At 32.9% G+C, this 144,179-nt stretch overlaps 3 protein-coding genes across 12 annotated transcripts in view; all 3 read left to right on the forward strand.

Annotated features, from left to right (window-relative positions):
* The window catches only part of LOC129002532 (kinesin-like protein KIF23), a 22,623-nt gene extending 21,053 nt beyond the window's left edge, over nucleotides 1-1,570 (forward strand). The window contains exon 15 of the mRNA XM_054430405.1: nucleotides 912-1,570. Within this exon, the coding sequence (XP_054286380.1) occupies nucleotides 912-1,094 (183 nt within the window). The 3' untranslated portion in view covers nucleotides 1,095-1,570. The remainder of the gene's footprint in view (nucleotides 1-911) is intronic.
* Nucleotides 1,571-9,017: 7,447 nt separating this feature from the next.
* Nucleotides 9,018-33,808, forward strand: LOC129002503 (dual specificity mitogen-activated protein kinase kinase dSOR1-like). Of its 10 annotated transcripts, none has more exons than XM_054430350.1 (10): nucleotides 9,018-9,482; nucleotides 11,058-11,096; nucleotides 20,049-20,141; nucleotides 23,899-24,130; nucleotides 24,932-25,044; nucleotides 27,847-27,958; nucleotides 28,238-28,414; nucleotides 29,117-29,288; nucleotides 30,954-31,123; nucleotides 33,507-33,808. In XM_054430350.1, the coding sequence occupies exons 1-10, from the start codon at nucleotides 9,388-9,390 to the stop codon at nucleotides 33,618-33,620; spliced, it is 1,317 nt and encodes a 438-aa protein (XP_054286325.1). In that variant the 5' UTR covers nucleotides 9,018-9,387; the 3' UTR covers nucleotides 33,621-33,808. The 10 variants fall into 10 exon arrangements, with proteins under 10 accessions (XP_054286325.1, XP_054286327.1, XP_054286329.1 ...); XM_054430352.1 differs by having other exon boundaries at nucleotides 9,019-9,482; nucleotides 23,905-24,130; XM_054430351.1 differs by lacking the exon at nucleotides 9,018-9,482 and adding an exon at nucleotides 9,531-9,790.
* Nucleotides 33,809-38,019: 4,211 nt separating this feature from the next.
* Nucleotides 38,020-66,427, forward strand: LOC129003708 (juvenile hormone esterase-like). The gene is made up of 11 exons (XM_054432004.1): nucleotides 38,020-38,128; nucleotides 39,058-39,183; nucleotides 41,006-41,156; nucleotides 42,201-42,386; nucleotides 43,866-44,062; nucleotides 46,037-46,205; nucleotides 48,830-49,014; nucleotides 49,377-49,512; nucleotides 49,921-50,044; nucleotides 64,606-64,778; nucleotides 66,099-66,427. Exons 2-11 carry the CDS (start codon nucleotides 39,130-39,132, stop codon nucleotides 66,206-66,208), a joined length of 1,485 nt encoding a protein of 494 aa, XP_054287979.1. The 5' UTR covers nucleotides 38,020-38,128; nucleotides 39,058-39,129; the 3' UTR covers nucleotides 66,209-66,427.
* The last annotated feature ends 77,752 nt before the right edge of the window (nucleotides 66,428-144,179 follow it).

Below are 144,179 nucleotides of genomic sequence, written 5' to 3' on the forward strand. Positions count from 1 at the left end.
AAGCTACCTGTGTGTAGGTCTGTAAGTGTAAAGTGTTGTGTTTCCAGAGTGGACTCATTCAGGTAAGCTTGTGATCTTCTAAAAAATAATTTAAACCTAAGCCTGTGGGTAACAAGCTTTAGATTTCTCAATAAGCTCCTACACATATGCTCTTCCTGACACTACTAAAACAGCGTATTCCTATATGGGAAATTCGCAAAAAAGTTTACCCGTATGGTTTTTAACCAAAAATCATATAGGCCTAGCGTGTAAAAAGTGCAAAACATAAAAGTAAACTTATTGATTCCTCAATTTTCCTCAAAACAAACAATAATATAAATTGCAAAGATAACAGTTTTCATACAGTCTCAGCTTCACTGAAAGGTAAAAAAGCATAAAACGTCGAATCAGTTGACAGTGAAAGAGTTAAATGAACCAGAGATTGATAATCTTTTAAGCTTATGGACTGAACTGACACATTTACCAGCAGTTGCAACAAACCAACTGACACAGTCAATAGTAGCTACAAACGTTATTCCATGAGAGCCTTTTGGCCATTTGTCCTGAATGGTTAGATTATACTCTGTGAGAACGTTATGATATAGATCCCAGTTATTAGTTTTCTTAGCTCACCTGAAATGGGCCCTCTCTCTCTCCTCCTAAGAGATGCAAGACTCCACCAACTAGCCCTATTGCTCTTTCCCTTGCGTAAGGAACAGTTATCCTCGAAGGATGTTATTATGCACCTGGCGAGACGGCCTGACTCATCAAAGTGCCTCAGTGTTGATGTGTTGTGTGTTCAAGTTACCTGGGCTCCTGTATGTGCGAACTTCATTGCAAAAATTCCTTATCTTAAAAACAATGTGCCGAGTCAGACAGGGATGGCTCGAGAGACACTGACTCCCAGTTTACTAATCTTGGTTGTTTTACAGGGTGACGTTGTCCCCACTTGCAGTGGCGGCACTCAGGTGATTTTGAACGATGTCGAAATTTTAAAACAAAAGTCGCCCTCCAACTCTCCTACTCGCAAACGTAGTGGCAACTATGTTGAGGAGAACATGCAGGACAAGTGTTTTATATCCATCGAAGGCCACGCCAAGCGGTCCAAACACTAGGCTCTCACCAAGTGATAAGTCTCGTTCTTACAATGTATCAGGTTTATACTCCTTCCAATCTCATTATGAAATTTAATAATTTGTTGTATTAGTCCTTTGAATTATATATTAACACAACAAAGGCCTAATCAAACTGGTTAAGGGCAAGTACAACTTGTAACAGTATTTTTACTATTAGTATTAACATTCGCTTTTTACTTAGGATTCACTGTTTTGTTATATATAGATTGCTCTCTAATTGTGAAATGTAATGATTCTGTGATTTAATTATATGACATTGTTTTTGCTATATGGAACAAATTTGAAATATTTTTTTTTTTAGAGTGTAACTTAGTTTAGTAATAAATTAAGAGTAAACTAAAGATCTATCTAGTGACGTTTCTAGTGTAACTAAAGTGTACATGGTTTTATAATTCATAGTTACCCTACAAATACGGGGACAATACATTTTTAAATGACAAAAGTAACTCAAAAGTCTCATACTATTGGATATGTATAAACATCATAGTTACAATTTATTTAACAAATTATTTTTTGCTTTAGTTTTAATCCACATTGTAGTAGTTGTCTTGAGAACATTTAATTTGCCAGCACATTGTCTGCTATTTATTTGAATGTGCATTGTGCACCCCTTTCATTCATTTACTAACTAATAGAAGTTTATAAATTCAAATTTACACCATTGTCATTTAAAACAGCAGTGTCTGAGTATTATGGCACGGCACATAACAGTTAAATCATGTTCTTATTCTTACCTTAAAATATAAAAAATAATATTAAATTAGTTCTTTAATGTAGTCTAAGTTACTACAAGAAATGCTTGACTGAGATAAAAAAAAATAAATAGAGAACAAAATATGGGATAGAATTTGTTCATTTAGCAAATTTATATTATTAACTTATAATTAAATAATAAACACTGTTTTAATTTATGAATATTAGGTACACTGAAGTTCCGTTTTAGTAGCATAAAATTTAACAAAATATAGTTTTTGTTGAACAGAACATTTAACTTTGTTACTAAGAAATGTGAAATGTGATGTAGATACAAGTAAGCCTGAACAAAGTTCACTGAAATGCCAATAGTAAATTGATGTAAAATTATTGTTAGATATTTACTTGTTTGAAAATTTAAAATTAAATATATCCTGGAGTTTTTGTAAAATACTATGTATTTAATATTTCGGGCCTATTCATGACATGCATTTTAGTCCCATGACAATCGTAAGTATAAACGATTAAGCTGTACCTATCTTAAGTTTAGTATTACCAGTAGTAAAATTTGAGTTATAATTATAATTCAATTTGGACATTATTTGATGACTGTAGCTAATGAAGTGCCTAAAGATTTGCAGAACTCTTAGGTTTTTGTAAAAACTGCTTGCTAAAGCACACACTATTCCTATGAATTCCTTCCTGAGTGATAGTGTTAAAATAGTTCACATTCGGTGTTATCAGGTAAAACTTTAGGGGAACAATAATTGTAATTCTAGTGCTAGCAACCAAACAAGTAGTATAATTAACATATTTTTTATATTGATATTATTGATAACATTTAATAGCCTAAATAATGTCATTTTTTTTTGTAACCAACTCTACGTCAAATAAAAAAATACAAATTATTGTGTAGTTCAAACTTAATTCATGCCATGAATTCTGGTATTTTTGTATGTTTTTAAAGGCTTACTCTTTGATAATATCCTTAAAAATTCATAGATTGAATGATGTAACTATAAAAACATGAGTCCTCATTTTAAAGTGATAACAGAGCATGTTTTACGTGTTATTTGTTATAATTAATAGTAGTAATGTTATATTTATATTTAATATTATACTGACCCAATTGATTAATATTTTTTATAAAAATATAGAGGTTATCTGTAAAAATGCAGTTGTTATTGTCTTCCACTTTTTTTCAAGATGAGTCAATTGAAACATATATGCAATGATGCTTCAGCATTATTTCAAAGCTAATGAGATTGATGACGATACTGAAGTTTTTGTTTTAATAACTGTTGTAGGCCCACAATTTTTTACTATTTTGTCTGACCTAGATCCATCTGCAGCTGTAGATAGCAAAAGTTATGAAGAGTTAGTTGTTAAAGTGCTTGAGAACTATTTTTCTCCAAAGAAATTGGTGGTAGCAGAGAGATACACTTTTTATTCTCGTGAGAGTTTTTCAGAGTGTGTTGTAGCAATTAAACATTTAGCTAGTTCATGTAAATTTGGCACATTCTTAAAAGAGGCTCTTAGAGACAAGCTTATTTTAGGGATAAGTAATGAGGTCATAAGACAAAAATTATTGTCTGAGGATCAAGAATTTGATGAAGCTTATAGTTTGGTGCTCAGATTTAAGTGTTATAGAGGTCAGTCACATAATACATTAAAATCGCTAACTATCGGCTAGTTATGATTTTTTTATATGTTGTTAGGACCACTACCAGTAGTATACAGGAGGGTGAGTTTCTACTGACACCCATAACTTCGCCAGTGGATTCTAATGATCAAAAGGAACAAAAAAGTTGCAATAAACCCTAGTCCGATTCCGAACCGTTTGGTCGTAATTGAGAATTTTGTGTTTTCTAAAAATATTGGACTTTCTGTCACTACTGTATTTACTTTATAAAAATAAAACCAATTACTCTAGCGATTGATATCAAAAATAATTCGAAAGGGCATTAAATTTGCTATAAAACCAAGGTTACATGAAAAAATATTTCATTACATACATCGGTTCCTAGCCGAATTAAAGTAAAAAATATCGTATAATAGTTATTTTGTTTAAGTTTTAAGACCCCTTTTTCTTACTTCATTCTGGTGCCACGCAATGTCCAAATAGATAAAAAAACTTCCTCATTTAATAAGCTTTAAATTGATATGCAGTTTTAAATTGTTGTTGGTAGAATTGACAGAAAAACTACCATCAAACTAAAGTAGGTAAAACATGGTTTACCGATTTGGTTTTAGCAAGGTAACAAATATTAAACTCACTGATTTACACATGTCTTGGTTCAAATCAGCTGATTCAATTGTTATGAATTGTAAACAAGTCTAAATCAGCTATAGTAAATAACGTTATTTGGTTTCCTTAGTCAGATTAAAACGCTTGTTTGTTATTTTTCACGTTATGGATCCTTTCACATGGTCAGAATACGCTGATATGCATACTTTCTTCCACTGCCAGCGTTGGGAAAGGCCCCGCCTGGCGCCTCAACAATTTGTAGGACTGCTGTCGGTGGACACGGTCATACCGATGATGATGGAGGGTGAGGACAATTGGACCTGTGTGTCACATTACTGTACATCCAGGGTGTTCTCCACGCCAAGAAGCTCGACCTTGACCGGGATGTGGTGTAGGTTAGGGGTAGCGGATTTGTATCCCCCTGGAATCTTACCCCCTGGGCAAACCAGGGGGTAAAATTCCGGCGGCAAACTTTTGAGTTTCGCGACATCAGCTCGATGGATTAAACGCGGAATTAAACATATATTTTCACAGTTGTGAATTTAATCAGAACACATCAAATTATAAAAACCTAGAGTGTACGGCCCGGATTTTTACCCCCGGAATTTTACCCCCTGGCCAGATGTATAAATTAGTGAGAATGATTAATTATCTTCATTCTGTTTTAATTTAAAAGTAAACATTTTATTATTAAGTAGCCTATATTAATTTATTTGTAACATTAACTAATCGAACATTTTTTAAATTTTAATTTTGAGATTATAGTATTAGGAATATGACGTATAAACAGTCAACTGAATGATAATTGTTTCGAACATTTCTTTACAAAATAAATAAATAAAGATAGGCTATCTAAATAATGAAATGTTTACAATTAATAATAAAACAGAAATAACAAAATCAATCATTCCATTTCTAATATCGGCCAGGGGGTAAAATTCTGGGGGATAAAAATCCGGGGGTAAAAATCCGGCCCGTACATCTTCAGACTGGGACGGGTGGCGTCGTCCTGTAATCCAGCTACTTGGAGGTCACGAATTGTGGATATTTATAGGCATGCACTGTGGATGCGATACTCCCTGGTGTGGATTAACGTCCGCACAGGTGAGTACTACGACTATCCGCAGTACTATCCTGATAATTAGACCAATTCGTATATAGGGGAGAGTGTTGTACCTTTGACCAGTTTTCACTTAAACATTTTTTGTAGGGACAGGAAAGCTCCAATTATTTTAAAAACAATCAACGATGATACTTGACTGTTTTATCCATGGATTAAATATTTTTTCCAGTTCCTTGTCATAAGTTTTAACCTATTTTTAGTAATAAAGAACATGGTGGTCAAAGGTTCAACATGCAGTTGTACCTTTGACCAGTGGGTGTTGTACCTTTGACCAGCATATCGATTTCAGCCCAAAACAGGTAGGAAAAAACAAATATATATATATCGTACATGATAGTTTTTAAATTATAAGACCAGATACAAAAAGTTGAACTTATTATTAATTTCATCAAGATAAAAAAATGTTTTTTTCTACTTCTGAGGATAAAAAGTCCACTGCAAAATTGAAAAATTCTCTTTGACGTGCTTATCCACTTGATTTGGCAGTGTTGGGTGACACTAGCGCTTCCCGCCATTATATATATACTAGGGGAAACCCGTCGAAATCGACGGTTACTTTCAAGGCTTACGTTAATTCATCTAACTGCGATAAATTGGGTGAAATATACATATTTTGAGCATTTAGGATTGTTTAAAGGGTAGTAAGTGTGAAAACAATAATGATTTTAATTGCGTTAGTTGCCAAATTCGGTTGATCATTCAATGATTAAAATATTTCCTATACCGTATGTCATTTGACTCATCGGAGTTATTATTAGTATGTTATATGATATCTCTTCCTTTGGAAGAACCTTTAAATAGTATTAAAATCGTATTGGTGGGTCTTTTGTAGTTAAACACTTCTGTGATTTCATCAGTGTAATATGATTTTATTTGAAATGAAAATATTTTTTGGGAAGAAATGTTCTAACTTCAAAGGGAGGTATGTCCGTTACAGTGTAAGTTTGATTTTTCCTTCGTCACGTCGCGTCAGTTCATATCGTACTTCTGTGCCAATGAATGAACCCTCTAGCATAGTTATGAGAAATTTATTGTGGGGTTACTGTTAAAGCTGGAATTCCTTGACATGGGGGATGTCAGTTAGTTGTCTCAGCCTTATCAATAACATAAAGTTGTCAATATAATCTCTCTACGGAATGATAGGTGTAGTGGAATACTTGAAGTGAAGTTGGCTTTTATTCTTAAACTGTTAGGGACCTCCTAGTTTATATGGTCTTGCGGCTTCATTGGCAACAAATAATGCAAATGACATAGCAATGGGACATTTCCAAAAAGAAAAAATACTGTAAATTGGCTGTTGCGTATATATTGACGTTTACATTGTAAATCAACGTATCTTATAAAGGATTATGAGGTCTAGTTTAAAAGGAATATGACCTTTAATTCTGTCATGGCAGTAGCTCCTAAAATAGTATTTTCTCTTTGTACCATATTTTACAGCCAAAATGTCGTGTTATTTTCAATAATGTTACCAACCCAGTGCGCCAAAGTCCGTAATATAGGCAGGTGCAAATAATTTGTCAAGATGGGTACCATTTTAGGCAATGTTTCTATGTTTGGATTTTATTAGACACGATAAGAGCAGATATTTCTACATGAATATTTGATATGTGTAGAATAATATGATAAAATTTAGGCAAAAGTGGTGAAAAAGGCAGACACCAACCCGTACAATAGATATAAGATAGTTCAATAAGAAATAATTTAAGAATTTCTGTTATCAAAGGATTTTCCACTGATTTCGTAATAGAACGTTATATTGCAAAACATGACATGATAAAAAGGAAAATTAATTTTAAAATCAGAAAATAACATTGCAAATACTTATTTGGTACAATTCAGTAACCCAATAAATATGTGTGGTTTGAAATACAATTTAAAAATGAACAGCTGTTTTATTAAAAAGTATTATTCTCATGGCCAAAATGTAAACAACTCTGTGGAGGGATCTTTAAAGGCTTCTGGGGCAGAGCCCTAAGGGATTTTGCTTAGTTTTTCTGGTACTTCAGTATTAAACGGAGGCCACATTTTGTCAGCGCGCTGCGGCGGTTATGTTAGGTTGGGTTATCGTAAATATTATGTGTGTAGGACTTTCCTCGCTTCGTTATGAACCGAACGATACTTTCTATTATGATAACCCAACCTAACATAACCGCCGCAGCGCGCTGACAAAATGTGGCCTCCGTTAAATACTGAAGTACCGTTTTTCTTTTGATATCTCATCTACAGACCAAGACCTTTCTTTGGACACCTCTACCAAGTTTCTACGCCCAGCCGTTCTCTCAAATTAGTGGGGACAAAGTTTCCAATTAAATATTTAAATTCCCCCATGTTAATCTTATGGGAGAAAATCCAACTTTGATGGCCTGTGGGGCAAAGCCCGAGGATTTTTATTACATGAATTGGTGAAAGGGGGCGTCCACACAAAAAATACTTTATTTTGACACGTCGTTTGTAAAAATCCGTCCATTATTAACGGAGGAGTAGTGTTTTCAAAAATCGCCTTCACGTATTATATTTAAGGATATTCTCAAAAGATATGTGATGAATATCAGTTTCAAACATCCAAGAGAAGTTAGAGGATAACCATAAAATAATAACCCCTCACTTTCACTTCTATTAGTAGAAAAATATACATTTTATAAAACAAACAATAAGTCAACAAATTTTTACTTTTCAGTAGCAAAAATGATTATAAACTAAAATATCTTCCAACAAACACAGTTTTCAATCTCCAATGCAAGAATGCAAGGTGAAGTTGTCCTCTGGTGGCTGATCTATGAACTAGTTTCATTAGCTTCCCTATTCAGCCTCTAGATTTCACTATATGACCGGTGGTCAAAGGTACAAGATGGTCAAAGGTACAACACTCTCCCCAAGGAAAAAATGTGGTATTTTAAGCCAAGTAGGAATGGAGATGAGTGGCGCGATCTTGTAGTCTTGTTAGTGACTAAGGCCGACATATTCCTTAGACACAGCTGTTAATTAATAGCCCATACAGCTAATGGCGACTAAGGGACCTACAGTTTATAGTGGAATCCGAACCACATTTTTTCCTTGGGGCACACGGGAGGGACTAAGGCTAACATATCCTGTAGTGTCAGCGTTCGCCGCTAGAACTGCTAATTTGACAAAATTTAAATTATTTTTTTTTAATTTTTAGTTATAAAATTAACTTTTTAATTATAAAATATTGTTTTAAAATTATAAAATTAATTTTTAATTTTTAAAATTAAACTGTCATAACATAACCTAACCAACCAGACTTGCTGATAATATAAAAACTATATAATATAAAAATCTAATTAATGATTACTTCTAATTTTTAATTAGTTATAAAACTAATTTTAAAATTTAGTATTATAAAATTAAACTGTCATAACCTAACCTAACCTAACCAACCAAACTTGCTGATATGAAAAATTTGTTGACAAAAAGTTAGTGCTGCCAGCGGGATTCGAACCCGGGACCTCCTGAACCTCAATCCGTGACGTTACCAACTATGCCACGAACGCCGCTGAAATCACATCGTTTCGTTACGGTAATCGTGTTGCCTCAAGAGAATACATTAGCCACTAGAGATATGACGTCACTACACCTTAAGCCTTAGTCCCTTCCGTGTGCCCATTCCAAACACCCCACTCACCTAGTTCTCTGTTGACTGTTCTGTTCTGTTCTCGTTCTCAGTTCAGTTCAGTTCGTTTTGTTGTGTGTCGTCGTCGTCGTCTCGTCCGCCAGCCAATCAATCAGCGTTTGGCTAGCTTTTGCCTTTGCGTTAAACGAAACGTCGAAACGTCATATTGATACTGTCAGCCCAAGCCCAAAGTGTGCAAGTGATGTTTTATCAGTGAAAACATATTGTGTGGTACTCAACAACAGACTTCAAATTAGTTCCCCCTTTAGGAAGTTTTATAAACTGTCTAGGTGTTATTTTGTAAATCAATCTGGCACTTGCGCTTTCTTATCGTCTGATTTGAAGTAGGATTAGCCTACATGACAACTGATCGCTTGTAGAAGGAGGACAAATTGAAGACATCAGTGTGTAATAAATATAGGCCTATTAATTTCCAAAGAAACATTATAACCAATCACCGCAGACGATCTTCGAGCTCTAAGCAGGCTAGGCATTTGAAGCCTAAGCCCTTAAAAACTAAATGATATCCCTCATCGGCCTTGGTGACCACCCTTCTGTGTCCATACATTGAATCATGTCAAAAAATAAATTAAACCTCACATTACCTCCGGGATCAGTTGATACAGTTAATGTTGTTTCACCTTCTGCAACAGTAGCTATTGATACCGAGTAAGTAGTTATCTTTGTATAGTAACAGACTAATAAAATTAAATTGTGTCCTGGTAATGGAATAAGGTTAACAGAATTTTTGTCAAGTACGTAGTGTAGTGTCAGATATTGAGAATCAGTTAAGGCTAGGCCATTCAAGCCTAAGCCTGACGGACTTAGATGATATCCCTCAGCGCCTATGGTGTCCACCCTCCTGTGATGATTTATTGAATCATGCCAAAAAATAAATTAAACCTGACATTACCTCCGGGATCGATTGAGCAAGTTGACGTTGTATCACCTTCTGCATCAGTTGCTATTGATATGGAGTAAGTAATATTGTTTCTGTTATAAAAACCATTATTCTGAGAGCCTAATTTTCCATTAATCCAGTGATGTTTAATTTCCGTTTTAGCTTAGCCTGTAACTGCTAAGTCTCACAATTTAGCCTACTGGTACAACAACTAACTGTCGACCTCAGTCTAAACTAACTTTGTCATTTACAGTCCCAGAGATTACAGTTTTAAACGTTAAACTCATTTTAGGTCATAAGTTTAGATTTACTACGGCTGCACTTTACTTTACGTCCTACACTCATTCCAATGAAACTATCGATTGTTCGATTGTTTCATTCGATATATCGTTTGGTTAGTTAGGTTAGGTTAACCTTACCTAATTAACCAAACGATATAACTTATCGAACAATCGATATATCGATCGATATTTTCATTCAAATGAGTGTAGAGGACGTAAAGAAAAGTGCAGCCTTTACCACTAATACTGAAACCCTACCCAGGCTGACGCTAACCGAAACCCCTGGTCTGTGAGACCCCATTTGAAAATAATGGACCCGCTTAGAAACACACAAACTGAGACCCCGCTTTAAAAAAACATTAACGCTGGGCTTTGAGACGGGCATGTTATGAGCAGACAACCCTGTCAAGGTCATGGCACCCAAGGAAAATGAACAAACAATAAGTTAGGCCTATATCAACAGGTAGGGGAGGAAAAGGGGGCAAGGTAGGCCTATTAGGGGAATTGAATCCCCCAAGTAAACAGTGTTGCCAACATGTGTTTATGAAAATTCCCGTGGGTCTGCCAGACCGGGGTTTTGGTATAAGTGTTAAGCACAGGTCAAGTGTTACTTTGTAAGTCAACTAGACTATTCTTTATGACAGAAGTTGTTAACTTAAATAAGCTTATCGTATTTTTATTTGACAATAACATGGTTTAGTTATATTTTGTTTATGATAAGGAAAGTAAGTATAGGTAAACTTAGGGTAAGTTTTATTATTTTTAAGGCTTAATAACATTTTTGTAACTTATGGGCTTGTTTATATTGATCCAGTTTTAAATGAGAAGTAAAAATTGTAGGACTTAGCTGGGCCTACATGTGATGGAGAAAATCTATAGATGTCAGCTAAATAGGCATAGGCCTACTTACTAGTTCTCAGTAAGTTATTTTAAATTGAATTAATATAAACAAGTTAAGTTAACGGTATTTATTTTGTTTCTTTTGAAAGTGATTCCTTTTTAATTTCTGTCTTGGATTAGCCCGAACGCAGTGTATTCTAACCTAAACTTTTTATATTTTAGGAAGCAGAATAATGAACCAGTGTCAGCCGGTGCTAAAAGGTATCTCCAACACCTTTCAGTAGCTCACTGTGGCTAATTTATAATATCATTGTTGACCTTCATATCTCTTGGGTTCTTACATGTTGATCTGTTTTCCTTCATATTCTATGTAGGTTCAACAGAGCATACCATTTTGTGTCTAATCGATCATTGACCCCTAATAGTTCTTCTTTTAACCTTTTCTTTCCAATTTTTCCAATTAATTAAATAACTGGTTAATTCTTCTTATTCTTTGTCTACCGTAGATGTAGGCTTGCCCACATCTACGTTTGGCTAAGTTGACTTACTTAAGATAACATAACCTTATTTTATGTCAATAAATCAATCCAGGAGGCAAATTATGTAGGTATAAATTATGGTCGACTATAATTAGTTGGGGATTTTTTAATAAAATAGGCATGCATCTTATTCTGGGTTTACTGTCATTCATTGTTTGGTCTAACATTTATATAAATTTTGATTAGGGTGACTTGAAATTAACTTAACTTAATGTCTGTTAGTTTGACTAATTATGGGATTTTTACCAAAAATACTTAACTTATAGGGCTTATTTAATTGGATGTTTCTTTTTATGATTTAAAATTTCATTGGCGTGTCTACTAAAGCGAGCTATAGGAACTAATGCCGATGAAGGGAACAAAAATGACTACCGTAAGCTAAGTAATTGGTTAGTTTGAGACCAATAGTTATTTAGGCCTAATTTGTACATGATTAATTTTAGGTAAGTGTCTAAACTTGATTTGCCACAAAAATCTGGAATGATTAGGTAGGTAGGGTGTCGTTTATTGAAAAACTTTAAAATTAGACAGCACTGTCTTTTTTTAAAATAAAATTCTCAATAAAAAATACTCTACCTAATCATTCCAGGTTTTTGGACCAAATTATATTCTTCATGTATTGTCGAGGCTCCTCATGAATTTTTTTCACTGTTAGGTAGTATTTTAGATAGACTACTAAACCTTTTTTGGTAATTTGGCCTAACTTCAATAGCCGAGTTAATATTTCTTTTTAACTCTTTTAAGAAAAATAAATCTACTGTAAGTTACTTCATAACTATTCTTTCAAAATATTAGTAGGCCTATCAAAATTAATACCCTTAAATTTTGTTCTGTGATATTAATAGGAGAGCCTATATTGCTAACCTTTAGAAATGCTCTTTCTTAAGGGTTGTTATAGCAACAAAACAACCTTTCTACTCCCCTCCCCTCTAAAAAAAAAAATAAAAAAACACCTTCCAGCTTTATCAAGGAAACTCACAATCAAAACATCTCGGATATCTGTGACATACACCAGTAACATAATTGGGTGCTTTCCCGTTAAAGGGAACATTCATTATTATCAATGATTTCTTTTAAATATAGGCCTATCGATAATTTATTTTTTATTCAATATATCGATATTAATAAATTGAAACTTATCAGCTGACAACTACGATAAATATTGTTCAGTAGGCCTATCAAGAAAAACTTTATAAATTTTAATACTGTAGGCCTACATTTGTACCATGACTTAGCTAATGCAATATGTAGGCCTATTGTCAATTTAAGCTCAATAAAATTATTTAATTTGATTTGATCAACAAACAATAAAAAAATATTATATTGAAATGAAATTGTTCTAAACTGACCTAACTAACCAAACTTGCTGTAACATTTCAAAATTCCGTTCTATAGCCTATTCCCCATATGCCTTTCCTGTAATGAAACAGAATTTTGAAACGGTAACTTAGCCTACAGAAAGTTTGGTTAGTTATGAAGTTATGTTAGGTTGGTTTAGAATAGTTTCATTTCTTGATCCAATATATGGCTATTATTTTTACCTAAACAAGATTAGTTCCTATTCTCTAATACAAGCTATAACTCAATAACTCGGTTATTGAACCAAGTATAACTTTTAGTCATATTTGCTATGTCTGTTTGTCTGTAAATTTAAATGTGTTTGAAGATATTAAAACAGATGGAATATGGATCGTCAAAGAAAACAAAAATATCGATATATCGAAAAGAAATCATTGATAATAATGAATGTTCCCTTAACAGGAAAGTACCCTTACTTGTTTGTACGTACTTTAAATTTTAAGACAAAACCATTACGTCACAGCTCTGTAGGCCTACATGACTTTTGACTCATGTTACATAGAAGAAAAACTGCCCTGTCAACAAGTGATATGAACAAATTAGCCATGGCTTAGTGCACTGGAATGATCCTAGTGTCTATTCAAAGATCCGTATTGTATTAGCTGTCTCATTACCTGATCCGATGCTTTCTGTGCTCTGCTTCATTATAAAGTAGTTCATCCTAAACTCTTTGACCACAAATTCCGCCTTTTGTTCTCATCAGCACTCCAAGTTGTTAAACCCCGTTTTAAGTATTGGTACGGTAATCAATCGCTTAATCAAATGTACATTTGTAAAATATTAACATGTGTGATTTATGCTATACTAAAATCTCTCCATCATGAGGTGTGTAGTCTGTACCACCTTAATGAAATATTAGAAAATTGTGGTTGAGTTAACCACAAATTACAAACCTTGTAATTATATATGCTGTATAAATCAACAGGAACAAAAAACGAGCTGAAACCCTCAGACTAGTTTTATATATTTTATGTTTTTAGGATGGTTGTAGTTGTGTAATAAAACACAAGTCAACGAGAGCTTTTGACACTTTTTGCTCTCTGTTAGAGTATTACTAATGGAAACAACTTGTTTGCTTGATGTTTGATCTTATTACATACCTATATATTTTTTTAAAAGCCATATAAAATTAATATAAAAGCCAGAATTTGGATTTTTATAGAATACTTTTTTAATCTTGTAGTTTACCGTGAATTAGATGCTAAGACATTTGTGTCTTCCAATATGAAAACAAAAATCAGGATAGGATTATGTTTGAATTAATTAATTGCACCTAATTATCCACATCTTAAATTAAATTCTGATATTTTCAAAAATCAAATAATAATTCAATATTTTTGTCTGTAAGTAAAACAGAATGGTTTTGTATTCAATAATTTTAAACTTCCAACCTTCTACCACAGAAAACATACTACTATAACCCAGAATGCCAACCGCATGGAAAAAGCGTTAAGTACTTAGAGAGAGCTTTGCCTGTCAGTTCGTAGGCAGCGCCACCAGCGTTGCAATGCACTCAGCATAGCAACGCTGGTGGCGCTGCCTACGAATTGACAGGCAAAGAAAGTACTTAACGCTTTTTACCATGCGGTTGGCATTCTGGGTTATAGTAGTATGTTTTCTGTGCTTCTACTTTCAACCGGTAATCATACTGTTACAGTATGTCATTTTTGAAGGATCTTATCTTCAAGACTATAGCCTATCTTTATTCTTATTTGTAAGAAATTTAAAAGAGCATTTTTGGTCATGTGTACTTTTACATTTGTACGTACTTTTGCAATATATTACTCATGTTTTCTCTAATTTTTTATTTGTTAGAATTTAAAGTTCTGTGCATATTTTTTGACTATGTTCATCTATACTAAATTTTGCGACCTCTGACAGATAGCTTATGAAAATAAGCAGGATTAAAGAATATTTTAAATCTTCGCCTTGTTCAGAAATGTAAAACGAGCAGATTTCGTGGTCAAAGAGAATGATTGTAGAACTAATCATGGTTGTGCCATTCCAGATCATAAGTGTTAACCTGCCACCAATTCATTTGTCTACCTAGCTGTCTTGTCATAGTTGCTTCATAGCTCATTTCATGGTTCTGGGAATTATCAATTTTAACCATAATATCACACAGGGTTCCCAAAAATGTGGACTGCAAGTAAAATATGATTGTTTTTTTTTCAAACCAAGTCATTACTGTAAAATTGACACTAAAGAAGTACGGTAAAGTTATAAGTGAAAATGAAGTGAAAACTTTCAGATGATGTGAAGCCTATCATGTTTCAAATTTAAAAGTTTTGTGTGGAAATCATTGCAAATAAATACTTCTGAGCAGTGTTTGTGGCTGGCATACCTACGTCAAATGATGAGGCAATGATAATTGATAATGACACTGCCAGAAATAAAACAAAAAAACAATACCGTACATAAAAATCCCAAAAAATAATATCTAACATTTTCAAGAAGTGATTATAAAATTTGTATGGGGAACCATACACACACAAATTGTATACTGTGTGTGATACTAAGTTATTGTATCGTCAAGGAGTGTAGCTTTATTCTCAACAGTTGTCCAGAAATTATATATCATACTGTGGCAGGTAGTAAAATAGGCTAATTTTATTATGACAATGTGAATGCTATTTATCTGGTTTGGTTGTAAAATGTCCCATAAGTTAGTTGTGAATGAAGCTTTGACTCGCTAAACTTGGGTTGGTTAAATTGAGGATGCGAAATACTAACCCCCAAAAAACCACCCCACCCCCCGCCCAGGTGAAATGTTTTGTCACGAAATCTGCCAACTAACCAATAATGGGAGCCGTGTCCCCTACTGGAATACTACCCCCTTTAGCAAAATGTGATGTATTAAAGTTAATTTCATACGTAATAATTATCATTGTAATTTTAATTTTAATTAGAGTAATTCCGCTTGATAAAAGAAAAGGCTTGTGGGGGATACCAAACAGAATTTTAAAATGTTACAGCAAGTTTAGTTAGTTACTTATGTTGGTTTAGAACATTTTGACAACAAAACTTGAGTGTCCGTGACTGAAAAACTATATTATGAAACATCTGTAATTTTGTAAAATATTAGTGAATTTCCCTATAGGGTGGTAGCTATTACCGTAGGTGGCTCGGTAAGACCTAGGCCCGGGGCCGATTTACTTTTTCATTTTGATGTACCTAGGGGCCAAAAACACTATTCGTTGAAATTTTTATATATGTACCTATATAATTATATATATGTCCGAGAACGTGATAACGAGTAATTTTTGTCCGATTTTGATGAAATTTGGCTTGAAGGTGTATGGCGGAATGAACTTGAATGAGTTCTCGAACCAGCACAATCGGGCCATGGGAACAATGTTTTTTCCCATTTTTGACCATAAAAACAAAAAATTTCTCAATTTCTCTCCAGACAATTTTGTAGAGCTTAAAAAACACATAATAAGGTATAGGGTATTATAAAGTGTTTTTGTACAATTATTAGGTTACGGAGATTATTCAAAAAATTGTAAACTTAAAATTTCCATGTTAGGTACTGTATTCTTTTGGAGAATAAGTAAACTCTTGTAGTTTGCTCCTTTTATGGATATATTTTGATCAAACATGATAAATTTTCATTCATTCATTCATTTATTTATTTTATATTAAGCTATTATATTTTACTAATTAACACAATCTTTACCTTCCCTGTAGCAGCAAACCTAGGTACTCATTTAACCTAATGTTTTTTAATTTTAAATAATATTTAGGCTAAGTGAACATCAAATCAGGCAATTGGAAATTCGCTTAGTCTGCAGGTTTGCTGTGGCAGGGGATACTCCTTTTTATTACCTACCAAAATTCATTCACTTTATAGTGTCTCTTTTATAGTTAAAATGTTAAAATTAAAATCAAGTGTTGATGGTGCCTATAATCACAGACAATAGACCCATTAATTGGTCTATAGTCTGTGCTATAATCCACCACTTTGAAAAACAAAATAAAATAGGAGAAAAACTATTAGAAATTCTTAGTGTCAATATTGGGTTCCAAAAAATCTTGGCAAGATTAAAAAAACAGAGATAATTACTTCAGTAACAGATCTTGGTGAAAATGAGAATAATTTTATGGCGATGTTTCTACTACAATTCACATTAAGCCGAGTTTTCCTAGAAGCTGAAGAGAAGCGCGGAGAGTGGAGAAGCGGATAAACATGTCATTCCGCTCCACTTCTAGGAAAAAGTAACATTAAATTACCTAACACAAGAGGAGTCTGCGCTCCGCTTCCGCGCCTAGGAAAACCGGCTTTAAGGCCTAATTTTAAGGTTCAGGTGGATCAAATGATTTTTACTATTCTTCACTATATCCATATTTATGTAGGAAAAGGTATGTTATCAGAACTCTATGAACTATAAACCACATTTAAATAATCTGATAACGCCTGATAAATATCATATATCGGTAGATCAAGAAGCAATTGATTTGATAGTTTCATTATGTAGGTAAATAGCACATCACTCCTATTTAACTCAATCTTAATGTCGAAATAGAACTTATTCTCTCAAAGAAAATCTTATTAAAGCTACAAAAAAGGGAAAGCATCGAAAATCCCTTGAAAAATTTTTAGAATACAAAAATTATATGCTTGAATACTATTTGTATTTAACATGTTTTAATCAAGTACCAAACACCCATTTCTTTTAAACTAAGTTCTACTGTTGGCCTACTGGTTTGTGATCCATCCGTCCGTTAAATGATCCAATTAGGAAATGACTTGGCAGTAGAACATTGGTGCGAACGTTCAATTTTAACCAGCTTTATCAGAAACACATTTCCCTGTAATCTTTTTCAAAACAGTTTTTTTTACCTTATGTTTACTTTTCTTTTGTAGTGCATGGAAAATGTTAGATTTTTATTTTGTTTTGCTTCCAATTATTTTGGCTTGCTGTTGAACCTCCTAACAAAATCCATAAGGCAAAAATGTACACATTTGTTTGTAGTTTGTAGCTTAAAAATACCTCATCAAAATAACCCTCGTTGTCAAGTCTTGCTAGTTACATTTACTTAGTGTTGAGGGTATTATTCTGGTCAAAGTTGGTTTGTTTATTAATCAAGGTATTTGTAGTGTTTAACAAAAATGGAGGTTAAACAAACACTAACACAGTATATATATTAACCATAGTAGTGTTTAGCTCAATGTTTAAAATTATTAATAAATCTGTTCAAACAAACCTAATCCCAAGAATGAAATGTGCTTACACATTGAAACACACTGACAAAATGTTTGTTGTCCCCTTTGAACTATCTGGATTCAAGGCTTCATCTACATTAAATTTGTTAATTCCATTTCTGCGTATGCTTGGTTTTATATCGTGAACTAAAGGAAAAGATACTTCCATTTTTGACCTGAATAACATGAATTTTATATACTTGGTGGATTACAATTGGCCTATACCAAAGTAAATAATTTAATCATTGTTTTGGTTCAATGTACTTGGTTCTATGAGTAGTTACAAAATTTGTTGTCTACAACACAACCACAGTGAAAAAATTTAGTTATGCTCAGAATCTGATGAAAGATGGCTAGTTAGAAATGTAATTATTACAAACACAAATTAATTCTTGTACCTAGTCAGACGCATTATATTGAAGAAAAGTTTTATTAAGAGGTATGTTACAGAAAAGTATTGTTAACACGTTTGCTGCTGACGACTCCGATCGGCACAGTGTGCATACAACTACAGTCGGAGTAACGGTGCAGTGTTATACAAGTTGGTCTATTGTGACCTCCGCATTTATCGGGGATCAACTAAACTATGTCAGCTATGTTGTGCCGGTCCTTTACTTTAACTTTGTAATAAAATTTCCCGTAAAACCCGTCTGGCAACGTTTTTTGTCCCATTTTCAGGGATTCTCTCTCTCCGAGCAAGACCCCACTTCCGAGCCACATTACAAAGACACTGGCAACGGATCCAGGTAGTGTTGCTATCTGTGAGTTTTTCAGTGCACTACTTTCACTCTCGGGGTAACACAGCACCATCACCACCGCTGTCAAGACTGAAATATTTTAATGCTATTGCGTTCGCTGATTCACTAGCGCGCCGAGGACATTTCCGACCGTACTGCCAAAGGGATTCTAGCAGGGAACAAGTTAGGTGGTGGACTTTCATTATACTAGACTGATTGTGACTTGAAACACTCTGCTAAGTTGGAACGTTGATACAAATACTTGTTCCTTCTCCAGTGATCAGCTATGATTGTCACAAAGATAATCCTGTCAACTGCTAAACTTACATTCTAAGGAATTTTTTATCCAGAAACTAGGTCATCTAGAACAGTCCTGCCCCTATTTTTCTGGTTAAGTCAAAATTTTCCGTACTTTTGTCAAAAAATGTTTCTGTGATACTTTTAAATTTAACCACCTGAAAACCTTTAAAATTTGTTTTATTAAGTCTTGAATCCAGGTACAAAAAACAAAATTATAAAATATTCATTGTAAACTTGTATTGAAATATTGGATTGAACGATTAGATTTGTTATTCACAGTTGTTCATTGATTTAAAAATATTTCCTAATACCGTTATTTTCCTCTTTAGCCTAGGCTACTTGTTTTGAAATATTGTTGTCTTTAAAAGTTTTGTTTCAAACAACAGTAAACCAAAGTTTAATATTAGATGGAAGAAAAATAACAAAGGAATACCCTACCCTTGTTTTTGTTAAGGAAACATGTTACCAATTGTATAATACAGCTAGATCTTAAATACTGAAATTTTAACTATCAAATCTTTCTGAGTCGTTACACAAAGAAATTAATGATGTGGATGTTATATCTTGTTGAAAAGTTAGACTCTATTGCTTGCATTATTTAATAACAAACAGATTCTGTACTACTGTGAACCCTTGACATTTAGCTGTTAAATGTGACATAGAAAGATCTAGTGGTAAGTCACATAAAGCTTGGCTAGCAAAGTGACAAATGTTTTTTCTTAAAAACAAACTTATTTTGTCCAGTCTTGAGTGCCATTATGCATTCATTTTAGCTGAATAAATTTAGGCTTATTCACAAATTATCTGCAGCCACTTGAAACTTATAACTCTGATATTACAATAATAATAAACTGGCACAAAAGTTTTACTCAAGAAAATAGACAGAGGTTTTAGAAAATTACAACAAAAATATATTCATTGCTGGAAGGGCTTTTGATAGTTTGAAATGAAAGTTTTATTGTATTAGTTAGTTTGTATTATACAATGGGTGCATATTTAAATGTAGAACAACTGTGAATGTGTGAGGAGGTTCAGCAGTGAGTGTCTAAGTTGTGTTGATTCTTGTCCGTAGATGGTCACCCCGTGGCAAGCCTCAGTTGAATCTGACGCCACGAAACACCGCCTTTAGTGAGTCCGTATCGGTCAAGCCACCACCAATAAATAGGTTAGGAACAACACAACTCAATCATTCGTTTTAAGACTCATTGTCGTATTGTTGTCTATATTAATGAGGCATATAGATGAATTTTATAGTTTTACTGTTGTAAAGCTACATGTTAACATTCCTTAAAAAAACAACAAAGCAGGGAGTGTATAAGTGAGTCCCCTAAACATTACACAGTTACATAGATAGACATTCTCTTTAAATGTCGTAGGTTTTAAATCAGGCCCTATGCAACAATATTTTTCTTTTCCAATATTTTGTTATTTTAAATAAATTGGAAATGTAAAATATTGATCTACAAATTCTATTTGTATATTTATTTATTTCAAGGACAAAATTCCATAAAATTGTTAACCTAGTCTTCTGGAGATATGTTGTTTAACGTAAGGCAATTACAAAATACAAAATATAGAAACAAAAAAGTAAATATTTTGATGCAATTCTTTTCAGACTTGAGTCAAAAACATAAGCTTTGGGATCTATTAGATATATTTTTTGCCATTGTAAGCAGGCAAGGAAAAAAGAAAATCGTTGTCCATAGGGTATTTACATTTAATTTGTTTTATATGATTATACATTTTTTGTTTGTAGCGAAAAGAGCTCATCTACTTATAAATTACACATTTATCACATCCTTGAAAATTACCACTCGCATAATGAAATTTGAGCAGCAAGCAGATGCAAAAATGGGAAAGTTATAAGTGTATATAAGGCAGAATGCTCTATAATGTTAGGCCTAGCTTAGGTAATCTTGTAGAATAGGAACTAGCACTGGATATTAGACAGTCAATTTGTATTGGTTTTTTATTCAATAACTTCTTGATCAGCATTGTACGTGTTATTAAATTTACAGAAAGCAAATAAAAGAAATGTCTTATAACACTTAAACATATATTTACGCTTAGGCCTATACTCACAAGATGGTAAATATACAAAAAAGATGGTAAGTGGTGATCGATTTCGATTGGACACTCCAATCATCATTAGACCCAATAATAGGCGAATGACAAGAATCTTGAATGGCGTCCCTACTTATACCCTATAAAATCTAATCTATAAAATCAATTGTAACGATTGTGATCGCTTCTACATTGGACAGACTGAGCTTCGTTAACTGCTTCAAAAACCACATATCTGCGTGGAGGAACAACAAACCGGAAAGATCAAATGTCGCACAACACCTGTTACAAAATGGCCACTCAATAGGAAAAATGGAGGATAGTCTATGTATTTTACAGAAGTGTAAAAAAGGATATGTAATGAATGCTTGGGAAGAATTGTATATTTATAAGGAAAATGTAAAAATAGAAATAAGTTGATTAATGAACAAGTAAATTTCGATTCCAGTTGTACTTATAAAAATGTATGGGCCGGTGCTTCCGGTAGTCAATAGGGTATAAGTAGGGACGCCAATGAAGATTCTTGTCATTCGCCTATTGGGTCTGATATTGGAGTGTGTAACAGCATAAGCGTAAATATATGTTTTAAGTGTTATAAGACGTTCCTTTTATTTACGTTCCGTTATTTAATCAATAACAGTTCAATTCACTTAACCTAGGTGTTATACTTTGATCATCATAAAGCATAGCCTTAGGTATTATGTTTATACAGGGTGATTGATATAAGTGTGCCAGCCGTTTTATTCAAAAACCATAAGTGATATCAAAAAAAGTTAAATGGTAAGTGCCTTGGATTTTTTATTTAAAAAATTTTAGTCAAGTCGAAAAAATTATTTTGGTCGCCATTTATCCAATATGGCCGCCAACTTTGATTTTTATTATGGAACACCCTGTATTTTATGATGTATTCCGGTAGAAAATGTAATTTTAAGACGACTTTATTCCTGTGATTTTTTTCATAAACCTAACCTTTTCAAAGATAATAATGGTTTAAATTGTTAAATTTTGAATGGTTTTCGAACAAAACAGCTGGCATGCTTGCTTAGGCCTTTATCGAAACTCTTTCTCATGCAGAAATTTCAAAACTTTAACCATTATTATCTTTGAAACGGTTAGGTTTATGAAAAAAATCACAAGAATAAAATCGTCTTAAAATTACATTTTCTACCAGAATACGTAATAAAATACAGGGTGTTCCATAAGAAAAATCAACGTTGGCGGCCATATTGGAAAAATGGCGGCTAAAATAATTTTTTTGACTTGACTACAATTTTTCAAATAGAAAATCCATAGCACTTACCATTTAACTTTTTTTGATATCTCTTATAGTTTTCGAATAAAATGGCTGGCACACTTATATCAATCACCCTGTATATCTTCTACTTCAGGACTGGTTGTCTATTATTTTTATAATAATTGTAGTTTACCCGTAACGCTGGTTTTTGTTCCTTTTATTGTTTCCTGAAAATAAGAGTGAAAAACAAGTTATATGTTTAAAAATATCTCAACTCGAGGATGTGATAGCCACAGTTTGATAAGATATTTCCTAACTGACAGAAATTGTATGCTAAAACAACTGTTGGTTGCGACTAAAAACAACATTTAACTTTTTTTTACGTTTAGTTTGTAGGCTTTGTTATTTACTAATTTAAAATAGATTTTTTTATAATAGTAAACGTAACAGTAGTGTGGTAAGGAAATAAGCTCTTATTGAGTAGGTCTCATGGTAATATATTACTATTTAAAACCAAGCCTATATAATTTATGACCACATCAAATCACTTGAATTTCAAAAGAAATTGAGCTGAAATTGTTTTGTGCAAAATGTTTTCTCACAAATAAGACAATATCTTCCTTTATTCAATAGGAAATATGAAGTGTCTGTTACTAAAATTGTTTCAGGAGTTGACATGCTGTTTAAACTATTATAAAGGTAAACATCTTCTGAAGAACAAGTCAGTTTTGGTAAGATTATCATAATTGAATTTCAGGGAATCATTCTGGAATCACCAAAACTGCTGCTTCAGAGAAGTGCGGGTGCAAACAAAGGAAAGAATGTCTTCCTCTTGAATAACTTGAGGCTTATACATTGCATGTGCAAATTGTACATTTATTTTGCAAGAAAATGTATTCCAGCATTTAAAGATTAGTTCCTATATTCCTTGAGGCAAGGCCACACTAAAAAACAGGCCGTAATGCTCGTCAAGGATGACGTCACGATAGAAGACGGCAATGACGTAGGTATTTATTTATTTTCCAAGAAAAGATTAAAACAAGCAGCTGATCGCAAACGGCAAACATTATGTCATTGCCATCTTCTATTGCGACGTCATGCTTGACGAGCATTACGGCCTGTTTTTTTTTAGTGTGGCCTTGCTTGAGTGGTGTTAGGAGAGAATCCATTATGTATAATCTTATTCTTTCTGAATAAATAGTTCTGCCTTTCCTCCAAATCAACTCAACTTATTAGTCATATACATGAAGTATTAATCTTTTTACGATTATGAATGGAGTCTTTGAAATTTGTAAAATCACAGAAAATAATTTTAATAATATTATTTTTTTACATTTAAAGCACAGTACATATAATACAAGTTTTAACAGCCATATTTACATTTTTCTTCCTTATTATAAATTTTGAGTTTGTTTAAACATGTTAGTTTTCTTTATTTTTTCAACTTTAAGTAAATATTATTCAACCAAACTCCTTTATCTGTTACACGAAACAGTTTTAAAAGTCGGTTAAAGTTTTGAAAATGGTTTTTTTAAAACTAAGTTCAGTTGTTGGTCTAACAAGCCTTTCCAGAGCTGCATCTGTCGAGTTCTCATGTGGAATGTTGAGTGGCTAACATGTACAGGCACAGTTCTCTCTGTGGCAAATCAAGCATCGAGATACTCCAGGAGCGACTAGAGGAGCTGGGGATGGACGATACACAGAGGAAGAGGATGGAGTTCTTCCTCTGTCAGAAGGAGAAGATCGGAGAGTTGACGGACGACGACCTGGAGAAGCTGGGGGAGTTGGGTGCCGGCAACGGAGGAGTAGTGATGAAAGTGCGGCACATACCTAGCGGACTCATAATGGCTAGGAAAGTGAGTAGACTCTCATTGTAACAGTTAGTGCCACATTTCTGAAAGAGCTGAACATGTAGATGGCAATGCGGGAAATGGAAAAAGTATTCACTCTTTAACTTCTTTCTATTAACATCTGATGTTTTGGCTTTTCCTAGTTTAGGCAAGGTTCCGGGTTTACAGTTTTTGAATGAGAGCAGTCTGTTATGAGTTTTGTTTGGAAAGGGATAGAGTTTGTACAGTTCAACTAGAGTCCAGAGGCTTAAAAGCAACCAAGATACTTAAGAAAACATAAAATATTAATTTCATCTTAGTGTAGGATTTCTACAGAGTGATTCCCTGTCACTCTACAAAAATGTGGAGTGACAATTTGAGAGCCAAGTAGTGAATAATATATATTAAGATTTTGTTTTGAACATATTTATAAAGGCAAGTTGTAGATTGAGAGTAGTCTACTGTATAGTGGAGTGCCTAAACATAAAACCCGTACAATTGTCGATAACCATAGCTGCTATCTTAAGATTAGGAAAATACAGATAAAACTTAACTCTAGAAAATGTGAAGTATTTTCTGCATCAGAATATTTCTGTATCAGAATATATCGTACATAATAATGAAACTAAAGCATTTATTGTTGTATGACAATTACATGCATTACAATTTTAAGTTAATTGAATATAACATAAGTGTATGAATGAAATTTACAATGTATGCTGCAGTGTATCAACATCGAAATCCATGATCTTTGGAGACAGATACGATATTTATTTTTTATGATAGCCAACTAGTTTGTTATAGCCTCACCTTGTTCTGTTGCTCTAGTTAATTCATCTGGAGGTAAAGCCAGCAATCAAAAAACAGATCATCCGAGAGCTGAAAGTGCTTCATGAGTGCAATTTCGCTCACATAGTAGGATTTTATGGAGCATTTTATAGGTATGTAGGCCTATCACTTTATAAATCTTGTTATAAATTTCGGTATAGCAAGCCCATATATCATGTAAATTTACAATCTACAATCTTGAAAACAAAACAATAGCTCAGCTAAAAAATAATTTGATAGAATAAGCCGCCATCATTGATGAGAAATATCAAACAAATTATTTGTAGTACTGAATTTACTAACAATAACTCCGATGATGTACGTTAAAAGAAATATTTTATTCATTGAATGATCAACCATATTTTGTAATCAAAGCAATAGTGATTGTTTTCACTTTTATTTATTACTCATTAAACAATGCTATATGCTCAAAATTGTTATTATTTCTCTCTATTCATCGCAGTTAGGTGAATCAACTTAAGTCTTTAAAGACCCGAAAACAAAGACTTATTGTACAAAAAATGCAGAGAAATTATAAATCAGAGTGAAACATTAACCCCAATGGAGTTCCTCAGGGCTCCATTCTCGGCCCTTGTTTATTTATTATTTATGTTAATGATCTATGCAATGCTACTAAGATGTCCACCTTTCAATACGCAGATGATACCGCTTTAATTTGCCCAGGACAAAACAGTGAGTTCATACAAGCCTCAATAACTAAGCAATTTCAACTCCTTGGGGATTGGTTTGTAGTAAATGGCCTGTCCATGAATGTGGCAAAAACTCAACTAATTCAGTTTTCTGCATCCAATATTAACCAAGAAATAATTGTAAATACAAACTTAACTACAATTCATTCACAACAGTCAATAAATTATTTGGGAATAGAAATCGATTCACAACTAAATTGGCAAAAACACATTAAAAACCTATCAAAAAGACTACGCTCAGCAACATTTGTTCTCACAATAATTTGGGATACTACTAATCTAGAAACACAAATAGTAGTATATCACGCATATTTTTCATCGATTATGAATTATGGAATTACTGTATGGGGCTCATCAAGCCAGGCCACAAAAATATTTATTCTCCAAAAAAGAGCTGTAAGATTAATGGCCAGAGTCTCCCGTAGAACTCATTGTAAAGATTTATTTATTAACTAGTGTCCCTGTTGCTCGAAATCGAGCAATTGCTAAGTATTACAAGCGTTATCTTAAAACGAATAACAGTCATATTTTTTTATGACTATAAAAGATTCGACTCAAAGATTATGGAATACTCAAGATGTACATAACAGATCGATATAATCAACATTTCTTGTAAATATCTTATCATTTTTCGAAAGCTGATTTTGTTTTTTAGTGTTTATAACACACATTATTTCTATTTCTTCCCCTTGGTGGTGTTCTATGACTTTCCTATGTTTCCATAGTTTGCAAATCGTCTCTTTCAATGATTACTAAGAAATGCAGCACAGTGTTAATTCAGTTTTCTTTTTAGTATATCAATTTATCCAGGCTCTCTCGTTTTTTCCCATTGTAATAATTACGCCAACCCAAATTCAAATAGTAACTTTTTCATTTCAACCGAGTAAGTAAATGTTTGTGGCAAACTAACTGTTAAATTAGCAAACTTATTGACTGTTTACAATTAACATATGTTCTTTTCACTTTTAATTTCTGACAACAGCTGGAGTTTCATAACAATGTTTGTTTCCCATGTTAATCTTATGGAGAAATACGAAACTTTAAAGGGCCCCAGGGCCTCACCCTCTAATTATTTCCCTGAAAAGAAAGTTTCCTGCACAACTTCACGTTACGCTCTTTCCAATGACACCAAGAACATGTCAATCGGTTCAGTAGTTTCGGAGGAGTAATTGTCACAAAAAACCTGCTTGCGTATTAAATAAGTAATAGATTTTAAAATTTTAACTTTTTTTAGCTCTTATATTTACAAATTGGCATTAATGGTTAAAAGTGATTTCGACATATTCATGGACTGTCAACAATCTCATCCACATAACACAAGATTCAAAAATATTATAAAACTAGTTCAACATAGACTTAAAATCTTTCATGTATCCCCTCAGTTATATGGGGCCAAAAATTTACAATAAATTACCCACTGGGATTAAAAACATTGCCTCATTCTCTAAATTTAAACTATCTTTAAAAAAATTCCTTTTGGAGAGGGCATTTTACTCGTTAGAAGAATATCTGGAAAATGAGTATATTTGAAAGATATTGCTTATCCCATAGATTTGTAGCTTATTATTTGCTTTATTTCTTTTGTAAGCTATTTTATTTTAAAATGTAGTATAGTATTAGTATTAGACTTTGTGACAAATCACCTGTCAAGAGAATTGATGTAATGTGATGATGTTTAATAAATAAATAAATAAAGCAACCGTCAATTTCAACGGGTTTCACCTAGGTTATAATATCGGTAGGATAATTTGTACATGTACGATGTTACGCTATGTACTAGGAGTGGGCATTATTGGACTGGTTCTGCACCACTGTTTGTTGGTGATCACTGACGCTACAAATACTGATGAATTCTGAAGTAGTCGTATGATTATAGAGTTTTAATTAAAACTCTTATAATTCAATTTTGTAAGTGATTAGATTGCCCTTTGGGAGCTTAACCAGGAAAGAAGCAGCACCAGCCTTAGAATATCTGTTTTGTATTGGTTCTATGAGGATGGGAATTGTATTTTCGATTCTCTAAAAAAGTTAATCGATTTAGTAAAAAATAACCAACTAGCTTGCAACTGGTGATGCCCACACTAAACATTGTTAGTGGTGGGTAATATTTGTGTAATCTTGAGATATTGTAGATTTTGTAACAACATAAATACAATTTTACTTCCAGTTTTTAAACCGTTTACCACACCCATAACACTGTTGTAGTGATGGAGAAATCAGTATCTGTATGGAATACATGGACGGAGGTTCACTAGATCTAATATTGAAGAAAGCTGGACGAATTCCTGAGAATATTTTGGGGACTATTACATCGGCAGTAAGTAATTTGTTAAGATAATTTATAGCATGTAATTTTGTAGTAAGGACAAAATGTTTGGAGAATCCCTTTTCTCAATTGTAATAAAAGAGATTATTACTTTTTACTACCCTCCAGACCAACTGTGGACGTTTTGTGATTTTTTTGTATGTGAAGTGGTTGCCCAATGCTCAAAATTGTCCAACAAGTACTATTGACGTATATTATTACAATGCAGACAGGGTGTTTGATAATATTTATAATTTACAATTTGTTAACAAATGATATTTCTCCCTTTAGGTGTTGAAAGGCCTCAGCTACTTGAGGGACAAGCATGCGATCATGCACAGAGATGTCAAACCTAGCAACATTCTGGTCAACAGCGCTGGCGAGATTAAAATTTGCGATTTTGGTGTTTCGGGTCAACTTATCGACTCGATGGCCAACAGCTTTGTAGGAACACGGTCGTACATGTCGGTAAGTTGGTTCAACGTCGAGTATTGAACTATGATCTAAACTTAGGAATGAATCTTATGTAGCCTAACAAGCTGTATTCCTTATTTTAACTAAAATTTTAAAATGTTGAATATAATATTAAGTGTTATTACCATTACTTCAATACAGTGATGCACATCTAGATGTGTATTTTAAGCTGAATATGAATACAAGGTTAGTTTAAAATGGAGTGAGATGATCTGTGTAGCTTTAACAGTGTTTTTTCAGCCATTATGTATTTTTATAGCCCAATGATCAAGGACACCTGGGTCCAGTTTCGAACCATCAAAAAGCTACTTACTTTTCTCAGGATTTAACCAGCAACCTTTTGATTTTTAGGCGATCACTATATAACACCTCAGCTACATAGCCAATAAATGCAATTATTACCCTTGATATCTATTGTCCTCTGCAAAGCCAATGTTTTTTGCCATAGTGAATGAAAATTCTGGTTACATTAAATGGATTTTGCTATCCAAAACAAAATTCAACACACAATCAAGCTTTCTTAACGCTAGTTTTTAAATAAGTTTTGTATTGCTCAGCCCAGGTTTGAGTGGTTTTCAATAAGATTTTTTCAATAAAAAAAATAAAATAAATATTTTTTCTATGTTCTGATTTTGAATAAATGTTATTAAATGGTGTTATAGAAGTAGGTATTGAACGATTGTTTTGTGTTCACAGCCAGAGAGACTACAAGGCACACACTACTCAGTACAGAGTGACATCTGGTCTCTAGGACTGTCTCTGGTAGAGATGGCCATTGGCATGTATCCCATTCCTCCTCCGGACGCCAAGACTCTGGCGGCCATCTTTGGACCTAACAGCAACAGAGAGGGTGACCCTTCGTCACAAGGTAAGGCTGTTATTGTTATCATTCAACTATTTTTGGAGATTGTTGTGAACTTTGTTGTGCTTTAGTCATTGTACCGATTACTATAGTTATAGAAATCATCATGCACTGATGAATACAACAGTTTGATGATAAAACAGTGTTGAAACGCATCGTCATTGTCTCCGCCGGTCACGGCATAAGTCTTAGTACCCCCTGCGGTAACGGAAACATTATAATTTTCTTCCCCAATTGCTAAAAGATTCTGTGTAGACATCATCATAACCTCCAGTCATTGCATCAGAATCGAGAATAGACACATCCTCAGTGAAAATGTTGAAATATATTTTAAATTGAAATTTAAAGTAACTGAAGTTGCTATCCTTAACCTTTTAGCATACATTTATTTGCTTGAAGATTAATGTAGCCTAAATTTTTTTTGAAATAAAAACCTATTGAAATAATTCAACATAAGGTGTAACATTTATTGACCTCAATTTCCTTGACTTGGCAATAGGGGTGTGCGAAGCAGGAAAAAATGTTCAATTCAAAGCAACGATTCAATTCAAAAATTTTCCATTTGAATCGATGCAACTTGATTCAAAGCAATGAAGCTTTTTTTCCGTACTTGTCATTGGAGTGAAATAACAATAGGCTAATTAAAATTTACCACATTTGTGTAATGAAAATTTTTGTTGATGTGGTATTAGGCCTATTCATACATATGACATATATGAATCTTAGGTGAACAACAACAAATATTTATTTTCAATCATATTAGAAGAACATGTATTGCTGGAAATGTCATTGAGCTGCTTTACTTGCCTATTTCATATTTTTTTCTTGCAGAATCATATTATTAAGCATGTTACCTATTTCTATAATATTGATTTTACAAATAAAGATATGTTTTGGTGTAAATAAAACATTTGCAAGATTTATACTGAAACTTTCAATAATTAGTTTACATCGATAAAATGAGAGGATAGAATCAGACCTACAAACCACAAGGTATACATAGCAGACCTACAAAAATACCAAATTTATCAGTCTAAGACATTAAACATACTAGTTAAGTATCAAGTAACAATTTTTCAGACTTGTGCTCTCACACTGCTTACACTTAAGAAAACTTCTCATCATTTGCAATGTCAAAACAAAAAATTATAAAGCAATATTTACAAGCAAAGAATTAATTAAATAAGAACGCCTTCGCAAAGGAAACGCAACAACAACACGCTCCTGTATTGCAGGTATTGCATTGACTTTCTGCAGGCGTTTTTCGTATATGAATAGAATCGTTTTTGATCACCACTGAATCAAATCGCGACTCAATGCATTGAATCAAATTTAATCTGAACTTTTGATGTGTCAACACCCCTACTTGGCAATAAACTATCTCTTAAAATAGTTAAACCAGAAAAATTACTTACAGACTGTACATGGATGACAGTAAAATCACAATACATTCTGTTAATGCAGCTCTAGTATTGTTGGAAATGTGCAATTGTGATTGTATTGATTAGTGATCGACATACCATGTACTCACACAGCAAAGCTGCAGTGTTACGATTCACTGGAAACTCAAGCCTCTAGAAGTAAGGATGACAAAATCAAATAATTTATTGAACTAGGAACTGTTTAATTTTGTTAGTGTCAGAATGTCTTAGTCTATGTAATTTGTTTCAGCAAATGGAAACGGGCCCCGCCCCATGGCCATTTTTGAGTTGTTGGACTACATTGTCAATGAACCTCCTCCCAAGCTGCCTTCAGGGATTTTCTCTGACGAGTTCAAAGACTTTGTAGATCGGTGTTTGAAGAAAAACCCTGCGGAACGGGCAGATCTCAAAACCTTAATGGTAAGTTTCTTTAGTATAGATTTTGCTAGGTTTATGTCTAATTAGTGATAAGGGGATTTTCAGCAGAGCAAATAAAAAAAAAAAACAAGGATTTACAGGGTGTCTGGAGACCGGGAAACCCATAAAAAGCGAAGATTATTATGACGCCTGGCACTAGAGGTTAACTGTAAGAAAGGACCATGAGGTCATAAGTTCGCCTCAATAAAGAAGGATTTTCATTTCATTTCATTTCACTATGCAAGAATTATACAGAAATTCTGTAATTATGGCAGTAATGTGCGAGAATTTTTCTGCGATAGATTTTTTTATTTTAAATGTTCAACATTTATTGAGGGTTAAACAGAGTGTAAAATTTTTCTCCAACAGGAAAAATTTATTAGGGTAAAAAGCTCTAAATCAGCATGTTACGAAGACAACAGGCTACGAAAGCCATTTTCTCGAAGCTGTCCAGCCCAGGACTAGGATTCAGGCTACTACGTCAGAGCTCGGTTTCTGAACGACGACGACGCAACGGGTGAATACAACAAATCTAAACTCTATGTCTAGTGACATCTGTGGTCTAATGTCTCGGCTGTCTGCTACGCTCGTCTAGATTGACAAATAACTCAGACAAGCAATTTTATTTTAAAGTTCTTATTGTTTAGGGATGTTCAATACTTCTGGGATTTAGAGGTAATTTTAAATATATTATATGTTAATAACCAAAACAATAATGTGTGATTTGTATTTTATTTTGTCAATGTATCTAAACTTATTTTGTATAAGTTGGAAGTGACAAAACCACAAAGCGATTTAAACATACTATTTACATAATTTCACAGTTTCATCTGTTGACAAAAGATGTTGTGTCTATTCTTAATTAAAATCAATTTTGTATGTCTAGTGTATGAATGTAATGTAATAATTGTTCATTAGTTCTACACTCTATGAAGTATTTTGAGGCTTTTTGCCGGTGGTGTGATAACGTACGGAAGGTCTAATATCGCTTGAACTGCAGCGTTTGTCCAGACTGTGTGCGTCCAATATATACCGTATGTCCAATATGAGAAGGGTGAATATCGTGTGTCACTTGCACTACACTCTCCATTGGCGTAATAGAACAGAAGGTCTAGAATCGCTCGACAAGATAGTGAAAGAGAGTGAGAGAATAGGTTTTGTTTTCTGATTAGGACGTCATTAAGGCCTAACTGTTGTACAATTGTACAAAACACAAAAATGTTGGTTATTTTTTTCAGTGAAAATGACAATAATTTCAAATACCCTACTTTCTTAGTGTAGACCATATTTAATCATTGTGATTTTAATAAATAAAAAAATTTTTGACGTCCATCAAAATGGTGCAACAAATCACCAGCTCACCCCTAACCCACAATTCCGTGCAAATCTCCCAACTCCCAAGTGCTTTGTAATATTATTGATGATTCATTCAATTCCAATGACCAATCTAACATGCCTAAATACCTTTTTACCCTCGCCACTGGCCCTTGAAAATTCTTTAACCTTCATGTACAAACAGTGTTGTTTATGTTATTAAAATGGTATTTTACTAATTTCTCATATCTTACAAGAGTTTTGCTCGTACTGAACAGGTTATAAAGATAAACATAATGTTTAAATTGCTATAACTAACTATCCATTAAGGCTGGCAAAAAGGTGATATTGCTTAACAGCTTAACAGTGTAGTTTTCTGTGGAATATGTTATTATATCAACGAGGAAATTGCATGTTGTTAATATGTAATTTAAATACCAGCATTGATTAAATTAAAGTTTACTGCGTCATGATCTGTTGAGGGTGTGCACCCTTTTTGTTTGTATTGCATATCAAATAAAATATTCAATTTGATTAACTTTTGCTAAATTTACCCAAAAAAATGCCTCGGGAATAATGGAAGGAAATTTGCGTAAATTTGGCCGAGCCCATTTGCTGGACACCCTCATTTAAATCGCATTAAAATAAAAGGTGTTTTAAAATGAATGAGACTCCTCATAAATTTAATGCTCTTATTAATCTTGGATTGGTTTCAATAAAGCACCCGGGTGTTAATTGAGCTATCGGTTTGTAGTCAAATGTAAACCCCTAAAAAGCTGGATCTTTGTTTCTAAAAATTAGCTACAATAGATAGATAAAATAACTTCTTCCCTGAATGGGAAATTCACTGAAAGAGTTTATTGTTTGTTTTGGCAATCAAAATTTAGTTTTATGAATGTTAAATTGAGTTGAGAGCAGTTCAATGACCATTTTCACCTCCCGCCTTTAAACTTGCCCCTGCTTTTACCTCATACACATTTACTAACTCTCTTAAATAAGTTACAATTTAATGTTTTGTTAGAACTGGTTGTAATTGTCACAGTGTCTCACAGGTTTACTCTTGTTTGTACAGAACCACGAATGGATAAGACGAGCTGAAAGTGATGACAACGACATTGCTGGTTGGGTGTGCAAAACAATGGGTTTGACTCCTACCACTCCCACGCGTACCAACCCTCCTTCTTGAATCACTACAGCTTAGACTTCTCAGTTGGACCCCAACCTGGCATTATAAACCTAAATATTTCATTTTGAAAACTTACTAGAGTAATTCAACGAACAAGTCATTAATAATTTCTTCTAATCTTAGATCACTTGATGTGACGTTTTGTTAATGAGTAAACATGTTCCAAAATATAATCCTGCAAAGGAAAACATTTTGAAAAAATGTTCAAACCTCTAAGTGATAGAATGAATATTGTGTCACAAATGAAGAATACCTAAAAGTGTACTGAAGCATAAATCTATTTTTGAACTGTCCTTTAAAACCTGTTAGTAGGCTATTCTGTTTCATACACTAGCCATAAAGATATATTTGATATGCAGACTCTTATAGAGTAAAATTATATTGGAAAGTAAGGTAAAATATAAAAAGGTTTTATTATTGTGCCTTCAAAAGAGTTATGGTTTGATCTCTTACAAACATCTACACAAAAAAGACTGGCTGCCAGTAGAGGGATGGTTTTAAAACTACTTGAATGTATTTAAGCTGTTTGACATCTTTGATGAACAAAGACATACAACATCAAGCTAAGAAAATACCCAATTAGTTTTAAAACTCTACATCTACACAATAAATTTATGAGTAACCGGTGAATTAGTTGAGATTTAGACTTTGCAAGTGATACTTTAGTTGTATTATTTTTTTATTGAGTAGGCAATGTATACTAATAGAGCCTGAGCCAAAAAGTCATAGTTATTATTTCTTAGTAAAAGTTTCAGATCTTAGTACCTATGGGAATAAAAATTCAAAGTGGAAACCTATTTGAATACCCACTTATTTAAAAGAATACTTCTTACAGTAAGTCATGCTTCATCCTGTCAATCTTTTTCTTTTTTGTATGCCTCCAGACAACACCAGAGGCAAATTTGTAACTCTCGGATAAGGATTGTTTATAATCCAATCTTTCTAAACATTTGTTTCATGGTTTTCCTACTCAAGCATTAAACTATTAATAGAAACTGTTAGTTGAGATGGCAAATAGCAACCTAGTTAAGAATTATTTAAGTCTGTGATGTTGATATTTTCTTAGAATTGCTTTTAGTTTTCTTACCTGAAAGAGTTGTATCAAAGGAACTCATTCAACTGGGTATTTACATGTATTTATTATCTATGTTCATCTGTTTATTCCGTCTAAGGACATAATAATTGTAAGATTAATGTTTTGTACACGTAAATAATATCAAAGTTCATTCTACATGTATTTAATAGTTGTTTCACAGTATTTGTGTACATGTTACTGCTTGTGTACATTTAGTTCTTTTTATATATTATTCTATACATATGTACATTTTAGTAAGTATTTTTGTCTTTTTTTATGGCTGTCTACCATAAAAATGGCTGTTTTATGGCTGTCTTTTATTGTTGTTCTTTATTAGTCTTCCTGTTTTATAACATCAAAAGATAGTTTAAAATTTTTTTTAAATATCATTAAAGCAAAGTTTTAAATCTTTTTTTTAATACTGTATCATTAAAGCAAAACTTTGTCGCCCTGCCTGATATTAGTTGTTTGTTTCTGTACAAAAATTATTTATTGTCATTGGTAATAAACTGTAATTCTTATAAACAGACTGAAAGTTATTCACTCCTATTTTAATTCAGTGATCATTTTGGGAAATGTGAGTGCTAATCCTATTCCCTACTCTAGTAATTGCTTTTTAATTCATCAGTATGGTATTGTTTCTAAGGGTGAAATGCAGAGAGAAAACTAGTACCCTACCTATGTGGCTTAGAAACAATGATATCATGAGAGGGTGTCTCAAATATATCACTGAACAGTATTAACAGTAATAGTGTAGCTAACAATTTAACAGAACTGGTTCATTCTTTTCTTTGCTTGACACAATTTACGAAGACACTGTAATAGTAGGTAAATATAATACCAGATACCCCTGCCGCAGCAAACCAACATAATATAATAAGCAAATTTCCATTGTTTGATTGTATTTTAACAATGAAAACTTTCCTTAAACATGTGCGATTTATTCCCTAATTAAATAACATTAAATTAAACGACTACTACAGGAAATAAAATTAGAGTCCTGGGTTTAGGTCAGGTCTTACCGACCGTGTTATTCTATAGAGTTCACTATTATAGAAATTCACTAGAAGGCCATCCTTGTTAGGCCATCCTAAAAGGCTATCAGACACTCTGCGGTACCCGAAACCACAGAAAACGTACTACTATAACCCAGAATGCCAACCGCATGGTAAAAAGCATTAAGCGGTTTGAGAGAGCTTTGCCTGTCAATCCGTAGGCAGCGCCACCAGCGTTGCCATGCAATAGCATAGCAACGCTGGTGGCGCTGCCTACGGATTGACAGGCAAAGCTCTCTCAAAACACTTAATGCTTTTTACCATGCGGTTGGCATTCTGGGTTATAGTAGTACGTTTTCTGTGCCGAAACATAGATTGTCTCTTTTGGAAAAGGGTCCATATTACATGGCAATTAAACTGTTTAGTCACCTTCCACCAGAGATAAAAAAAGAAAAAACGAACACATTTAAAAAGAAAAAAAAAAACTGGAAACTCATCTAGCTGCAACATGTCTTTAAAGTGGACGATTTTTTTTAATGAGCACATCTGTCTGAGTCAGGGGTTATACTGTATATATTTTAAGTTGTTAATTATCAAACTACTTGTACCCTATAAGTAAGAACGATTGTTTCGTTGAAAAGAAACTATATAATCTTTTGAATGGAACACATTATCCTACCTCATTTATCTTGTTAACCTTGAAAAGAGTGTAAAATCAATATCGAATTGTTTACCAATGATTTTATCACACTAGCTCGGTTACTGGGTACATTCTTTTAGTTCTAGTATTACAATCACACAGAGATAAGGCAGTAGCTATTGACACTAGAACAGGAAGCAATATTCTCGGAGTGGCAGTTCAGTATGCCATTGAAAGGTTTTAATTGTGTGAACAACATGTAAAAGTGGCTCATGGAAAGATTTTGTCAAGGAATTTTTATTTACGAGATACATGTATGTATTTACACCTATTTCATTGCTAAATATTATGTTTTGTTAAAAACAACACATTTTTGAGTTCATATTAAATTAACATTACTGTACGTGTGGAATTGATTTAAACCAATTCAAAGTATAGACTCAATTACACAAGGGGAGTTTACTAGCTATTTGCCAATTAATTACACATAGTTTGTAAACTAGCCCAGTCAAATCGCCAATCTCTCTTTGATTATGACTACAACTCTGCAGAAAATTGACTCATCCCGCAGCCGGCAACTTTACACACTATAGTTAGGCCGCTTAGAAAACGACCTCCTCTAGCATTAAGTTACCATCGCAGGTCGCTTTTTAAGCGGCCGAACTATAGCCACCAAATTCAAGCAAACTGGATTGTAAAACTATCCAAGTGTATTAGCTTGTTGACAAGTGATAACTAGGATTTAGTAGATGACGTTTAAAACTAGCTAATAGCGGAAATAGCCTGCTTTTTTACTCACTAGCTGTTAGTGAGTTAACTTGATCCATTTGCCTTAAAGATTATACAATCAAACCTTTCTAGCTCATTTAACGATTGCATCATGCATATAAATTACAGAAGAATTTCCACAGTCAGTGTCAGATGGAAAAATTAGGTTTTACACCTTTTTTTCAGTTACCTGACACAGCTTTCTTCTTGCACTGACCAAAGCAAAGTAGCTAATTACTGCATTTATTTCCTTTTGCCACACTCCAGTATTCCAACCAAACTACACAAAACAGTGTGCTTTTATTAGGCACGTAATACGTATATGCTTGAAAATAGGCTGGCAACACTTAAAGATACTATGACTACGATCATCAGCTGGTGCAGAATCTCCCAGCCTTTGTCTATTGATACTTAACCTGTTGTCTTGTGTTAACCAACATTCTATTTTCATTCAACGTTTAGATTTTTAATCTAACCAAAATGTGTTTTTAAGTGTTTGAAAGACTAATTAATTATTTATATGCTTGATAGTAATTGTAGGACAAATATAATGTGTACCTCGCTTGCAGCTTGTGAGTAAACATTTCTATCATGTGCAGCAAAATGCCATTGCACACTAGTTGCAGAAACAACTATTTAAGGACTTCACATCAATTTGAATAATATTTTCCCACAACAGTTTTACAAACCAAATAGGTAATAAGTTTCATAAAGATGCAATGAATTAAGAGTTGTTTATACATCAATTATTACTATGTATTTGAAAACTAATCTAATCAAATGGAAATACCACCCAAGAAAAAATACCTCTTTTAGTTTGATTTAGGTAGTTGGCTTTCTTTCAAGAATGCTCTGGTTGGTGCTTCTGCTGCTCCCTGGGTGTTGGGGTGGTACCCAAGACTCGCCTACTGCTGAGGTACCCCAGGGGACAATATTGGGGCGATGGTTCACCACACGGGGCGGTCGTGATGTCGAGGGTTACTTGGGCATTCCATACGCAGCTCCACCCCTGGGCCCACTCCGGTTCAGGGTATGTGTCAGACACTCACTTTAGTACATCAGTACAACTCATACAACTTAGCAATGCAATCCAACAATCAAAATGTAAATAAGTGGTGTCAGTGAATTCCCAACACTAGTCCACTTTTTAGTTACTGCAACACCAATTCTGGCAAAAAATGTTCAATAACAATGGGAAATATATTTTTGAAATCTGTCGTCAATGACAAACAAAAACTTTTTTATTTATATTTTTTAAGAGATTGTTGGCGTCTTTCTCTTTTAACCTTGCATTTGCCCGTCCAAATAGACTAACTGCCCGTACGTGGAATGTATCTAGCAAAGCAAAGGGTGAGCTGGTACAGTACGAAGGCGAACTGTACTGATGAAATGTTTTTGGCAGTGACCAGGATCCGAACCCACGACATCGCTGCCTTGGGCCCGAAGTCCGTGACTACCGACTTAACCACCGACTAACCAACTTCCTTCTCAGTCAGCTGATTTTATTGTTACACCCAAATTGTTATACCATGTACTATGGATATAACCACGTTTCAAGTATTCGTGGGTAAAACCATATAGAAAATTCCATTCCCATGTTAAAGTTTTAGCTAAATTTAGAATAAAGGTCTAAGAAGAGATGAAAGAAATGGGTGGTTAAATAGTGTAACCAGTGATGTATTGGGACAAGATTGCATGGGAGCAGATTTCAACAGACGTCCATTGGGAACATATTTGTAGAATAAAGCGCATCTATATAATACCCTATACATGCAAACTTTGTATCCAAAAAGGCTTGTTAGTACACTGATTAAATGCAATTTTTGTTATATGTACCGTAATGATCTTATACAACATCAGTGAGGGTAAAACCCCTGGGTGAGAGTTCTAACAATAATTAATTAATAAGCAAAGCAATTGCAATTCAATAAGACTAATTGTCGTGTCTTGTTGTTTCAGCCACCACAGCCTCCTCTACCATGGGAAGGTCAGCTGGATGCTACAGAAGACGGCCAAGAATGTCTGCAAGCCATGGTCCCCGTTGGAGCTGAAGACTGTCTTTATCTCAATGTTTACACACCACATGTTGGTATCTAATGCTATATAATGTACTTAAAAACATCAAGAGCTGTTGTTCAACCCATTGCAGTAGCCTAATTACTTCTTTATACTAGTAAAAATCTCAATGAGAAGCTCATTTTGATAAAAAGTTGAATTTTACCATCTCAAGGTAAAGGTAACTAAACCATCAGTAACTGGTACTGGTGGGGGTAAGGGAAGGTACTTCGTACAATCTGGAATAGTTGACCTGTCTGTGTTATTAAGATGGACAATAAACTACCGTACTAATAAGTCATTCCGGAAAAATTTTGGAATCATCACATAAAAAAAATTGGTTGGTCAAAACTATAAAGCAAGTTAAATGAAAGATTACATAATGTTTATATTTGTATACAAGATATATTTTTTAATTAAATAAGAAAGGTTTTACAAAAAAATAATTCAAATTAAAGTTTTAGGTACACATGGTAATCAATCTTTACTTTCTCCCCTATATGGAGAAAGTATTGTTTTCGTCAAAATTTTTGAGTTTGAGTTTTTGAGTGGATCTATCCGTTTTCGGTCCTCCTGGACCCAAAAAATGGTTTTCGAAGTGATGTCTGTCTGACTGTGGTCCAATTTTGATTAAATTTGTTATGTAGGTACTAATCCATGGTATCTCCAGGTTTTTTTCATCTTTTTGAAATTTAGATTTTTAATGACAATTTTTTTCTATTAAAACCCATAAAATAAATTAAAATAAACCTATTTTCTCAAAATTGGGCCGAAAGATTGTGATAAAAATGTAAAATGTTATAGTCCTTAAAATTCTTAACAAAATGGTACAAATCCCGTACCAAAATTTACGGTTCAAAAGTTATTTTAACTTATGTTACTTTACCATTTCAAAAACCGGAAAATAACAAAAAATTGAATTTTAGGAAAAAACCGGTTTTGATTTAAAAAATTGTTATGGTCCTTATGATTCTAAATACAATAGTGCAACCGGATTGCTAAAACAATCATGCTTTAAAAGTACCGCTTACCCATAATAAAGGTTGTTGACAAGCTAATGGGAGAAAGTAAGTGTCAGATTGCTCATACCGTTTATTTGTAATTTCTATTGAAACATAATGACTACAGCTTATTTGGACAGCTTTTGAACTGGCTTATAATAGAGACCTCTGGTCAGGGCCGCGTTAAGGGTCAGTGGAGCCCTGGGCAAACCCAAAAGTGGTGGCCCCTTTTTTACTAGTGCGGGTGGGCGGTGGTTGAGGGGCACACGGCGGGCGCCCCCAAACCACCGGCGCCCCTGGGCATATGCCCAGTCTGTCTGTTTATAAAGGTGGGCCTGCCCATGGTGGAAGGATAAAACATAGGTGTGATACTCCCGTCATAGGCTGACGTCATCCAGATTGCAAACGCCATTGCACTATTTTGAAAAATTGTAATAACAAATCAAAACAAATATATAATTATAGATGACAGTTACAATCAGGTGATTTTCAGTTTGCCTGGGTGACATCAGCCTATAACGGGAGCTTCACACCTATATTTTATCCTTCCACCATGATAGAAACAATAGGACGCTAAGCACAAGCCCGGGATAGTTTTTCACATTACTGCAGGCTAGACATAGGGGTTGCGGCATTATCATATCACTTAGATTAGATTAAATCCATTGGGGATTTGGCGGGATCTGAACCGGGCCTCAACACCAGCTCGCTCCCCGTGATAGAGACCATTGAAGTAATATTCCATTACTAGTCTGATGATGATATAACAACTCCCTCAATTACATCATCACAGATGGATCAGAAAACAAATAAAAGTTATCTTCTGTATTTTAAATGTAGTTAATTCACAGGCTACACCCAAACCGAAATACACAGTAATGGTGTTTATCTATGGTGGTGGCTTTGAGATTGGTTCTGCCTACAGTTACACATACGGACCAGACTATTTCTTAGATGAAGACATAGTTCTCGTCACTCTAAACTACAGAGTGGGAGTTTTAGGTGAGTCAAACATGTTTAAAGACAATAATAATAAGCGAACACCTTATTTGTTCATCAAAAGTACAAGTAAAATGTATATGGTTTAAAATTTTATTGCATATTCTGAAATCATGTTAATGAACCTAAACTGAGTATTTTGATGCAGGATGAAAGCCAACATTTTTGTGAGCTAAGCTAGACCAAATTTGAGTTCAGCTCAGCAAGCAGTGTACAGTTCACAACAAAAGTTGACAAAAAACTTTGGTGAAAATGGAGCTCCTTTAGAACAGGATGTCAATTTAAAGTTTAATAATAAGCTTTGTCCCATCTAATTTGTTAGGTAAGGAGGGATAATCCTATGAATTAGCATCCCAAGTATGGAGTATAGGGGTGGGACAGACTCTGTGTAAAGGTAAACGTCACTCCATACCCGACAGTGGCCACCTTTGCCTCTGGGACAGGTTGAGACGCAGTTTGTTGTCAACAATCTGTTTCTTGTATACAATCTGCAGATGCTTTTCTTTCTTTCTCAACATGCAACACAAGTTGGGGTGTGCAGTTATGTCACCACTCTATACATCTTGTAATATTCCTGGAACACCACTGCAAGCCAACCTATTTTCTAGACACTACCACAACACACTACCGAGATCCTAGGAACTCTTGATTGATTGGGTTGGACCCAGGTTGCAGTAGTTTCATCCCTGGAAGAGAAGCAAACTGGTTTCCTATAGGTTTTGTTGCCTTAGTATACTACCTCATATTCCTGTTTCGAGATGAAGTTGAACATTCTAGCTTAGATCATGTCACATCTTAAAGTACACAACATGATCTCACTTCCCTAAGTAGACCACAATTTCTGGTCAAGAATAAGAAAATTCTACAATCATGATTTTACTATAATATGTACTCTCTTGTCAAGAGGATTTCTTTGAAGTTGGTTTAATGTGCATTATTATTCTAACTCAAACTACCTGTCTAAATAAGATATTGTAAGCTTGAAGTCACCTTTGACTATATCATAATAGAAATCATCAAAAAGTATTGTTTGTTTTTGATTCCCAGGTTTCCTGTCCCTGGATGACCCAGCATTGCCAGGAAACCTTGGGCTCAAGGACCAAAGATTAGCTCTGCGCTGGATTCACAGGAACATCATATACTTCGGAGGAGATCCTCGAAGGATAACCATATTTGGCCAGAGTGCGGGAGCAGCCAGTGTCCACTATCATATGAAGTTTACATCACACGAAGGTACAAGAACTATCTTCATACCATCATTGACCTTTAAATACTGAAGTATACATCCCATGTATATATGGACCAGCTGTGGCCAATTATTATTCCAAAGAACATTGTTGAATGAGTCAATCACAGAGTGTACTGCAGTCTGAAATTATTTTCAGCTTACTTTTGGTTGCTGTGACAATTTTTTATTACATAAAATATGCTATAGCTTGCAACAAGTTGTTCTTTGAGTTTTGTCTGGTTAAAAAGTTGGTGTATTCAACAGAAATCAGCACATTCTGTCAGTGACTCAATTCCAGTACGTTCAGACATGTTCTTATCAATTATCAACTATTTAAGATGGGGGCGCCACTATGTGCGTATTTTAACCCAAATACGAGTGAAGGATGAGTGGGACGATCTTGTAGTCTTGTTAGTGATTAATGCCGACATATTTCTTAGACACAGCTGTTAATCCCATACAGTCAATGGCAACTAAGGGACCAACAGTTTATAGTGGAGTCCGAACCACATTTTCCTCTTTTAATTAACAAATTGCTATTATTATCAGGATAGTACTGCGGATAGTTGTAGTACTCACTGGTGCAGACGTTAATCCACTCCAGGGAGCATCCCATCCACAGTGCATCCCTATAAATATCCGGAAAGTAAATAAAAGAAACGTCTTAAAACATATATTTACGCTTATACTGTTACTCACAAGACGGTAAATATACAAAAAAGATGGTAAGTGGTGATCAATTTCGATTGGACACTCCAATCATCATCAGACCCAATAGGTGAATATAAATATCCACAATTCGTGACCTCCTAGTAGCTGGATTACAGGACGACACCCGTCCCAGTCATAATTTGTAATTATGTTATAATTGTCACGTTTAATTCACATATTCAGAAATGGAAAGTGGTTGTTGGTTCAATTTTAATTTGTATTTGAGTTCTAAATATGAAGTGCATTGAAATATGGTGAATTTTTATTATGTGAACATGCATGACATAACATTATCATTATTTATTTACCAAATGCCTAGCAAAATTAAACCGGATGTTCAAAATAAAATATATTGATTTATTTAATCATTGCAGTTTGAGCGGTCAATTAAAAAACCCCGTAAAAGGTAGCAATAATAGCAATACATTTAAAACCAGTGGTAATAAAAACACTCTATAAAGTGTAGGTATTACGTGATGTTTATAGGTTTTACACAATGTAAAGCAAACAATGGTTTTGGCAAACAAAGGTTTTACCATCTGAAACAGTTTATTCCTGGCTAGGATGTCCCTCTGCAACTAGTAGTCCCAAAAAACTTCTAGTTCTTAAACTGGCTACATAACATGGAAATGAATGAGTTCTTTACACACTACACAGTCAATGATCCTGTATACTAGCTTAATATATAGCTTAGGATTTGATTGTACCCTACTCTATATTGAGTTGTAGCATACCTATACACTACATTATAAGATGTGATGAATCTGTTGTAGGTTTGTTCAGATCAGCAATATTACAGAGTGGTTCATCGTTTGACTGTTGGGCCTTCCAACCTCCTGGATCTCAACAGATTTACATCGATTTTATCGCTGCAAGAACTGCTTGTAACCAAACAAACTCCCATGAGTTTGTTGACTGTTTACGAACAGTACCAGCTGAAAGATTTTCAATAATACTTGGACAGCTTTTGGTAATGTTTTCAGTGTTATAGATTATAAATTGTAAAGTTTGCCAGACTAGAGTACACAGCAATATAGCTACAATATTACATTCACTATGATTTAATATTCCAGAGTAACTAAGGATTACATCTTAAACTCAATTTTAAATGACAAAAAAAACACCAATGCTGTGTCATTCTACTTCTCCGAAATATATCACGTATAACATTTGCTTATGTTAGTTACATCATTTTTATAATGTTTTCATCTGTATGTTTTGATAAATTGACATTGGGCGAACGAGTTTTTAACTAACATTTCAAGGTTTTTTCTTGCATAGGCATAATGATATAATTTTCCCCTTTCAGATTGATTAGTGTTTTAAAAAAATACTTGAATGATTATAAAATGTAAATACTATAATAGACCGTTATAAAACACTAATTTATTTCCATAAAAAACTCAATCAGTATTCTCACTGTGAAAGTAAGGGGTTGTGGACTATAGTTAACAGTATTAGCTAAATTTATATAGCTGCTGTGTAGCTGAGTGGATTTATGCTAATAGAGTGCTAGTCTGGTAATGTTCCTATATTTAACAAAAATATACCCCCGCCGCAGCTAACCTGTAGACTAAGCCCTTAAAATGGTGTTACTGTTGAAAGAATAAATAAATAAATAAATAAGCGAATTTCCATTTACCTGGTTGGATTTCTACTAAAATATTCCCTAAAAATTGTCATACCGTATTTATTTACTATTAAAAAAAAAACATTAATTTTACTGAGTAGCCTACTTAGGTTTGCTGCTACAGGGAAGATATTGAGGTGTGTTTTTTATTGCAATGTTGATAGCTTATAGTATGAAATAAACAAAATTTCCAAATTTGGTTAAAATATACCCATAAACAAGCAAACTATAAAAGTTTATTTATTCTAAGAATAACATGGGAATTTTAAAAATACAATTTTTTAAATATCTTCGTAACCGTTGGGCATACAACAATGCTTCAATATACAGAATTAAAATTGTTTCTTTTTTCAAGCTTTACAAAATTGTTTGGAGAGAAATGATGAAATTTTGTGTTTTTAGGGTCAAAAATGGGGAAAAAAAATTTTTAACCCATAAAACCCCCCATAAACCTCCGTTCCCATAGTCCAATTATGCTAGTTCGCGAACACTTTCGAATAAACGTAGGTTTACACGTTTGTACCAAATTTAATCAAAATCGGGTCAATTTTGCTCAAGTTATTGCGCTAACGAACACATATATACGAATTTGAACGGATAGTGTTTTTGGCCTCTGGGGACCTCAAAACGAAAAAGCAAATTGGTCCCGGTCCTAGGTCTTACCATGAGACTTAAAGTAATAGCTTATTTCCTATATTGGAAATTCGCTGAAAAGAAAAAAATCTGTGTCCTCTGTACTGATGTAAAAAGAAGCAAAGCAGGTGTTGTGTGCAATACCTAACTCACTTCCACCCAATCTAGACATATTAAGGTGCTGAACCACACATTAGCAAGCTCAATATGGATTGTACATGTACTGCATTCGAACCAGCGCAAAATACTTGTAAGTGCAATGCATTAATTAACTGAGTTAACATGCTCTCTAGCGCTCGCAGGTTAGGTTTGACGAACTAATACCCAGACCTACTCAGACTTGGTGCTGTAAGTGTAAACAAAATAAATGATCCTGGCTAAAGAACAAGATATGATGCTAGTAAAGTAAGGAATAAATGTGACATATTATTCATTCAAAACACATCATTTGCTTATTTTCACCTTAAAATAAGGATCCTGTAGTGTCGTTGACCTGTAAATCTTATCTATTGCCAATAATAAATATTTACAAAAACATTAACAGTTTATGTTGACAAACATTTTTAAAACTTTGAATCAACATTAACAAACAAAAATAAGTTGTGACTATGTTGGGTAATGTTGAAAAAAACTTGGCAGTAATTTGATACTGTTTGACTCCTGTTTCCCTGTTTGTAACAGGTTAATTCAGACCCCTTGATGAGGAAGGTCACCCTGCTGACTCCAGTGATTGAGCCTCCCGGATCAGAAGATCCTTTCATTACAGTTGACCCCTACACTGTCCCCACAGCTGTCCCCATGATAGCTGGAGTCACAGACATGGAGGCCTTAGACATCAACCTGCCTCCTTGTAAGTACAGAGTATGGCTGTAGAGGACTTTACAAATTTTATTCAATTTTAAGATGAGATATAAGTTGTTTTCTTTTCATTTTGAATATTTATTTCCCACTTGCACTGATTTTTTTGAAAGGTACATTTCAAACAGAACAATGATGACGGGAATAAATTAATCCTTTCATATCCCCTCCCATCCAACACTGCAGTGGAATGCACATAGAATGCTACAGGAGAATGCAACTAACATTTTCAGAAAGTACATATTTTCCATGGGTCGCAAATAATTTTTCCTATGTGTTACAAAATGTTTCCTATGTTACCAATATGTGTACCTCGGTTTACATATCATAAGTCACTCCTATATTTCAGTTCTGACCAAATCCACTGAAAAGTGGGCTGATTAATTGCAGCAAAAACTCTTTTTCTCAGCTGCAAGAGATTTAATTAGAGATGAGGTACAAATACTTCGTCTTTCACATAACCCCTCAAAAAGAAATCACAAGAGTTAAATCTGGGCTAAGCGAAGGCCAACACAACATAGGGTCGTTGATGTCACTTAAACAGGGAATTCAGAATGTTGTGAGATTCCCATCATGATATTGCTTTACACAACATTTTCAGAAGTTTTTCTTGTTTCTCCAAGCCATTAGTTGTGTGATTAGGACCAGAGGTGCCCATCCCCCCTAAACCCAGAGGCGCAATCCCCCCCCCCCAAACCAAAGGAGTAGTCCCCCCAATTTATGTTGTCGTCTATTTAAACCTACCCTCCCCCCACCAATTTATCTGACAATTTCCCTTTACCTCATAAAACGAGTATTTAAAGTATTTAGTAAACTTGAGGTACAAAAAACAAACTTGCTGATTGAGAATCAAAATTAAACGTTTAATAGGAAACGTCATTTAACAATACATATCTAAGTAATGGTTGAATTAGAAGTTTTTCAATTTACAAAATTCCGAATTTGTATTGCCAGCCAACATGTGCTCAGTATTGCTATAGACAACGTCTTCAACACGTTCAACAATAGGTCTATACTCGGTGAATTACTCTACTCCAACACAGTACTGTAACTGTACAATATGTTAGGTGGATTTAATGTTTAGAGGGTATTAAGAATTCAAACAGCTTTAAGTGTATTAATAATACTTTGGCAAAAAGTATCTTAATTGTTTCAAAATTATAGGCAGAGTCACGAAATAAGTCAGACTTGTTGCTCGCCACTTCCAGGCTGCCTTCTACAAAAATCGCCGGGCAAAATACTATGTTACCAGAACAAAAGGTTTTTGTGACGAAGTAATCTTATAATTCATTTTGATAGCCCCAGGATTGCCTTTTGTGACTAAAATGGTAGGAACGTATTTTGTCAGACAATCCGTTTGTACACAAAACACGAAACGATAACAGATAGGCCTATCAATCCACGCGTGTATATTGCCGCGGGAAGGACTGGAAGTAAACTGAATCAGGTTATGACGGAAAGACGTGGTCTCTGGATTATCGTCTGCGTTATCAAAAGCTGATATTGGACTAATTGTAGTGACGGAGTATGTTGAAAATATAACGGGATTCATAATTGAGTTTTCCATTCAAAACTATTGACAATAATAACCAATTTATATGCTGGATATAAATGATGGTCTCGAAATTCTACAGTACTGCACGAATGGAAATTTTTAAATACTTTGAGGAGTTTGAAATATATGAATACATAAAATTGGGGACAGCACAATATTTTTGAGTGAAAACACTCAATTAATTATGAAAGCCATTATACTTTCAATACTCTTCTCAGTCACTATAACAATAGTCCAATATCAGCTGTTGAAAACGCAGAAGACAATTCAGAGACCACGTCGGTCCGTCATAACCTGAACCCGATTCAGTTTACTTCCAGTCCAGTTCCAGTCTTGCCGACGGCAATGTACGCGCGTGAATTGATAAGCCTCTCTGTAATCGTTTCGTGTTTTGTGTTGAATGTTTGTAACGTATACTGACGACACCTCCAGAAGGGGATCTTTTGTAAATCCTGACTATGGTGGAGTTAAAGAACCAACAAAACATATGTAGCATGTAAAATTCTACGTCTGACAAGGTGCTTTACCATTCTTAGAAGCAATCTTAATTTCGAACGGCAAAATGTTGGTGTTGATAGTGAGCTACTTTTAGTGAGAAACACTTTTTCGGACTGCTTGTACAAAATTATACAGCCATTATGACAGCTAGCAAAAATTAAATATCCCCCCCAAAATCCCTTAAAAAAAGTCCCCCCCAAAAATTCCTGTGGCGCAAACGCGCCACAATTCCCCCCTCTGGGCACCCCTGATTAGGACTTATAGCGTTGTATTAAGTGTAACAGTTGCACGGACTCACTTAACCTGGGCATCAGTTACCGCAGGCCTTCAAGTGTTATTTTCTCTGTTCACATGACCGGCAATGCTGAATTTCCTATTCCACTTGTAGATAGACTTCCCATTAGGTGGGTCTTTATCATAACGAGTCCTAAATCGACTTTGAACAACAGTAGCTGTGGAGTTTTTTTTTTGTCAAACTCAAGCCCACAATATAAAGATTTCTCTAAAAGTGTAGAGTGAATTTAAACAATTTTATTACCACTTAACCTAACAACATGTTACAGATTTGTATCAGGATCCTACAGACACTTTGTTTGCTGGGTTAGATTCAAACTACACTCTATTTTTGCCTGTCAATCTGCAATACAACGACACAGCAGAGGACCCCGTTTTTGTCTCCAAAAAGTTAAAAGAATTCTACCTTGGGGATGAACACTTTGCTAGGAAGAATTACTTGGACATTGTAAAGGTACAATAATTATCACATTTCAGATAAATTTAAAAACGATAATGATTTTTTTGACGTTAATCCAATATATTTTTATATAGGTGTGCTCCACTATGTAAAAAGAAATTATCTTGTTACTTTTTGTTCATTAAAAAACGAAAATGTGTACCAACAGTGAGAAAAGAAAAGAAAAATATAGAATTATTGTATTCTTGACCAAAAGAATTAATATTACGACACAATATTTAAAATAATAGTGTTGTAAAGGTGATTTTAACATTGGTTGTTAAGGAAATTTCTTATGGGTGACTTTAGAACATCCTTCAATATCTAGAAAATTGAATTATAAAAGGTCTGTAAAAGGGATCTTTTAACTGTTTCAGTTGTACTCTGATGGCTCCTTCATCAATGGTGTTTACAGGGCTGCGAGATCAAATAGGCAGAAGACGTACTTTTATTTATTCAGTTACCTAGGGTTGAATTCCATCACTTACTCAACAGGAAGCACTGGTAGATTTGGTGAGTCGTTACTGAGATTATGATTTAAAGTAACATGTATAACTAACGACTAACGTAAGTAACTCATGAGTAAACTTTTCACTGTATAACATGGGGAGTTGGAGGCCTCCAGCAAAACAAAACAAAAAATATCACATTAATTAAAACATTGTTTATCCTCAGGAAGAAGACAAGTTTACAGCAACAGCAGTCAGACACTATTGAAAAATAAATATGTAATCCATTAGGCTACTTGCAGCTTGAATTTTGTTCCCATGAACTATTGCATTATTGTATTATTATTATGTTACAATCAACCTAGAGAAGTAAGAAACATCTATGGTATTTCAAACTGTTCCCAATAGGTGAACCAACTTTTTATGTGTTGAGGATATTAAGTTATACATTGCATAAAGTATGTCTGTTCAGGAGCTGCACATGCAGACGACCTCTATTTCTTCTTCAAAGTAAATGCACCTGCAGATGAGGTACCTGCCGATGTGGAATTATCCAAGAAGTTGGTCAAAATGTGGACAAACTTTGCTCAACACTTGTAAGTTTGTATTGTAAAAAAAGACATATTGCTCTAACATTTCTATATGACATATTTTTTATATGACATAGTCAAGTGGTAAAAACATTGTTAAGTTACATGCAGATGGCAATAATAGGCTTTTGTAATTTCTGGGTTTATTCCTGATTGCATACAAATTTGGAGGAGGTATTTTAATAAGTATGGGTAGAAATTTTAAGAGACTAGTTTTATCAGAACATTAATTAATGCTGAATTAAACAATTGTTTTTCTTTAATATACAGTAGTATTTTATTACAAGTGTATTGTAGTTTGTGAAATAGTAAATTAAATAAGCTTCTAGCGGATAGACGCACTAAAACAAATCATTCTAGTAAAAGGTCATTTAATTGGGATCATCTCATAACTCCAAGGTTTCACAACTCCAAGTGATCATAACTCCAAAGTTTCATAAGTCCAAGAGATCATAACTCCAAATTATATTTAATCCAAAGTTTCACAACTACAAGTACCCGAAAAGGGATAATTTCATTACTCCAAGAAAAATATAAGCGCAAGTGATCATAACTCCAAAGTTTCATAAGTCCAAGTGATCATAACTCCAAAGTTTCATAAGTCCAAGTAAAAATTAAACCAGAGTCTCATAACTCCAAAAGTTGAGTGGAGTCTCATATCTCCAAGTGGAATGTGTAGTACAGTCAGCGCCACAAGTTCCTGCGCTGTCCGCTCCGCTGTAATACTGTCAGCAGCCGTTGCCGCATTATTGTATCTATATACCTACCGTCGCCTGTCAAACGATTATGTAATTTTGTTATATACTTACAGATTAATTAATTGCTATACTTCTTCTATGCTAAAGGGACTTTAACCTTTAACTACTCGTGCGGGTTTTACTAACGTATGTACTCGCGTGGGGTGTTTTTGACACCACGTTATTACATATTTGTTATAATTGTATTAACACTAATAATTGGTAAATAACATTTTTTGTTGTTATTTAAGTTTATTTTACTGTATACTGTTTCCAATATGAAAGAGTTATTTATTTTAAGTTATACAATGTAAATAATATATTTCTTTTACCAACTGCAATTTGTGTGTGTATTTGGTCAACTTTTGCATATAAACCATTTGTTGTATTAAAAAATATGTATTTTGTCATTGAAACTTTGAACACCTGAACTGTTTGATATTGAATAACTAGCATATGTACTATCCGGAAAATATATAATTTTGAAAAGATTATATTATGTCTGTGAATGGTAAAGGTATTATTTTTTCCTAAAATGTACTACTAAAAAAACAGTTTTTAGGGGGGGGATCGTAATACACACAAGTTTTGTGCAAAAAAATTTGTTTATATGTCAAAAACACTTGTTTGTTATCGAAATAAATGTAAATAAAAAATGTCCTTTCATTACTTTTAGAGTCTTTCGCAAAAAGAAAAAACATTACCTTATACAGGAACTCGTACTTTTTACGAAACGTTAACACTCACGTGGGGAGTTGAAAACACCCTATACTTTGTAATACACATGTATTACCAAGTGAACACTAGGGATCGCACGGGGACTTTGGATGAGAAACGTTTACAGTTTTAACTTTACATTTCAGGTAATTTACACTAGGTGTACAATGCAGTTGTCTGCTTGCAATACTGTGCAGATAGCAGACATAATAATCAAATAATTTTCTAAAGTCAATGTTACATATGTTTCTCGTAAATGAAATGCATACTTGCAGTATCCAATCTCATTAGTATATATTTTGTTTCAAATGAATGAAATGTCTAATTTCGTTATTCAAAGTCAATTACAAGTCTGGTTCAATTAAATGTATTGTCTACTTCAAAGTATATATGTTTCATCTGGTTCTCATAAATTAAATGTCTATTTGCAGTAGCAGTATCCTAAATCAATAGTACACCAGCTTCACAAATAAGTTATTTGTTTTAAAATAACTACTTGACTTCTTTGCAATTGCTCGATTTCGAGCAACATGTACACTATACATTAAAACGTCACAGAGTGATTTATTTCACGATGCTAATCAATAACCTTTTGACATATTTTCATGATTTTTGTGTTGCAAGAAACATCGTTACCCCTATGACTGCCAATAACCGAGACCGTATGTTTCAGTTCGAAAGACTATGACAACATACCTTAGTGTAGCAATAACACAAATAAGGTCCTCGATATCAATGCTTCTGTTTCATTCAATAAGATGTTTTATGACATTTCTTCAATTTGAGTCATGCCTGTTTATATGTTATTACTATATACATTACAAATAAAACTGTGAGCAATACTCTTACAAAACTTGTACAACCTTTTTTTGTCCGAACATAATCCCCAGTTGAACATATTTCCTAGCATCAAAAACATATTTTTTCAAGTAAATAAAACAAACGCCAATTAATTGCATTGCCCAGCTCTTTCATTAAATAAACAGAATTAAATTATTCAAACTGCGAAAGCATAACAGACGTAGCCCGTTGAAATCGGCCTATGGGGACCTGAGAAATTAGTCCGTACCTATAATATTCAGCAAATATGCACATTCTAAGCTCAAGTTTGATGTGCAGTATGCCTATATTTTTATTTGGTAAACTGCCATAACCGTTTACATTTAATTTGGTTGTATTTATATGCAATATTTATATTTTAATTTATATTTATATTTATATTTTTTTTTTTATTATATTATATTTTTATTAATATTTATAGGCCTTTCTTACTTAAATTTACATTTTTTAAACGGGCAGTTTAGAAGACGGGGCACGGAAGCCACGTCATGTTGGTAACATTGACAATTCGAAGTAAGCGGCAGGCAGGTTGCCAGTATGGATAGGAAAAAAGTCCCACACGCCCCTGCTCGCCCCTCCACGCAACTCTCCATCAATTCCAGAACATGAAAGGATCCATAATGTCATATGGGTTCAAGTTATGACCAAATGTTACAGGTCCACTTTTGTTAGCTGTATTGTTCTACACCTTTTAATTTTCTAACTCTTCTCTAGAGTCATTATTAAAAGAATTAATAAATATTTTCGTAATGAGCGACATTTCCTGCCTGTATGCTAAACGAAACGTGATACGTAGATCTATATAATTAATACGCGAACACGAAGTTTGTCGGTTGAACTCCTCCGTCATTTCTTGACCGATTTTATCCATTGACGTATCATTGGAAAGAGCGTGTCGCGTAGATTTGCAAACTGGTCTTGAACTGGATTTGAAAAAGTCCCTTGGGCTCTACCCCAGTGGCTTTGAAGGTTCCCATGTTATCCTTATGAAGATCATAATTGTTAAAATTTTGATCAGCTATATAATTTAATTGCTGTCAATATTTAAGCTGCATTTCAAAGAAAAGCGTCCTACAAAAATTAGATCTTTAAAAAATAAATCATTGAAAGAACCCATTTGCAAATTATTGAAACATTAAAAGTCATAGAACGCCCCCTAGTAGAAGAAATAGAGATAATATTTTTTTAAAGAATTAACTATCGTCATTAGCCTGTATAATGAAGAACACCTACAAGATTCAGATTCCTACAAACTATGAACGAGGATGTTAGCTGAAGTGCTACAAATTTTATTAGGAAACATGGACTTAACTTTGTGATCATTGCAGAGGAAAACCCTCTAAAGCCAAATAAATCTGGTACGTCAATGACATTAATCTATGTTTTCATAAAAGTCAAACAATTTTAATAATAGCCTATGAAAATATCCAAGAGCCCCTTACTAACATTTTACTGAAGGCTTTTAATTATTATTCATATAATGCTACGGGAAACAAAAATCAACTGAACGACAGAAGGTCTTTAGCTTTGCATTTTCTCAGTTAAATACAATTAACGTTATTGCAACTAAACAAAAAATACACCAATTGAACAAATAAAATTGTGACAGACAACAGGAAGTCCTTATGGTGATGAAAACAGATTCTATCCTTATTAAAGAATGAATTAAATTTGTAAACTTACTGCTGGCGACAAGGGTGGTAGCATGCATAGGTTTATCAATAACGAAGATAAACATGGACAACCTTATGCGACTATATATATTTTTAGGAAATGTTGATTACTGTTATGTACATCGTGAGTATCTCCATATGATACACACCAGTAAGCTTTGAGTTGACTCTTTTAAACTCATTGTAAATATTACTGTTATTGTTTTTGAAATAATTTCTGTAATACCAGTACCTTGCAATTGCTCGAATTCGAGCAAAATGGACACTAGTTAGTATTGGTTACAGATTCCTCACTCTCATAAACATATGGTTTGACGCCACAAACAAATTAATTGGACAATTTGTTCTCTACAAATTATTTAAGTATCATCCACTTATTAGCGCTTGCAACATAAATAGCTCCATAATATCATATTTTAATTTGTCTAAAAAATGTAACAAAAAAGGAACGGATGGTGTTTTTGGCCTCTAGGGATCTCAAAACGAAAATTAATTCGGTCCGGGTCCAGGTCTTACATGAGTACTACGGTAATACTGTAGCTTATTCCCTATATGGGAAATTAGCTAAAACACACAACTGATATTGCTTACATATGTTGTGTATACAATTAAGTGACTCTCAAGGCCCATAGAGTTTGGATGAAGAATTATGTGTTCCAACTAGGGAAACAAAGAGGTGTGTGGTCTCTGTTAAAAATGTTTAACATTTGCCCGTCCACATAAGACTACAGATCTGTGCGTGTAACGTATCCAGCAAAGCAAGGGATGAGCCAGTACTACAGTACGAAGGTGAACAAAATGTTTGCGGCAGTTAACAGAATCCCACTAATTTTACTATATACTTTCGATTATTATTACTATTATCTCTCTTGTGAGGTTTACACAAATAAATTTCACTGGCTATTAGAATAGCCTACATTAAATTATGTTTCTTAAATAAGATCCTTCTTGTGTCTGCTTATTTATTCTCCTTATTGGTACGACAAGTATTAGCTATATCTATATATTAATAGGCAAATATGTTTCTATAAGGCCCTTTTCTCAGCTCAGGAAAATCTACGCATACTGTTAGATACATATTTTCCTGTAGATAAACAGAACAACTTAATACATTTAAAAAGTGATGAAAAATAAGTACGAAAACAAATTTAACATAAACAAAAAACTAACATTTGGATTATGAGTTAAAACTCTGGAGACGCAATAACAACGATAAATATACAGAAAATCAAAACAAATTGAAGACTGGTACACAATCATCACATGTTTGATTTTCAGCGCGGGATGAATATAGATAAGTTCATATTTTATTTGGATTGTGGTCGAGTTTTGACCACTGGACGACATCAATTCTTATATTAAATTACTTAACTCATTAAGGTACTTAAATAATACCTAAATAATAAATACCTTCTATTTAACTCAAATAAAACAATCTGGTATTAAGTATAGATGTATTTACTCAAAAACATACTTCTATGATAATTTAGTCTCGAAATACAAATGTTTAGACCTATCTATAGATTATATCCGCTTGTTTGGATCATACAAATCTAGATAGTATTTTTAAAATTTTAAATATGGTATTTTTTTTTACTAAACCCATTATGCACTACAGACATTTTGCGTACCATTTACTTTGCTAACATACACTCTCATATTTGTTACGGAATACAGATTTATGAGGGAACAAGTAATTGTAACTATAATCAAATTTTATATTTACAAATGAATGCTACAAGATGAAACCTTAACGTGGATTAATCCTGTGTAAATTTTTTCCGAAAAATAGGAGATGAAAAATAGTGGAAAAAAGGCACTACGACTTATTTGCGTTGTGCATCACGCATATTATGTAGAAAAAATTTCGAAATTTCGTACATACAGCTGAAGAAGTTAAGACTAAATATTTTTCATAGTTTAGAAATTTTAAAACGTGAACTAATACTGTATTTCCTTAATATTGTTGTTGGAAGACGGCAATTGCTAAAATGCCGTGCGCGTAAACTAATCCATTCATACCTCGTGGTGGTCATCTAAGTCGATTATTGGACAAACTAAAAGTCTTACGAAAAAATGTTTGGAACAAAAATTGAAGAACATCTTATTATCTATACTTTTCTCGCTGAAAGTTTTCATCTGACCAAAAAATGAAAAAAATCCTCGCTCACTTACTTTTCCATGTTTGCATTGAGCAACCTTTTTACATTTTCCATTATTAAAAATTAATCATCTGCACAAACAAAATTGTATTTATATCGTATTAAACATCAGTTTACGCAGAATTTAAATATGTAAATTTCATCCTGTCACAATTTGTATTACAATTTAGACGAACGTGCAAAGCGAGAGAACGCACCACTTCGAATAGTCTCGCCAACATTGGAAACTCTCTTCCAGCATGTGTGTGTGTAATGGGTGCGTGTGTGTGCGTACGTTATCGTTTCCTGCACGGACTGTACCCATTGTCACTTGGAGTTATGAAAACTTGGTGTTATGAACCCTTGGAGTTATGAAACTTGGACTTGTGGTCCTTGCAAATCTGTACGTTTGGAGTTCTGAAATTTTGTATTTTAATTTACTTGGTTTTATTTCAACTTGGACTTATGAACCTTGGAGTTATGAACTCTTGGAGTTTTGAAACTTGGTCTTATGATATTTTGGTTTTAATTTACTTGGACATAATTTCACTTGGAGTTATGAAATGTTGTATTTAAAAGTACTTGGAGTTATGAAAACTTGGAGTTATGAACCTCACCCATTTAATTTACAGAGAATAGTTAAGTAGTGTAATCCACTAGATTCAAATCAGAAAAACTGTTGTTAAAACTGTTGTTACCTAGGTTGCTAGGATAACAAAAAAATAAACAAATGATTAAAGTAAATACAGAACACATGGTTATTGTGTTAGACAGTTTAGTGGCACCACATTAGCCCCCTGCGGAGTCTGGAAGACCGGGCACTTTAAATTTCACAGTACGACCAGATCGGGTCACTTAAGGCTTGGGTTGGCTTGAGAGTAGGGTCTTGAGTGGGAACACTGTGGAGGGTGGATTTCTGGAATGTTTATTATGGATGGGTGTATGTGTTGAAGGAGTAAGATCTTGCAATAGATACGCGGGCTTTACTCTGTCCAACGTCACCTTCACACGTTTACCATGATGGATTATAGTCATAGTTTTATCATCACGAGATACCACGGGAAACGGTCCAGTATAAGGTGGTTGTAGTGATCGTCTAACAGAGTCATCTCGCAAAAATATGTGAGTACACCGTTTTAACTCCTGAAAAACGAAGGTCTTTGGTTTATCATGCCAAGATGTGGGCACAGGTCTTAAATTTGACATGTGTCGACGTAAGCGAACTACATAGTCAGCCGGGTCCTCCTCACGAGTTGTGTCTTGAGGGAGGTCTAGAAGTTCTCCAGATAGACGGAGTTGGTGGCCAAAAACTAATTCGGCAGTAGATGCCTGAAGGTCTTCACGATATGCGCTGTGAATGCCGAGTAGTACGATGGGAAGTGCTTCAAGCCATGTTGAATCATTGTGGCACATGAGAGCTGCCTTAAACTGCCGATGGAATCTCTCGACTAAACCATTAGCACAAGGGTGATAGCCGCAAGTTCTGATTCGCTCTACACCGAAGGTCTTTCCGAGGGCACGAAATAATGCTGACTCAAATTGGCGTCCTTGATCAGTTGTGATGCGCAAGGGTGAGCCGTAACGGGAAAACCAGCACATCACCAGAGCCTCAGCTACTTCTTCTGCGGTGATGGTTTTCAATGGATGAACTTCTGGCCATCTGGTGTAGCGGTCGATAGCTGTTAGGCAATATTTGTATGGTCCGGATGGTGGAAGTGGTCCAATGATGTCAATGTGAACATGATCAAATCTTGATGATGGGAGTGAAAACGATCCATGGGGTGTAAATACATGACGGGAGATCTTAGCACGTTGACATTTCTCACAGGCTCGGGCCCAGTTTCGACAGTCTTGTTGAATTCGGGGCCAAACAAAGCGATTAGAAACAAGTTTTGCCGAAGCTTTGATGCCAGGGTGACTTAGATTGTGTATAGAATTAAAAACTGAGCGTCTAAGGGGCTCAGGGACAAAGGGTCGTTGTACTGAAGTTGTTGTGTCACAGTATACATCAAGGTCTGTTCCAGGAATTTTGACAAGCTTCAAATTAAGAGATGTCTCTCCCTTAAGGATCTCTTGTAGCTCAGGGTCAGAGTCTTGATGATGTGCCAAAGTTTTGGCATCTACAATGCTGGGAGCCGTAGTTGACAATGAATCTACACGAGAAAATGCGTCAGCTACTAGGTTGGCCGATCCAGAAACATGTCTTATGTCTGTAGTGAATTGTGAAATGAATGTTAGTTGGTTTTGCTGAACAGGAGGTAGTTTTTCACGTTTTTGACTGAAGGCAAATGTTATTGGCTTGTGGTCTGTGAAAACTATGCAATGACTTGCCTCAAGGTAGTGACGAAAGTGACGAATGGCGGCATATACAGCGAAAAGCTCACGGTAATAGGCTGGCCAAAGGGATTGTTTTGGTGTCAGTTTCTGTGAAAAGAAAGAGAGAGGTTCCCATGTTTTATTGTCAACCATCTGCTGGAGAGCAGCTCCTACATGGGTACTCGAGGCATCACAGAACAATGCGAGAGGGGCCTTGTGGTCAGGGTGAACAAGCAAGGTAGCATTGGAGAGATGTTCTTTGCAGGATAAGAATGCAGCATCCAATTCAGGAGTCCAATTTACAGGTTGGTTTCCACGTAGAGATGAGAGGGCATCATGGAGAGCTGCTTGTTGCTTGGCTGCTGAAGGAATGAATCTGCGGTAGAAATTCAACATGCCGAGAAAACGACGCAAACCTTTTGCAGTAGAGGGACGGGTGAATTGTTGCAGAGCCTCAACACGTTCAGGAAGTGGTCGAGTACCAGCAGATGATACCTCATATCCTAGGAAGGTAACCTTTGGAGCTTTCAAAACAGTCTTATTTACGTTAACGAGTATGCCATAATCAGAAAACCGATTGAATAGAGTTCGTAGATGGGCTTCATGTTCAGTCTCATCCTTAGAGAAAACTAAGACGTCATCTATATAAGGAAAGCAGAAGTCTAAACCAAAAACTACTTCATCGATGAAACGCTGAAAAGTTTGTCCTGCGTTGCGGAGGCCAAAGGACATGAAGGGGAATTCAAACAATCCAAAGGGGGTTGTAATGGCTGTCTTCGGGATGTCTTCAGGGTTGACAGGGATTTGTGTGTAGGCCTTCACTAGGTCGATCACAGAGAAATACTTGCAACCTCTGAGAGAATGGGTGAAATCGTGGATATGTCTAACAGGATATCTGTCAGGAATAGTCCTAGCGTTGAGAGCACGGTAGTCTCCACAGGGGCGCCATCCATCAGGTTTCTTAGGGACCATGTGAAGGGGTGATGACCAAGGTCCATCAGATCGACGTGCAGTACCATCGGTGAGCATGGCATCAAACTCGGCTTTGGCTATAACAAGCCGATCAGGAGCGAGTCTACGTGGACGAGATGAAACTGGGGGGCCAGGGGTCGTTTTGATGAAATGCAAGGTTGAATGGAGCACTTTTCTTGGTGTACCAGAGGGTCGGGTAATCATGGGAAATTCTGCCAGTATTGATGAAGTTGGAGAATTGGGTGTGATAGTTTTTATGCTGAAATGAGGGATTGAGGTACATTGACAAAGAACAGAAAGGTTTGTTACACTGTCAATCAACCGTTGATTACGACAGTCAGGAAGCAATCCAAAGTGTGCTAAAAAGTCAGAGCCTATAATTGCTGTATTAACATCAGCAATGACAAAATTCCATGTAAAAGCTCGTGTCAGCCCTAAGTTTAATGTTAATGTCATCATACCGTAGGTGTGAATGGCAGAGTTGTTTGCTGCACGAAGTTCATATTCTATATGCTTTTGGTTCTTACAAACGAATGATTTAGGGAGGCAGCATATGTCGGATCCAGTGTCAATCAAAAATTTTGTATTAGTTGTACGGTCGACGATTTGTAGGCGGCGCCCTCCAGCTTGGCAGTCAGCTGACGCCATCACTGGCTGCCTTTGGAGTTTGTCGGAGAAGTGAAATTGCATGGTGGAATGCACTTCTCAGCTTGATAGCCAAAACGCTTGTGGTACCAGCATAGATTGGTTTGCTCTGTAGTGTCAGAGGAGCTACCTGCGTGATAACGACTACTAGACAAACTCCTCTGACGTGACCTAGGTCGCCTGTCACGTAGGGAATCAACATCTTTACGCATATTTTTCATTTGCAACTCCAAAGCAGATAATTTTGATAAAACTTCAGTTAATTTTGGGTCATCAGAAAATGAAGATTTAGGATTTGGTGAATTAACGGCATTCAAAGATGTAGGCATACTAGTGAGAGAATGGCAAAAAGATGCGTTAGGTTGGACTGCTAGAATTTTGTCGGCAGTAATTGCAAGTGTGTCAGTTTGGGCACTTGTTTGGACTTGCAAAATACTTTGTACATGAGCAGGAAGTCTCTGCATCCAAATAGTTTTCAGTAAACTATCTTGGATTGTGGTCGAACCTACTAGTGATCGAAGGTGGCGTAGGAACTGAGAAGGAGTTTTGTCACCTAGTTCCTCCTCCATCAACAGCTGACGAATGCGTTGCTCCTCAGATAGAGACAACCGTCTGATTATTTCAGACTTAAGAGTAGAGTAAGGAGTTTCAACAGGTGGATCTATTATAAGATCCTCCACTTCATTAGCATAGCGCTCATCAAGATGTGAAATTACATACGAGTATTTAGTTGTTTCACTCGTAATGTGAGCCAGTGTAAACTGAGCCTCAACTTGGGCAAACCAGAGCCTTGGTTTCTCTTTCCAGAATGGTGGAAGTTTTATGCTTACCCGGTGGATGTGATGATCTTCATGTCGTTCGTCGGAATGGGCTGTATGATCTGGCTGATGCTGTGGTAGAACTGGTGGAAGATCAGGTAGGTTGGCTTCTTGAGGATGTACAGAAATGTGATTTTGTTCTTGTCTTCCATTCAAATCTTGAAGTTGTCTTTCTAGGTTGGCATTCTCACTCTCTAATTGAGCTAGGCGCTCCAAAAGTTCTTGGTCCATGGCCTAAAACGATAATTTGGGGAAAGGTGAAAAATAAATGAAGTTTTGGTAGAAGGTTGAAATTTAATGTAGGAAAAACATCAATTTAGTTTGAAATAATTTACTTGTTAGTCGGGGTCACCATTTCTAGCGGATAGACGCACTAAAACAAATCATTCTAGTAAAAGGTCATTTAATTTACAGAGAATAGTTAAGTAGTGTAATCCACTAGATTCAAATCAGAAAAACTGTTGTTAAAACTGTTGTTACCTAGGTTGCCGGTAGGGCACACGGGAGGGACTAAGGCTAACATATCTTGTAGTGTCAGCGTTCGCCGCTAGAACTGCTAAGTTGAAATAATTTAAAATTATTATTTTTTTTTAATTTTTAGTTATAAAATTAACTTTTTAATTATAAAATATTGTTTCAAATTATAAAATAAATTTTTAATTTTCAAAATTAAACTGTCATAACATAACCTAACCAACCAGACTTGCTGATAATATAAAAATCTAATTAATAATTACTTATAATTTTTAATTAATTATAAAATTAATTTTAGAATTTAGTATTATAAAATTTAACTGTCATAACCTAACCTAACCAACCAAACTTGCTGATACGAAAAATTTGTGGACAAAAAGTTAATGCTACGAGCGGGATTCGAACCCGGGACCTCCTGAACACCAATCCGAAACGCTACCAACTATGCTACGAACGCCGCTGAAATCACATCGTTTCGTTACGGTAATCGTGTCGCCTCAAGAGAAGACATTAGCCACTAGAGATATGACGTCACTACACCTTTAGCCTTAGTCCCTTCCGTGTGCCTATTCCCCTAGGTTGCTAGGATAACAAAAAAATAAACAAATGATTAAAGTAAATACAGAACACATGGTTATTGTGTTAGACAGTTTAGTGGCACCACAAGCTCATTACTATCCAAAGTCCACCTTTGATGATCCCAGCACCTGAGCATATTGACACTAATATCGACAGCCCAAGCCTCAACAACGAGACACCTGAAACCAATTTACCTATTATAATTACGATTCCAAGTTTGAGTTCTCTTCCGTCAACGACTCCTATAACATCTCTGGATAAAAATATTGAAAAAAATGAACAAAACCCAAAAAAGGGTGTGAAAAGAAATGCACAGGAGCTCCCTAAAATGAATAAGGTTGGGAAAACTTGCCCCAATATACTTGAAAGAAAAAGTATATCAGACATTTCACAGCCTTCTACAAGTTCATCCTCTAGCCCTTCGCCACTTAGAACTAAGCGTGCTAAAAAAAACTCAGTAAAAGAACCTAAAATAAAATATGGCCCTGAGGTTCGTCCTCCACCGATATGGAGCACTTCACACGAAAACATACCTAAAATGTCTGGCACAGTTGAGAACATGCCATGTGGGCCTTCAGGAAATATATTATCTATAGAAGACCCAACACCAATCAAGTTATTCCAAAGTTTTATTACTGACAAAATGATTGAACAGCTTGTTTTTCAAACGAACCTGTACGCACAACAGGGAGGCAAAAGGTATATTGCAACTACAAAAGAAGAAATTGAGGTATTTATAGGTATAAATATCTTGATGGGTATCAAACAATCGCCTAGCTACAGAGACTACTGGTTGTCGGAACCAGACCTAAATGACCCATTTATCAGCAAATTAATGTCCGTCAAAAGATTTGGTTGGTTGTTGGGCAACCTACATATAAATGACAATGCTTTTGCACCTGAGAGAGGAAGTGTTGACTATGACAAGCTCTACAAACTTCGGCCATTTCTGGACGCTCTATCTCAGAATTTTCGAGACAATTTCAGCCCTGGTCAAGTAATGGCCGTTGATGAATCGATGATCAAGTTCAAGGGCAAGAGTTCCCTAAAACAGTACATGCCAAAAAAACCAATCAAAAGAGGATATAAACTGTGGGTGCTGGCGGACAAATCAGGGTACATAGTTGAGTTTGAGGTGTACACTGGAAAAGTTGGGGAGGTGGTCCAATATGATTTAGGTCCTACAGTTGTCAAGAAACTTACTGAACGATTTCAGGGCAAACATCACTCAGTATACATTGACAATTATTTTGTTTCCTACTATCTAATGGAAGATTTGAAGTCTGTGAACATAAATGCTTGTGGAACTGTTCAAGCTGGTAGGAAAAATTTGCCTGAATTCAAAGAGACAACACAAATGAGTAGAGGAGACCATGACTGGAAAGTCAGTGACACAGGAGTAACAGCAATCAAATGGATCGACAATAAGCCAGTGTTGCTGTTATCTAACTTCCATGATCCACTTGAAGTTACAACAGTAAAAAGGAGGATTAAAAATGGAACCCGAGTAACAGTAACTTGTCCCACAGCCGTGCAAGACTATAACATGCACATGAATTGTGTAGATAAATTCGACCAGTTGAAGTCTTCATATGAGATCAGTAGAAAAAGTCAGAAATGGTGGCACAGGATATTCTTTTATCTAATAGACGCTGCGATTGTAAACGCTTACATTTTGCACAACTGCCTGCCAATGATCAGACTGGATTTGAAAACATTCAGACGCCAAGTGATGTTAGGCCTCGTAAGTGAAAGATTCTGTAAAGGTACACATCTTTCTCCTCGCATACCTAACTGGACACCCAAGGTCTCAGATGAAATTAGAAAGACTGAGTCCTCCCATCAGGCCATCAGAACAACAAGAAGACGCTGCGGTCTATGTAGTAAAAAAAAAAAACAAGTACTGACAAGCTGGCTCTACAATGTTTGCCAAGTGCCATTGTGCATAAAATTAAACAAGAATTGTTTTCATGACTTTCACCGAAGAAAGTAAAGAAAAACATTTATTCTAAGCGGCCGAACTATAGTCGTAATCTTATTGTTGCTCTGACGACTTATTCACGTTTCTATAGAAACTTTTATCAAAATATTTACAGTAACTTTTTTATTACTTTGATTTAGCTAAGTAACTTTTTTTATATGATATTGTAATGTTCTATATTGTATAGGCCTATGTGTCAAATATATACTTTATTATATTGTAATTTACATTTGTATTTATAATATCCCCAAAGAAAACCCTCTAACTTGATTTTTAATACTTTTGGGATTCAATAAAATATGTTCCCTATGCTGCACGGTGTTACATATGTGTAACACCCTTTTATCACTAAGTGATAACAAAAAAAAATTGTAATTTATTTTTTTTAGGACTTTATATAGTTCTAAACACTATTAATTAAGTAAAACAGGTTCAGTATGGCAGAATAGTGCAATGAACTTAAGACTCATATATAAATATCTTTATTTTACTGAAAATAGCTACATGAAAAATATTAAGATTTCAAGATGCAGTGTCACCTATTAAAGAACAATTAATTATATTTCATGATCAAAAGTATTAACAAACATTTCAACAAAAAATTTTCCGCGCCGGTTGGGGTCACCCAACACCAGTATTTCCCGCGCCGCAAAGAGTTAATTGGTTTGTTTCAGTGACCCCAACGGTAACCACTTGGATGTCCACTGGGCTCCAGTTTCCACACCGCACATTGAGTATCTTAGTATCGGACAGACCAATATTACCATGGAGGAAAAACCATTCCTCCCCTCTAGAATGGAGTTTTGGGATGAACTACCTTTTAGAAATAAACCGATCGAGTTTAAGTGTGAGTATTTTAACATATATTTATTGGCACTTGTAAAATATTGTTCTGATTTATTGATTGATTGATAGAGAATCTGACAACAAAACAATAAGTAGCATAATTTTCAAATAAAGAAAAAAACACTAATTTCTTTGATATATATATATATTTACAACATTCCTCCACATATGCAAAAATATACAAAGAATCTTCAATTTAGTATATTCATTTATAGTCAATGCTGCTGTTATACTACAAATAGAACAGCTAAGAGGTGTTGTTGTAAATCAATATCATTTGCCCTAATACCAACATATTTATAGCTAAACAACTGGTAAATGTATTGATAATATTAGACATGATTGATTTAAAAAGTAAATTTAAATTTACAAAATTTTAAAAATGGGTAATTATTCTCAACAAACAAATAGTATCTCAAACATTTTGAATAGGCCTATGTGTTAAAATTTGTTTTCAGTCTGTGTAGTATAAATAACCGATATTAGCAAACTGACTCATACTTTCTCCCATTATCATATCAATTATCCACGGTGGGATGGTTGTACAATTTAATACAATATAATTTAAAACTGCAATAGCCATTGAACTGTACTTTTTTCTACATTGTGGGTAGTTCAATTTTGTTCGAGTTAAAAGGACCATAACATACAAAATTATGATCAAAAGTTTGAGCTTTTTTGTGTAAATAGAATTTTTAATTTTATTTTATGGAAAAATTAAAAAAAAACAAATCTAAAACATGAAAAACGCCGGAGATACCATGGATTAGTAACATACCAAGTTTCATCTTAATCGGACCTGCATTAATAGAGTAGTTTGTAGCTCTCTACACATGTCCACATCTATACACACAGACATTTCTTTGAAAACTTGTTTTGTTTGAGGGGACCAAACAAAACATAATCTCGAAAAGGTTGACAAAAAGCATATCACTATTTCTGCACATACTATTTATAGGGAATGAAGTTAAAAAAGAAATTAACTAATTACTAAACATCAAAGGGTCCAGTAAACGAATCTTCTATTAAACATAGATTTTTTCCTGTTTGTATTTCCTCTTCCAGGAATACATATAGGCTTGGAGTAACATTTATTCAACATTTATTTCAACATTTATTCAATATATTTATGTATTTCATTCAACTTAAGTTGTCCGCCTGACTTAAATATTTTTAAAACATTTCCTTGACTTTATTGACTAAAGGTTTCCAAATTATATTTAGAAATATAAGCTCTTGTTTGCTAAATTTGAATTAATTTGATGTAAATGTGTATTACAATTGTCTTGAGTGATGAATATGTTTGTTTTTTTTTCATAAGGGCCATCAACTCCATCCCACAGCTTGTCAATATCCAGAATCACAGAGAAATACTTGGGTAACAGGCAAGGCCAGCAAACATCTCACCTCTACGCTTCTGATTCAGAGTAGTGACAATATTAATTTTTCCTAATAGAAAAATCGAATCAATTTTGAGATTTTGAACAGCTTAGGGAGAAATGGTTCTTAATTGCAGATACATTTATGTCCTAGGATAACCTAGGATATTGTGTTGGTAAATGATTCTAGCTACTGTAAGACTATATAACAGTATTTGATTTCTGTTTTCAACATCATGTTTAGAAAAATAAATCTGTTTTAATAAATTCACGTTTTTTGCTGAAAAACATATAATTTATGTGGCCTATAGCATCCGATGTACAGTTTCAATATGCATTATAAACCTGCCAAGAGATTAAAAAGATTACTAAAAGTATGTGTTATAAAAAAAAAACAAAAAAAAAACTTAAAAGTCAAATCCTAATTGTTATGTGGAAACATTTGATGTTGTAAAATGTATGATATGTAAATAATCGATGAATAAAGTTCCATTTAGTTAAATTGTAAATTATTTTCTTAATATGGTTATTTTCCATTCCTCGTTTCATAAAGCAAGGAATGGAAGAGTTTCATAATTATATAAATTTACCTTGGCCAGACTTATCTAATATAATACAGAGATTCTACACACTTGAGATATAAATAAAGGTATGTTAAAAAAAGGTACATATCTAAAAATACACCCCAAAATGATAACTGGAATTAAGAGTGCAAGTATAAACTATAATTTGGAGATAAAAGTTTTGAATGTGGTAACAGTAATAAATAACAGTCATTGTAACTTAAAAAGAAAGTTAGTTACGGAATCACGTAACATTTTCAAGTTATGCCTGACAACATTGGCAATCAACAAAAATATAATTTTTATTGTAACAAACAACGATAGTGTTTTTAATTTACTTAGGAAAATATTAGAAGTATTTGTCAATCAAGTAATTGGCTGAACTTCGACCTCAAGGCGTGAGCATGTAGCAACTTTACTCCCCAACCTTGGCGACTGTGTATCAATCAATCAATCAATCAATCAATCAATTATTTAAGATGGGGACACCAGTATGTAAACGGTCATTGCAAGTAGCATATAAAGTTGAGAAAAAACTGATCTCGAAATACATTTCTTGCGCTTCCTCGTGAAGCAGTGATGTTGACACAGCTAAGGATAGGATGAAGATGAAATGTTTCATTAAGTCAAAAAAAGTTAAAATAGGTCATCCTTCTTTATAAAAAAAATTCTGGCAACAGCATAGCAACATGCATATACACGAACCTTAAGCCTAAAAAACTAAAATTGATTGCTATTAAGGAATTGTTGTTTTCCATGAAAGTGAATGTTTAAAAGTCAGACTTTGTATACGCTTTAATTGAAAATGTCCATTACTTTCAGTTGGTTCAAACACATTACCACATAAGTAGCTAAGCTTTCTGTGTTTATTGGCCAGTTTGTTTGAATTTGTCTTTTAAATCCACATTTCAGGGAATCATCCAACTACTTTTTGGTCTCTGAGATTTTATGATTTATTGTGATAGCCTACAATTTTTACACAATTTGTCAAAGCTGGTCTGTCACGAACAGCAAGGTAGGCCTCTGTAACGGATGATCTTGTACTTAATAACACTTGGGCACGACAACACTCGCTCAACAATCCATTTATATATTTTAGCTGAAGATAACATTATTCTTGAACATATAACATTACATATGTTTAAATAATAAGATGTTTTTACACATTGTTATTAATTAGATCGAAAACTGTATACCCTGATGTTCAGGACCGTCAACTATTAATGGGATTGAGTGTACAATTCCCTAAATTTTATTTTAATAGTCACAGAGATTTAAACATATTTTATTTTGAATCTGTATTGAATTCAATTTTAGTGTTCATATATTATTGTAGGACAAGAAATGGTCGTAAAATGTGTTTAAATGTTTCTACTATTTCTAAAAGTGTTTTAAGATATAGAGCTCCTGAGTCAGAGTAGTCTTTCCGATATCCAAAACTTCATAGACCTTGTACATAACTTTCCATGGTGCTAAGTATAGAACAAACATTACCCAAAGTTGAAAATAGTTTACCTGAAATACTGTTGGCTAACTAAACAAATTACCATAGGATATTGAAATAAAAAAGCTTTTTATGAGAGTTTAAATTGTTGACATACATTTTGTATCAGAATAAATTGAGGGTTCTCTATCTTTCTTTTGACGAGTGTCATGAACTTTGTACATAGTTTTTACGACGATGAATCATTTAATTTCATTTCATAATTTCATTTAATTTCATCTTTTCATTTCATTTCATAACCTTTGGTATGTAAAAAAATAGTTTCAGACAGTTAAAGAAACACAGGCAAGATTTTTAAGAGGTAATTTAATTTTTACCATACAGCTCCCGGTTGGATCAACATTTCAATTCTGTTGTTTTAGAAAAGTAGTTTGTCTCCTATATACATATTTTCTGATCGATTCTAAAGGTTTCAGGTTTAAAAAAAATGTGTTTAAAGTGATACTGCATAGTCTTAGTGCATAGTGCATTAGTCTTTGTTAAAACAATAAAGAAAAGAGATTTTTTCTATAATCTTTTAGCAGTTGTTATTATCTATTGAAAACTATTTACTCCCATCTATTGAAAACCATTTTTTACACGATTAAATGTTAAAACACGCATGACAAATGACTGTTTTATTTAATTAGATTTACCAGTATCAAATTGCAAGGTCTCAAACAATTTATCAAACTCTTAATCTTTCTTTAAGTCATTTCGTTTAGAGGACAAACAACACATATTTTTATTTAACTATGTACAATATTAACAAAAAATATAATTTACCGGCATTAAAAAATATATTTTATTTTATCATATATTTAATATATAGACAATTGATTTTGAACTCTATAACACTATCAAGAGAATTAAATAGTTGAAGGTTAGAAGAGAGTTATCGGTAACAAGAACATTAGGGGACATTACATCATCATTACTCATAAAGATGGCGTTTCACTGACATAAATGACTCTGAAAAATTATATAAGGGTCATATTTATGGAAGGTTTTTTGTGCTCACGTCCCTTGTTTGATCATTAACTTTCAGTGTATGTAGTTTTGTCAAATGAATGCCAAGCACATGTCATACACACAATGTGTTCTCATAAGACTGTTATTGGGTTTAAGAATATAAAATAAATAGTCTATATTTAATTTATGATTCAATCATCACTTTATTTTAGACATAAAGTAACTCAACTCAGCCAGAAGAGTTAAGCAAAACGTAGGGTTTTTTCTAGCATGCAAGGTTTAAATTATGCAATATTTGATACTAGAACTGTTATATTTGGTAAAAACCTAAACATAACAAGTTGATAAGAATCACTCAATGGGCATAGTATAACTGAAATGACTGGATAGAAAGGTTGTGGTGCAAAATAATCTTTATATATTAAAGTATTAATTATTATTCTGCTTTGACGTATTTATTTTGTTTCTTTTTTTTTGTAAGAAAACGGTTCAAATCTTGTAAGTCGACCTTTTGTTGGATGGCACCATCATTAATAACACCAAGACAGATGACAGATAGCATCCAGGTCCAGACAAATCCTGCTGGGAATCGAACTACTAACCTTCAGGGTTCAGCCCCACAAACAAATCAAACAAATCTACTTATCTCAGAAATTCTACAAAACAGAGAATATGTACAATAAACCCACTGAAATTAGATCTCTGCAAAGCAAGGCTTGATTGCAGGGACCGAGTCGCAATATTAGATGAATATTACACTTAAAGACTGTGAAATTACAAATTAATAGATATATGTGTTACATTGTATTGTGACATAGCCTCTAGACTCCCCAGACTTAAAGTTCCAAAATGTAGTTCCAGTTCCTGAAAAACAACAATCTTTATATTTTGATCTGTGGTATGGCAAATTAGGAAAAACTTTTTTTATATTTATTTTATTATAACCAAACAACCAGGCTGACGTCTAAGTGAACTGGGGTTACATTTTTTGCCTCAGTATTCAGTTTTCGTTTCCAAAAAGTAATCACCTTTTTTAAAAAGAAAATCACCTCTACCTTGTTGTCTTCTTTAATCGTCACATGGAAGGATGGACACACAGACATGACGGCAGGAGCTACTTCCCTATAGGGAAATTCGCTAAAAAGGGCCGATTTCATGATAAGAGTTCAAAAGCACTTTTGATTTTTTGTTGTAAATGAGGTTCAAGCTGACGGCTTGGCCTTGTTCTACCTCATTTTAGAATAAAACATTACTATTAGTTATTCGATATTTTTGAACTTGGTGTCATTTGATAAGAAACTTATAATCATACTAATATTATAAATGTGAAAGTTTGTGTGTTTGTTTGTTTGTTTGTTTGTTTGTTTGTTTGTTTGAAGTTCAATCACGCATAAACCACTGGACGGATTGGGCTGAAATTTGGCATGATGATAGCTTACATTCCCGATTAACATATAGGCATATTCTTATCTCAAAAATCCTTTCGGGCTCCGCCCCAGTGGCTCTGTAATTCCCCATGTTAACCTTATGAGTATTCATATTTAAAGGGAATTAAAGAATTTAGTCAGCTGTTTCAACTAAAAAGTTGGTTCTATGATATGGAAAAGCATTAAAAAGTCATAAGATTTACCAACAGGGTACAGCACTATATTTTTTTTTGCATTTATGAAAACAGCTAATTTGAACTAAGCAGCAACAAAAAACTGTGATTCGCAATGAGAACTGTCAAAGTAGGATTGTTTACAGTTATTTGTTTGTTTTACATTTTATGAATAATTTGTGATATTTTGCGAATTGTTGATAATTTATTTTTCTGTATTGCTTAGGTGAAGTGGTAGAACATTTATGGCTATGGTAGATGTGTAATACTATAGAATATTGTAAATTAAAAAAAAACAAATTTTATCAATGTGTGTCCTCCCTTATTGCAAACGCAAAGCTTGAGTATAACTGCAATAAGCATTTTATACTTATATTCCAACCCCGTACGAAGGACGGGTACTCTGCTAGTGGAAAATAAAGCGTTATTAATATTTTCATATGATCAACCATTTGATGTAATTTAAGTTTACATATTAAAACCTTCGAAAATTTGAAATTTTGAATTGGACCAAAATACTTTTTCTAGCCTGGTTCTATTCTACTTAATCATACATACCAATTTTCATAAAATTGGTCTAAACAATCCAAAGATAAAAAATTGTATGTAAAAAATAAAAAAAGGTGGATATCTGGTTAACAAAAGTTTTTATTCTTGATTTTCTCCTTCTTTTGGCCCAAGGAATCACTAGGTAAATGATGACTCCACCTTTTTTGAACAGCCCTGTATACTACGGTTTAATTTAGGTGTTTGTTATGACTTATGAGCAATACATTCTCCACACTTTTTATAAGTTGGCTAATATACTTGTATAAAAACACAAATATAACAATAGCAAAACTGATGTTTTATCCAGATCGATAGTTTCCTTTTACATTCCGGAAGTTTACCTAGAGCTTCCTCGAAACAGACAATTTTCTAATATTTTATACGTGTATGTTTTTAAACAAAAGTGAATAATACATTACCAACTTAGTCTATTTAAAACGTCCAAAAACTAAATTTTCTTAATAACGTCCCAAATAATTGGTCAAAATACATTTTGATCAATTTTTTAAACATTACAAGTATTAATTTGATAACCTAAATGATTTTAGTTTATAATAGGAAGACAAATTCTTTCGTTAAACGTAAAACTATTTTCTTTCAGTTCATTAAACAAAAAATATTATTTGAGCACGATATTAAATTGGTTTATATAGCCCTAGTTGTCAAGGAAGAGTGCCGTGGTATTCTCTCGACGCAATACCCGCAGTACACATGCGGCTGTGTATTGCTAGATAGCGCCGTTGTATTGTATTAACTATGACGTAAGTTTTCTCTTGTGTTTTGGATACTTGGAGGAATATAATGCATTATGATATATCAAATAGGATTAGATATTATGAAAATGTTAAGTGTAACATCGAAGGTCTGTTAAGACTGAAATATGTACGAACAAGGTTGCATTAGCCAGTTAATCCTGGTAATCTATTACCGAAGGTCTCAAAGTAACTTAAGACCTAGGCCCGGGACCGATTTAACTTTTCATTTTGATGTCCCCAGAGGCCAAAAACACTATTCGATCAAATTTTTATATATGGATAATGATAAATTGAGTAATTTTTGTCCTATTTGATTAAATTTGGTTTGAAGGTGTAAGGCGGGATAAACTTGAATGGGTTAGGGAACCAGCACGATCAGGCTATGGGAAACGGGTTATATGGGGTAAAAATTTGTTTTTCTAATTTTTTACCTTCAAAACAAAAAATCCCAATTTCCCTCTAGACCTTTTTAAAGAGTAAAAAAACAAATATTAGAATGTTTTATCATACTAATATTATAAATGTGAAAGTTTGTGTGTTTGTTTGTTTGTTTGTTTGTTTGTTTGAAGTTCAATCACGCATAAACCACTGGACGGATTGGGCTGAAATTTGGCATGATGATAGCTTACATTCCCGATTAATAGGCATATTCTTATCTCAAAAATCCTTTCGGGCTCCGCCCCAGTGGCTCTGTAATTCCCCATGTTAACCTTATGAGTATTCATATTTAAAGGGAATTAAAGAATTTAGTCAGCTGTTTCAACTAAACAGTTGGTTCTATGATATGGAAAAGCATTAAAAAGTCATAAGATTTACCAACAGGGTACAGCACTATATTTTTTTTTGCATTTATGAAAACAGCTAATTTGAACTAAGCAGCAACAAAAAACTGTGATTCGCAATGAGAACTGTCAAAGTAGGATTGTTTACAGTTATTTGTTTGTTTTACATTTCATGAATAATTTGTGATATTTTGCGAATTGTTGATAATTTATTTTTCTGTATTGCTTAGGTGAAGTGGTAGAACATTTATGGCTATGGTAGATGTGTAATACTATAGAATATTGTAAATTAAAAAAAAACAAATTTTATCAATGTGTGTCCTCCCTTATTGCAAACGCAAAGCTTGAGTATAACTGCAATAAGCATTTTATACTTATATTCCAACCCCGTACGAAGGACGGGTACTCTGCTAGTAAACTATAAAGTTGTAATTTTGTTTGGAGCTGAGGGCAGGTATGACAATTTAAACAACAATATTGACATGTCACTCTGAGCGCGCTGCAAAACACCTTTGTTGACACAACTCTTTAATCGGAATAAAAATGAAATTGTAGGAGGAAAGTTAAATAGGATGGATAAACCAACTCCACGCCATACAGGTTGTATTATGTGTATAGTACCTTGTATAGTGTATAGTAGTTTATTTCGATTGTAAAAGCAATATAAGAAAAACTTACGTTTTTTTTACAACTAATTTTGGCTTTTATTATATAAGTTTCAGTGGAATTTATATTTATTATGATGGATATTTTATCCTGGCAATCTACAATGCATTAATTTAGTTTATTTACAACTTTTTGATAAAGTAGTCGTTCCAGTTCAGTTCTTAGAATAGAAAGTTTCTCATAACAGCATTGTTTACTTTCAAAGCAGCATAGTTTTACTCATAACAACACGGGTAACGGACCAATGAGGTTCAAGGATTGAGAGAGAAGAAGTAAAATTGTAATGATTCGAACTTCAACTAATCAGCTGTTCAGGCCAATTTAATTGTTGAATGGTGCAATTAGTGTTTGGTACAATGTTACGTTGCATCACTGTCAGTGGCAATGAGAAGTTATAAATTAAAAGATAGCCTTTTAAAGTTATTAGTAGTGATTTTTAGTAATTAAAACACTGTCGTAGGTAAAGTAGTGTACGCAACTCACGTAAACAGTGTTAGACACACAATCTTTATATTTTGATCTGTGGTATGGCAAATTAGGAAAAACTTTTTTTATATTTATTTTATTATAACCAAACAACCAGGCTGACGTCTAAGTGAACTGGGGTTACATTTTTTGCCTCAGTATTCAGTTTTCGTTTCCAAAAAGTAATCGCCTAGAACAAGCTAGAATGCTCACAAATAATGCATCGAAACGTTTGCCAGAACCTGCCTCATTACAACCCTCTAAACGAGGATAATTTAAACGGCAACAGTTTGTGTAACTTTCCTGTATACTAAATAAAAAATCAACGGTTCAGTAACACAAAATTAATCAATTTTAACACTTTGGATTTATATAAGACCTTTGCCTGGGCATATACAATTAATATATGTCATTGACAGAATAATTGGAGAAATTTAAAAACTAACACAAAATGTTCCAATTTTCAAATAGATCTGGAGCCTAAACGGTTCATCGGAGATTACCACATTAGGGGTAAATTTTGTAGCAAATTTTGTGTACTTTAATTTTTATAATATAGTCTAATAACGGAAAGTTGATAGTTTCAGAGTTATAAGCCAAATATTACAAAAAATATCATTTTTTCCATATTTTTCTCATTTTTGTCAATGTTGCGTCAAGAATTTTTGTTGGCAAACCTCAGATTCGGATTCAGCACCCCGAAATACATAAGAAATGGAAAAATCAATACTACCCCAAAACTTTCCTGGTAAAAACACAAATTAACTGAATTAATACAGGAGGAGTACTTATACATTCTTTAAGCTTTTCAAAACTGTCATTACATTCTTTACTCCACAAAAACTTTGACTTCTTTTCCTTAACTCATTTAAGGGGCTAGCTATTTTAGCATAATCTTTTACAAACTTTGCAAAATATGAAACCATGCCAATAAATCTACTCACTTGTTTTACATTTTGAGGAGCTTTAAACTCTCTTATAGCAACTGTTCTATCTGGATCAATTTTGATTGCATTCTTGCTAATTTTGTGGCCTAAATAGCTGACCTCTTTACAAGCAAACTTAACTTTAGTAGGGTTCACAGTTAGATTATATTTACTTAGCCTATTGATTACCTCTTTCAAATGTGTAATGTGCTCTTCCAAAGAATTTGAATAAACAATAAGATCATCAACAAAGTTCATTACATACTTAAACTTGATGTCATGAAAGATTTTATTTAAATAAGCACTCAATAAGCCTGAACCACAATGCAAACCATAAGGTATTCTATTAAATTCATACTGTGCAAATGGCGTACAAAAGGCAGTAACATGTTTACTTTCTTCATTTAACTTAATTTGATGAAAGCTGTTACATAAATCCAGAACAGTAAAGTACTCAGCACCTTGTAAATAGTGATAGCTTTCTTGCAGATCCCCTATAGGATGGTTTACACGCTCAATTTTTTGAATTTAACTTTGAATAATTTATCACCATTCTATGCTTATCACTATTTGGCTTACTTACAGTAAAAGTAGGACTACTGTAATTTGATAAACTAGGTCTGATAATGTTTTGCCTTAACAAATCATCAATGATATCTTTTAAAATCTTCATCTTCGGTGGACTTAATGGATAAGGTCTTAAATTCACTGGTTCCTTATCTTTTAACTTTATAGAGTACTCAAAGTCCAGTGCTTCACCTATTTCATTAGTGAAAACTTTAGGGTAATTTTGTACAAGTTTTGCAATTTCATCCTTAGCTTCTGTACAACCTACCATTATATTTTGATTTATGTTGCTACAAAAAACATTTACATAATTCAATAATGGCAACTTAACATTTGGTTTGTATTTAAAGTAACACTCACTGTTACTCAAAACAATTACCATACCGGTACCAGTATTCCCAATGAAACTTGCCCCTAGAATGATATTCCAAGTTACATTCTTGCCTATTAAAAAGTTAACATACCAGGAAAAATTATACAATTTAATTTTTACAGTACAAGTTCCTAGAATGTCTATTGCTTCTTTTGTTGCTGTGTAACAATTGTTATTATTATTTGAGTCAATTGTAAAACTTTTAACACATTTGCAAGCCTTTAACTTGTTAAACATACTTTCATTCATAATGTTAACTGAGCTACCTGTATCAATAAGTACAATTTCTTTTACTTTAGAATTAAATATGACTTCTAACTTTGGTAATTGACACTTTAAACTACTTTTTTGCCATGCTTTGTAATTTAAATTATTTAATCTCCTCTTGACCTTGAAAAATTCTTTCTTCAATTTACTTTTTTCATCTAACTTCTTCTTATTATTAACTTTTACATTCTTGGGTTTGGGGAAGCAGGGAAAGATCCTCTCCCCCTTCCTATCACGTTTTTTGACTCTTGGTTGTTAAAATTGCTTCTCTGACCGCGAAAACAGTTTTTTGCGATATGCCCTATTCTGTTGCAGTTATAACATTTTCTTTGATCTTGTAAATTGTTTACAAAATGTTTCTTACTATTTACTGATTTTCTGTCAAAATCACTAAATTTAACATTTTGAACATGAATGCACATTTTATCTATTTCTTCAAAATTTTTAGGGTCACCCATGAATACTAGTCTAGCCCTATCTTCCTGGTTTATACCTAGCTTGATTATCTCAACTAGGTCTGATTCACTATAGTCTAAGTTTAAGACCTTAGCACTTTCCCTGATTTCCATTGCATACACTGATAAAGGCTCACCTATTTTTTGTGGTCTGTTAACTAGTTCACTCTTTAAATTTTCTCTAAGTCCTTTCGGAACAAAATACCTTAACAACTCCTTATGAACAGTTTCAACATTTTTCTTAGTTGTTTTGAACTCTACCAGCTTAGCTAATAAAGGACCAGTAGAATACCCGGAACATATGTCTAATATTTCTTCATCTGAAAGCTCAGTTTCATTTTTCAACCGTAAGATATTTTTGAGAAAGTCTAACAACTCCCCTACATTAAGCCCATTTGTAATACGAAAGTTTTTTAAGTGTCTCTCTACAGGATTAGGCAACTTACAAAATTTAGAAGAGTTGTCTACTTTTGTATTACTATAGTAACGACCCTCTCCCTCGTTTCCCTGAACTAGGTTTGGCGCTTCCGGTTTTGTAGTCAGAACATTTAAGTCAAACACATCCTCTAAGTTTTCTTCCTCTATATGTGTTTCACTTATTCTTCTAATTAACTTTTCTTTAAGGCTAACATCAATTACTACATTACCCAACTTACTTGACATATCTTCTACCATTTTTATATACTTATTGCATAGCTCTTTAACTTCATTACCAACCCCACTGAGTTTTAGTAAAACTTTAAGTCTATTTACAAAATGTCCAAGCCTTGTTTCTAGCCTAGCAATGTCTACAACTCTTTTATTTGTATTACACTCTTCAAACAAGGTTTCTAAATCCGTAAACTTATATTTCAACACCTCTTCTTCTTCATTTATATCAATTTTACCTTCAAAATAAGAACCCTTGGGCTCAACATTAGTATTTACAACAAATCTTAACCTTTTTCTGAGAATATTTACAGTGTCTGTTTCTTTAACATTCTCCCCCCTCAATTTAAGTTCATAAATTAATTCATCCTTCAGAAGAAAATCAACTTTTAACCCCATTTTGAAGGAATTTACTTGATTCACTTTACTTTAAATCACAATTCACTTTAATATTATTTTCTTATTCCAACCATGTCTTCCTATTTCTAGCAGAGTTGCGCATTTTGTAACGAAACTTTGGTTTTAATTTAATTTCTTCCTAAAATTCTTGATTTAATTAGCTTCATTACAATTAATTTTGAAAAATAGGTTTTATGATTGGAAATAATATACTTCAAATTCTTCACCATCATTCTTTAATTTAAATTGCTTTTGGTTACCAACAATCATGTGCCCTAAAAACAAACAAATTTAATAGTTTTAAAATATAATCAAAGTTGAAACATTTTTCTTTTCACAGACCTACTAGATGAACTAAATGTTTAATAAAATAGATTTACATACCAGTTTTCCTGGGCCGAATTTCACTAAAATGTATTAACAACCTTAACTTTTCTTAACATCACTGTACAACACATTCTGACTCAAAAAGGGATCTAACATGCAAACCTAGTCTTTTATACTGGTCTGACTGCTTAACCTGATTGGTGGAACTGGACCAATCAGATTAGCTCTTAGTTCATCTTTACAAGCATGAAACAGCTCTAACATGTCTTATTTACTTCCTGCATAATTCTTTTCTTGTTTCAACCATATTTAAGAAAATCCTTCGACATAATTACAAAAAGCACAATTTGTTTGTTTTTTATACTGAAAATAAAGAATAATTTTTTTTACAATTAAAAAATTGGTACAAATCTCTCCCTCAAAAAAAAAATTATACACTCAAAAGTTCTTCTACACAATCAAAAAATAAATATTTTAAATATTTAAAACATAAAATCAATTGGGTTATTATCTTCATCATTTAAATACAAAGGTAACTGGATTAGCTCCAGTCGCTTTGTTGCTTCTGAAATCAGGACACAACTTTCAAGCGAAGCGAAGGATCGGATGCAGTTTAAATGACAATGATACCCAATTCCGGATCTGTGAACTGATTTAAACTAAATTAACAAACTTAAAATAACCATACAAAACATAATATTTCTCCTTTTTTTATCACCCATGAGTAATGAAATGATAACTTTCATGTTTTTTTTTTTTTTTTTTTTTCAAACAATCTTATAACACATTCTCCTTCCAAAATAAACAAATGTTTTTAGAACAGAAGATATCCTTGCTCATTGCAATGTTTTTAGAACAGGTAATACAAGCATATCTAGATACTCAAAAACCAAGATAACAATCAAACTGGAATTTACAAAATACAAGTTCAAACAATTCTTTTTTGTTATCACAGTCCTAAACTTCATGGAATGTCAGTGCCAGAGTGGAAGTAGTTTGTCTTTCTGTGTAGTCCAAGTAGCTTCAGTTGCAAGTTGATGTGTAAGTTTAGTATGTGGGCCCATGTAGTGTCAAAAGTGAGAAAGGTGTCAAAGTCAGTGTAAGTGTAGAAGTGATTGTCGTAAGTAGTGAAGTGCAAGTGTAGTATGAAGACTTAGGGTTGTGATAACTATGGATTACTTTTTTACCTTTGGTGAGTTTGTATTACCTTTTCTTTTTACATTTTCTTTGCATTAAAAGTTAATTCACAAGTCTTTACCAAGGTATAAACAAAAAAAATTAACTCTTGCAATGAAGTTTGCTTTAAACATCACTTTAAAAAATCTTCAATTAAAATAGAAGTACACTCACATACCCTTTAAGACATAAAATATTTCAATATCTCTTTTTTTTTTCTTACCAAACTCAGTTATCAGTTTTACCTCACTTTCCTTGTGACTACTTTATTTGTATCCCTGTTTTAACTGAGATATATTTACTTTCTTCACCACCTCTAAATCTGAAATACTCTGTATTAAAACAGTCACAGGATTAACAAAATACAAAATCTTAAATGGTCCCATAAATCTAAGGTCAAGTTTGTTTTGGTACTTATCTATCTTTTTAGACAGTTTCTTATTTTCTAAGTACACTTTCATACCAACCTTAAATGGATGCTTAACTCTATCATCAGAGTAACGTTGTCTATTTTTATTTATCTGTACAGATTTCTTTAAATTTTTGATTGCAATCTTTACTTTACTTCTTATCTCATCAGGTGTCAGTTTTTCACTTACCAACTCATTTATGTTCCATAAATTGGACAAAGCATGGTTTGGTGGGTGATTAAACATAACTTTAAAAGCACTTGTTTTAATACTTTCATTGTATGCTGTATTAAATCCCTGCTGTAATAAAGTTAAATCATTGTCCCACTCAGTCTGTTTGTCATAGTAATAGGCTTTTAATGTACTCTTCAAATTTCTTAAGTACCTCTCAGACCTATTTCCACTTGGCTTATATGGAAGTAATTTGTGGTGAGCTATTCCATATTTAAAACAAAAATCCTTAAATTCATTACATCTGAAACAGCTACCATTGTCAGATACCAAATACTTACAGCTACTAAAATTCTTAAAAATAACATTGTCGATCATATTTACAACACTTGAACCTTTACTGTCTTTTAGTGGAATCAACCATGTATACTTTGATACATCATCAATTGCAATAAGAACATTGTTATTGCCCTTTTTTGACCTCACCAATGGACCAAAAATGTCTATACATATAAAATTTTTCCATAGGTTGTGAAGCATGTGTAGCAATTAACTCACCTTCATATCTTCTTTGTACGGGTTTTGCCATTGTACATATCTCACATTTTCTTACTCTTTCTTTGATTAAGTTTATTAAGTCCGGTCGGTAAAAACTTTCACAAACTTTGTCTAGTGTTCGTTTAATACCTGGATGTCCACCTAGAACGCTTACATGAAAATAATTAAAAACCATATCCACCAACATTTTTGGTAAGTAAATTTTTGGCTTTGCTCTTTCATGATTCTTATACATTAAAACACCCTTACTTAAATAATATTTACAACTATTTACACCATTGTTTACAGATTCAATTATTTTTAGAACCTTGCTATCATTCTGCTGATGTTCCTGAATTTTAGTAAAGGCTAAAGGAAACTGTTTGATAACATTCACATTACTAAAATCATCATTACAAGTTTCTTGCTTACCATTATACACCATTTTAACCTTTTGAGATTTTACCTTTTGATTTTTGTTAGTTTTACAGATTCCATTTAACTGTAATTGTTCTTCTCTCAACTCATGCATTCTAGATAAGCAATCAGCTACCTTATTATCAGTACCTTTCACATGTTGTACTTTAAATGGAAGGTTTAATATTCTTTCCACCCACCTTCCAAGCCTACCTAACTTTCTAAAATGCCCTAACACCCAAGACAATGCACTATTATCAGTAATTAACAGAAAAGGTTGAATTTCTAAGTAACTATGAAATTTTTCTATGCTTAAAATTACTGACAACGCTTCTTTTTCGTATACTGACATACACCTTTCAGCTTCTGTGAATTTTCTAGAATAATAGGCAATAGGCATTCTTTCATTGTTAACTTCTTGCAAAAGTACAGATCCCATACTAATTCCACTAGCATCACACATGAGTATGAAGGGTTTGTCAAAATTAGGTATTGTTAATATAATCCAGTAAATTTGTATTTAAATTTACTCATAGCGAGAAAGTTTTGGGGTAGTTTTGATTTTTTCCATTTCTTATGTATTTCGGGGTGCTGAATCCGAATCTGAGGTTTGCCAACAAAAATTCCTGACGCAACATTGACAAAAATGAGAAAAATATGGAAAAAATGATATTTTTTGTAATATTTGGCTTATAACTCTGAAACTATCAACTTTCCGTTATTAGACTATATTATAAAAATTAAAGTACACAAAATTTGCTACAAAATTTACCCCTAATGTGGTAATCTCCGATGAACCGTTTAGGCTCCAGAGCTATTTGAAAATTGGAACATTTTGTGTTAGTTTTTAAATTTCTCCAATTATTCTGTCAATGACATATATTAATTGTATATGCCCAGGCAAAGGTGTTATATAAATCCAAAGTGTTAAAATTGATTAATTTTGTGTTACTGAACCGTTGATTTTTTATTTAGTGTAGAGAAAAGTTACACGAACTGTTGCCGTATAAATTATCCTCGCTCAGAGGGTTGTAATGAGGCAGGTTCTAGCAAACGTTTCGATGCATTATTTGTGAGCATTCTAGCTTGTTCATCTGCACATATAAAAAAAGGTTAAAAGTAAAAAAAATTACACATAATAAAAAGTAATACAATAATCAAAACTATCAAAATTAAAATAATAGCAATCTGTTTATCATGGAATATCGTATGCACATGATGACGTGATATTAAGATATACGTAAATAATAAAATGTTATCTAGGCATATACTGTTGCTAAGCATTTACATTGTGTGTAGATTTTGTAGGTTGTAGGTCCTAGGGCGTAGGGCATAGGCCTACATGAGCGTGGTAAGGGTTAATTGACTTAAGATAGTCAATACGAATTTTGGCTAGAAAACTAAATCCAACATTGTCTCACTGCCCCCAACTTAAGCAGCTGCGTAGATATAACTCGCTTAGAGTTTACATTTACATTCGGGTGAATGATAGGGGGTGAACAAATTTGTATTGGCCTATGGTAACAGTGCCAATCACTCTAAGCCATGCATGCATCGGTCTTGAAATTTTACACAGAAAATTGTATAACGAGTGCCAATACGATTGAGGATGTACAATGGGCTGTGATGCTAGAGTCTAAGTAAGTAAGAAAGTAAGTATGGTACCAAACGCACATTCCTTTATTTATTAACTTGTTAAATCTACACACAATATAAATGCTTAGTAACAGTATATGCTTACATAACATTATTATTATTTACGTAAATCTTAATATCACGTCATCAGGTGCATACAATATTACATGATAAACAGATTGCTGTTATTTTAATTTTGATAGTTTTTTTTTTACTTTTAAACTTTTTTTAAATGTCCAGATGAACAAGCTAGAATGCTCACAAATAATGCATCGAAACGTTTGCTAGAACCTGCCTCATTACAACCCTCTGAGCGAGGATAATTTATACGGCAACAGTTCGTGTAACTTTTCTCTACACTAAATAAAAAATCAACGGTTCAGTAACACAAAATTAATCAATTTTAACACTTTGGATTTATATAACACCTTTGCCTGGGCATATACAATTAATATATGTCATTGACAGAATAATTGGAGAAATTTAAAAACTAACACAAAATGTTCCAATTTTCAAATAGCTCTGGAGCCTAAACGGTTCATCGGAGATTACCACATTAGGGGTAAATTTTGTAGCAAATTTTGTGTACTTTAATTTTTATAATATAGTCTAATAACGGAAAGTTGATAGTTTCAGAGTTATAAGCCAAATATTACAAAAAATATCATTTTTTCCATATTTTTCTCATTTTTGTCAATGTTGCGTCAAGAATTTTTGTTGGCAAACCTCAGATTCGGATTCAGCACCCCGAAATACATAAGAAATGGAAAAGTCAATACTACCCCAAAACTTTCCTGGTAAAAACACAAATTAACTGAATTAATACAGGAGGAGTACTTATACATTCTTTAAGCTTTTCAAAACTGTCATTACATTCTTTACTCCACAAAACTTTGACTTCTTTTTCCTTAACTCATTTAAGGGGCTAGCTATTTTAGCATAATCTTTTACAAACTTTGCAAAATATGAAACCATGCCAATAAATCTACTCACTTGTTTTACATTTTGAGGAGCTTTAAACTCTCTTATAGCAACTGTTCTATCTGGATCAATTTTGATTGCATTCTTGCTAATTTTGTGGCCTAAATAGCTGACCTCTTTACAAGCAAACTTAACTTTAGTAGGGTTCACAGTTAGATTATATTTACTTAGCCTATTGATTACCTCTTTCAAATGTGTAATGTGCTCTTCCAAAGAATTTGAATAAACAATAAGATCATCAACAAAGTTCATTACATACTTAAACTTGATGTCATGAAAGATTTTATTTAAATAAGCACTCAATAAGCCTGAACCACAATGCAAACCATAAGGTATTCTATTAAATTCATACTGTGCAAATGGCGTACAAAAGGCAGTAACATGTTTACTTTCTTCATTTAACTTAATTTGATGAAAGCTGTTACATAAATCCAGAACAGTAAAGTACTCAGCACCTTGTAAATAGTGATAGCTTTCTTGCAGATCCCCTATAGGATGGTTTACACGCTCAATTTTTTGAATTTAACTTTGAATAATTTATCACCATTCTATGCTTATCACTATTTGGCTTACTTACAGTAAAAGTAGGACTACTGTAATTTGATAAACTAGGTCTGATAATGTTTTGCCTTAACAAATCATCAATGATATCTTTTAAAATCTTCATCTTCGGTGGACTTAATGGATAAGGTCTTAAATTCACTGGTTCCTTATCTTTTAACTTTATAGAGTACTCAAAGTCCAGTGCTTCACCTATTTCATTAGTGAAAACTTTAGGGTAATTTTGTACAAGTTTTGCAATTTCATCCTTAGCTTCTGTACAACCTACCATTATATTTTGATTTATGTTGCTACAAAAAACATTTACATAATTCAATAATGGCAACTTAACATTTGGTTTGTATTTAAAGTAACACTCACTGTTACTCAAAACAATTACCATACCAGTATTCCCAATGAAACTTGCCCCTAGAATGATATTCCAAGTTACATTCTTGCCTATTAAAAAGTTAACATACCAGGAAAAATTATACAATTTAATTTTTACAGTACAAGTTCCTAGAATGTCTATTGCTTCTTTTGTTGCTGTGTAACAATTGTTATTATTATTTGAGTCAATTGTAAAACTTTTAACACATTTGCAAGCCTTTAACTTGTTAAACATACTTTCATTCATAATGTTAACTGAGCTACCTGTATCAATAAGTACAATTTCTTTTACTTTAGAATTAAATATGACTTCTAACTTTGGTAATTGACACTTTAAACTACTTTTTTGCCATGCTTTGTAATTTAAATTATTTAATCTCCTCTTGACCTTGAAAAATTCTTTCTTCAATTTACTTTTTTCATCTAACTTCTTCTTATTATTAACTTTTACAATCTTGGGTTTGGGGAAGCAGGGAAAGATCCTCTCCCCCTTCCTATCACGTTTTTTGACTCTTGGTTGTTAAAATTGCTTCTCTGACCGCGAAAACAGTTTTTTGCGATATGCCCTATTCTGTTGCAGTTATAACATTTTCTTTGATCTTGTAAATTGTTTACAAAATGTTTCTTACTATTTACTGATTTTCTCTCAAAATCACTAAATTTAACATTTTGAACATGAATGCACATTTTATCTATTTCTTCAAAATTTTTAGGGTCACCCATGAATACTAGTCTAGCCCTATCTTCCTGGTTTATACCTAGCTTGATTATCTCAACTAGGTCTGATTCACTATAGTCTAAGTTTAAGACCTTAGCACTTTCCCTGATTTCCATTGCATACACTGATAAAGGCTCACCTATTTTTTGTGGTCTGTTAACTAGTTCACTCTTTAAATTTTCTCTAAGTCCTATCGGAACAAAATACCTTAACAACTCCTTATGAACAGTTTCAACATTTTTCTTAGTTGTTTTGAACTCTACCAGCTTAGCTAATAAAGGACCAGTAGAATACCCGGAACATATGTCTAATATTTCTTCATCTGAAAGCTCAGTTTCATTTTTCAACCGTAAGATATTTTTGAGAAAGTCTAACAACTCCCCTACATTAAGCCCATTTGTAATACGAAAGTTTTTTAAGTGTCTCTCTACAGGATTAGGCAACTTACAAAATTTAGAAGAGTTGTCTACTTTTGTATTACTATAGTAACGACCCTCTCCCTCGTTTCCCTGAACTAGGTTTGGCGCTTCCGGTTTTGTAGTCAAAACATTTAAGTCAAACACATCCTCTAAGTTTTCTTCCTCTATATGTGTTTCACTTATTCTTCTAATTAACTTTTCTTTAAGGCTAACATCAATTACTACATTACCCAACTTACTTGACATATCTTCTACCATTTTTATATACTTATTGCATAGCTCTTTAACTTCATTACCAACCCCACTGAGTTTTAGTAAAACTTTAAGTCTATTTACAAAATGTCCAAGCCTTGTTTCTAGCCTAGCAATGTCTACAACTCTTTTATTTGTATTACACTCTTCAAACAAGGTTTCTAAATCCGTAAACTTATATTTCAACACCTCTTCTTCTTCATTTATATCAATTTTACCTTCAAAATAAGAACCCTTGGGCTCAACATTAGTATTTACAACAAATCTTAACCTTTTTCTGAGAATATTTACAGTGTCTGTTTCTTTAACATTCTCCCCCCTCAATTTAAGTTCATAAATTAATTCATCCTTCAGAAGAAAATCAACTTTTAACCCCATTTTGAAGGAATTTACTTGATTCACTTTACTTTAAATCACAATTCACTTTAATATTATTTTCTTATTCCAACCATGTCTTCCTATTTCTAGCAGAGTTGCGCATTTTGTAACGAAACTTTGGTTTTAATTTAATTTCTTCCTAAAATTCTTGATTTAATTAGCTTCATTACAATTAATTTTGAAAAATAGGTTTTATGATTGGAAATAATATACTTCAAATTCTTCACCATCATTCTTTAATTTAAATTGCTTTTGGTTACCAACAATCATGTGCCCTAAAAACAAACAAATTTAATAGTTTTAAAATATAATCAAAGTTGAAACATTTTTCTTTTCACAGACCTACTAGATGAACTAAATGTTTAATAAAATAGATTTACATACCAGTTTTCCTGGGCCGAATTTCACTAAAATGTATTAACAACCTTAACTTTTCTTAACATCACTGTACAACACATTCTGACTCAAAAAGGGATCTAACATGCAAACCTAGTCTTTTAAGGCCCGTCCACACCGAAGCGGGAAAGCGGCGGGAGCGGGAAGGTGGCGGGACGGATTCCCGCGCGGGATTTTAAAACACATGGTGTTAGATGTGAGCACCCACACTAGAGCGGTACCGCTCCCGCCGTCCCGCAGCGTTGTTCGATCGTCCCGTCGGTTTGAAACATGTTGGATTTTCCCGCTCGTACCGCCGCGGGAACACATGGGTACATGGCTCATTTGGTGCCGAGACGTTAGAGAAGATGGCTGAGGAGGAATCCAGTGGTTTGTTCATTGAACAGTTGGTGGAATACGTTTATTTGTATCCAGTCCTATATGACTTGAACCACAAGGACTTCAAGAACATTCAAGAAACTTTCTTTTTAGGGAAATAATTACAGAGTGAGGCCCTAGGGTCCTTTAAAGTTTAGTATTTCTCCATAAGATTAACATGGGAAACAAAAATTGTTATGAAACTCCAGCTGTTGTCAGAAATGCTGTTCTGCTATTTAATGTAATTTGTTTACAAGGAGTATTGTTTCTTGGTGCCATGTGGTCAATGAATTTTTATTTTGTATATACTTTAAATGCACTACACTATATAAAGTGATAGTAATACATTAAGAGATCTTCATTTAAATAATCAATAAGCACGATTGAGCCTTTGCCTATATGTTTCCTGGTAAGTGTGTTGTAAGTGTTAGAACAAATTTAAGTTTGATTTTTTAAGAATCTAAAATGCATTTATTAATTTAATTCAATTGCTTTGAATTTTGGGATGGATCAATGATGAATCTTTGCCGAAAATGGAAAAATAAAAACTAAGACATGGTATTTTTAGTTACCTTAGTGTGACGACCAAGCGTTCTTCAGGACTGATCGGCTCTCGGTAATGAGTATGCTGTTTTTGTATATCCTCTCTTATGAAATCCAGCAGTTCATCGAAACATGCGATGGTCATCCTAAAATAAATATAAAACCTCCTTTCATCTTTCCTTAGATCCGGCATAAGGGTATGGTACTCGCCAAATAAATGTCTATTAAGATTGATTTCATGAACCCAAATAGATCGCCGTCTTTCAGCTTCATCTTCATCCTCAGCTGTTGCTAGCAAGAGCAAAGCTTCTTCTTCTTTTACATTACGATTCATAACATGAACGCATAAAACACCAACATTCACTAACACAACCACTCTGTAGCTAAGATGAAAATAAACTGAGAAGTCGTCCCGCTTCCCGCTACCTGCAGAGTGCCGCTTCGGTGTGGGCTACCTCTTTCCCGCCAGGTATCGCTGCCGCTGGTTTCCGCCGGTCATTCACCCCCTTCCCGCTACCGCACCGCTCCCGCCACTTTCCCGCTTCGGTGTGGACGAGCCTATACTGGTCTGACTGCTTAACCTGATTGGTGGAACTGGACCAATCAGATTAGCTCTTAGTTCATCTTTACAAGCATGAAACAGCTCTAACATGTCTTATTTACTTCCTGCATAATTCTTTTCTTGTTTCAAACATATTTAAGAAAATCCTTCGACATAATTATTAATCAAAAAGCACAATTTGTTTGTTTTTTATACTGAAAATAAAGAATAATTTTTTTTACAATTTAAAAATTGGTACAACACTCATAGAAGTTTTAGGGCACTCGCCAAGGCTTGTACCTTAAATTTTCTATTCGTATCGTTAACACTATCTTTACGCAATCGTTGCGTAAACTACTCTTACACCACACGTACACAACGATGTTTTTAGCCGTTTTACAAACGTTTATTGGAGGCCGAAAACTACGTATTCCTGTCTATGCCAGCTGTCATCGTCATTTGGGAACATAGGGCCGAAAATCAGCTGCCCGCCTACTTTATTAATACATTAATGTATAGCCTATTATTCACAATCAGTATCCATAGCATTGCAGTAGAATTGTTTTACTGTCACCACCGCCTAGCTACTATTTATTATTATTTTTGCTGATTCGTCAAATTATTTCTTCACATAACCTTAAAGCTGTCTTAGTGTGCATTATTATTGTGGTGAATAGTGTTATTGAGTAATAGTGAGGTGAAAAATAGCGTTCGTACCGCGGACCGTGAAGAATACGGGAAGAATGAGCGTACGCATAGTGTAAATGTGTGGGTGAGTAAGTTTATTTTGTTTGGTAAGCTTTCATGCAATAACCTAAACACTGTTTCAGCAAAAAATTACAAAATGATGGCTTTTGTACTAATGTGTACCCTAGGGAATATCACGTTTTTAGGTAATGATTCAAGACTAAGCCACCTGTTGAGTTTTGATTTGTGTTGAGTATTTTTATTGTATACATCAAGCACAGAATTGAAGATAATCTTTGACAGCATATTATTAAAACATCAGATTTTGCCTAGCAGATAGCAAAAACTCACAAAGACGCAGGAAAAAATTGTCCACATTGTTGTTTATTTAATTAAAAAAACAAACATATTATTTCCCTGCTACAAATATTGTTTAATTTAATTTTGCTTTTTTTGTACAAAATCTATTTGTTTGTGTTTTATATGGTGTTGGATATTTGGTAAATTTACTAATTAATAGTGACTGTGATTTGTCCCTCGCGTTACCCTATAAGTTCGTAGTTACTTAACTATTAAGGAAATAAACGCATAGACATTTCCATTTCAGACAAATAATAAAGTCAACTATAAGACCCCACACACTGAGAAAATATGGTCTATCGTTCGTTTTAACTGTCAAAATATTGATGGATGTTCAACAACAAATCCTGACACATGTCAGATGGATTTTTATTAGAATCTATAAATTCTCGATTTTCGGAGTAAAACAATTTCTGTTAAAGAGTCAATAAATCTAAAGAAATTTTTTAAAATGATAAGGGTTCGTTGTGTTTTAGAAACACCCCTAGCAAATATTTATTAAGCTTATTACTAGCCTAACAAGTATTAATTTGTGGTTAATGTTAAATTTATATTTTAGTTAGAATAAATGTGTAAAATAATTATTTGATTGTTTTGTAAGCAGTGTATACGAATAAGATTTAATATCCGAAAAATGTTGTAAAAACTTATGTTTGCAATAATCTGATGAAAAAATATGACTGTAATATTATAAAAAATTGAAATGCTATAGATGGCTTTCTCAATTTTATTTTTGTAAACATATCAATCATGTTTTATAATAAACATTTTCTCATTCCTTCCAGTATCAGCCAGAACGCAGTCCTTTTTATTTAAACGTTTTTATTAGCTCGCTTTCTTGTCCGGTACAAACTTTGCAATCAATTTTATACTAACTTCCCGATGAGCTAGAGACTTTAAACTTGAAACATAGCTCACAAATGGAAGACAATGCAATACTATATCATTTAATTTTCATATTTCCCTTGGGCTACGCCCCATGGGCTTGTTTTTATTTACTCGCTTTCTTGCAAATTTTGATACTTCCTGATGAGCTAGAGACTTGAAACTTGAAACATAGCTCACAAATGGATGACAATGCAATATTATACCATTTAATATTCATATTTCCCTTGGGCTACGCCCCATGGGCTTGTTTCTATTAGCTCGCTTTCCTACAAATTTTGATATCAATTTTAAACGAAGTTCCCGTTGAGCTATAGACTTGAAACTTGAAACATAGATCACAAATGGATGACAATGCAATATTATATAACTTAATTTTCATATTTCCCTTGGGCTACGCCCCATGGGCTTCCAAATTTTTCATGTTTACATTTTGAAAGAATGTAAATAAATCAATTAATTTAAGTCAGCTGTAAATACTTAAATTTGACAGTTCGAAGAGCAGAGGTTAAGAGGTACAAGTTCCGCTTCCGAGATATTCTAGAAATATAACAAAGCATTTCAAAGTAAAGATAAAACATCTGATTACAGATAATAAGGTTTACTGTCTACTTTTTAGTGCGTTTAAAAACGTGGCAATCTTAAAAATTATTTTTATTTATAAATTATTATCATTGATGTCTTATTTTCTTTTCTTTTTGGGGATGTCTATTTTATACGTGGTGGTGTTTTTGGGGGTTTTTTATTAGATCTATTGACCGAAGTCATCGATTGATTATCTTCCAACAGTCTTACAATCCGATATTTGAATTGGTACACGTTTTATGCCTATACCTCCCATGTATATACACACCAGGACTTGATGTAATTTTTACAATTACACTTTGAATGTATTGGTGCTTTATAAAATAACAAGACCTTTTCATGTAAACTAAAAACAGGCTAGCTCTAAACTGAGCTCTAGAATCGGGTGATAATATTAAATATTAAAAATTAAAAGTTTAACTAAATTATTATTTCCTTTCTGTTCAAATAGATCCTTACCACCCCATTAAATGTATTAGAAAAATATTTAACGATTTTTAAATCAACTGTACTAATGAATGGTAAATCATTTAAATAAAGTTATTAAAATTAGCAATATTGTATACCATTATAATAACACAGATGGTTGAGAGACAAAATGGACAAATCTGCTTACTATTCAGCTGTGAAGCGCGTTTAAAGTTTCGCTTCATTAGGTTTATGGTTACAAGGGAATTTCATTTATATCGACCTTCCACCAATTTCTATCAGTGGTTAGATTTACTCAATAAGGGAAAGACGTGATAAAAGTATTACTCACTTGTAAACTACCTTCCAATAAATAAAGACGCCGCTCTGGTTTGATAAAGTAGATACAATTGGTTTATTGGCCTTTTACCCATTGACCTTTTATTTTAATAATAAAATACATTTATAAGTTTAAGTAAGCCTGCCAATTCAGTATGAAGGAACTATTAAATAGCTTGAGAACACGTTTAAGTTTCGAAACAACAACAAGTTATTTTGATGGTTCGAATTTGTAAAGTTGTTTTTGTTCACCACCAGAAGCTTAATATATGATGCGGGTAATCAAGTCTTAAGCATTAACAGATTGCAGCATAGTTCATGCTACACCCATCACCATTTTACGACTAAACCATATATTAAGGTATTTTTTTATATTAAATTAGGACATAAGTTCTACTTACAAGACAAAAAAACTTGAGCTTAAAGAGATTATGCGTGATTTCATAAAGATTGTAAGGTCAAGGTATTACATAATTACATTTTTCAAAAGTTTTTTCAACGTTACATATTGCTCAAACACATGTAAAAAATTTCAAATATGTATTTGATCAATAGGGTACTGGATCATTACTGAATAATCACTAGATTTTAATGAATGAGTTATACATTTAAAACTGTGAATATAAAGTTAACTTTCCAAAAGAGTAAGCTAAACAATGCTGTTTCTAAATAAATAAAAAAATACATGTCGGTTAAAATAAAACAAAATAGGCTACTTCATATATTTTATGAACATCTCAAACTGGAACTAAGAAATAAGTTTAAAAATAAACGTTTTGCGTGAAAATTGCTGTGAAACTGTGAAAGTCATAATCAATAGTGAAAAAAAGAATTATAATTAGTTATAACTATGCTAGTATATAAGTTTATAGTTTATTCGTAGATTTGTAAATCGTGTAACGAGATCAGTGAATAAAATTAGCATAATGAAAAGTTCATTTTTATAACAGTAAACTTCGGTGCAATGGTGTAAGAAATAAGTTTTATTTTCAACGAATTCAGCATAAATGAAAATATATACAATTTTTGATTTTCTTGTTAAATTCTTGAAAACAACCAGAATGTAAATGTAATTTATAAAAAATATAGACTTAGATGTATTAGTATGAATATTTAAATATATATATATATAACAAATAGCTGTTATTCATTATCATTAATACACATTACACAAACTTGATAAACCGAGAGAACATACTACACTTCAACATCACTTAGGCGAATTAGCGTAATTTCAATCGCAAATACATCCCAAACATGAAATTTCCGTCAATTAATTATTGCTAAAATATCTTTTATTTAATTAAAAGTTAAAAATCAACCTAAACAACTAGTGAACATAAAATAACACTACACAAGATATCCCATAAAGACCATTACATGACTCAAGCGGATAGTAGTTTTGAAGGAAAGTGTGCTCAGTTAAATCTGTTGTAAACCTTGTATTGTAGAAAACCTAAATCTGATTGTGTAGCTTAGCTTCTACAACGCGTTGGTGAAAACTGAAAACAGATGGCTCACTTACGCTGATTGTTTATTTTTAGTCCATCCATGTACACAGTAGTTGTGAGAATGAATGGCTTTGATTTAATTTAGACCTTGATAAAGCATTGGTTTTAACTGTATTCATATCTCAAGTAGATTAAGTTTTTAAATAGGCTACATATGAATATAAATTGTTAAAAATAAACTTTTTATATCACATTGGCTACATGACCATTAGTCATGCCTGCTGAAAAGTAAACGAGAAAGAGTGAAAGAAATGTGGCATTGGCGGATTTATATTTTTCCCAACCTAAATAAACATCATTAAGGAATCAGGGTTTTGTAGGTAATCAGAAAAAAAGAAGCAAATCTTAGATCTGGTCCGGGGGTCCGGATCCCAATCCATACAACTTATTATGATATTGTATGATGCCATATACAATTCATTTAAGTTCGAGTTTGCTTAAACGTTGATTAAGTGTTATCTACCTTAAATAGTTTTATAAACAAATTAAGTAATACGCTAAAGAAAATCAAAGTTACTTATAAAGCGTGCACTTTCTGACTAAATCTGTTATTCAACCAATTAATCTTATAGCAGAACCTTGGAAATTGATAAAGCTAATCATGGCTGGCTATGAATTATTCGACAGTAACAGTAAGGTCTTCTGGAAATCCTAATTGATACGGCATCTTAAATTAACTTAGTTGAATTCAGAAGGATTATGCAAATAGTTAAAGCTCCAATCTGTTAGAATCGTCAAGGCAGTAAGTGACCTATATTATAACTTTAATTAATTTTCACCTTCCAATTACGAGCCAATTGTGATATCAAACTTCTCAGTGGGTTATTTTTGTTATTATTCTCATAGCTCATTATCAACGGCCTTGGGTTGAGCGGGACCCAGTACAAACTTTCAGATCGGGACCCAAAACCACCAAAAAAGTAGAACCCCACCAATAATGACCACAAAGAATCTTAATGAAAAATATTACTATCTATGCGACCCCTTTTTATTTTTTTGTTGACTTTATTGATTTTCAAATCCAGGCTAGCAAAACTTTGGTTATAATCTAACAAATTTAAAAAAAATAATTTTTCAATATGTGAAACGTGAATATTTAATTAAAATGTTGCATGTTTGTATAAAGTTTAAATGAGATCGAAAATTTACCACATTATTTGAAGCAGGGTAATAAATTCTATTTAGTCCACAAACAATTAAAATCTATATAATCTATACGCCAGCATATAGTAATTTTAATATGAATGTAAGTAAGTTTTGCAATGAATCCAACATTATTTAATACATATAAACCATTGCAATAACGCTTGTAATATACACTTCTGATCTAGTTACCTATTATAAAGTTATCTATGTTTTAAATGTGACATTAATGGTGGTAGTAAGACATAAATTCAACTGTTGTAAAATAAAAACTTCAGAAACAATCGGTTAGTCAAGGCTGTTAGTTGTGCGAATTTCAATAGAAATATAACAGCGCAAGGTATAAGGGAAAGGATTGCCATTATTACATGATGTACGACTACCATACATTAAATTCTTGCTTAGCAACATTCTTCGAATCCCTTCGTGCAAATGTGGATAGTTTTATACAAAAGGCGAATATTTACATTTTGTTTAACACAAACCAACTAAGCCGTAAAGCAAAACAGTTGGGCTGAAGAGTGTAAAATGAGACCGTGGTAATGATTTACTTTGTTTAAGTTTAAAGATGCAAGATACTATTCTTATAATAAACTTTTTATTATACCTTTAAGCAATCGTATTCCAATAAGTTTTTGAATGAATGTAGAAAAGATAGTGAAAGTCTTAGTAAGATGTTAACCTTAGAAGAGAAACTGTAATCCGACTCATTAAGTTTGGGCTCAAATTCAATCAGACATCAGATTGGATAGAGATCTAATCAACTGAAACATTTAATCGAAATCTTATAATCCGTAGCTCCAACAGAAATGTTTCCAACAATGTTGCCCAAATATTGTTTTTGAATTCTGCGTCCTTGAACTGTGTGGATAAAATAATTACAAAGATATTCGTCGGTTTATTGGCAGTACAAATACATCATTTTGATTTAACTGTCTTTAAATAATAATGCTTGTAAAAAAAAAAAAAACAAAAAAAAAACGAAAGAACAACATAGAGACCACTGATTACTTTTAAACCAACAGATTTTAGTATCATGTCTCGTATGACAAAAAACTTAGACAGAAGCTTCCTTGGGAATGGAATAGGTTTTTAAATACATTTCAAAAATATTACTAAAAAGTTATTGAGAAAGTCAGTGATAGCCTTTTACAAAGAAATTTGGATTGTTGAAGGCTTGATTATATTTAGTCTAATCAGCATCTAATGAAAGTAAACTGGGTCAAAGTAATTTTTAATTTGATAAATCTTTCATGCAATAACAAATTTAAGTTAAATCTGCTTAAACAATAAATTCTCATAGTATTAAAAAAGATTGTGATTACAACTTATACATATTAGATTGTTATACATTAAATGTGGTATATTTTCAGTCTAATAGCAGCTCCAATAAAACAAAACATTCAGGTACATATAAAACAAAAATGGTCATAAATTACAAGGTAATAAACAAAGTAGAACCTTGAGAACTCTTGATAGCAACCATATAAGTTGCACAGCAAATCCAGCTTAAAACGGGTACACATTGTATGTCACTAGTCACTTTCTTATTGGAGTGAGTGTGTTTTGCAATAAACTTGCAGCTAAAGGAAAATAAACAAAACTTTTTAGATATGGCCAAAGTAAATCAAATTTCTCGATCAAAACAATTTCCTTTCAGAAACACTATTTTCTTTGCATATTGAGGGAGAATGCAACAATAGCCCCCCAACCTTCTGTAATCATTTCATCGGGAAGAAAAGAACACTTTCAGTTATAACAAGTTTTGATTGTTCAAAAGTCGTCTTTTGTTATTTTTGATTCTAGTATTGTTATGAGTGGAATTTATTTTTTCTTTCGTTTTCAGATTGAATTTATCAATTCTATCAACATTTACATATCACGAGACATGTTTTGTAAATTTTCTAACTGATACTAAATCAATTGTTCTAAATTGTCTGGACAAGACCAAAACATACAACTTAATAGACTTTATTGTTATTAATTTTTTTATCAGTTACAATTTCCTCCATGAGAGCTACCACCCAAATTGTTCAGTACACCATTTAAATATAACTAGACTCCCTTTTGTGAAACTAGAACGTAAAGAAGAAATATGCCTAATAAAATCGTGTACACTAAATTTCAGTTACAAATAAGAAGTTAGTATACATTGTTTAACCTATATAAATAAAATTAGAGTTTTGTTTGTACATTGCTTAGAATTCTATATTTTTGGTTATTTTTACGTTTTATACATTAAAGAAGTCGAAAGAAGTCTTATATCAATTTCTGTCTGTCTGTCACGGCCCAGAAGGCATTTTACGCGGCTTTCTCTTGAAAAACTAGAGCATCGATCGGGGTTCAAATAGTCTTTTTGCATTTTCTATTTTCTGGATTGGCGAGAGTGTCTTTAGCCATTAACATATGACCTCACTGCTTTTGAAATAAAATAACGCACCCAATTTTGTACGATTTTTTGCAAGTTTTCTTTTAATGTTTACCATATACGTCATGTATGAAATACTCATCTGGTTGGATAGTAAGACTTCTATGAAGTAACAAACAGCTGTTCGGATACGGATTATTTTTTCCAGCTGTCACTGGATATTATGTTTAAATTCAAAAGTTGTTTTCAAATAGTGCAACCATTTCCAATGTGGTTTTGTAAGAAAATCTAAAACCAAGTGAGATTAAAAACGTTGTGCCTTACATAATGGATTTTATTATTCGCACTAGTGCAATAATGTGTAACTTTAAATTAAATTAAATTTCTAGGCACCAGTGTGTATGAAATTGTACTTGAGTTTTGATAACCGGAAAACAGACCCTAAAACAGTGATGTATACGGAGTTTTACCTGCATATCTGGAAAAATGCACACTAAATATGCAAACCAACTGCTGTTCTGATTATAAGAAGGTTTCAATTGACTACGTGATCCCGTCCGTAGAAGGTACACACTTAGTGTAATATAAAATGGTTTACGTTACTTTTTGCGGCAAACTATATTTAATTAATGTAGTTAAAATCAACTACAGCTGTTTCATGCCACTGGGGCACATCTTCAGGTTGTCGAACATTGAGATAAAAGTGCTTTCATCCGTGGATGAGTTTGTCAATTAATACAATTTCTGTTACACACAAAATACACGAATACGAATATAACACGAATTTAACTTGGCCAAGTAAATAACCCACAAGGTAGGTGCCGGTGGATTTTGCGTTAAAACCCATGTTTCAAACTATCTCGAGCCGGTAAAACCTCATTTTCGGCCTTAGGTACGAAATATACTATTAATGTACATACAAGGATACTACAAGGATAATAAATATACAAGGATACTTGTAATAATCACCTCATGTAACATTTATTCCATTCTAATCTAGTGAAAATATGGGCTTATATTAACTTTAACTCCTTGTAAGATTATAATGTCAATTGCATGTTAAAATAATCTTAAAGGGATTCAAACCAGAAGAAGGTCGCTTATAGTTAAGTCTATGTAAAACTTTATAGCTCCCAAATATTTTATAAAACCGTATTGTAGTTTGCAAGCCCGGCTTAAGTCCAGGATAGCTACCTTGTAATTTGACAATCTTGTAATAAACAAATTCTTAAAGCTATATTATAATACAGGTTTTATTATAATTTTAGTTTCGTGAATACAGTAGTATGAATCAACATTATATTGGTATGCAATTAACGGAATAACAAAACTCACAAGTTTTACGTTTTTAGTGTAGTAGCCATATTTCTACAGTGTTTTTGAGAAATTTTGATTTATAATCAGATTACCATAGTCAATAAAGATAAAATGATGGCAATAAATCACATTAAATGCACTTGAAAGAAGACTGATTGAGAAAAACTATTGCAAAACGCTTTCCATAACTACGGTAAAATGGAAATGAGTTAAGGAGTCCTGTATTCACTAAATACATTTCACAAATCTAACAATACCTGAATAAAACTCCATTGGAAAATTAATCCATTTAGGTAAAGTTACTTTTTCATTCTTCACCTTAAACATGCATTAAACAGCATATTTATGAAAAAGTTCATCACAAATTTACTGCAATTAGAAATAATCTAGTATTGCATTTGACATATTTTTTACTTAACAATTTAAACCTCACAAAACAATAGTAATATTAGAAGATTCAGATTGTGTGTGCAAAGATAAACTGTGGCCAAATGAAAGAAAACCTAGATAGCCTTTTATGAAATTATTCATAATAGAAATTATGTCATTAACCTGCCAATGAAACCCATTTCATAAACCTTTATTGTTCTTCACCAATATTTTTATGAACAATTTCATTTACTTTTTACGAGCTTTAATTCATTGTAAAACAAAATGTTTATGCGATATCTGTCCTCGTACAAAAGGTTTAAAGAATGTTAATAAAGGATCTGTAAGTTATACTAAATTAGTATAAGAATTAAATGCAAAATCTACTCATAACATACACTAAAAACTGTAATTCAAACATGAGGCACAACCAATTACTGATTTTCGCGTGTTTTCGTGCATTTAAAAATGGCGTTAACTAAAAAAATGGAAAACATGTATTTACTGGCCTAGATATACAGTAAGCTTAAACTTGGATATTTGAAAATTGAAAGATAGTATTGAATATTAATGAATGTGTGATAAATGAATGGGAAATGAAATAACGAACCAGTAAGTAATGAATGTTTAAACCACGAAACGTATCAAATATGTCAATTAATCACAATGCAGAGTGTCAAATATTGGAACTTGTTTTTTTATCCGTTACGTGATAATTAAGGTAGTAGTATTTCAGCATAAAAATGTACTGTATATTGTAAAAATAGTTACTAATTGCAATTGCAAGATCTTTCAATAGAAAAATTTATTTCACTACACAAAATTAAAACCGTTATTTTGCCTTATTTTACACTATTTTGTATAACTGTTGAGAGAAGCTGTATGCAGTATAGTATATCCTATAGTTAAACTATAATTACCGTATTGGAATATTACATGGAGTTTAAAATGCAACTATTTTTTTTACCGTCGTTTTTATAAGAAGGAGCCAATTACGAACACGTCTAACAATATATTCTTCCATGATAACATGAAAGAACGCATACACTCCAATTAAATATTAATTAAATAATATCTTTTATTATATTATTTTCGTAATACTTATTACATTCTTTAAATTAAAAAATAATACTATCTGTAGACAGTAAATATTACCGTACCTAAATATTTTATATATTTATTCTCAGCACTGTTGGGATAGATGACCAGATGTTTTGATAACTTATGATACATTGTAGCATTTGTGGAAGAGATTAACAAGCAAGAAAGGAACGTTACGACGAGACATCACACTTGGTGCAAACAAATGTGAGCGGGAAACGTCGGCGATTATACAACAAAAGGCTGAAATAATTTTCCCTTTTAAAGAAGCTTCATAGAGAAAAATTACATGACTATTACACATAACAAAGGACTAACAGTTACACATTCAAAAAAGTAATCTGTAATATGCAACCTAAGTAACATTTTAAATCTACTATATACTGGAATTCTACTATGCAACGCAATCGCCATAAACTTATAAAAATATTAAACGCATTCTTAAAAAAAATTGATCATAGATCGAATTTAATTGTATTTAAAACCCTACAAAAACAATACATTCTTTTGAGCTTCCCATTTTCTTATGGACTTCACAAAATACTATTTTATTACATACTAAATATACAGAAAATATATCATCAGTGCTATTGTATACTAACTACTGAATAGTTACCATTGGCAACTTGTTATTTAAGTACCTCCACCACAGCAATTCTGCAGACAAAGCGAATTTCCATTTGCCTGATTTGATTTTCACTTAAATCTATTTAAGTAACATTAGGTTTAACAAGTACCTAGGTTTGCTGCTACAGGGAGGGTAATAAAGTGTGTTTATTGTAAAATATTAATAGCTCAGTATAAATAAATACATTTTTCATGTTTTTTTATGTTTAGGTTTTCAACATGGGACTTTTTAATTTGCATAGTAGTACATATTACTTGTAGTAAGCTTAAATCACGTTATACTGAAATATAATCTCGTTTAAGTTTACAAGATTATGAATATTTAGCTTAATTAGAAATTTTAAACCTTTTTCTTTGCTGAAATTCAGTTTACAAAAGAACTATTTAGACAAATTATAATTTTAAATTGATTACCTAATCAATGTTATTAAACCTGTTCTCTTTTTATATTTACATAATTTTGAAACAACTTTACTTCATTAATAAGCTTTATTAAAAATCATATCATCCTTTCAAAGCTACATTACTTGATTTAGTTCTGTTACACATTTATAAATATTTCACATGTTTCCCATTTCATATATCAGCTTTATCTCGTTTGTTCGTTTTCAATGCTTGCTTTATAACATATTTGGATACTTTTTTTAACAAACAGCGTTAATGTACTTTAGCGATTTGCTTTGGTGTCCATTATAAACGCAATACAGAAGATTTTAAAATAAGTGTTGATTAAGACCACAACACCATGGCATTACCATGTTTTTATATCAGTTATATTCTACAACCAGTTATATTCTTAAGTTTATCTAAATACGTTGTAAATATATATATTTGGTGAACAATCAGATTTCCAAAGTCAAAGTGAAGGATTATTCACTTTTTACTACCCTCCAAATTATGAACTATGGGCGAATAAAAAACTGTAAAACTTTTCCCGCCTGATTACGGCATTTGTTTGATCCTAGCTCAGGGTTTGTTTCCCTCAATCCAATTTGTAAGTTTCATCCCAAGATTTTCAGTTCATTAATAGCGTTATTCTATAAAAAATTATGACAAATACAGTATTTATATTCATATAGTAAGTATTTTTTTTTTTGTTTTGGTCGTAGAAACAATAATTGATTTAATAAGCTATCAAATACATACACTCATATTTATATTTAAATAATTCACAAGCACATATCAAATTCTATTCATCCTAGATATGTTTTACATAACCAGCTGAAAATCTGACAAAAATAAAATATTTATTTCTTCGCTTGAAAACTTTTTTAAAAACTATTTACTAACCAATCAGCATTTCATTGCTATACAGGTCAGGTATAACATGAGAAAAAAATACCATAATTACATGCACATAGTTAGGGGACGTGGTCAGCTATGGCAAACCCCTCCAGGGCACAATTGTTACTGTTTTTGTGGGTCTCACTGTAAGGCACTGTTAGAAACATACATCAATACAACACAGAATTATTAAGAATAGAACACAAAGGAAAAAAGGGTTATAGTAATACATTTTGACACAATCTGTGTTTTAGCTGGAGTCTCAGGATTTCACAAGGTTGACCTGTGTTATAAAATCCAATGCTGCTGGTTAATGGAAGTTTTGTAAAGCATTTTAAGATGGCTTCCTTGATCAAATCCTCTATAGGTTTGATTCCCAGTTCCAAATGTATTTGACGGGTTCAAACATACCAGGGACATTTTAGGATTATCCTTAAAACTTTATTTTGACTTTAAAGTTTTGCAATTTACGAATTGACCTTGATGAAAACTGGGGAAGATTAAAATCTTTAACTAAGGTTGCATGTCGCTATTCATAGTAAGGTTATTTGATGTTTAACCACAATAAAAACCAATAGTTGAATATGAATTTGGGTTTTGAAATAATTGTTATCGTCCCATTGTTAGATAGTAAGATACTTAATAATGGAATATAATACAGTACTTACGTATATTATACATGGGGCTACCATTTAACTTCAAATCACAACTGAGTCATTCTAAACTGACCAATGTTGTGAGGTGTAATTTCCCTTGAGGTTTGCTCGGTGTTGTACAATAAGGTGTTTTACTTTCAAATCCTATAAGTTCTACTACAATGTATATTGAATTTAAATTATCCGTAGCCAGTGTAGCAATGAAATTTGCATTAATGACAGTATATTAATCAGTGTTATACATATTAGTAAGTTACCTTTCTCCGAAGTCTCCGGGTTTTAAATAATGTCTTTTAAATGTTTCTTATGATTTTATTTTAGATTTTAAATATTTTTAATCATTAGCTTTACACTTCAAAATATATTTACGACAACTTGATTAGGATAAGACAAATACCGTATTTACCATCGTTGGTCAGTAAATTGAAAATTGAAGGAAACGTCTTCAATACATCACTTTCACAATATTGCTTTTCTTTGTTGTCACTTAAGACGGCCAATAGAAGCCTTTGAGCGCCGTCAAAACTAGGTTCCTCTCACATGTTTTTTAATGGCCCTTTTACTCAAAGTCAATATGCTGGTGTACAGCCAAAGAAGCTTCTAATAAATGTAATTATTATTAAAGTTTTTCTCAAGAAAGTCTTACTTCTTATTCGTCGGTGTTAACAAGAATTCGAGCATATAATTGTATGTTTAAAAAATGGCAAATGTTTATTACAAAATTATGTAATGTTATATTAAAATAATGAGATGTTATTCATATCTAAGATTTATATCTTATACTCATTTTACACTTTGCGTTTAAAACTTCGATTCTTTCCAAGTACATATAACACGTTAAATCATCTCGGATGTACTTCATGCGAATCAAAACAAACAGGAAAGTTTCTCATATAATTTGACCGACTTGGAAAAAAATGCTACTCTCTTTAAGTTAGGAGAGAGTTTAATCTCTTTTAGAAACAGTCTCCGTCACTACACTTATGGAAGCGAAACAACCCAATTGGTTGAAGGGGTCCAACCTCCCCTAAGGAGAAGTTTTATAAATTTATTATTTTATGACATTTGAGATTAATTAGTTTAGCATACTGCCAAATATAATTGAATTCTATATACTTTTGATTTACGTACATTATTTTGATTACTAGCAAGTACTTTTATTTCAAGCGTTAATAATAAGCCTTTCAAGATTGTATTCTAATAATAGTTGTTATTAAACAACATACCGTTCCACATATACTTATATAATACAACTCTAAGATTAAGAGATGCTATTGCCATGTAAATCATTATTATATACCTCCTCCAGTTTTTTAATAGATTTTTAGTGGATGAAATATGTAAGAGTATTATGGGTCTGATATTGAAACACAATGTTTTATTTACTTAAACAAATTATTTCAGGACAAATTATACTAGATTACCAACTGTATGATTTTCTAACCATCCTTGATACTGTGTCAAAACTACTATTCTGTCTACTAAAGGACATTGTTGGACTATTGTGAATTAGTCAGCACTCTACTAAATGTCCCTTTATCAGTTATTGAATGTGCCTAGTTCAGAGGAAGAGAAAGATAAAATCAATGAATTGGTTAAACCATCCAATTGACACTATATTTATGTTGATAAACATAGTCTCATGTTAAAATTAGTATTTGTAACTGTATTCGACTATCTTCTATAACTCTAAAGCTTTCTCTTGTGATTTCACGATTCCAATAAGATATACAGAGTGTTCGGTCATAGTGTTAAATAAAATGAACAGTCTAACTACATGATAGTGGTGATTGAATGGTGCCTAATTGTTTGAGGGTTCCAACTCAAACAGTAAGAGGATAAAATATAAATTCAGATTTTTAAAATAAGAACTTATAAGTTTTGATGAAAACCCGAATATTATAAGCAAGCATTGAAAACGAACAAAAGAGATAAAGCTTATAGATGAAATAAAAAAAACATGTGGAATTTTTATGTGTTATAAAAATTAGTCGAGTAATGTATCTTTAAAAGGGTAATGTGTTTTTAATTAAGCTTATTATTATGACAATAAGTTGTTTCAAAATTATAAAAATATACAAAGAGAACAGGTTTTATAACATCGATTAGGTAGGCAATTTAAAATTATAACTGTTCTAAATATTTCTTTTGTAAACTGATCAGCCAATAAAAGTTACAATATAGTTAGGTTAGGTTAGGTTAGGATAGGTTAGGTTAGGTTTATTATTTATTATTATTATTATTTATTTATTATTTATTTATTATTTATTTATTATTTATTTATTATTATTATTATTATTATTATTTATTTATTATTATTATTTATTATTTATATTATTATTTATTATTAGGTTTAGTTAGGTTAGGTTAGGTAGGATAGTAGTTTACAATTTATAAATAAGCTAAATTTACATAACCTTGTATGTTCAACTTAAACGAGATTATGTTTTAGTTTAATAACACGATTTTAATTACTATAAGTAATAACACCCCCGCCGCAGCAAACGTGCAGACTAAGCAAATTTCCATTTGCCTGATTTGATTTGTAATTGGGTAAATCTATTCAAATAACATTAGGTTTAACGAGTACCTAGGTTTGCTGCCTACAGGGAGGGTAATAAAGTGTGTTTTTAGTAAAATATTAATAGCTTAGTATAAAATAAATAGATTTGCCATGTTTGATCCAAATATATCCATAAACAAGCAAACTACAACAGTTTACTTATTCTCCATAAGAATAACATGGGGATTTTTAATTTACAATTTTCTCCGTAACCAATAATCACACAGAAATACTTCAATATACTAAATTATTTGCTTTTTTAAGCTCTTCAAAATGATCTAGAGAAAACTTGGGAAATTTTAAGTTTCGGGGGTCAAAAACGAGAAAACCCAATTTTTACCCCATAAAACCCCGTTCCCATTGTCCGATCCTGCTGGTTCGCAAACTCGTTTGAATAAACGTAGGTTTACACGTTTGTACCAAATTTCATCGAAATCGGATCATTTTTGCTTGAGTTATTGTGCTAACGGACATATATATATATATATACTAGCTGACCCGGCGAACTTCGTATCGCCTAAGTTATAGGTTTCCCCTAAGACAGACCGATGGAAAGAAAGTACCGTTACGTTTAATTTTCAAGATGATCTCGTTCGCATTGCTCAATCACGTCCTGGTTGAAGTTCGTTCGCTACGCTCACTCACCTTTGGGTTGGAGCTCGTTCGCTACGCTCACTCACCTTTAGGTTGGAGCTCGTTCGCTGCGCTCACTTGCCTTCAGGTTAGCTCGTTCGCTACGCTCACTCGCCTCCAGGTTGAAGTTCGTTCGCTACGCTCACTCACCTTTTGGTTGCAAATTAGCTGTTGTCATAAATGTAAAAGAAATAATAGTGCTGCACCCTGTTGGTAATCCTTGTAACTTTAATGCTATTGAACATCATAGAACAGAACCAACTTGTTTAATTGAAACAGCTGTTAAGATTCATTAATTCCATTTCTCATAAGGTTAACATGGGAAACTCCAGAGCCACTGGGGCGGAGCCCTTTTAAGAATTTCGAAACGGGAAATAGTTTACGTCCGATTCGCATACCTACAGAATTTACACACCAAATTTCATAACGATCGGTGAAGTCGTTCCGGAGGAGTTTGCAGACAAACACTGTGACACGAGAATTTTATATATTAGATATATATATATATATATATATATATAAATATATAAATATAAAAATATAAAAATATAAAAGTATAAAAATACAAAAATATAAAAATATATAAATATATATATATATACGAATTTGAACGGATGGTGTTTTTGGCTTCTAGGGACATCAAAATGAAAAAGTAAATTGGTCCCGGGTCCAAGTCTTACCATGAGACCTACGGTAATAGCTTATTTCCTATATGGGAAATTTGCTAAAAACTAAACTATGTAAAAAGATTTTCTAATCACAGTTTTATCAAACATGCGGCGTTTCTCATTACCTAAGTAACAAGATAGGGGTGAAGTCGTTATTTCAACCCCACAAGTTTGGAAGGTAAGGGATGTTTGGTTTTCCTCCCTTGTTTTCTTAAGCACTTACTTATGCATCTACAGCTTTACAACAATTGACAGGTTTTGTCAGATTTTTTACACTTTTATTGAACTATGATTTTTACTAGTTTAGGAATGTTCGTCAATAGATCAAGTCCTATTGCTATTCAAACCTTTCTCCAATATACATGCAACTTTTATTTGTTCTATTAAACAATTTATAACCTCCTAGAAACCTAACGGCGTCAATCGTAGTAATTTAGGTTTTTCAAGAATGTCACAAAACGTTAAACACAGTGTAATAGAAATATAAAAAACATTGCATGGTTACATTTAAAACGGTGACTATTGATTTAGATTTTAAAAACTAAATACTCATTTGATATGTATTAAATTGTTATAATAAAACAAAAATAAATTCTGCACTTACTAAACGAGTTTCCAGGCCTTATTTACTGGTAATTTACAGAAATGATTTACTGCAATCATAATTATCATGCATTTTTAGGTGAGTCGGTGGCTCAGGCGGTAGCGTCGCGGACTTCGGGCCCAAGGCAGTAGTGTCGTGGGTTCGGATCCTGGTCACTGCCACTAACTTTTATCAGTACAGTTCACCTTTGTACTGTACCGGCTCACCCCTTGCTTTGCTGGATACGTTCCACGCACAGATCTGTAGTCTATGTGGACGGGCAAATGTAAGGTTAAAAGAGGCCGCCAACCTCTTAAAAAAAATTCCATGTTCATACATTACTTGAATGACCTAAAAATATTACAATGGGATAATCTAATTTGCTGAATAAACCAAGTTCACGTAAAAATTGGTGTTTGGTTTGTCATAATATCTATATAATTATGCGAAAAAGAATAAATTTACTCGTATAACACGCAAAAAAGGCAAAAACTCAATAGAATGGTGAAAACAAAATTTATCATAATATCAATGTTGGGAAAATATATGTTATTTCAAAATATTCTGAATTAAGTAATTTTTACTGGCCAAATTAATAATGTGATTTTAATTATCACGGAATAAATCCTGATTTAAGTGATCTGTTAAAAAATCCTGAATATAACACCAGCTTAACTAAAGCTGTTGAACCATCGGCAAGCATTCTGAAAACAAACCATCCTTCATTCACAACCAGTGGTGAACTTTGGCAAAGTTTGTAATTCAATTTTCTGTTTTATTTAAGTGTTAACTGTGATGCATAAAAACTATCTGTTGTCAATGTAATAATACCCGTACGTCGCAATATTTTTTAGGATTGTTTTGAATTCTAGTACATTGTTTTATACATTAAATATTAAACGCAATTAAAGCTTCCCTACGTAACTATCGTAATATTATGCACGGTTTTAGGGCTCAAATGCTGTTAACCAGAAGTTATTAAAGCTCCAGATGAAAGTAGTCACTTTAGATCTTCCTTAGTGAAAACATATACAGTTAGATAATTGTGATGATTATAGCATTGTTTGTGTACGTATTAACACTTAAACGACAAACTACAATTTATCAAACATTGACTTAAATATAATGTTAACACTATATTTTACAAGTATCTGTCCAATCGATCCAGTTAATTGCACTGAAATTGACATTATGCACGCTAACTTTATGCACCTCAAGTTCTCGTAGAATCGACCCAAAGATAAATTTCCACAAGACTTGTTATGTGGAAAACATTCTTTTAACTCAATAGACTTGATTCTGGGTTGCAAACAAAGATCGAGCATTTTAATATAATACCCCCGCTGCAGCAAACCTGCCGACTAAGCGAATTTCCATTTGTCTGAATTGATTTTCAGTTAAATATATTTTAATAATTTTAGGTTTAACGAGTACCTAGGTTTGCTGCTACAAGGAAACTAATAAAGTGTGTTTTTGAGTAAAATATTGATAGCTTAGTACAAAATAAATAAATTTGCCAAGTTTGATCAAAATATATTCATAAACAAGCAAACTACAACATTTGACAATATTCTCCATAAGAATAACATGGGAATTTTAAATTTACAATTTTTTAAATTTTCTCCGTTACTAATAATCAAACAAAAATACTTTTATATACTAAATTATTTGTTTTTTTAAGCTCTTTATAAAGGTCTAAAGATAAATCGGGAAATTTTGTGTTTTGAGGGTCAAAAGTGAGAAAAACCTATTTTGACCCCATAAAACCCCCCGTAAAGCCCCGTTCCCATGAACCGATCGTGCTGGTTCGCGAACTCATTCAAGTTTATCCCGCTTTACACCTTTAAACCAAATTTCATCAAAATCGGACAGAAATTACTCAAGTTATCGCGTTCACGGACGTATATATATATATATGTCTATATATATATATATACATATATAAAAATTTGAACGAATGGTGTTTTTGGCCTCTGGGGACATCAAAATGAAAAAATAAATCGGTCCCGGGTCTAGGTCTTACCGTGCCACCTACGGTAATAGCTACTTCCCTATAGGGAAATTCGCTAAAACAAATTATAGCTCAGTTAATTAACAAAGGTGATGTTATACTCACCACGTAAAGTAGCGAAAACGTGCTTTCAACCAAAGCAATTTTACGCATCAAAGCTTTGAAAAGTTATAACAGACGTAATACTTACGTAATGCTTTGCTAACCTGTTACAAAGGAAATGTCAATTCATCGAGAGACATAACAATCCTGTTCAGAATAACTACTTTGTATTCCTTAAACAATTAATTTTATACTATACAGGTTTGTTATAGAGTTTGAAATTCAGTTCTCGAGCGAATGAACAGTAATGTTTTAGTTTTTTTTTATCGAATTTCCCATATAGGGAATAAGCTATTACCGCGTAGGTCTCACGGTAAGACTTGGGCCCGGGACCGATTTAATTTTTCATTTTGATGTCCCTAGAAGCCAAAAACATCATCCAATCATTTCAATTAGAATTTTCAATATATATATGAATTTGAACGGATGGTGTTTTGGCTATAAATGATCAGATTTTATTGAAATTTGGTACAAACGTGTAAACCTACGTTTATTCGAACGAGTTAAACTTTGCAGTTAAATTTTGTGGTGTGACTATAGTCCTTTAGAGAAAGGACTGAAGTCAAACCACAAAATTTAACTGCAAAGTCGAATAATACTTTCTGTTATGTGTATGTGCTATGGTATAATAATAAGGTTCACAGGTAGCTCGAATTCAATAGCTCAGATTAAATAGCCGTCTAATTATTTTGTATTTAGTTTATTTAGGTTGAACTAAATGCGCAGACAGTTTTAATAAGTGAATATACTTTTCTTGCAGTATGTTAAGACCAACCCTCGGGTCTTCCGAGCTGATTAAGACAATTCATTTTTCTGCACTAGTATATTACTTAAAATTTGTACTTCTACTAAAATTTAGTATTTTAACCAGATAATCATTATCGTCTAGGGTGATTTGGGAGATTATTGGGTGAGATAATTTAAAAGGATAATAGAAAGATAGAAATAATAGAAAGACACTGGAGTAGGTTACTTCAACCTCGGACGTACATGAATTCATGACTGAGAAGGACTGAGAAGGTGTGGCTTAGTTGATGGCCCACAAACGCTTTGGTCCGGTGCGTGCACTTTATCTAGCAAGCTAGGGGAGGGCTGGAACAGTGCAAGATTTCACAATTAATCTTTCACACCAGAGAACAATAATATATCAAAACAGCGCTTTCTTGTCCTGCAAAAGCTCGTTAAAAGTAACAAATGTTAATTTTAAAGAAATATTACAACATGAATAACTACGGACTGTGGAGACGATTTCCTAACTTTGCCAGAAATGTTTGTTTGTTAATACAAGTTATATTGTAAGTGAAATGAACGGATTTTGGAGTATTGCCCATGTTAAGTTTCTTTATAGCAGTAGTTGTTTTTAATGATGTATTTTATTTAGCACACCCTGAATAAAAATGTATTACACTTCCTGTAAATACTTTTATATCAGAAATTAATTGTGTACTTAACCCACACAGATTTATAGCTTTTTTTTTTTGGTTCTGGCCAGCCGTTTTGAATTTAAAAAGATAATTATCAAAGATATCAAGGAATATGAGATTGTTATGTATAGCGTGGTACAGTAATGGACTTGGCCACGTGGTTGGAATTTGCGAAGAGTCTTTATACTCTTAGATGCTGCCAACGCATCATTATAGAGCTTTACGTTTAATTTGGACCATATAACCCCATTAAAGTTGTAACTTAGATGTCATTGATTTTAAGTAATTTAACATTCTATTTATTTTAGAAAAGGCCGCAATATCAAATTCATGATACTATGTTTAACAGAAACAGACACGGAATACTTTTTCCATGTAAAAAAACTGTTTTGGTTTTGTAGAAAAGCCTTGATTTTGCGTTTAGAGAGAGGAATTTTCACAATTAAGTGTAAAACGATGTGGGATTTTAATAATCCTATAAATTATTATTTTAAGTATGTGTTAAAGAATAAAATATTTAATTGGCTTGAAACAAATAAATAAACTCCTCCTTAATAAACATAAAATTAAATTCCACAAAAATTATTTTAACAACGCCATACGACGCCTACGACATATTTGGCTATTTTACTACATTTAATTAATCTCAATCGCCAAATCTTTGTTCAAAGATTGGATTGCAGATATTGACATAAATAATTTATTTGATAAAACAATATTTCAAACTATATTTAATGTTTTTTATTACTATTTTAATTTCACTGTATTGTCTATTATTTTAATAATCATCGTTAAGTTTTTAGTGATAGATTAGTACAAAGTATAAGTATAAATAACTCGTGATTTATTTTTGTTTAGCTAGAAACCTTTACAAAATTCAAAGATACCAAAAGCAAAGTTTATTGATTAAACAGTTTTCCGATCATTATCTGCATAAAATTAAGATAATAAAAACTAAGGAAAATACACGAAAAAGAAGAAAATTAGTACAATTTATAATTACAGGTAAAAGGAATGCTCATCAAAAACAACAACGCTATCTATATGTATTTCAGGTTGACCCTTATAGCTCAACCTGGATGGATGATTGAGATTTGCATTCTTAAATCAAGCTATACCTACGTTCAAATGGAATTTCTTATTTCTCTTTGGTGTAATAAAAAATAAATTACTTTTTTATTCTATTTAGCTCTTTGGTGATGATAAATGTAACCATTTAAAATATCATTCGGGATCAAATCATAGTGAATTATTGAGATGTCATTTTTTTTTGTTCCACAGTAAATAAGGTTCACTAAAATATTATGAGTGGAATTTATATCGTTAGAAGGCATCAAAACCTGCACAAATTGGGAGCATTTAAATTTTGTGAGGAATTACTAATGTAGTATGACTGTTATACGAGTATTAAAATACTTGATCTTAACTTATATGATGGTAAGGCTCAATAACCAGAAGAATTAAAGTCTTAAGTAACCATTTAATGAGAGAGAGAATGGCGAGGATTAACATTGATGGGCCACACAGCGTAGACACTTAGACTTAAAATATCCCATATGAGACATGACATATAGGGTAATGAAGAATCAATATCTGAAGTAGAACTGTGCATAGAACAACTGATATTGAACAGCTACTGATTTTGTTTTTCGACTAGCGGGATGAATGTAATTAATGATTATGGAATTAATAGCGATTGATACCTACTAATAACGTACTGCATAACACCAATAACAAGATTAATTTAAGCTGCAAAACCCTATTCATCAATTACGCTAATGTTTCCAACAAGCACCAGATTTGTCAGAGAATAAATATAATGTAATCCAGTGTAATGTCAATTAAATCTATTTAGTCTCAACACTATGTAAGACAACTATTTTCCTACAGTTACCTGACAAAATGGGCTTCCTTCCACTGATTATATCACGCCAAGTAGCTAATAGCTGAATTAACTTACTTTTGCTGCAATAATTTTTGTTTTGCCGCACTCTAGTATTCTGCTATATTATTTATTCTTAGAGCTCATAGTTAACTATAAACTCAAAATAGTTAACCATAAAAATGTTAACGATTTTCCATGCGAAATTATGTGAAATTATTTGGTAAAAGGCTATATGATTTTCCTTTCCCTTAAAATGTTAAGAATAGGTAATAGGGAATAGGTATTGATGTTAATGTAATAGTCATGAACGAAATTTGATATATTTTATTTTGTAATGTCCAAATTACAGTCATACATTTTTACTGCGGTGATTTAATTAATCCAAAAAGTGATACTTACTTGAAAAAGTATTTACTTGAAAAAGTTTATTTCCTGTGAAAAAATACCCAACGGTTTTAAATAAGTTTTGCAGTCAGATAACGACCGCCTTACAATTTACATTTATAATAATTGTAATATGTTTGTCTTAGTTCACTTTCACTCCCTTTATCGAACATAATTATTGTCCTACAAAAGGTTATGTGCTGTATGCATATTTAACAGTACATAGGATGATGATGATTAATACTTGAAGCTATTCTATTAATTATTTGTTAATTTTAATTATGATATTAAATTATTTTCTCTTATGTGCTGAAAGTTTAGAATTTTATTTTCAGAGAAATATAGCTAATTGTAACTGAAAAGGAGTAGGCCTAGTTATTTAATCTTGAACCCAAAAGTGATTTTTATGTCTATCCTTATGCAAATGTAGATGTTGTATCCATATAATGCCGTCGTCATTCCTTTTTTGGTAGTCTACAAATTAAAGGATCGAACAAAATAAGTCTTGTCGTTCCTAAGTCGTTCTAGAGAGATTTAAGCAACTGATTTTCGTGATAGTATAATTTACTCATCTGATCACAATGCTAGAGAAGACCAGGCAGGAGTCGAACCATGGAGTTCATACCAACGAGACTTTCAAAACATCTGACTACGTTCCCTAGAGTAGTTGAATTTGGTGAGTCGGTACCGCCCTAGGAGGATTAAGGTGCCGCCACGAACTACGCCAAAGGCAGGGATGTAGTGGATCCGAACCCTGATACCTACCACTACTTCTCATCAGTACAGTTCACCTTTGCAATGTACTGGCTTACCCTTTACTGCTGGATACGTTCAACTCACAAGCCCATAGCCTACGTGGACGGGAAATGCAAGGTTAAAATATGAAAAATATATATATATATATATATATATATAACATACAAAAAAGATCTTAGTATTGCAGTATTCTACACTAGCACCAAAATAATCAGCCGATAATTTAAGCAATCCCAAAATACTAGAGGAGTTCTAGTTATACCGGACGTTCTGTGCTAATGGTGAAACCGGGGTTTGCCTTATTTGAGCTCATAGCTGAATCTCAGATCCTTTAAGCCTACCAACATAAATCCTGAATGCATATTTAGTTACCGCCGAACTATTATATAACTACTATATACCGAGCAACGACTTACTCTTACTGCATCATACATGTTATTTTAATTTTAATTATCAACTAAATTAGGTAATAACATGAGTGCCTGATTATAACCAGTAAGTATAGTTCAAAATATTGTTCTGGATTGTTACAGACGTTTTAGATTTAAGACAACGTTTAAAGCTAATTGCTTCACTAGCATTTTTTTAATTAAAGAAGTGCGGTTCCCAAATATGTTTGTAGAAAAACAATTTACAAGAATTCTATTATAATTAAATTTTTTGTATATCAAAATAATGTATAGAATTTTCTGTAAACTTTTTAATGTTTAAAGCACTTTTGTTATCGGTTCTGCTAATAGGCTAAAAATTGTTAAATGCTGAATACAACAAAATAATACATTCACTATCAAAGTTTCAAAAATTATAAATAAGTCATAATATATTGAAGTATTTGTTATTAAATTAAAAAGGTAGAAAAATAGGGGGGCCACCAGTTGACCGACAAGATACTTGGTCGTCTTGCCACTAGACCGTCTTTTTTAATTAAATAGATAATTACTGAAAACCAGTACGTCGACAAGTTATTTCATCGTCAGTCCAGTTGACCGGCCTGTAAATCTAAATTATTATACACGAGAAAACAACTTGTCGTCAATCCTCCCGACCGACTTACCACTTGCTCGTCTTTTAGGTGGGGATGTGTTGAGCGGCAGTGCCAGCGGCGCGCGCAGCTGTGGAGGGCCCTGCAGGCGTACCAACTCCTGTATCTTGTAGCGGCGGTTTTCATTCCGACGATTTTCAGCTATCACAATGCAGCGGACTAGTGAGGTTTTTATTACGTGTAATTGTTTGTTTCTCAATCGATATTTTGTTATACACAGTACAGTGAATATAAATAGGCCTATATTAGTTTACTTCAATGAAATAAATGTTTTATTTAACTAAATAAATAAAAATACGCCGATTGAACAAATAAAATTGTTACAGACAACAGGAAGTCCTTAATATGATCAAAAAAGTGTTTATCTTTATTAAAAAATTACTGAAATTTGTAAACTTACTGCTGGCGACAAGGGTGGTGCCATGCATAGGTTTATCAATAAATAAGATAAACATGGACAACCTTATGCAGCTATAAGTCAGGAAACATTTGTAGAAACATTAAAATGCAATACCAATTTATGAAATATGATAAAATATTTACAGGAAATGTTGATTACTGTATATACATCGTGAGTATCTCCAGCAGTTACACACTGGTGATCTTTGAGTTGACTCTTTTAAACTCATTGAATATTACTTTTTTTCGTTTTGAAATAAATTCTGTAATACTTTGAAATTGCTCGAATTTGAGCAACATGTACACGAGTTTGTATATTAAATTAACTAACATATTTATGTAATAGGAGGGTCAAATATTGTGAACAGTGGTGAGGTAACTACCGTTACATTTATTCAATTGAGAGATAAATACAAATTGATAATACCGGTTATTTAAAGCTTTGTTGTCTATTTTTCCCTCTCTTAAAAAAATAAAATAAAGAATGAATTTAGACTTTTGGTGACATTAGTTTGTACTATTTCTCCTTAAATGACACTGCTGTCTTGGTAAGCAATAGTTATCTCGGTAAACTATTTATTTGCTGAAGTGCACAGTGTGCTACTTAGCCTGAGAAACATCTTTTGTTTTATGATTTTGTTGTAGGCCTATTGAAAACCTTGTCTAGAAGGAATTCCCATTGCCTGTGTTACCGGGGAGAAGTTTTTCTTAGTAAAGTCTGTAGACGTCTTCGGTTTTACACAGAAACATGTAATTATAATTGAAGAAGTACATGTTTTATCCTCTCACGTTGTTGCATGGACAATACTATGGTGATTCAATTCTGTGTACTTCAATTGTCTAACTGGCCCTAACTGACGCATCCTTGTTCTTTTTTTTACTAAATAATGTAGTCTTTACTTCTGTAGATCTTTGCGTTTTATTGTGTAACTGTCCTCAAGTAAGTCTGTGTTCTGAGTAAGTACTTCAAATGCACGGCACTACTGTATATTCAGATTTTCTAATGAACTAATATAAGGATAAAAGGAGTATAGACATGTATGTATGACAGAGTATGTCTACTCCTTTTATCTATGGTACTATTTCCAAGTTCATCTGGACGACCCTGCAAATCGTTTCTAGTAAAAAAAATATTTGGTTTATGTTTATGAACTTGTATGAGTGTTGTTAACTAAAGCTAAATTCACATCAAATTAATTAATTTAATTTATTTTAATAGTTTTCTAATTAATTTCAGTTTTAAGAACATATAGTAAATAAATCCTTGTTGAAACGGCTGTACTATCCATGCACTTATTGTCAAACTATATGTTCAAAGATTCCTGGACGGCAATGTTATACTAGTTGGAGCAGAGGTACTGGATCTAGGGTTAATACAGTTTTGTGACGTAAGGTATATCATTGCAGAAGTAGTTAGCTCAAGAATTATGACGCGGATGACAAAGATTGGTAGTTTTTGCTATAATAATAAAAAAAATATCAAACCCCAAGTACATAAAATCATTCACAGTTTTTTTTCACAGTCTATTGAATAGCCTGCAGTTAAGTTCACTCTAATGAAGAATATAGACGTGGCCAGAGTTCCAAACTATTTAAGTAACAACTGTTTACATGAACTATCCTAGTGTGCAATGTACTTATTGAATTTTCATTAGTAATATATCATGGCTATATCGTTTATGTAAAAGTATCAAAAGATAGTAAAACGAAAACGAAACAATCAACCAAGACCAGTGACCGAAACAAGTGTCGAGCTGGCGGCGCCGCGCCTACCTCGGGATTCCCCGAGGGCATTAATTCATCTTTGAAGTAACACCGGTAACACTGACTCACTGGCCGACACGGATACCCGCCTACCACCCCCTTTGTGTCGTCACCCTATGACCACCGGTCGGTCAGCCACCCATCCAAGGAAACTCTAGACATCGGCGGCTCTTTGTCGTTCGTTGACCAGCGTATTTTCTAGAGTTGAATGTATACCCTCACTCACACCAGGGAATAAGTAAACTGTAGTAGTTTTCTTGTTTATGAAAATATTTGCATCAAATTAGAAAAAAATCATTTATTTATTTATAAAATGTTATTATTTTACACAAAAAAACACACTTTTACCCTCCCTGTTGCAGCAAACCTAAGTACTTGTTAAACTTATTCTATTTAAATATGGAATAACTGTGATATTTTCAAGAAGTCATTTTAGTGTAAATCCAATCAGGCAAATAGAAATTTGCTTAGTCTGCAGGTTTGTTGCGGTGGGGGTATATTTCGTCATAAACTCTTTTTCCACTTAAGAGTCTTCAATAGTAAAACGCGACTCCAGCGACCCAATTCTGGCGGCGCTCTAGAACTACCCGAAGGCCGTTTCCGGTATTACGCGTGCCGCATCACACAAGTAGTTTTCCCGCGCCCCTATTCAAACGCTTGTAGGCGAAGAAAAAGAAAGCGAGTTGACGACCGAGGCTAGGTCGACCCGATCGACTTCGACAGCTGTTTTACTGTCTCTCTCCCTCTCTCTCTCTCTCTCTCTCTCTCTCTCTCTCTCTCTCTCTCTCTGTCTTTGGATGCGTAGGGTTGGCGAGGGTTGTAAAATTGCTGAAAGTGAAAGGGACGTGGCTGGCGCTACGTTCCTAGTTTTTGGCCTCTTGATGCTAACACTGGGTCGGCTACTCGAGATCAAACAACAGCGTGTGTTTAGTACAAAATTGGGTCCACAGTCACATCTATCTATATCTATTATACTTATTTAATACGCAAGCAGGATTTTTGTGACAATTACTCATCCGAAACTACTGAACCGATTGACATGTTTTTGGTGTCATTGGAAAGAGCGTAACGTGAAGTTGTGCAGGAAACTTTCTTTTTAGGTAAATAATTAGAGAGTGAGGCCCTGGGACCCTTTAAAGTTTCGTATTTCTCCATAAGATCAACATGGGAAACAAACATTGTTTTGAAACTCCAGCTGTTGTCAGGAATTAAATATTAATAATTAATTGCTCCCCATGGAAGCATGAGAGTTCTGTAGAGTTTAAAGTAGCCTACACCTTATTGTCTACAAATTGGCTAAATAACTTAGGTACAGTACATTATAAAAGCTGACAGACTTTTTATGTTGACTTAAATTGTAAGCTTACCATTTCCCGTCCATGGGCAGTTTGATAGTTAAAAAATAACCCTTTAAACTGGAATAGGACTGTTATGTAAATTGTGAGTATTTCCATTAGTTAATAATCTTTTAGTTGACTCTTTTAAAATCATCGGAAATTATGACTGTTATTAGTTTTTTAACAAGTCATTTGTTTATATGTAACTCCTGTACTTCTTTGCAATTGCTCGATTTCGAGCAACATGTACACTAGTTAACCTATAATTTTATACAATAGCTAAAATATTCCACATTCCAACCAAATTTCTGGCCGAAAGTAGTTTTTAATTGCATTTTAATTGAATGATTTGTAACGAATCGAATTGAACCATAATTGTGGTTAATACTAGGGACTAACAATTAAGGGACACTAGGTTCTAAATACTACAAGTGCAGAAGGGCACGGTACCCATTCGAGCCGTGTCCATATTTTGTTAAATTAATAGTAGTTTACAGCAACTGGATAAACATTTTACAATATTTATGTAGAAATATGTGCATGATTTAGAAAGTCATTAAGCTGGAAAACTGCAATATACTACAGACTTTTCAGAGAGGTTACGTATTCATTCAGCTTAGTGAAAACATAATATAGATACGTATACAAATAAGAACTTGAACTCTTTGAGAGCCATTGAATGTTATTAGACGAAAAGGGTTGTGCATGTTTACTAGCGCTACTCAGCAACAAAAACCATTTAATTTATCTCTAAAATGTATATTATTAAAGTGCACTGAGCAGCAGCCTAAAAAATCTATGTAACTTACCTATATAGTTACAAAATACTCAAACTCGCATTGTGACATTATAATTCGGCTAATATTTCTCCAACAGATAATTCACCTGCAAAGAAGAATTTTATTGTACTCTTACCGTGTCTAATAACATCCAAAGACAAAAACCTTGCCTAAAAATGATACCTGTCTTAACAAATTATTTGCAGTGGCCTATATTACGGACCGTGGCTCACTGATTGGTAACATTATTGAAAATAACACGACATTTTGGCTGTAAAAATGGCCCAATTAGTAAATACTATTTAAGCAGCTACTGTCATAACAGAAAGGTCATATTCCTTTTAAACTAGATCACATCATCCTTTATAAGATACGTTGATTAACAATGCATGTAAACGTCAATAAATTACGTAACAGCCAATTTATTTTTTTGCTTTTTGGAAATGCCAAATTTCTATGTAATTTCCATTATTTGTTGCCAATGAAGCCACACACCCATATAAATGAGGAGACCCCTAACAGTTCAAGAATAAAAGCTAACTTCACTTCAAGTATATTCCACTACACCTAACATTCCGTAGAGAGATTATATTGACATCTTTATGAAATTGATAAGGCTGAGACAATTAACTGACATCCCCCATGTCAAGGAATTCCAGTTTTAACAGTAACCCCACAACCAATTAATTTCTCCCACCAATACTATTTTAATACTATTTAAAGGTTCTTTCAAAGGAAGAGATACCAGATTAACATATTAATAAAAACTCCGATTACGTAAAGTATGGGAAATATTTTATTCATTGAATGATCAACTATATTTGGCAACTAACGCAATTAATATCATTTTAGCGAATTTCCCCTATAGGGAATAAGCTATTACCGTAGTACTCATGGTAAGACCTGGACCCAGGACCGATTTACTTTTTCGTTTTGAGGTCCCTAGAGACCAAAAACACCATCCATTCAAATGTATATATATATAGATATATATATATTTATACATAAATATACATATACATATTTATATATATATTTTTGGATTGGTTTTTCTATGATTATTCTAAAAAAACTCCCTCCAAAAAGTTAACATAAAACAATATAACGAATAGAGACTAATCACACTATAACACTGGAACAGTTCCAGAATTTGTGTAAAACTGGTTTACAAATTGTTATACTGTACTGTATATACAACTTTATTTTACTTGGGGTTTTCTACGAAATAAACTAAAACAAAACTATAATGCGACAAGATGGTAAGGTCATAAGAATACTAGAATGATAAAATCGTCCATAAAACAACTACAAAAAAAAAAAAAAAAAAAAAAAAACTAAAAACCCGCCTATGCCGTTTGAGTTCCAGTAGGGGATGGGACTGGTTCTGAAGACTAGGAGTTTCCTTGTTTGTTAGGCATTTCTAGGAAGAGGCACTTTCTAGTTTACAGCCCCAATGTGCGGCTGTTGTTTAGTTTGATCACATTGTTGCCGCCCTTTTCGGGACACTAAATCATAATATCCACAAAGGCAACACACAACACTACTAAACTTACCCATATTCGAAACAGATGGCTTTTAAAAACATTGGGCCCAATCAATAGATTTTAAAGTACAGAATTTAATTATGACATTTAATATGATTAAAATCTAATCTCTAATTAAATTTTAATTAGAGTACAGGTAAAATAAGCATCGCAACGTAAACAATGTCAAGCGTAAGTATTTTATGACGGTTTGCTAAAAAAATTTTAATTTAAATGTGTTAAAATTTTGGTAGCATGAACTAACGTTTCGGAATCCAGACAGATAACGCAAAACTTATACAGTACGGTATGACATAAATTATAAATTAAATGTAACATGACTGTAAAAAATAAGATGGGACAACAACGATAATTAAGTTGTAAATAGTGATTTTGTGTTGTCTTCACTTGATGTTGATGTTCATTATCTGACAAGGTCATTTGTTTCTGTTTAGTAATGTAAAATGTGACAATGTTTGATTAAAACACAAGTATCAGGAGACCAAGCTTGCTCGAGGTGTCAGGTTATTTCATAAGTAGCGATGCATATTTGGCTAAATACACTCTCGCCAATTCAGTCAATACAAAAAGACTATTTTAATGTCTATCGTATTTCGTATTCGTATTTCAGGAGAAGACCTCTCGTTCATCTTTACATGCAAACACTACGTAAAATACCTTCTGGGCCGTGACAGACAGACAGAAATTGAGATAAAACACTAAAAGCTTTTTAATGTATAAACGCAAAAATAACCGAAAATAAATAATTCTGAACAGTGTACAGACAAAACTCTAATTTTATTTGTGATCAACTACCGTACATTAAAGTAAACAAAAATCAGCTGTGTGTGGTTTCTAATGCTATTCTTATGGAGACAATGTTACGTTATATATAATTTTGTGTTGAAATTTGGGGAAATTAACTATTTTTCCCGCCATCACGGGATCGAGTCCTTTAATTTGAGCCCTCTCCCGTCCTTCTACGACTTCCCAGTCACCCACAATTTTGAGGTAAAGACCGCGGCTTACGTAATAACGTAATTAATATATAGATATGAGGAGTTTACTTGTATGGTATAATGTACCAATCGTAATAGATGAAATGATTGAATCCATTGCTAAACAGCTGCTTATTTGCTATAGCAGAATTGAAAACAAGCTCATTTTGATAGGTTATCTATACACAAAACCTTATTCGTTTTCTAGTTTAGTTTGTTAATTAATGATGCATATGACGAAAAATATAGTTCACCACACGGGCAATTTTCAACTCTCGCTCATTTTCCGACCTCGGCTTTGCCTAGGTCGTAAAACTTGACCTCGGGTCAAAAAGAGTCACTTGAGGTCCTAGTGATTAAATATTCTAATAAGATAATTGTTTTGACGCTAATATGCAGTTTGTAACAACTGTAAAAAATAAAGATGTTTGAGTAGCCGACCCTGTAAGTCAACATAAAGTTTAAATGAGTGTTTTAAAGTTTGTTTGATATTTATGAAAATGTTAGTAATTAACAATGTTTAATATTTAGAAAATCATAAAAAAATCTTACTTTAATAAAAACAATTGTTATTGTAGGCGTACCACTATCACACACTGTACACTACTGCAATGTCTTGTTTGTGTTTTTATGCCATATATTAGGGTCTTTTGTCTTATATATCCTTTTGTGTTCCTTGTTCACTTATAATAAATCAACATTAACAATTCATTATAATTAACAAGGGAAATCTAATTTTTTAACACCTTTTACAACTAAAATTAAGTCTATTTGAATGATTAGCCAGCTGTACACTTTAATAACCCCAGTATTATGTATTCGATATTGTTACTTATGCATTGTAATTACATTTTAACGTTGGTCAATTTTAGGAAAGGGTTTGTCAATCATTAAATTTTAAGTTGTTATTTCATGACAACGTAATACGAAGTTGACGTACCACTTTAGCATTGCTCTGCATTTTACCCAGAACTGAAAGAGTAATATTTTTTTTTATTACAATTAAATAATATCTCATGAACTGCCATGCTGTAATAGCTAGTTTCCGGCGTAGGGCTATGGGAGTAATAACACCCTGGATGCCCCAAACTCGTGCCGATTATTAAGTATTGTGTGAACCCAAATCAGCTATTATTATTTCTTTTTCTTCGCCTCCATACTAGGTACATGGCTAAAACCTTCTTTTGCCATGGTGTTAGCATCGCAACTACTGAGCCACAACTGAACAGAAAATAATAAATATTCAGGCGTGAATAATATTCTAATTAATAACTATAAACTTTTTAAAACCTCATACCATCAAAAGAGTACTAGTTGGAGCAAGGTAATAAGAAAAAAAACCTATAGTTTACCCAAGAATTGAGAGTTTTAAAGCAGGAAAGAGCTAAAGACCACCTACAGTGACAGTTCCATGTGACGTCAGGCCTCTGCCAGACCATAGGACACTATACATACAACATACAACCATGATATGAGTCATGATGACATACTGTTTTTTTGGTCAGATATTGTAGAGATTTAAATCATATACATTGTATACTTATTCCCATACTGATAAGTTGAGGCGTTCGAAAGTTATGGGACTTTGAAATCTCAAATTTAGACAACTTTCTTCACCCAGAAAATCATATTTTCAGTCTTACAGTATTTTCAATTAAATTCTCAACAGTTGATACAATTTGTCCTCTTGATTTAATGTTTAAAGGTATTTCAAACCTACATCCTTATTCCTTATAAAGTAAAATTCAGAGACATGCCGGGAGACAGCTATAGTGTAAGAGTTCCTTATCTATTATCAGGCTCATGTAACCTATATCCTTGTCCTTCTACTGTCTGTGCTGTAGTTTGACCAAGTTCATACAGCACAGGTCAGTTTCATACAGCACGGACAGGATATAGGAATATTCTCAAGTCATTAAACAAGCCAAGTACAGTTTAAAAAAAAATAAAATCGAAGATGCAGACGGAGACTCCAGAAAATTGCGGCACATCGTAAATAAGGTTGCAGGACGTCCAAGTAGGAAGGAAAAATTCCCAATAGAAGCATTCTGCGCGCACGATGGCACTGCCACCTCTGTCCAGATAATAATTGTATGCAATAATTTAGATTCAATTTAATTATTAATTAAATTAATTTAATTATTAATCATTCCCTAAGACTTTTGAAGCATGGCTTTGCATAATTCCATATTCACTTGACATTTCCCACCCTCCAACTTGCCTCCACTTCCTCTACGTCGTGGACCTGTTTCCATCATTCCCTAAGACTTTTTAAGCATGGCTTTGTATTATTCTATAGTTACTTGACATTTCCCACACTCCAGACCTTTTGCCCTTGCAACTTGCCTCCATTTCCTCTACGTCGCGGACCTGTTTCCATCATTCCCTAAGCCTTTTTAAGCATGGCCTTGTATAATTCCATCGGCACTTGACATGTCCCACACTCCAGACCTTTTGTCCTTGCAACTTCCCTCCACTTCCTCTACGTCGTGGGCCTGTTTCCATCACTCCCTAAGCCTTTTTAAGCATGGTTTTGTATTATTCCATTGTCACTTGATATTTCCCACACTCCAGACCTTTTGCCCTTGCAACTTGCCTCCATTTCCTCTACTTCGCGGACCTGTTTCCATCATTCCCTAAGCCTTTTTAAGCATGGCGTTGTATAATTCCATCGTCACTTGACATGTCCCACACTCCAGACCTTTTGTCCTTGCAACTTCCCTCCACTTCCTCTACGTCGTGGACCTGTTTCCATCATTCCTCAAGCCTTTTTAAGCATGGTGTTGTATATTTCCATAGTCACTTGATATTTCCCACACTCCAGACCTTTTGCCCTTGCAACTTGCCTCCACTTCCTCTACGTCGTGGACCTGTTTCCATCATTCCTCAAGCCTTTTTAAGCATGGTGTTGTATATTTCCATAGTCACTTGATATTTCCCACACTCCAGACCTTTTGCCCTTGCAACTTCCCTCCACTTCCTCTACGTCGTGGGCCTGTTTCCATCACTCCCTAAGCCTTTTTAAGCATGGTTTTGTATTATTCCATTGTCACTTGATATTTCCCACACTCCAGACCTTTTGCCCTTGCAACTTGCCTCCATTTCCTCTACGTCGCAGACCTGTTTCCATCATTCCCTAAGCCTTTTTAAGCATGGCGTTGTATAATTCCATCGTCACTTGACATGTCCCACACTCCAGACCTTTTGTCCTTGCAACTTCCCTCCACTTCCTCTACGTCGTGGACCTGTTTCCATCATTCCTCAAGCCTTTTTAAGCATGGTGTTGTATATTTCCATAGTCACTTTATATTTCCCACACTCCAGACCTTTTGTCCTTGCAACTTCCCTCCACTTCCTCTACGTCGTGGGCCTGTTTCCATCACTCCCTAAGCATTTTTAAGCATGGTTTTGTATTATTCTATAGTCGCTTGGCATTTCCCACACTCCAGACCTTTTGCCTTTGCAACTTCCCTCCACTTCCTCTACGTCGTGGACCAGTTTCCACCACTCTGATACGTCTCAGGAAGCAAGTGATACAAAATATGCCACAGAACATGAACAAGACGCAAGTGATACAACTTACTACGAGAGAGCTCAATGACGAAACTGACGAAAAATCCAACGCAAAACCTGGTACATATATATATATATGTATATATATGTATATACTAGCTGTTGTACCCGTGCTTTGCAACGGGAAGAAGACACAAAATACAAACATTTTGATCTTTACATTTGTTGTATAAAATAGTTACACATATAGGCTACCACTTTTAGAAACAAAATTTGGCTGCACTTTAGTATCTGTCCTACACTCATAACAATGAAAAATATCGATATAGGCTATGGATTATTCTATATATTCATTTAAATTAATAGTACTGTACCCTGTCAGTAAACTTTATAACTTGTTAATGCGAATTTAATATCACAGAACCAACTTGTGTATTTGAAACAGCTGACGAAATTCTTTTATTCGTTTTAAATATTACTCATAAGGTTAACATGGGAAATTCCAGAGCCACTGGGGCGGAGCCCGAACGGACTTTTGAGATAAGAATGCGTCTATATGTTAATCGGGAATGTGAGCTATCATCACACCAAATTTCAGCCCAATCCGGCCAGTATTTTCTGCGTTTACTTGTCACAAACATACATCCATACATCCAAACTTTCTCATTTATAATATTAGTAGGATTAGTAGGATATATATATATATATATATATATATACCATAATACCATATAACCACACTACAAATTTAATTCTACAATATACGGTACGTAGTTTTATCCAAACAAACGATCAAAAACCCCGAATGAAATTTTTAATTGACTTAATAGTCAATGCATATAAGCGAGTCTTATCTTTCGATGCAGATTAAATAATACAAAGGCAGAGGAATGCGCGAGACCAAGGACAATGTCACGGCACGGTTGCTATAGAAACGACGCAACGAGAATTGCGCGCCAACGTCAACTTAACGCCAGACTGTGTAAACACGCCGCGTGTGTAGTGTTCGACGGAGCTATAGTACTTTCAGTTGGCAATACTGGCTTCTAGCCTCGAGTGAGGTGGTTCAACCATGAGAGGCGCGTCAAACTCCTGGGTAATCCCCGGTTAGCTCCTCCCACTCTGCCCCCTATCCCCACCTAAAAGACGAGCAAGTGGTAAGTCGGTCGGGAGGATTGACGACAAGTTGGTTTCTCGAATATAATAATTTAGTTTTACAGGCCGGTCAACTGGACTGACGATGAAATAACTTGTCGACGTACTGGTTTTCAGCATTTATCTATTTAATTAAAAAAGACGGTCTAGTGGCCAGACGACAAAGTATCTTGTCGGTCTACTGGTAGGCTCCCAGAAAAATATGAGAAGAATAGGAAAGACCTACATTACGTGGAGTCGTCTGGAGCTAAAACATAGGAAGTTATTATTAATGACAAAAATAATGTTTGCAATGCATGGTTTTCATCAGTAAATACAAATATTAGGCCTACTCATATATATATATATATATATATATAAATAAGTATATATCAGTACATAGTCATACAATACATAGTCAGTAAATAAGTATATATTATAGACATATACTGTTTTTAAAACTGTTACAATTACTTCTAGAGATTTTCAATAATCACTACAATATATATAAACAAAAGTTTCAAAATATTAGCCTATTATCCCTGATAGCAGATACAAATGATGTCAAAAGTTTGTTGAAAACCTTTAAATAGCGTTTTACCTTTTCAGCCAAATTACATCTTTACACGGCTATATCAGTTATTCTGTAAACTCATATTGTTTTTCGGTGTCCATCTGAATTGAAACTAACCCAAGTAGCGTTTTAAATTAGTGCTAGCACACGACAATATACATATTATAATATGTTGTCACATGTTACATGATACATGAATGAGCATAAGACATATCGTTTATATAATTACTCTATATAATATATCATCAGTGCGAAGTTACATTGACCCAATTGTGTCAACTACATGATCAATGTGTGATTAGATATCACGTGGGATTCAAAACACATTAGCTACAAAACAAATAACCAAATAATATTTTGCCCCTACAAAACTTTATACAAATCTTTGCTCGCATCGTTTTCATGTAATAAAATTGTTTTTCTTTACATCTATAAATGAAGTATTCGGATTTTGAGACTCAGTCACAACAGATCGTACAAAATTAACGTTAAAGTAAGAAATGTTTACTTAATCAAAATTAATATCTCATTAATTTCGTTTGTTTTTGTTTCACTATTTTGTGGGGCGATCGTATTTAATACTTATAAATTTGCATGGAAATAGTATATTACATAGTTAGTCCGGAAAATAAGTGCCAGACAAGTATGGTTATTTCCGTCCGAGGCGAAGTCGAGTGCTGGAGCACCATTTTTGTACGGTTACACATTTTGGATGAGGGACGTTACGCCACTCTACACTAAACTGACCTAATAATAATAATAATAATAATAATAATAATAAATGTATAGATCCATTATATATTCCCACCAACTAAAGGACTTAACAATTACTGACTACTCATAACCTCTAAGAGGGGTTATGTTTTCGTTAATGGGTTACTTGATTGCTAATTATAATCTGCTCGTGGCCATTAAAAAATCATTACAGTACAGTAACACTGTACTCCAATACTGTATTAACAAATTCATTATGTTAATTTAGAATTTTGAGACGTCATTCTAATAGAACTAACGTCATTCTATTGCTGATCACCTACAATTCTCAATTCTCAATTGGGCAGACGCCTTTACCACGGTTAGTCGCTTTTGTGAATTCCAATTCGGCTGTCAAAACTGTCAGATTATGCTCGACGCTGGGGAGACGGAATCGCTCTAGCCTTGGAATTATTTATCATCTATTTTATAGACAGCACATAAAATTAACGCCCAATGACAAAATTCCATGTGGGTGCAAAATCGATATAGCTTTTAATTGGCACAACGACCTTCAATTCAATATTTCTCATGCGATTTACATTTAACTCGTCTAATAAAATATTTTATTATAGTATCAGGGAATTGAGATGATAGTGGTAGTTTTTCATCATTTAGATATGTGTGCTTCAAGAAGGGTAAATTTGATACAAAGCCAATTTCTTAACATTGGCATCCCATGAGAATGTAGACAAATTGCCTTGCAGCCCCAGAAATCCTGACTTGATTCTAATTGTCTCGGTCTTGTCTGAAGAAATACTTTTCAACCTACTACCCTTAGTTTTCACCACTAAGGATACATTACCATGACATCGTATGATTATCATTGGTGGTGGTTAATTAGTTTAATAGAGGTTTAAGTAACAATTCAAAAATATAAATTTTATAAAAATTCATAAATTATTTCGAAACAATATGGTTTTTGTAATTCTAATGTATTTAAATTCTTTACACGTTAAACACTACAAAGCATTTACTGGTTCTCCGAATCCCCCTTTCATTCCTCTGTTTTTGCTTCTGTTCGTAGTTAATAATCAACAATACTATTACTGAAAATTTTTTGGTTGGATTAAATCGTAAGGAAGGTCGTGTCTTTGACAGTAAAAAAATTGAAATTGATAATCAGATTTGGGATTACTAATAAAAAACAACATACAACTAACTGGCCTGGACAAAAAATTAGAATTTCGCGTTTTCATTGTTTTTTCTATTCTTCAGTATTATGTCGGAACTACTCATCACAACTCGTTTACGGGCCAAGTTGATCGCTTGACTAAGGTATTTCATTTTACTGTTGCTTAATTTCCGTAATATTACCACATAATTTATCATATTAAAAGTAAACATTTTTTCGAGTTACAAAACCAGCTATGCATAGTGTATTGGTACATACATAAACACATACTATATATTTTTAACATTTTTTATAATTAATGATTGTATCAACTACATACTAGCATACTAACAATAACAAGAATATTTTATATTTGTTATTGCTATACAATACATATTGGTATGAATGAATTACATATCAATCAATTAGCAGTTAAATTATCCTAATCATAATATATCATAATATCATATATAATATATTATCAATAATAATTATCATCGATAATAATAATTATCATCAATAATAACAATCAATGACATTATCAATGAATCAATCAATTACGTATTGGTAACTTAGTGCGATTTTTTAGATTATTATTTTTTTTTCTTGCTTTTATACAGAAGCAAACTTTTTAAATTAGTTGAGAAAAGAATCATCAAGTTCTTAATGTCTAGTTTAAAATAAGATTCAAAGGTTCCTTTTTCGGTCAATCCCAATGTTTTGGCCCATTTGAGAAACGTAATGGAAGGCTTATAGCCAGCGATAACAGCGAGGTGGTGATGTGTCAGCGCTTACAGAATCTATGATAAGTCTGAAGAGTCTGTTAAGACCAATAATATCGATGTAACTTTAATATCGATTTAATATCGATGTAAAATCTATGTGATTAAGTAGAGTACCTGATGGAATCTCAGTGGAATGTTGAGTCAATGTACATAGTTGATTTTGAATACTGTTAACATATAAATATTTAAATAAAACATATTAAAACAAATAACAAAGGTTTTCAGCTGTTATATTCTACCTCATCAACAGAACATAATGCAAAGCAAAATTTATCGTAACCTATATGAGAAAAACACGACGGATGAGTTTATATCAGTGAACTTCGTTAACTGTTCATTTCTAAATGACAGCGTTATTTGTTCAGGGGAAACATTTAACTGGTTAAACCACAAACAACTATTCTGGTCACGCAGTTGTTCGATATCATACAAACACACAAAAGCCACATTTAGAGGATACGAGCTTTAAATTGATACCCAATATGCATATAAAAAATATTTAGGGGTCGATTTGCGACATAAAAAAATCCAACAAATTATTATAATAATATAGATTCCAAATCATAATCCATCCAGCCGCAGCAAACCTGCAGACTGATCGAATTTCCATTTGTCTGAATAGAGTTTAATTAAATGTATTTAACATTAGGTGTATCGAGTACCTAGGTTTCTACCTGGGCAATCTACTCACAACATTTATAGACAGGAAAAGCATTTCCTATGTCCTAAAATAATTTTCCTTTAACATGTATCGGCGGTTTTTGTCGGATCTTCTTCTCGGATGCAGCTTAGAAAGTAAAGTAATTTTCTTGACAACAAAATTGCAGAACAATGTCAGTGGTTTCTGTTCCACAATACAACCCATACGCTAGCATTAACTATATCTTACGTAAGAGTTATTGTTTAAAACATTACTTTATAAAAGCTATAATATCTTACATATAACAAATGTTGGAGTCGGGGATGCTATTAATGTTGTAAAAAAACCTTGTAATATTAAACTGTCTATATTTTCATCTTTCAATTTAATTGTTGAAACAAGATCTACAAGCTTTTACCAGAAATATCAAACATATTTACAGTGAAGTTGTTAGCATCCCTACGGTGGATAATTAGTGCACTTTTCTATATATAACATGTTTACATTTCTGATGAAAAACTAACTGTAGATCACAAACCAAACAGACAAACACAAACAAACAGATCACAAACGAACATTAGCATGCAACCTTATGTCCTAAATGGAATCATATTGGATTTTGTGAAAAGACCATTTCCATATTCCAAATATTATATAACCTCGTCACACTGAAGTGGGAGCGTTTCTGGTAAAGTTTAAGACTTCAAAGAACATTTACATTGACATATCATCTCGCACAACGCTTTATACGTCCTGTAATTCCTAGAAAAGATCATTTAAAGGAAATAAAACCCCTTTCGTTTTGTAATCACTGAATATTCTAGGCCAAATTTATTTTAGCGGAAATTATTCCGTAAACAATGTATGTGTATTAAATGTATCAGTAATCATAATTGTATAAGTCAGTTAATTTTGATTCGAAAGCTAAGGTTTTTATTTGGGCTATGGAGACAGTTAGGGATAACCAGAAAAAACGTATTCATTGCAAAAAACTAAGATAAATGTTAAAAGCGTTTTTAAATGTAAAATCTATAAACTATTTAAATCCTGTAATATCACACAGTTCGGTTTTATCAATGTGGTTATAATTTTGCTTCCTTCTAAACGTTCTCTTCTTCTCGAATGTTTAATCTGTTTTTCCTTTTTTACTTACTCTGTATATTCGGTCAATAGTCTATTGTATAAATCCAGATTAAATGGTATAAAGTAACTTTTTTGTTCGACTGAATGATATTGTATACATTTCGTTTTGTAGCTGTAAATTCAAAAGCATTGAATAGGTAACATTTAAAGTAGAAGATTTAATAAAAAACCCCCTCTCAAATGCTTGATTTAAATCAATGTCATTTTATAATTTTATTTTTATGCACATCTTATATTGGGTCTAAAATTAAAATATTGGCACTGGTTCAGTTGAAGATTTTTTAGATGTTATTACAACCATGATTAATCTTAAGTAATTTAATATCTTATTAAAAAGATATACCATATGAATCTTATGTAAAGTGGAATAAGAAATTGGTTAGATAGCCTATATAGTTTAAACTCACATAAACAAAAATAAGAAATCAGGGTATTTGTCTTTCTTACAAATCAGACAAAGTCAGCAAGTCCTAAAATAAGTCTTGACCCGGACTCTATGTTTGTGAGGTCTTGCTGTTTTAATGTCAAGTGTAATACCTTTTCCCTTGGAATTTCTCTGTCTTTTCAGAAGTTTTACTCCAACGTGAGCCCTCAAAACAAAATCTCGATCATAATGTAATAACTGTTACCGTTCTACAAATTGCACTGTCCCGAATAAGTTATTAATATACTTAAAATGTGTCAATTTAAAACAATAAAAGTTGCCGTTAAGTAAAGGTAGTCAGTCCATCGTATGACAATGTTTGGGCTAATTGATTATGAATAAAAAAATAGTTAATACAACGCACTTTTCAACTCTTTCCCTTACTGATCCAACAAAGAAAGAAATTATTATTTTTTATTATCGTTGTATAGGTATTTGATGTATAAACGTCTACCGTTATACTGTATATCGGTGGCTCATTGAACAAATATTATATTTAAAAATTAGTCTTAATGTTTGAGTCGTGGAAAATAAAGTGAATTGTAAGATATTGACCTGATTACAGTTATGTTAACTGCCATTTTAAAAGGCAGTTCATCATGTTTATTTATTTTGTTATTGTTTGTTATGTTTTGTTATATTTGATCATGTTGGTGAATATGAACAATTATTGTGCCCATAATATCTTACGGTTAACATATTGTCCGTAATCGATTTTCAATTTCGGTAATATTGGCATTGAACATTTAAACTGTTATATTGATTATTAATATGGAACCTTCGTTCTAACCTTTAAACCTTTAAACTTTCCTTTTACGGAGGTGCTATAAAGTATAAAACTGGTCGTTTATTATATAACAGTTTCCGGAAGAATGTTGAAACAACGGAGATCACTTTGAGTAATTTTTTGTGATAATGAGTAAACATTATCTTATATATTAGATAATTCGGTTATTTTCCATAACGACTATTTAAAAAGTCAAACTTTTTAATTTGATTTTTACACTAACATTATAATCAAATAGCTTAGACAATGCGCTGGTCAAGCTGTGAGATAACAGGAATTCATTTTGAAATATTTTAAGTTGATCATAAACTGTAATAAGACACCTTTCAAGAGTCGAGAGAAAATTTGTATTTATGTTGATTCGCACTCCAGCCCAAAGGGATGATCAGACTAAAACATCTTTAGCTGAGTTTTGGTGGAGTATGACAAGGTAATTTTAACACATAGTGCAAAAAACCATCAAGTACTTAGTTTCGGGGGTTGTGTTAAATTTTACTTAGCAAAACTTTACTACTAATTACTGATATAATCAATAAAAATTGGGTGCTGTAAAATGGTTTAGTTAAATTACCTACTCATAGGTATAATTGTATTTTATTATCAATTTGTCAAGATTTATTAGCGTACAAATAGTTTATCATGTGAATAGTCAAGTTAAACTCATATAAATATTTGTTCCCTTGCTTGTGGTTGTAGTCATGAACTATACGACACCCTAGAGGATAGTGGCGAGTTTACCACAACACAGAAGTGAATACAATAGTTTAGAATAATAGAAGTTAATAGCTTATTACGTATTAAATCAACAATTGAAATGATGGACCGAATTAAGTCCAAACCCCGATTACAATTTATGGAAAGTAAATACAAATACGCCTGATTAATTTTGAAACATATATTGATTACGAAATTGATCACCCCCTTACCCTCTGTTATGTATTTACCGTCTTGCGAGTTAACACAGTGCAAATATATATTTCAAGTAGTAACAGTAATAGTAATAGAACGTACACTGCTAATGCTAATCAATAAATCATCAACAATGACCATAAATTTTGACGAAATTCGTATGGTTTAGGTCTGCAGCCTTCGAAAATATAGCTGACTTAAACCCGTCTGGTTTTCATACCTTATTACCTGATTATTGCCTAAAGTTTATCAATGCATAAATCAAACCCTTTTAAACTTACTTCAGTAATTAGAATGTATCTATTACCATCACAAGCAGCAGGATATAAAGTAGAATTAATGTTTTGGTGAGTAAAGGTTGTCATATAAATCTTATAATCTTAAAAGTTCAGCGAGTTTTGACTTGTTTTAAACCATTTTAGCTAAAGCACAGACAAAACCAGTATGCGTGACTAAATAAGGTCTATGGAACTATCTTATACAAAAATAACATTTTGTAACCTCAAATCAAGCTAACTATAACGATGATCTATTTCGCTTCAATGATGTAACAAATGTAAAAATTGGAGTTATAATTTACGGTTAAAAAACTGTTGTATAAATTGCATTGAACTTATAATTTCAACTGCATTTTTATGAAAAAAAAAAACATGGAACCGAAATTATTCTAAGTATTTGAGGATAAAATATAGCAACACAGGTATGAAGGGAAAGGCTTGCCATTATTGTATGTGATGAACGACAACCATATATTACATTCTGACCTGAGGAACATTCCTCGAATCACTTTGTGCACATCTGAATTGTTGTATACAAAGGTTATACTTTTTACTACTCTCACCCATACATAGTATGGAGAAAGTATCGTTTTCGTCAAAATTTGCAAGTTTGAGTTTTGAGTGGAAAAGTTTGTGTATTCATTGGTGAAAATATCCGTTGCCCCCCCCCCCGTCCCCGAACCCAAAAAAGTGATTTTCGAAGGGATATCTTTCCGTGTGTTAAGGTTCAAAAGTTAACGCAAGTTTTGAGATTTTTCTTATAAAATTTCATACTGTCACCCCTTACCTATGCCATGATAAAGATTGTTGACAAGCTAATGGGAGAAGGTATGTGTCAGGTTGCTGATACCACTTATTTACTTATGTACGTAACTTAATAGCATATTGCTTGCATGTCCTTATAAAGAGTAGTCAAACTGTACATGTTTGGTACAAAAATAATATTCACAGTTTCGTATAAAGTACATGGAACTAGGCCTACATTATATATAATACATATTCATATTTTCACGGAAAAATACAAAACATACTACTTTATAGGAGATATTGTTAGGAGATATATTGACCACAAGAGCCACAAAATGGAGGTTGTGGTATAACCACCAAAAGAGGCCGTTGAAATTGAGGTTAAACTTAGGATAAAAAGTGATTCCTCAGATGATTCTTGTATATGATTTATCAACTGAAAATATAATTTGGGAATCGTTGTGACCCTTAAAGGCAACGAGCCTATGATTTAGTTTGCAGCCTTTGATCGGGCTATCTGTTTATGTTAGTATTATTTGGTTTAAATGAGTTTAACAAACAAGTGTAGCATGGGTCTATTGGGTGCATCGATTACAGTTTCCTTGACGGGTTATTTGCATGCGTATGCATAGAAAACATTATTGAACAATTGCAACACAATGTAGCAAACACAGTCAGTCTACGATGTAAATTTGTTATATTATTTTTATATATTTTGCATATAAATGAAGTGAGATGGAGTGAGAGCTCACCTGCACAGTTTAAAAATAATTTATTATGGATATGGATTAGTGGCATGTTATATAATATTGTGTGGCATGTGGATTTAAACGAGAATACCATTTGAAGTTTTAATCACGAGTCAGTTTGTACTGACCAGTGGTGTAAGGTAATTTACCCTGAGGATCACTCGGTTTCGTCCAATAGGATGTTTTATGGATAGTTTACCTTAATATTGATATCAGAGAAGAATATACATTCACAGTTTATTCAGAAGTAGAATTTTAATGTGTGTCCATTTGCACGATAACTCGAGCAAAAATGATCTGATTTTGATGAAATTTGGTATAAACGTGTAAACCTACATTTATTCGAACGAGTTCGCGAACCAGCATGATCGGACTATAAAAAACGGTTCCCCCATTTTAACCAAAACAACATAAAATCTTGCAATTTATTTCCTGACGATTTTGTAGAGCTTAAACAAAATAATTTAGTCTATTGAAGCGTTACTATGCGCCTAATGGTTACGGAGAAAATTTCAAGAAATTGTAAACTTAAAAAACTCCCATGTCATTCTTATGTAGAATAAGTAAACAGTTGCAGTTTGCTCGTTTATGAACATATTTTGATCAAATTTGGAAAATGCATTAATGTCTTACTAAACTATTAACATAAAAAACACTTTTTTACCCTCCCTGTTGCAGCAAACATAAGTACTCTTTGAACTAATTATATTTAAATAGAGAATAAGTGTGATATTTTTAAGGAGACATTTTAGTGTACCGGTAAATCCAATAAGGCAAATGGAAATTCTCTAAGTCTGCAGGTTTGCTGTGGTGGGTATATTTTTTATTATGCAAGCAATTGGTTTTAAATTTCGTTAAAGGCTTAAACATTTTTCCAAATTAGATGCATATATGGAAATGTAGATCAAAGACTAACTTAACTCGAGTACAATATACATGTTGTATGCACTGTACACCTACCTTTGTTGTATACTAAATGTCATACCGGTAGCTGACAAATGCATTTCCAATGCCCTACTTTTACAACATTACTCGTCTTTGCCAATAAACGCTGTTCAATAGAAGTCTTTGAACTCTGTCAGGTTCCCGGTCTCTGTTACATACCTATGGGCCATTTCACGGCGAACTTAATTTACTGGTTGACTTCACAAAGGCCAAGGACATAACAGCGTTGTATTGTTAATTATAGCAACATTAAACATATATTGTTTAATGTTTCATATCAATACAAAATATATATTTACTGTGGCCATGGCCAATATAATGTAATAGTTTGTTTTACTGTTGTAAAAATGACGATGACTTCTATCGTATGATATAGTCAAAAGATTGCCTCATATTATAATTTTTACTCATCATTATGTCAAGCCAAACTTTGAATATTTCTTAGTAATAATAACGTGTCGAATTTTGGTAGAATGCGCTTTTGCGACTCAAAGCTTACAAGTTTTAAAGTGAACGTACGAAAACTTAGTAACGACACTTTAACTTGTTGAAGTAAGATTTAACACACTGTCGGAAACAGTTTTATATTGCCTTCTCCTATTAAAGAGGTAAGGCCGTTACACAAGATACAAATTGAGGGATTTATTTTATTAACACCGGAATACAAATTGTTGTCAGTTTTTACATTTTACTTATGTAAAAATATTATTCAATAACTGTAAATTATGAAACTGTTTTAAATACTATTGAATGGCTGGTCAAACAAGAACGATTCAATATTTTAAGACGCTTAATTTTAGCTTTTGAATATTTTTATTTATATTAGCATTCATTATAGAAGCCTTTATTTGCCCAATTGTGCAATCTTGTGCTGATATATACATTTTCTTATTAAGATTCTCTTAACCATATATTTTACTTGTGATGTTGTATTAAAACTTAACAACCGTAAGCAGCTAACAGTGTTTATTTTATGTGTAACAGTTTTTGTACACAAATAAAAAACTAAATAAAATAACTAAAACATAGAAGAATACCTTCACGTTTGAATAAAACCTAGACATTCCATCCCCATGTTAATGTTGTCGCCAGGTTTTTGATCAAATTTGTCTTAGTTAATGTGAGCCAAATACAGCTTGCACTGATTTAAATTACCAATTTCTGCCAATTACATGATGGTTTTTATCAAGTGAAACTGATGGAATGACTTATTATGAGCTATAGCAACTGTTATGACCCAGTAAATATGTCAGTAACAACAAATAAGGTACAAAATAGAGTTTTAGACACTAGAGCAATCTGTGACTGGCTCACACAGCTATATTAGTTTTTAGTAAAACGTTGGCGACAGCTGATCCATATAGATGGCGTATCTTCTGTATTCAATAGTCGATGATAAAACCAACCTCTGAGCTTTGGACGAATAAGGATTTTAGTAGGTATTGATACAAATTTCAAATTATAATATTCATGGTTTAAATAGTATAGCATGCTTTTATCCAACCAAAGGCTTGATGACGTAAGATACGTAAACCTATTTATTTGGTCATAGATCGATCCTGGAGGCAACGCTGAATAATTTTAACTTTTAGTTACATGAAAACTAGTTCACCTATAATGGGGCTATTTATGTGTAAAACGTAACAGTGAATAAAACCACTGGAAATTTTAACGGAAGTAACGACTCATTCCAACTAAACTACATTTTTAATACACTACAAGATCATTTATTACCGAAAGGACAAGGTAATCACAAGAAGTAATACATGAGAGATATCTGTGAGTGACATTACTAGCAAACCAACAATGAAGTAAAATATTGCTGCCCAAAGGTAAGTCTCAAGAGTTATAAATCTGTTGCAGGACTCTCCATTGATACCTCTGTGGTTAGAAATGAATGCTTTCTTGAAGTTTTTTGAAAATATCAAGAAAATAAATTAGGTTTTAATACTGGAAATCTATTATTCCATTTCATAAGAGCTCTTGTACAGAAATGTGCATAATTATAATCTTCTTTAAATATTCATTATGAAATAAGAATAAGGTATATGAAAATGGCTTAAAGTCATAATTTAAATCTGAAATAATAATAGATCAAATTTGTGTGAAACATTATATTAAAAAAGATTATTGGATTTAAAAAGCAGTATTATTTAGCTACCGAAAGACATGTTTGTTACTCACTACGACTTGTATCTTGAAACTAAACTGTCATAAAACAACTTTTCGATTAAGGGTTTATGTTTTACATTACACGAAATAATACAGGAGTATTTAATATTAAATATGTATTATCAAATACACATATGTTAAATTTTTTATCTTTATACTTAGTAACACCATTCAAATAAAATCCACCATTCATAATAAACTAACACCAAGAGAGTAAGCTGCGACCAATGATAAGTTTAATTTCCCAACATCTGCTTCTTTTACAAATTAAAACCAATTAGTATGACAAATTAATATAAAATGCAAAGGTTGTATTGAATGTTTAAAACTGTAAGAATGTAATACCTAAAACTAGTTAATGTTTATTTTAAAATGTTTATTTTGGTGGGATGGTTTTTAATTTGTTTAAACCTTTTTCGCTCATATATTACGAATATTGCGTTGTGTCTATTAAGCAATACTTTTGTCGTAAGATTGTATGTTACCTCCTCAATGCTAAATGGTCTATGTTAACAGAGAAGTTTTAAAGAGTTCATGTTTGATTTTAACATCGAAGCAGCATTTATAATTAAATCTGTGACAGGAGCAGTCTCACTGTAAACTGATTACAGCCATAATCAACTACAAACTTCCTTTTGATACATCCATCGTTCTAAGTGGATTGGCTTGTAACATCTCTTAGTATATAACTTTACATCAGATAAAGTTTTAATACAGCTTAATAAATACGACTAATTTACAGCATTCCAACACAACTGGTATAATACAAGTGTTTTGTTTATATAGAACAGTTTGTGTTACAAGTTACATTTTCTTTATTCCATAAGTAAGATGAGACACAATATCTCATGTTTTATCTACAAAGACATAAACCACAAGAGTTCTTCATGTTTCCCACCTTCGAAGCTTGCAGCACATGTCAGAATGTTACTGAAAACAGTTTAACAAATTATTAACTCAAGGTTTTATTTACGTTGCATTTGCAATTATAAAAGTTTTGGTTTAAACTACATCGGTTTATAAACTCCACATAGTTCGTAAACTTGTTAACTATGCAGAAATCATATTAAATGCAAGTTAATAATCCATCTTCATTACTTATAGTTAAATTTTCCAAATTTAATAATGATCTCTAGTATTTTAAGTACCCTTACATATATTTTTTATATCTATAAATTTTTATGGACTTAATATTTCCTCAAAACGTATTATTAAATGTTACTATTGTTACCACAATATATCAATACATAATATCTTTCTTAAAACGACTCTAAATTCTTTAAACTGATGTATGTTACTTATCACAAGAAGTTTGTATTGTTAAACCATCGGAAACATTACCCTGTCAATTTAATGTGGTTTATGCTACATTTGAAAACACTTAATAAGGACTACATATATACAAAATTTAACTCTTAACAAAAACTAATTCTTATCTTTGTAAAATAATAGTGTTCTGATTTTGGATTTTTTACAGCAAACTTCAATACTTACAAATTTGTCATATGTCTCAGATATTGTAGGCAATTAAAGGTTCACCAACTATGGAATCCGTAAAAACTAATTAATTTGTTTTCGCTAAGCGTGATTATTTTTAATGCGAACCTCTTACAGCCATTGCCCTGAGATTAATCTATGAAGTATTGGTTTTTGTCACGAGCAATGAATCCGTCTAGAAATTAAATTTTTGACAATAAAATAGCAAACAAAATACTTAGTTTATAATATACAAACCAGATTCACTAATGTAGTCTAAACGTTCCTGTAAAGTATATATTATATTATTCTTGGCATATGCCTACTTAGTGCATTTCTTTCAAGCGTTAGCATCAGATTATAAACTACCAGATATTGGTTTTTATTTAGGTATAGATTTTTTACCATGCATAAAAAATAATATTTTCGCATTATATGTACACTAAGTTAAAACTTCTAAATAACATTCATGTTTACTCTACTAAAATCTTGAACCCTCGTAGCAAACTAACGGTTTGGATGATTTGATCTTTAATTTGATAAGTATTAATGTATATTTTAATTCTATATAAATAAGTTCATTTAATAGTATTTTATTAAATTATTTGGTTTAATATGATCTAGGCTTTAATCTGGTTTAAACGGCCATATAAATGGATTACTCCAGTTGTATTACATCGTCTGTCATAAATTATTAAAATAAAGGTTTATTTTGGAATAAAAGTAAATTGTCTCTCAATATCTGCTAACTCTACCTACAATGTTATTCCTAAGATACACTAGCTCTTTAATAAAAAATATCATTAAGATAAAACCATCAGCCAAGTGGTTTAAATAATGACTCTCAAGAGGGCTATTGGTCTTCAGTGACATTAAACTAAAAAATGTTTAAATTTTTAATATTTTGTGGCCCAGCGGCACTTAATGCTCAAGTAGTTAGAACTTAAAACCTTTGTTAAACGCATCGTCCTGCACATTAGTTGTTTGTAAATTGTTATCTCCTAATATCTTACCTTAACGCTACAAGTAAACGAACAAATTAATAATTACCTGGTTTCAATAGTCAAAGCTGGTATCAAAACCATTTTTGGACACACTTGCTCAGCTTTTATCATTCAGTTTAAATAATATAAATTTAGCTTGTAGTTTTTGTGCATGTAAATTTTAGGGGTATAATCTTCGTGAAATCTTGGCAATGTTAACTTAGCTGGGTTCAATTGTTAACTTATTTTGACATGAAGGTATCTAACTACAAATCCGACTATTCTTTGATAAAAAAACATCCTATTATAGTTTTATAAGATAAAATTTATCTAGTTTCACACTTTTTTGTATTACTTTTAATTATTTTTTTTATTTTTTCTTTTCTTCTGAAAAAAAAAAACTCAGCTTTTTGGATTGCTGTATCCGTAATAACGACACTAGAAGATAATTTACTGAGGCACATTTGTTTTAGGCTGTTTAAATTGTTGGTCATCACAAAATAAATAGTTCAAGACCTTAAAACCCGGCTATTAACCATGTTAAGGGTGTTAATAGTTATGGTAGTTGTATAAAGTATTAATAAATCAACAAATCGTCTTGTAGAGTTTATTGGTATTGTTAAGAATTGTGGATGCATTTTTTAACCGGTTTACATTATTTTGGGATTATTAAACCAACATTCTATAGCAACATATATGGTGGCTGGTCATCAGTGCTACAAGTTCAATGTTCAATGTTCAGTGTTATGAACATTGTGTTTTTGGTGTAAGTAAGAAGTAAATTGAGTCTGATTATGCATATAAGGGGTTCCAAGTCTAAACATTGTCTTCACAAAGAATTATTTTAATTTTTTCTTGAAAACCCACGTTTTTACACCCAATACAGCAATTTATCAATTACCTACACACGGATTTGAGTAGATTATGTAATTTTTATGTTCTACGTTAAATTTGGAATAAGAATAACTTAAAATGTTAGTGGATCAATAATAAAAAGTCCATCGTAAATCGTTCCAAAGATTAAAATAAGGTCTTTGATAAAAATTTAAATAATTCTTTGGGTAGCCAATTGTTAGACTATGAACCCCTTATATGTATAATCAAACTCCATTTACTTGTACTTACACCAAAAAAGTGTTGTAACACTGATGATCAGCCAACCTGTATGTTCTATGCAATAAAATATTCGTTTAACACTCTCTTTAACGTAATCACTTACTAACTAATCGAGTTTCATCATTGTTATCACCACAGTTGCCCAACAATAATTTCAAATATGAGTTTCGGATTGTAAATAGAAGCTTAAAGCCCCCCTACAGAACTTCGTGTTTGCTTTTGAAGTCCTGTTCGTGTTTGAATTACACAATGGCAGAGCTTCGTTGTAATGGCGTTGTAATCGTACATTTTAGCTCACAAGGAGGAAACAGCTTTGCATCAAATTAGCTTATTATTCACCTGTTAAAACTAATAAGATATTTACATTACATTTAAATTTAACTAATACTTTCCATATATATTTACTTACCCTACCAAATATTTATATGTTATTCTTAACAACGTTATTATTTCATAATGAATTACTTTCAGTTGTAAACCGTAATACGCAAAACTAACCCATCAAAAAAATATTTGAATGCAAAATATGATTGAATATTATGAAATTGTGTCTGATCTGTGATGACAACTATTTGTATAAGATTTTACCTTTTTGAATTGTTAAAACACATTGTATGGTTGTAGGGTATGTCGTAACTAGATTTCCAATTAGTACCATAAGCACAAGCCGTAGTTATCGTTTAGCATATTTTTAATCTTATTTCAATATAAGTTCTGAACGAATGTACGTATTTTTAACAACTTTTATATTAACAAATATATTTTATATGGAATGGTAATTAAAGTAATTTAATCTAAATTTATTTTGGCATATGGCACCATTTGACTAAATTACAATAACATAATAATTTAAAGTTATTCTGTTAACAAATAATAGTATGTTACTGATTTTCCTAATGGCAGGGCAGAAGCAAAGTCGTTATTTAAACCACCACTCAACTTAGAGCGTAGGGGATGTTTTGGTTCTTTCGTTTATTTTGTGAAGTGCGACAGCAAACGGATGATTTTGGCCAATATTGGAGAACTCGCTTAAATCACATGCTTACCTACCTGGCTTACTTTCTCCGATTTTTAAGTGATTTCGCCATCCACTTGATAAGTATTTTCGACCATCTTTGTAGAAACGGGGTTAGAAATTTATTTTAAAACTATTTTGGAGACTTTTAAAGAAGAAAATGCTGGATATTGAAGCGTGTCCTAGTTTAGTGGTTACAGAGGAAATATTTTACAGATTGAAATAGAGTTTTTCAAAGGTTAATGTGACCAGGTCACCAAATACATACCAAGAGTTTTGGACATTGTTTATTAGGATAATCTTACTAATATTATAAATCTGAAAGTTTGTGAGTTTGTGTGTGTGTTCGTGTGTGTGTGTGTTCGCGTGTGTGTGTGTTGCTCAATCATGCATAAACTACTGGACGGATTGGGCTGAAATTTGGCATGATGATAGCTCACATTCCCGATTAAAATTAAAGCATATTATTATCCCAAAACTCCTATCGGGCTCCGCCCCAGTGGGTCTGTAGTTCCCCATGTTAACCTTATGGTTTTTCATATTTAAAAGGAATTAATGAATCTTAACAGCTGTTTCAATTAAACAAGTTGGTTCTGTTCTATGATGTTCAATAGCATAAAAGTTACAAGGATTACCTACAGGGTGCAGTACTATTATTTTTTTTATTTATGACAACAGCTAATTTCCAACCAAAAGGTGAGTGAGCGTAGCGAACGAACTTCAACCTGGAGGCGAGTTAGCGTAGCGAACGAGCTAACCTGAAGGCAAGTGAGCGCAGCGAACGAGCTCCAATCTAAAGGTGAGTGAGCGTAGCGAACGAACTTCAACTAGGACGTGAATGAGCCATGCGAATACTTATGAAGTTATTCGGGGCAAAGCCCGCGGGTACAGCTAGTTAATTATAACTACTCTACGCCTGTAAAACTAATGAAATATTATTGACAATCAACTAACATAGTTATCATAAAATTCTGAACTAATTGGTTCGCCTTTATGTGTATATGTGTGTAAAATTTTCAAGGTACATACGTAAATATTTTTATAAAAATAATTCCAGGCTGTGTTTTATTTACCCCCTATTATGTTAAAAAATAATATTATTGATTCCTTCTAAGTATAAAATTAGTGTCGAACATTTAATTAAAATACGATATTTTGACTTATTGAAATAAATTTAAGTTGAACTGTAACATAAAAAATTACCCCCGCTGCAGCAAACCTGCAGACTAAGCGAATTTCCATTTGCCTGATTTGATTTTTAATTGAGTAAATCTATTCAAATAACATTAGGTTTAACGAGTACCTAGGTTTGCTGCCTACAGGGAGGGTAATAAAGTGTGTTTTTTAGTAAAATATTAATAGCTTAGTATAAAATAAATAGATTTGCCAGGTTTGATCCAAATATATCCATAAACAAGCAAACTACAACAGTTTATTTATTCTCCATAAGAATAACATGGGAATTTTTAAATTACAATTTTCTCCGTAACCAATAATCATACAGAAACACTTCAATATACTAAATTATTTTTTTTTAAGCTCTTCAAAATGATCTAGAGAGAATTTGAACGGATGGTGTTTTTTGGCTTCTAAGGACATCAAAATGAAAAAGTAAATCGGTCCCGGGTCCAAGTCTTACCATGAGACCTACGGTAATAGCTTATTCCCTATATGGGAAATTCGCTAAAATACATACAAGTATCTGAAACACATAGTGTTAAATTTATATTTGATTCATCAAAAGGTTTCACTAACTTGAACACGGTATGCGACCGAAACGTTTAGTATGAACCTCTGCTACCAGTTTTCTTCTGCTGTGAGCTCTGCAGGCTTTGTAGCTTGCTGCTTAAGATAATTATGTACAGTAGTGAACACCTGAGCCCTTTTGACAAATATGAGACCTGTCTTCGGTCACTGGACCCAGGATAATTGTCCTGACAGCCAGACACAAAGCTACATAAGACATCACACTCATTCCACATACATTAGGTTTCAAATATGTTATGTTGTATACCTGTCTTAATTTGAGGATTTCATAAAAAAATCCAGATTACTTGCGCATTTACAAAACAACCTATTTACAATTTCCAAAGACTCCGTTCATTATTTGTCATCTACTTTGATGAAACCTGAATACTGTTTTCAAGTTGTAAAACCATAAAGCCATTGCCGTCGATCTTTAGAGCCAATTCCATGAACTTGACCTAACCACAATTATTTTGGGTGAAACTAAGTGTTTAAACCAATTGAAACTTTTCTGAATTGAATTCACGTTACCGTCACAACCAGATACGAACAGTGGACAAAGTTTGTAATTCAATTTGTTGTCCATTAAAGTGTCAGAGTTTCGTACAGAGGTGGGCGTTGACGCCTGATGAATCATGTTTTGAACTTAATTATACAAGTTTGAAAAAAATTATGGTGAAAGCATATGTGGGGTTAAAAATTGCTTTAGATGGACGAGAACTTAACCTTATCTTTTCGAGGAGCCAAGGGTGCTATGACAAACCTTTTTGTTGTTGCTTGCAGCTGCTATACACATATACATTTTATATATGTGGTGGAATAAATTCATAATTCATTCATTCATTCATTCATTCATTCATTCATTCATTCA

Source organism: Macrosteles quadrilineatus, unplaced genomic scaffold, assembly GCF_028750875.1.
Source record: "Macrosteles quadrilineatus isolate MER2022 unplaced genomic scaffold, UCM_ALF_1.0 Scaffold_9__3_contigs__length_116548681, whole genome shotgun sequence".
In the NCBI taxonomy this organism is placed as follows: domain Eukaryota; kingdom Metazoa; phylum Arthropoda; class Insecta; order Hemiptera; family Cicadellidae; genus Macrosteles; species Macrosteles quadrilineatus.

Coding starts and splice junctions, on each gene's coding strand:
- LOC129002503 (XM_054430350.1), top strand. CDS start 9,388: ATGTCAAAAAATAAATTAAACCTCACATTACCTCCGGGATCAGTTGAT. Junction 9,483..11,057: donor ACAGTAGCTATTGATACCGA/GTAAGTAGTTAT, acceptor TTTATATTTTAG/GAAGCAGAATAATGAACCAG. Junction 20,142..23,898: donor AAGCCACCACCAATAAATAG/GTTAGGAACAAC, acceptor TAACATGTACAG/GCACAGTTCTCTCTGTGGCA.
- LOC129003708 (XM_054432004.1), top strand. CDS start 39,130: ATGGTCCCCGTTGGAGCTGAAGACTGTCTTTATCTCAATGTTTACACA. Junction 44,063..46,036: donor TAATACTTGGACAGCTTTTG/GTAATGTTTTCA, acceptor TGTTTGTAACAG/GTTAATTCAGACCCCTTGAT. Junction 46,206..48,829: donor AGACATCAACCTGCCTCCTT/GTAAGTACAGAG, acceptor AACATGTTACAG/ATTTGTATCAGGATCCTACA.